Consider the following 140671-nt stretch of genomic DNA (forward strand, 5'->3'; position numbering starts at 1 on the left):
TAGCCTGTTTATATATGGTCAAACTATTTTATAATGACTATCCTTTATAGTTGTATTCTATTTCTATTATAGTCAAATAAAATTTTAAATATCAAATGTTGTTATACATGTGTATAACAAATAGCTAGTGAATATAAAAATATTATTTTCTTATAATCAATTTGTTTTTTTTAATGTTTTGTTATGCGTTATTCGAGCGAAGGATCTTTCAAAATAATCTCTTTATTTTCACGAGATATAGTTAAGATTTTTGTATACTCTATTTTTCCTAGTTTCCACTTATAGGATATGTTTGGTGTTGTAGTCGTGATCATGTATTTTGGACCAACAACTTACCTCGATTGATTCATATATATCAATTTAAAAAAATAAACAGTAAATTTATCTGACTATTGATATACATATCCCTTTTTGGAATGATAAATCTTGTTATGTTTAGATAAAATCTAAAGAAAGACATTTATCATTGTTATTTCAAATGAAGAACGAACAATTTGTCGATGCATAAAGCATTACACGTTTTAACAATAATATGAGCAAACACAAATATAACGAAGATCAGGTGTCTTCTGCAAACAAGCTACAAAATATAATTGATCTTTATATGCTTCTAGGCAGGGAGGTCCACAATCATCATTCTTCACACATATTACACTGTCAAGTTGGGCACTGCATTCCTTGGCCATGACTTGGTGATTTTGGGCCATTTTGGGGTTGAGGACTACAATAATAATAATTAAAAAAAAATTATTAGTACTAAAATTAGTCTAATTTAAGTAAGTAAATAAATTTATGTTCGCTAATTATAGTGGAAATAGTTTGTTGTGGTGGAGGCGGCGATGGTTGATGATGGTATATAATCAGTAACGATGAATGTGATTGGTGTTGTAGTGACTGGTGTGATGATGGTGGTGATTGTAATGACGGAATTGGTTGATGTTATTAGTTGATGATGATACTATTGGCGGTAGATGTCAGTGGTGTTAGTTGTGACGGTGAAAGTGATTGGTAGTATTATTTTCGTAATTTTGTGTTAATGGTTGATAGTGATGGCAAATGTAATAACAGTAGTAATGACGGTGGATATAATTATAATGATGGAGGTGATAGATATGATAGTGACTGACAATAGTGGTTGTCGGTGATATATGATTATGATGGACAAAGGTGATTGGCGACCATGACAGTGATTGACAATGATGGCAATAATGACATAAATGATTAATTGTGATGATTGATAATTATGATCGTAAAAATACTTCTTAACTATATTATCTTGATGAGTAAGACCTCTTCAGACCAAATATATAAAATATAAATATAAATAAGTACGTTTAATGGTTTAAGATCTAAATTACATTTAGGATCAAGTAATTTTAAAATAAAATAGGAGAGCCTTAATGCACAAACCAGACAGATACACAATAACAAGGAGGACACAACAATAATAGACTGAAATTTTTGCCATTTTATAAAATATAATATACTTGATTAATTATTCTTGACTAATTTTAAGAGTTGTAAATTGTCTTGCCATGATTTGAAATATATAAAGGAGTAAAAAAAACGTTACATAATTCAGTGAATTAAATGAGTCAAAGATTATAATAACTCAGTGGATATAATGATATTTTTACTATCGTCTGTTCAACCAACTATTAAATAAAAAAAAATAAAAATAAGTGACTTAATTTAATGAAAAGAGTCTAAAATTATATAATGAGAAGAACTATTAACTCTTATTAATTGCATGAAAATTTATCAAAGAATTCCATAAAATGAGTTGGATTGGTACTCTCCATTAAGCTTGGTAGCTTTGATCATTGATGCTAATAAACAAGAATAAAGTTCCATATTTGTTGAGGTTTCGAGTTACAGTCTCTTTTGTATAACTAGTTTTGATTACGTGTATATATATTTTTATTAATTGGAATTTAAATCTTATATACAATTTCAATTGATATGTTAAATGATAAAAGTAAATATTAAAGTATATCGAAGAAAATAAATTTCTAAGCATAATGAATATTAATCTTATATTTTAATCTCCTTACACTTACATGCAAAATGGATTTAATATTGTGAAGTTAAAATTTACAATAAATAGTTTTGATACTATTTATATAATAGTTACTTTATGTTAAACATGCATACATGTTTCTCTATGATGTAAAAGAATACAATATTTCTTTAAAAAAAATTTTAGAACATTTCACACAATTTTCATATTAGATTTGAGATATATTTATCTACCTATAATAATTTACACGTTTGTCTACCCGAAAAAGATAATATAAAAAAAAAAACTCCTAATTGCGTTTAAATGTAAACCAATTGAATTGGTAGTATATATGGTATCACGTGGTTATTTGGTCTTTTCCCTAAGAGATATTGTCAGTGGAATTTATTTCTAACATATATGGTGTAGACATTTTATTAAGTCATTAAGACGATAAATATTTATAAAAATGGTGAAAAAATGTAGAAGTATGATATTATGATTGATTATAATGTAACTTTTTATTTATGTCTTTCCACTTGTAATATGATACATGTTTTATTATTTAATCCTACTTTAGGCACGTGTGTTACACGCGTACTCTATAACAATAAATATGAATTATTAAAAGTCACATAATTTTTTTTGAAATTATGTTTGAGTTATAACAAAAATATGAAAAGTAAAATGCTAAATGCTTATAGTGTATAGTTAACTCATAAAAAAAAACTTTTTTGTACTTAGTCATCTCCTTATTATAATTTCGATATATAAATTCTATATTTGTTTTAAAAGACAAAATAAAGTAGCAAAAATAAACATTGAGGCACTATTTTATAATCAACTTCTTTAAAAATTTTCTCGTCTTATAAAATAGAGTAAAGATATTGAAATTAGATTAATAATTATACATAAGATAAAATGTTTTAACATTAATTATAAAACATTTAGTTTGTAGAAGATGAAACTCTCCTTCTCATTAAGTAGAATGCGATTAAATGTAACAAAAATGATAAATTTATATTTGGTAGTAGAAGAAAATAACTAAAGAATTTAAGTGTAACAAAGATGATAATTTATATTTGGTAGTAATATATATTGATTTAGCTACAACTTTTCATATTCTCTAATTTAAGATTAAAAGAGGGAAGGCTTGATTCACGTACTTATTCAAAATTTTAGAAATTATAATTGACTCTTGTTCTAACACATTCCTTTTTTAATAAATAACTCATCAGTCAAAAAATAATTAAATATTATTATTTAATTAATTAGAAAAATAGAAAAACCTTGATTCATGTACTTATTTAAAATTGGGCAACTTTCACATATAGCAAATAAAAAATTCATATTTGTATGTTATAGCAAAGTTTGCATAATTGCAGTCCATAGCAAACATAAAAACTGTATAATTCGCTATACATATACAGTTGAAGCAAATTGTATAAAACGAAGTGCATAAAACAAGAAATAGAAAGACACTTGGGCAGAGAACTGTATAAAAACGAAGTGTATAAAACGAATTGTATTATTATAAATGTATAGAACAATTATATACAATTTGAATTTGTATAAAATGAGAAAGAGAGTAAGACAAAAGAGACTTGACAAGGAATATACAATTGAATCGAATTGTATAAAACGAGAAAGAGAGAAATTAGATACAATTTGAAAATTGTATAAAATGAGAAAGAGAGAAAGGCAAAAGAAACTGGGCAGGGGAGTATTTTTATTGTATAATTATAAGTCTATAGGACGAAAATATATGTACTTGCATGTGTATATACAATTTTCTCACGCTTTATACAAACAGAAACGCAATTCATGCATTTCGCTTCTGTTTGTATAAGTGAGAAAGGCGAGGGTGGCGAGCGAGATTTGGAGAGTGGGGAGCGAGATCTGAAAAAGGGGAGAGAGGGAAACAAAAATATATGTATTTATACAATTTTCTCTGTTTTATATAATTAGAAACAATTTTTAGACACTTGTGTTTGTATAAAAAGTGAGGCAGCGAGTGAGAGATTAGAGGAGAGTGGCGAGCGAGATATTTGGGAGAGAGTTGCATGGCAATTTTTTGCAAACGTTTGCTATGGAGCACAATTAAATCAAACCCTAGCTACTCCATTTATTTTAGGTTATTAGTTTACTATTATATACAATTTTCCCTTTAAAATTCTATAAATCCTAATTGGTCTTGTTCTTCTACATTCACTTTGAATCTTCCCACTTATGATAATATATATGATCATGAAAAATTCTCAGCTCATGAGCAGGCTCAAGAACACATACAAGAAGGGGACTCATATTTTTAGCTTCAAATGTTGTTTTATTTCTATGGAATGAGTGCTACTAAATTTCATTCCTTTGAAGGATTTACATCACTGTACATAGTATTGAAAATGCCTTTAGCAAGGAATACATGAGTAGACAACACTGCGACGAAAAGAATTGTACCAAACAATGGAATCTACAGGGGTTTAGATACAGATATACATCACTGTACATTGCCTTCAACATGTTCAACGAAGGTTAAAGCAGCGGTAAAGGAACTTATCTGAATTATTCAGGCAAGAAAGGGAGTCGAGCAACACCAGTGCCTCCGTTCTTACCAATCCATGAGTCGGAACCTGTGCTGTTCCGACTTGAACTGGATCTCAAGGTCTTTACAGAAGTCTTCCTGTATAGTTTCTGTGGAAGGATTTGCAGTCTCGGGTTTGATTCGGTACCTGAATTTTCTGCAGCCAACTGATAACTCTCAACCAACTTGAGTTGTTGGGCAACTATCTCAGAGCGCCTTGGGAGAAGCTCAACAGCCTCACCACCAGGTATGACGATGTACTCAATTGCAAGGCGGACCTCCTATCACGAGACAAAGAAATGTATATTCCATCAATTGAGTTTCTAATGTGAGGAGCCAACTTCTTCGGTTGTTATCATCATATGCATATTTTGATCAAATAAAAATTTTGTTATGATGATCATCCACTTATTGTATTACTATTACCCTCTTATAAAAGTCAGAGATAAATAAAACTTAAACGGGATAATCTCCCTTAGAAATGCTACTGATTTAATATCAAACATATATCCTGGGAGTTATAGAGGCAAACCTCTAAGGCATCGATCTCCTCCAATGTAGGTCTCCTTTTCGGTGCATCATCTTGAATTTCAATATCTGATGAATCTTTCAATGGTTGTTTTGAGTGAATAGAATCCATTCCAAGAATCATACGGATAGCCTTCACCATCTGTGCCATGGTATTTGACTGCATAATAAGCAACGAAATGGTAATTTAAAAACTGCAGCTTATCTCGAGTAAGAAAAAGGAATAATCTTGAGCGTCTTTCCCTAGCCAAGGAGATAAAGATGGAGGTCTCTAGATTCACAACAATCTAGAAGGCCAGGTGATTGACCTGAAACAAACAAATATGTAAGTAAAGGGCATTTTAAGATACCTTTACAACAAAGACAGGCACTTGATGAAATTTGGCAACGCTACGAATCCAAGGATTCTGCTTCATTTCAGCACTAGATGCTAAAATAGCATCTGCAATACCAATATCATCTGTTACTTCAATTTCTTCCTCTAGCCCCATAACAGTTGCAACTTGCAATAGATCAGCTTCTTGAATCTACAATAAGCCAGAAAGAGGTTAGGCTTGAATTTACACATCTGTCAAGACTAAGTATACACAGATTAGTACGAGACAGGTTGTGTATCCATGAGTCCAAAAAAACCCAAACATAATTTCATGGGAATTCCAATCGTTTTGCATAATAAACGATTCTCAAGTTTCTTTTCGTTGAGTGATAAAACATATCCAAGTTATTAAAACATATAACCCTTCTGTTTCAATTAATCTGTTCGTTAAGACTTGGAAAGGAGTTCAAGTAAGAAGCCATTTGAATCTTGTGGTCTCAAACTAAAGATATGTAGAATGTACCAAAACGTTATTTGATCTTGTAATCTAAAACATGTCATATGGAAAGTTAGAATTAAAGAGTCACTAAAATTCCTTCTTTTTTTTCAGACGGACTTAAAAGGAAAGTAAAACAAACAAATTGAACGGAGGGAGTACTTAAAAGTAATTTCTGTAGTGTGCCTTGCTTTCAAGTTTCAATGTGTGTGGTGCAGGCAGAAAAAAAGTAGAAACATGAAGTGTATGTAGCTCTCCAAATGATAATACCCTAAAAGAACACGAACTTACCTTATAAGTATAAACAAACACAGGAGAGGTTTTTTTGCTGGCATATCCACTGGTGCCTGATTTCTTGGAATTGGGATGATCATCATCTTCCTCGTCTGATTCAAATTGTACCTTTTTGTCTTCTTTACTGGATTGCTTACTATAATTTACATACTCTACTTTATCTTTCGTTTTTACATACTCCCTATCAGACTCTAGTTTAACTTTCTTTTTTACATGCTCCATGTCAAACTCCACTTTGTCTTTCTTTTTTACATACTCCATATCAGACTCCACTTTAGGTTTCTTTTTTATATATTCCCTATCAGACTCCATTTTATCCTTCTTTTCTACTTTATCAATTAGCTCAAAGTCATTAACATCGTCCTCTTGAGTGAAAGGAGAAGACTCGATCGAATTTTCGGCTTCACTATCCAATCCCCGTATCTCAAACAAAGGAGATTTTCCTGCATCCACAAAAAGATCAAATATAGAACCTAATATCAGCTGCTAAACATAGTCCACATATTTCGCAAATGTAAGAAAATTCTGGAAGGGTAGGAAAGCAAACTCTGATGTACCTGCTAATAAAGCATCTACTGTTAAATCTAGTCTATGGTGAACACGACATTGAGTTCTTGATATCATCTCAACAGCACATGTGAAGGTTGGAGGACCTTTCCTCTCGAGAATTGTTTTCTGTACTTTCCTTTTCCTTGCTTCCTCATCACCCAGAGTAACACTCTGATTCAAAATGAAAAAAGACATAAAATATTAGGAGTAGATGAAAAATGTTCCCCGTGAATATCTGACTAAACTTTGTTCTGGGAAACGTTAAAGAAAGTTGAAACTTAACATACTGTTCACATGTATTACAAATTATCGTGACATAAAATCAGAATGAAGAGGGACAAGGTTCAACACCTCTATGCCACCAACAAGCATCTGTAAAGATGGATTTTTTACTATACTCTCAATCGTACTTCCATGAGCAGTCCCAACAAGCTGTACTCCTCTCTGAGCAATTGTACTAGCAGCCAACGCTTCAAGCTCTGTCCCTATTTCATCTATGATGATGGTTTGGGGCATATGGTTTTCAACTGCTTCAATCATTACCTGCTCGAAGTAAGAGTATTAGATTGCAGTTCAGAAGTTATACAAATAGTAGGAAATGTAAACAAATTTTATTCCACTGCTCACATTATGCTGCAGGTTAACATTTGGGACTTGCATCCTTCTTGCACAACCAATTCCTGAATGAGGAACATCTCCATCGCCTCCAATCTCATTAGATGTATCAACAATAACGACTCGTTTCTTCTGGTCATCTGCCAGCATTCTGGCTATTTCTCTGCACATAAAGAGCTTCACATTCATTCATATGTACCAGTCATTCTCTTCATTAAGATAATCAACAACAACATATCCAATGTAATTTCGTAAGTGGGGTCTGAAAAGGGTAGTGTGTATGCAGACCTTACCCCTACCTTGGGAGATAGAAAGGTTGTTTTCGATAGACCCTCGGCTCAAACGGCTCAAGTAAAAGCAGTTTGAAAAAAGAAAACAATGAGAGAGAAGAAGCCAAGACACAATGATAAAGAATACAATACTAAAAAGAGGGAACAGTCACTACAACAAAATAATAGAAGTTGAAATGCAAGAAACACTAAATAGTAACAGAAATTGAATAATAAGAAACTTCCAAAGTAATACTACAACTACAAATATGAAGGAAATCATGGAGAAAAACTGAGCATTAACAAGTAGCTCTAAACAATAACAAAATCACTTTCGGAAGGTTAATAAAAAGCAAACAGTAATTTGATACCTGATTAAGGTAGTTTTACCAACTCCTGGAGGACCTATCACCAATATGGAACCACCTTCTTCGACCAAGTCACGTATGATCTCAGCACTTCCAGATACAGCTCGACCAACCCGGCAGGTAAGGCCAATAATTTGCATTTTACGGTTTCTAATTGCACTAATACGATGTAGGGAACTGTCAATACCCGAACGGTTGTCATCTGAGAAATCCCCCACCTAAATAATGAAGCAAAGCTACCAACTTTAAGCAGAAAATTTCATAACTATACATTCATACTATTTAGAAGTACTTCTATATTATTTTATTACCATAAGTCGCATCCAGATCAATGAATTTTGACTCCCACTCATCAAATAAAATAAAATAAAGGTAAAGCACAATCTTTAGTTTTAATTTTTGAACTTCTACTCTACAAAGGTGATCTCACAATCAGATACACAATTTTCTATCTTGCTACATGACAATACTGCTAACTATTATACTACTACATGAAAAAGTCAATCCTACAATTTTCAGTTATATTAGACACAACGTTTCAATTTGTTTATCTAGTTTTGATTTTGTCACAGAGTTTAAGCAAGTAAAGTACGAATTTTCAATCTTGTGATCTTAAACTAAAGATACTTAGATTATACTAAAATGATATTTAATCTCGTGGTCTTAATCATATCGAGTTGCCAACAAAGGAAAGATGCATTCTTTTAAAACAAACAAATTGAAACGAAGGTAGTACTATTTATTTACTCATACAACCTTTGAAATGGCATGGTGAAGATCCTCAAGCATTACAGGCTGCTCAGAAATGATCCAATCACCGGAAGGAAATCGCGCGAGGGGCTTTCTGCCTAAATCCATAACTATCTCAACCAACTTCCCAATCTCCTGATGCATAAATAGTTCATTCCTCATCCTCAGTGGCACTAACTCCAAGAACAAGTCCAAATCAGACACAACCTCATCCTCAGAACTCGAAGTAGAAGGTGAATTAGGAGAAAACAACGACAACCCATTTCCGGCAACGGGACGTTCCCTTGGTCTCCTGATTCCCGGTGACTGAATCGACGCCGCCGGCGCCGGAAATCTACCCCGCCCACCACGTGTTCGACGAAATGCCGCTGAGAACGTGGACTTATTTAAATAACAAAAAGTGGAATTGGGTATCTGTTTAGCTGAATACCAAGAACTTTGAAGATCAATCAAGATAAAAGTGGAATACAAAGCACTCATTCTGTATCTCACCAAAAAAACAACAACTTTCTATACACTTTTTTCTTCTTTTTTGAACTGTACAAGATGTTGTGTCAATGGATTTTTTTTGCTGAAATGTGAAGAGAAATAGATGATGAAAGAGAAGAAGATTCGAAAGGATCTCCTACAATGGAGGGCAAGTAGGGTCCATTAAGAAGAAGAAAACTATTACAATGACCATGGAGAAGGAACCACGTGGGTGGCTTTGTTTACAGACCACACAAAATTGGGACTCTCACTAGCTTGCTAGAAAACATTTTTGTTCAAAAAGTTTGAATGGTCATTTGCTTGTCTCGATGTTATGTTTCGTAATGTATCATATTGTATTATTTGGTGTTATTACATAATAATATCAGATATTTATTATTTAAATGATAAATCTAAAAGAAAATAGAATATGAATAGAAATGACGTGAAAAGATAGGATAAAATATGAAATATGATTACTCAATAATTAATGAAGATGAAAATGAAAAGAAAGTATTAATATAATGAAGTAATCATACCAAATCGTCATTACAGGTAACAATCAAAATATATTATATTTAAACTAAGAATACAATACAACCGGTAACAACCAATAAAACAAGGTGTAAGTGTATTTTAATTTATTTGTCTAGTTTAAATTTGATATGAAATTTAAGAAATAAGAAATATTTTTCGAATTTTATGATTTTGAACGAAAGACATGTAAAATAAATCAAAATATCATTGAATTTTATGATTCAAGATATATCACGTGAAAAATTAGAATTAAAAAATTATCAATAAAAAAAAATTAAAATGGACTAATAAAAATGTCAGATAAATAACTTGAAATGAAGAAAATAACTTGTGTTTTCCTTATTGTTGCATAAAGCATAAATATATTTTTGCATCAAAATATAACACAAATGATATCTCACATGACGTATAGTTTTTAAAAAATATATTCTACTAAATAAAAGTTCGATTGCTAAAAACAAAAAAACTTAAAATATCAACCAATTTGAAAGGCAATTTCGTCAAGTTTGAAGTGTTCTCTTTTGGCATGTGAATAAGGCGTGCACGATTATCAAATGAAAGGAGAAAAAAAATTATTCTTCTTTGACAAACAAAAATGGGAAAATTATGACATTGGAAATTATTTTCTATGTAAATTTCACATTAATTTAAATAGTTCATTTTTACAAAATAGGTTGAACAAATAAAGTCAAGAATTGTTTGATAGTTGGATAGAATTACAAAAATATTTGTAATATATGAATTAGTTACAAGGAAAATTACATCTTAGTTATAAACAGACTAATTTATCACATTACATTTTGCATACATATATTAATTCTACACTTTTTTAAATTATAAATCAAATATTATATTAATTCTATATGTAGTTTTAATTAACTTACATATGATATTACTCGTGAAAACTCTAATGTATATATAATATTTCTTCTAACCAACTATCAAAACCACCCTTAATGGATATTATTTAGTCTCTTATTTATTTAATTTTATGTTGAGCACAAATTACTTCATATATATTGATGTAAGGTGATGAATTATTTGGGTAAATGACATTAAATAGGTTGATTTTGTGACTACTTAAATTTTGACATTGTTAAAATATATATATTTTTTAAAAATAGTTTACTAGTCAAATCTTGGCTTTTATAAAGTTCATTAATAGTAAAAAAAAATAACGTAAATTTCATAATGTAAAAAGTAAATTACATTGTTTTTTTTTGCTAATTATAATAATTCCTTAATATTTATATCTTTCGGATACATTAAAGAATATTTGGTTACATTATAACATAAATTGAATACATAATATGAAGTTCGAATATATCAAAAATTACCTCAGATACATAATATGTAGCTCGAATACATTTAAAACTAGCTTCAAAACATTATAAAATAAACTGAATACACAATATGTGGTTCAAATACATTAATATGTAGTTCGAGTACATCAAAATATTAAAAGATAAAAAAAATATTTTAGAGGTTTATAAAATCAAAAGAGATATTAAAAATAAGAGAAATATAAGACGTATATTTCGATAGTTTTTTCGAAAAGAAAAGAACTTCATAATAAAAATTGGATTGCCTTCAATTTGATTTTGAAATCGAAATGGGTTCATAAGTGAGTTCTATAGCCTTTATAAATGGGCCTCCAACTTTTCCAATCCATTTTGGGCCACTTTTCGTTTTTACTTCAGCCCAATTGTTTCTTTTTTTCGAGCCCTTCATGAACGATATTTTATCATTCGAGCAACTCTTTCTCGTAAGTCTTAGTAAGATTTATGTCAACTATTATTTTTCTACACAATACGTTTTTATGTGCCACATTTAAGAAAATAATAATAATTTATGTTTATAAGTGGTTCAATTTGAGATTATGTTCCAAAATAATAAATATTTATAATTTATTCTATATGATAATATTTTTTTTTATAATTTGTAACTACCGTACTAAATTTTGTGTCGAAGCAAATAATATCGTATAAAATAAGACTTTCAATTTTTGTATTGAAATTTATTAAGTGGACAAAATTGTGAACGTGGCAAACGAATAGAAGCTTGCCGCTTCAACTCACACTACGTGTCTTATAACAAAGTGGATAATTTTGCATGCAACATTTAATACTCTACATTCCCAAATTACCCCTCCACACCAAATCTTCCTTCACATTTTTTTTTTTTAATGTTAGAGCTCGATTATTTGAGATTCGTGTTATGCTGGTTTATTTCGAGCGAAAACACACTCTATCAAGTATTCTTTTCATATCTAGTTATTAAATCTGAGATATTTAGTTAAAGAAAGAAATAATCTCATTCATAACACCATATCAGTTGATAGTTACAAATTCAATCATGTTACGTCGTTTCAACTTATTTTCGATAAATTCTCAATTATATCGAATGGTTGTTTATCAAATCTAACTTTATTTATGGTTCAATATATACAAACTTTGGACAAATGACCAAAATGGTAATTTTACCACTTTGTCACATGAAACCCATTTGCCTATATCTTCTTCATTGAAGCTCCAAAACTAAAGCACAGAAAAAATGGCAAAAGGAGGTGGTCTAACCTACGCGTTAAGCGTTACAATTCTAACATGCGCATTTTCTCTACTTCCCTTTCACCATACATCAGCAGCAGCAGCAGTTCCAGAAGAATTCAAAATCCGGCAAGTCACCGACGGTCGAAATCCTACAACCACCGCGCACGGCGGAAGCAACCACCACCTCCTCGGTACTCCCGCCGAGCACCGATTCAAGTCATTCATACAGGAATACAACAAAGAGTACAGTACACGTGAGGAGTACGTACACCGCCTCGGAGTCTTCGTTAAAAATCTCCTCAGGGCGGCGGAGCACCAGGCTTTGGATCCTACGGCGGTTCACGGCGTTACGCAGTTTTCCGATCTGACGTCGGAGGAATTCGAGAGGATGTATATGGGTGTTAAAGGTGGTGATCGGACTTCCTTGTTGAGAGAGTTTGGGTCTCACGCGCCGCCGATGGAAGTGAAGGATTTGCCGAATAGTTTTGATTGGAGAGAGAAAGGTGCTGTTACTGACGTGAAGATGCAGGTGAGAATTGTGCAGTATTCTATTATTTGTTGTTGTTAGTTGTTGCTGCAATTGTTCGCTATTAAATTTGGTGGACTTGAGAACTAGCTCGGGATTTCATAATTGAAACTCCGAGCTAGCTTCAGATAAAGACTGAGTACACGCCATCCTCCCGAATCTCACTCGTGAAATTACATTCACTAGGTATAGTAGTTTAGTTTCATTTTTAGCGGGCTATTAGTTTAAACATCATTTCATAGCGGGTTTGGAGGTAAGTTATGCACGTATTAAATTCTACTTACGTGAATAATACCACGTTTCCTAACTAGTTAGGATCATTTTTGATAGCGGGTCTGGAGGTAGGTAATTCATGTATTAAATCCTGAATTGACCGATACTCCTCATGTCTAACAATACTTGTTCACTATTGACTGTGCATAAGGCTTGATAAACCACAAATAGAAGATAATTTTACTATTATCATTGTTGTCATAGAAAAATAATTATAATTAACGTTAGGGGTAAATTAGGCACTAAGTGAAAAATTATCTATTGATTTCATAAATTAGACAATTATTTTTGGACATTCCAAAAGTAATATAGTGAACCACCATTGTTGGACGAGGGAGTACATGTTTCATAACTGTTTGGAGGTAAGCTATTCATACAAAAATTAATACATATACTCCTTTTTATGTTTTGAGAGTCGAACAATTCAAGTTTGAACAAAAATTTGCGTTTAGAATCTTCAATTTTTTTTGAAAGAAAATTTATATATTTGTAAATTACATATAAAAAAGTAATATGAGTTACAATAATTGATAATTCAAAATCTTTAAAAGATCTATGGAAAATTTGCGGACAAAATAGAGTTATTTTGATTCTTGAAATTCGAAAGGCGACAAAAAAGGAAGGGAGATAGTATATATTAGGAGGGAATAATATCTATCTGTATAAGCCTAACCAAGCCACCAAATCAAAGTAATTACTACTATATGGAAATATTAGCACTATATAGTACTATAAGTTAAAGGAGATCTTTTATTTTTATTTGAAAATTGAGGACATACTTCATTAAGCAACCAATAAATTGACACCCTATTTGACAGGGGACACACTATATCATAAAAGATTATGAAGATTGTAGATTAGATGGGCGATATTTGTAGTATTTCATTATTTGAACAAATGACATGGGAGATTTTGCTGTGGCTTTTAATGATGTATCGATGTTCATACCATTTGGATGATCGATGCAGGGGTCTTGCGGCTCATGCTGGGCGTTTAGTACTACTGGATCTATTGAAGGAGCCAACTTCATTGCCACGGGCAAGCTTCTAAATCTTAGCGAACAACAGCTTGTAGATTGTGATAACACGGTTAGCTCTTTTCGGATTTGCATATAAGATGTCCTGTTTAATTTACACCTTTGTATAATGCTTGATATATTCATGACTGATGAGTGATGACCTCTCTTTTCTCTCTTCCATAGTGTGATAAAAAGGACAGAAAGGCTTGTGATTCCGGATGCAGAGGAGGCCTAATGACGAATGCATACAAGTACTTAATCGAAGCAGGAGGTATAGAAGAGGAAGATTCATATCCATATACGGGTAAACGTGGCGAATGCAAGTTTAGCCCAGACAAAGTCGCGGTAAAAGTCTCCAATTTCACCAATATTCCCATTGACGAACAACAAATCGCTGCTTATTTAGTCAATCACGGACCTCTCGCAGGTAAGTACCAAACCATTTCACAGTATGATATGTGCATCAAGATCTCCTTTAGTCTAAAAGGTGCTTGAAACTTTGTTGTGTGTAGTCGGTTTGAATGCTGTGTTTATGCAAACGTACATCGGAGGTGTGTCATGCCCGTTAATATGTGGAAAGAGATGGGTTAACCATGGCGTATTGCTAGTTGGTTATGGTTCAAAGGGGTTCTCGATTCTGCGTTTGAGCAATCAGCCATATTGGATCATAAAGAACTCGTGGGGGAAGCGATGGGGCGAAAACGGATACTATAAGCTTTGTAGAGGACATGGGATGTGTGGAATGAACACAATGGTTTCTGCTGTTATGACCCAAACCTCCTAAGAAGATAAATTAAGTAGCGTAGGGCACGGAATATTAGTGAGGCTCTAAGTCCGTGACATTATATCTTACTCTTAAACTTAAAACTCGTTCAAGTTAAAATAAATTTGTATTGAAGTTCTTGAAACTTTTAGGTATATGTATTATAAACCTCTTTTTTTTTCTTTTAGACTCGAAAGTTAGCTTGGCCCAATACAACTGTGGATGCTGCTATTTTGTGTTTTTTTTTATTGTTTAATGTTGTGGGAATGTGCTTATAATCTGTTTGATTCATTGCTTATGTTACTTCTTGGCCTATTTTAGTTGTATTTGGTGAAGGTTATTGTTATTTTTTGTGTTCGAGTCGAGGATTTATCGAAAATGGTCTCCTAAATATTCTTTTTTACAAAAATTGTGGGAGTGATTAGCTTTAGAAGTTCAATGGATGGGCCAAGGCCCATTAACAATTTTCGGAGAAATCTTTACTGGACTGAACTAGTTGGGCCATAGATGAAAACTATGGGCTGGAATATATCGAAAAAGTTAACTTAAACCCGGAGTTTTTATTTCTTTACCCGAGTTTAGTATCGTATTTACTGGAGTTAGATTATTTTGAATTTGTGTTGCGCAGGACTCCATTAGGGATGGAACTTTTTCTTCTTCTAAAATCTGGCCAAGTACATCATTTTGTGAAAAAATTATATGCACTTTTGACTTGAGAATTGATGTATTTATAGAAAATGTACCAAAAAGAAATAAGCTGATAGAGTTGGTCAATTAACTAATTTTTTTATATTATAACTAGAAAAGGCAACTTTATTTATTGATCATAAACTCTAAAAAATTAATTAACTATTTTTTTTGTATGTTATAGATGATTCATGATTTCTAGCACCTACCTACAACATTGTTATCGTAACAGTAACGATGGTGATGAAATGAATATAATTGTTAACTTTTTTTTAATTGAAGACTCGTAATGTAAGTCTTAAATATAAAGAAGATGTTCTGTTACGATTGTGATGAAATGAATATAATTGTTGTTTTTTTTAATTGAAGACTCGTAATGTAAGTCTTAAATATAAAGAAGATGTTTGGAAGTGATGGACAATCAGGCTTTATTCGTAGCACAAAAAGTTGAATTAATCGAATTTTAATATGAATTATTAGAAAATAAAATGAGATTATTTCATATTAAATTAGACACAATAATTTACTACTATATATAGTATTAACATTCGACAACCAACCATTAACTATTGTTGGTTGAAACTCTTATTAATATTAATTATTCGACTAACTAAATAAAGCTAATTGACCACTTTTGCCAAACTATGTATTAAAGTGGAGACACCTCTATATTTCAAATCTACCAATTTTATATTTTTGGTAAGAAAATTTAATATTTTTTGCCATTTTTTATTAAATAATTTTGTATTTTTGTCATCACATCCACTTTATATAATTTTTTTATTATCATCCTTTACTGATGGTGACAAGTTATCATATGTAGAATGATTTGTCAATTGACAAATTCTTTTAAATTTTTATTGAAAAAAAAAACTCTATTTTATTTTAGAAAAAAAAAATACCTCGTGTTGCACGCAATCAATCATTTATGTTAATGCAAAATATATATATATATATATATATATATATATATATATATATATATATATATATATATATAGAATTAAGGAAAACAAATAATTATAAAATAAAGAAATTAGATATACCTGAAAAAAATTAGAAATATTAATATTTTCTTGATTTTCTAAATGCGATACGTATTTTATATTGAATTTATTTAGTTAAATTCACAAACAAAATTAAAAAGAAAATCACACCTCTATTTCAAGCTAGAATCTACTACTTATATTTATACTATTCACTTAGATTTATCTCAATTTAAATTTTTTGTGCATTTTAAAATTTCAAGTTATATTATTTTTTCTTATTTATGTTTATCATATATTTTATCATATTAGTTAAAATCCACATAAATTGATCTAATTACTATTTTTATTAAATATTTCATCTTTTTAATATTATTTGTCTATCAATTAAAAACCAAAAAATATTTTTCCATGCCCCCACCATAGATCCAATTAGATTCTATATTTTAATTCCAAAAAAGTCCAAATCACAATAATAAAAAGACAAAAATACCCTTGTCAACATAGTTGGTGTAGGGTGTTTTTAGTCAATTCACATAACACATAGTTTTTATCTACTTACAAAGACAAAAAAAGCCACGTCATATAGAAAATGATAGAGCAAATCTGAGAAAACCAAACTGTTGACAGCTGAGAAAAAACATGATGCTACCAAGCACACACAACATTCCATATCTCGGATACTCGTTTTAGAGTTCGACTATTTTAAATTCATATTAAAATATTTCGTGTAAAATATCAAAATTCATTGATTCAATACTTCTGATTAAGGGTTAATTTAAATTAATTTATTTTAGATATTTTAAAGTAATTTTGTATCTGTTTTAATTAAAAAAACAAACAAACTTATAAACATTATTCAGAGTACCTTCATTTTTATTTACTCAGTTAAATATTTTTTAATACGATTTCTCTTTTTCACTTGGCATCTTGACAAATCAAAGAAGAATGATTTTTTCTTCTTTTTTATTATATCTTCAATTTATTAACATTAAGCTTTGTCTTTAAAAAATATAGTGAGTTAATTAATATATTTAAGACTTTATCAACTGATAGGGGTAAAATAGTTAATTCATTACACAAATCATTATTTCTCTTTTTAAGTCAAAATAATAAAACTAAGTTAAAAGTCAAATTTGAACACGTTCCAAAAAAAAAAAATAACATCTCAAATTAATGATTTTCTAAAAAATAAAGGATATATAAATCTATCGATCTTTTTATATATAAAAAAAAGTAAATCAAACAAACAAAATAGATAAAATATTATTATATTAACTGAGTTTACAGATAAATACTTATTACTATTATTCATTTTAATATTTATATAAAATATTAAAATTTTAAATAAAAATTATTAAGTTTAGATAAAAAAAAATATTATGCAAAAAGTCAATAATATTATAATTGTCTTGTGGGTACCCTTTAGAGAAGTTTTATCTATAAATACTCTCTTAGACTCTTGCTCTTCTCTCTTTCTTTTCCTCCCTTTTCTCTTGGGTGTCTTCATAGCAAAAAAAAAAGGTACTCAATTTTTTTCTTTTTCTTTTGTTTTTTTTTTTAATTATTTTATGTATTTTTATTTTTATTTTTGTGATTTTTGCATGCATTTAGTGTGGTGCATTGATGTGTCATTTTTCCTATGATGCCAATGTATTGAGAATACAGGGGCGGAGTTAGGTAGGATCAAGGGTGAACTCGTTGATTAAAAATTACACTTTTAGTTTTTAATTTTATTTATCTGTATGTGTAGTAGATGTTAGGATGATTTTGACTTTGTTTTTACTTTTGATGAAATATTTTGGCTTGATGACACTGTGAGAGTTGTGGGTTTAACTGGGTTTTTGTGTTTTGACTGAAATTGTTGTAGGATTTCTGATTTTTCTATGTTTTATGTGTTCACTATTCAATTAGATTTTCAGGATAAGAAGTAAAATTTTGTTTTTGGCAGCTGAAATGGGAAGTATACTTGTGTTTAGCTGTATAATTTTTGTAAAGTTCCTTTTTTTTGAAAAAAAAAATGGTGGAGGTGGAGGTGGAGGTGGAGGTGGAGGTGGAGGTGGAGGTGGAGGTGGAGGTGGGGGTGGGGGTGGGGGAAGGGGAAGGGGAAGGGGAAGGGGAAGAGGAAGGGGAAGAGGGGAGGGGAGGGGAGGAGAGGGGAGGGGAAGGGTAAAGGTAAAGGTAAAGGTAAAGGGGGAGGGGATTATGAGGTGGGAAATCAAATACTCACCAGTGAAAATTCAGGTAGTAAGCCAATTAACTGAGCTATTAAGATTAATCTATTTCTGTGAAGATTGATGTAATTTGGCGTTGTAAGAAGGATTGACACAAGTTAGGCTTATTGACTTTGAGTTGACTTGGATGCAATATAGTGTAGCTAGTGGATAAGGGACAATTTGATGTTTCTATTATATGTTTAGATTATGTATCTAAAGAATTATAAGTTTGTTCGCTTGTTTGGTTTAGATGAAAGCCTTTTGCAGTGCAGCAGAGCTTTTGAGCTAGGGCATGTGTGAAGTTCCGTTCTATATAAAAAAGGTAACAATTGTAGATCATTAAAGTATATCAAAAAAGGTAACAATTGTAAATCATTTAAGGATGTCAATGTCGCTAGTTTAGAAGCTCAAACTGACTGGATAGTCTCTTAACTCATGATTCGTCTATGGAACATCGTATCTGACATCTACATAGTCTAGCTATTACTTGTCTATAGTGCTGGAAACATTATCTAGCTGCCTATGGTAGTGCTAAGACTGTTTTTTCTTTGCATGGTGATCGATGGTGGTAGTAGTGTCAATGGTGATAGTTGTGCAATGTTTACTAGTGGTGGTTGCCAGTTGTGGTGATGAATGGTGATAGTAGCTGTTTGGTGGAGGCTGGAAGGTTACGTTCGCAGAAATCTTAGGTGAAGAGAAACTAAATGGTTGTAGAAGGGAAAAAAGAAGATATGTTCTGCAGTGGCGGGAAATAAACGATTCATATTAAGACTTCCTCTAAGTTGAAACAAACGGGTGTAAATCCTGCAAGGGTTTAAGTGATAATTAGCCCCTTTTTGGTGTACTAGAATGGCGAGCAGAATTAAAATATAAAATCCGGGTTGGGTTTTCAACAGAAGCAATTAATATTTCGTTGCAATTCAAGATGCAATAGCATTTACAAGTGTATAGAGTCTTTACATGGTTTCTTAACATTTCGTAATACACCTTTTTTACTTGGTATAATCTATATTTCTCTTCCGCAATAAGCTTTTTTTTTTTTTTTAATATTTACAGTATGATTTATTCAGACTATGATTCTATGCATGACTTTTCAGCAATTCATTTCTAGTACCTTCTGATGGGATCTCAAAGAGACCTTTTAATAAATGAGCAGGTCGGCAATTACTTTTTCATCTCCGGGCAGGGAATGATTTTTCAGTTCCGAGGGCCATGGAAGTAGATACTGGAAATTCGTGTTTTATTGAGAAGCTGCCTGTAGAAAGATACGCATCTACAAGAGAGACAAAGAAGCCCCTAGAAACTAACAAAAGCCCTGCTGCATTTGTCAATCACGGTTTGTTTCTGATCCTTTTGAGAATTTAGAAACAAGCCTCTTCACCTGATCAAGGCAAAATTGTTTTGTTTTAGTTAAGAAGTTTCACTTGTTAGTGAACATGGTCTGTTTATGCTATGGCTCAGGATGACTTTAAGGAAACAATCTCGACTAAATTCATTTTTTTGTTGAGTGTTGAACCTGATTTAGTGCCCGGCTTTCAGTGCTCTCAACCAGTCAGTCGGTTATGTCTCTTCCCTCAAACCTCAAAAGGTTCACAAGAGCTAGACTGTTGTTACCCATTTATCATAAATTAAGCAACTTATAACTATTAACAGACACTGAAAGGAAGAGATCCAAGAAACAGGGTGTCCTCTTCGTTTCCGCATGTATTTTTACAGGACATAGCTCTCCCCAAGTCCATTTTCTTTAAACAAAATCTTCAATATGACAGTGGCTTGAGCAATAACCGTCCTTTATACCTACCCAAACTCCACTCGTTAGAGCAATAACCGTCCTTTATACCTACCTAAGTAGAAACGAGCAACCTGAAAGCTCAGATTGGCCAGAGCTTCTTTCACATAAACGGACTCCATAATCTTGGCAGCTTCAACGAAAAATTATATCAAACTGTATGAGGCTAGACTTTGTGTTTCTTGTGTTACTTACATAGTATAGTTTTGTTTGTGGTGCAGCTGCTATTGCTTGGCATGAGAGCAGAAGAAAATGGGTTGGAGAAGCATCGAGGAAGTCAGAAAGGACGCCGAAGGACCCAATTATAAGGTAACACTTTGCGCCACACTATGCTTAAATCAACTTCAGAAGAGTCCCTATTTATGTTTCACGTTTTAGATGAGAGCTGAACTTGTCAGTGCTCTTGGTAGTCCCTCAGAGAAATCCTCGATTGTCAGAGACATGGTGGTGAGTGGAAGTCTTGATCTTTACTGCACAGTGGAAGATAACTTGGTACTGTCTGCATCTAAACTTTAACATATACACCAAAAATACCAGAAGGATGTTAAGTTAGCTGCTGCGGTACGGTGTTTAGCAGACAGTCAGGAATTCTTGTAGAGGTGGTTTAGTGGCTATGCACTTAGAGAACAGTAATGAACATATAAATAGCTGTCCGACAAAAGAGTAAGGAAAATATATGATAAGAAACTATAGGTTTCAACTTCATATGTTCCGATTGTGCATTGAGCTTTTTACCTTTTATCAAATTTGATCCTTATTTTAGTCTAATAACGGGCTGTAATGCATCAGCAAACGTCAACAAGCTAGGGAGAGAGATTTAATGTACTTGATGTGGCATAGCTTCTGTTGTTGGCACATCCATATGATTTAATGCAGTAGTCATTTCTCAATCTCCACTGCTTTCCTATGTTTCTCTTGAGGAAGTAAGTTCACGCGCAGAGCATGAAATAGATGTTATAATGCACATTTTTCACCATATCAAAGTGGCCAACAGAACATACTTTATTTATTCTAGAGTGAACAAATGGTGAGCTTTTGCATTTTTGTCACTGTGCATGGCCATCTTGAAATGCATATATTCCTATTGCACTCACATACAAGGCATGACATGTATCTCATGTTTAATATGTTAGTGCACATATGTGCCCGGTTAACACAAAGTAATTTAATCTCTGTAGCGTAAACTAGTTCATGGCCAGTGATCCAAAAGTATTCTGATGTATCTTCTAAGAGAGAAAGAAACTATGATAAAAGGATGATCCAAGGACAAGAAACTTGAGTTTATAGTTCAAGAGCCTTTAACGCTGAGGTTTAGATAGAGAATGATTAAGACTGGATGAGGGTAAATACTGAGTTTTGTTGATCTTGAAAAGTTTCACTAAGCTTTTAGACTTGCTTAATTATGTTCCAAGTACATGATATAGACATATTATGGCAATAAAAGCTAGAGGGACGGACCCATTATTCCCCGAGTTCTGATGCTGTGTTTGGTCCTAAGGATTGGCCTATCTCAGTCATAAAAAAGGATAGTGTTGTGCACTAAGGTCCCGCTATGCACAGGATCCAGGGAAGGCCAGACCAGTTTGGGTTTATTGTATACAAATGAATTGAGTAAACATGTTCTGCCTTTGACTTGGCTCAAAACCTTCCATTACAGTTCTTATTTCTTATCACTAGCCTGAAATGTCTACGAATTTCTCATGCAGTTGGTCAACGACCTATGAAGAGTTGCTCTCTACAACTGATCCTTTTTCTGAGCGAATTCCTTTAACAGTAAGCATTCCTGAAATTTATAGTATTATTTTGTCAGAAGTCTGCTCCATTGCTGTTTCATAAGAATGATGATCATTTGGCTTGCTTAATATTAATTTCTGTATTTTCACAGGAAATGGTTGACTTTCTAGTCGATATCTGGCACGATGAGGGGCTTTTCGACTAGATATTTATGAAGACAAACTTCATCTATGTATCTTGTGCAGATTATTTTGCAGACAGTCTTTGACCCGTAAGATATTTAGCTTGACATTCAACTTCTTCTAGCCATTGATCTTTATAGGACCTTCCGTTTTATGTGGTACCATTCGTAGTCATTGCCTAGTAACGTTAACAGGCGAACGAAGTCCTCTATCTGAATCATGTTGTATCAAATATTGTTATGTATAAGTACTGAATTATTTAAGCAGATTCTTAATAATCCCTAAGTAGCTTTTGTTTTCAATAATTTGTGCAATGTTTATGAGTTATGGCCATATAGCTAATTTTGGGCCAACTTATCAATTATTTTTTATGTTTTATAATATATGGTTCAGGAAATTACCTTCAATGTTCTTGTAACTTTTGATCCTAGCTTCGCGTTGACGGTCTTGAACTTTATAATAAGCTTTGATATTAGAACGATACAGAGAAGATTAACAAGGTCTTGGCATGAAATGGATTAAATTTTTCATATAAATAAGTAGCACATAAACTTATTTGATACTGTCATTTCACAACTTGTTTTTGTTCAAACACAATACAAAGTGGTACTGTGGTGGTCTTTATTTTTTTTAAGCCAAACAAGCAAATATATAATTACATTATTCATCAACAAGAGTTTTTTCACGGAGTCTACTAACACGAAATGTTTTATACATCGAACTGTTCGATTTTTGATCAACAAAAGATGCAATAACACTTATAGCTCTCACATTCTCCACGCAAAGCTCCTTCTAATTTGGTGCACTTGTTTTGACACTCACCAAACCTAAGCATAAAACAAGCCCCTCCAAATGTACCACTATACCTTTTGCATTCTTGACCTTCCACACTTGTTATCTCTACACACAAAAAAAAAAAAAAATTAAAAAAAAAATCAAGATTTCATATATTCGTGACTCGTGTGAGCTTGTTCAGTATAACATAAATTAGAAATTTGTAGTTTATAGATTCTGAATAGATATAGAACATGTAGCTTGTCTTAGTTACTTGATTCAAGTTTTACGATAAATACAGAATCTAAAGCAAAAGTTATTGAATTCATTTGAATCCTAAGTAATACTCTACCTTCGCACATAGGGGGCGTTGGTATATTGAAGATATAATTAAGTAAAAAAATGTGTTATCCCAAACATTTTAAGCTTTTGTATGAGACGATCACACACTTTAGTAGATTAATAAATGATAATTACACATAACATTTTTGATGTTTTCATATTGATCTATCATCTCTATAATAATAATAAAAAAATTATTGAATTTTTTTTACTCACCCTTTGATATAAGGAGGAGGAAACAGAATACGAGCAAGGAGAAAATGTGAGATTTAGCCATATGAAGATTTATCAATTAGAGTAATTAAGTGTGGATTATGGTAATCATTGTTGAGCACATTTATAGGGAACTAAGAATAGTTATTAATTAGTCCATTTTTGTTAATTATATGGTAAGTGCCAAAATATTAATTTTAAACAACTAATAAATTGAAGAGTACTAAGAGAAATTGTATGTATACACTTGTCCTTTGATTGAGTTGTCCGGATTACAATTTATTTTGCATTTTCATTTCAAATTTTGGAAATTATTTTCTTTTTTTCTATTAAAATTTGTAGTTATAGAATTAAAAATAAGACATCAATATCGATATCACGCATTACTCTGGGACATTTTAGATAAAATGTAGTCTCGCCTTTGGAGTCTTAATATGACAAAATATACTATGTAAACTTAAGGCAAGTTGTCAGACCGGATTATTCTTGTTTTATGGAGTAGAGTGTTGGTTAGTCAAAAACTCATTCGTCCAAGAGATACATATTGTAGAAATAAGGATGTTCGAGATATATGTATAGGTTAGACCTACTAGAAGGGACAAAATTAAGAATACAGCTATCCGTGGGGACGAGATGAGGAAAGCAAGACTAAGATGATCTAAACATGTGAGAGAAGGTTCATAGAAAGCTCCGGGGAAAAAGGTGCGAGAGACTAGCGGTAGAATGAAAAAATATCAGGAAGAGGAGCTGATTATACAGTTTCATATTATAAAGACATGACTCTAGATGAGAAAGACTCGAGGTCGTATTAGGATAGAATATTGTCTTGCCCACCTTTGACATGTGTTTCTTCTTTAACGTGAGTTTGATGTATTTAAATTCTCGAGAGTCTTTTGAAAATAATTTCTTACCTTTCGAGAATTAAAAATAAAATTTACGTATAATCAACCTTTTTTTTTTTTGGTTGCAGTTTCTTGGAAAGTGTGCACTCTACGTGGATCGTTAGCTCACTCTCTTCTCTCGCACGCAAAACCATATTTTTCAACAATATTTATCTCTCACACAAAAAAATCACTTTACCTTCAAACCCCAAACATGGCGCAAATGAAGCTTCTTCTTCTTCTTCTCCTTGTTGTTCTTCCTTCATTTTCATTAGCGAAGATTTCAGTATTACCTTCGAGGTTCGCAACGAAGCAAGCGGAGAAATTGATTCAGGAGCTCAATTTGTTTCCTAAGGAATCGGATAACATTGTCGATAGGGATCCGTTTCAGACCGACGATGAAGGTTCTAGAATCGTCGAGAAGCGATTCTCATTTCCTAATTTGGCGAATTCTAGTGTTACAATTGAAGATTTGGGGCATCATGCTGGTTATTATAAGATTAAGCATTCTCATGCTGCTAGGTAATATCTGGAACCCTAGGCTGATTTATATTATGTTGTGGTTTGATTTAATATGGAGTTTATGAAGAGTTGTTTTTGTTTATATTATGTTAGGAATAAGATAATGATGTAAATGGTGATTTCATATATGTAAAACATCATATTAAAATTTGATTATTATGAATAGATGAATGGATTTGAACAGTTTGTTGATTGTGACAGTTATATTGAGATGATAGCAATCATTCTCAAATGTGACAAAATTGAAAATTGTCATGTAAGTTGGAAAATGTTAGAGTGGATTAAAGTCTCACAATAGACTGATAGTCTGCTAATATGGATTCGGATAATCCTTTTCTCATGAGCTAACTTTTGAAGTTAACTTTGGCATCTTTATATGGTATCAGAGCCAGGTTTATCCAGTTTGTTCTTTTGGTCCATTCTGTGAAGGGGGTGTTAGAGTAAACTTTGCTTATATGGTTTTGGTGATTCTCCCTATTAATGATCTAGATTTGGGGGTTGAATTATACCAAGGTGTCATATCCTTACAGGAAAAAAAGGACAAAAGGGAGTACAGTTCTGGTCGCCTAATTCATTTCTTTATGAAGGTGAAATTTGCTTGGTTCCATGGTTTAGGCATTCAATAAAGGTCTAGTTTTTGGGTTTTCTAGGGGTGGGTGGAGGGGGTTACTTTCTCCTATGCCCTGAACCAACATGTGTTGGATTGCATTTTGGTGTGTTAGGACTGTAGCAAGTTCTGTGTAGTCTTATGTCCCACACGCTCGTATGAGCTCCTTTATCATCTGTTGGTAACTCGAATGGAACAGTTGAAAATGGATCCAAGTAGAGTGAATTGGTATAGACAAATACATACAACCAAATGTAACTAGTTTGGGATTGAGATTTAGTAGATCAATTGGTTAATGTAGAAATGTTTTGTTGTGTTCATATATTTATCTTCTAGTATCAGTGTTAGCAACTTTTGTGGAGAAATGTGTTTACTGTTAGATTGCTAATAACTACAACTAATTTTTATTAAGACAATTATATTTTAAGACCTCCAGTGTGCTTAGAGATGTACATCAGGTTGTTTCATTATAATATTTCTCCTTTGTGATTAATTGTTTAAAGGTACATCTCCTGGGAAACCCTGCTTTATATCGTCATGTTCTGGTCTATCTTATCAACCAGCTATCTGTTGTTGTGTGGTCTCTTATTTATTAACTGTGTCATCTTCCATTTGTAGGTTGTTCTATTTCTTCTTTGAATCACGAGGAAGTAAGGATGACCCTGTTGTCATCTGGTTGAGTGGAGGGCCTGGTTGCAGTAGTGAATTGGCCCTTTTCTATGAAAATGGACCTTTTTCTATTTCAAAAAATTTGTCTCTTGTGCCGAATGAATATGGGTGGGACAAGGTATTGACTATGTTTGAAAGTAGCTTTTCAGTCTCAGTATTTTCTTGTCAGTCAACAGCTGTATCTTGTGGTGCATAAAGAAAAAAAGCTTGTACTCATGTAAAGAGGGAACCGGGTACATGAAACTAGCTTATGTTAACAAACATTTTTCTTCTCAAAAAAAAAATTACATTTCCCTGATGACATACTTCTGTCTGCTTTCTTCCTTCTACTCTTTGAAATTAAATTGCCTTCTTGGCAGTTTGATACTGCAGATAGGAATGTATTTCAAGTTCCACAGGAACTTCAGTTTTGGTGCTGGTGGTTTGAGTTTTGATTGCCGGTCTTACAGGATGAAGTTTTCTGCATGTTTCTTAGATTAAAGTAGTTGGTTCATTTTCGTTACTAAAATTTCCTTTTTGTCCTTCAAGGACACTAATTTATTTTTGCATGTTAATTCTGCAGGTATCAAACCTTATCTATGTAGACCAACCTACAGGTACTGGCTTCAGTTACAGTTCTGACAGACGTGACCTCTGTCACACTGAAGCATGCGTTAGCGATGACTTGTATGACTTTATTCAGGTTTGAGAATAAACCTCCAAGACAACTTGGAACCTTTTATTTATATATGCACACACTCCAGTGGAATTCCTCCATTCAAATCAGAGTCTTATGATGACACCATGGCTTCCAAATGTTTTCTTACCTATCAATTCCTGGTTTCAGATATGTTATTATAAGGTTTGCTACATTGGGTAATTTATACTGCTTCTAAAGGATGATAAACATTCCACCTATTCAAAAAAGGGTGATAAACTTTTCTATATTATGGAGAAACTGTACTTGTGGGTAAAATCACTTCTTCAGTATCCTGATACAAACAAACAACCGGGATACAAACTCACTTGTGACCTTTTTTTGTTAATAAAATTGTTGTCTTCGATAGTGTGCAGAAAGAATGATAAACAATTACCAAACACCTATGATCTTCTTTCAAGAATCCGTTTATGAAACATTTTCTATCTTGCTGAAGTTGTGATATTGACAAATAGACACGAGTCATGATGCTTATTATGAGCAACAATGGGAAGAGTTGGAGAAAAGACTGAAATTAGTAGGAGAATTCTTTAATGATAATATATTTGTCATCACCTAGTATGGTCTAATGATGGGTTGCTATGGTGATCTAAGACACATCTATCTCGCTGCTGACCTGTCTACAATTGGTTCCTGGTGAAAAATTTAAGTACTGGTGATCGTAAGGATTTTATTGATGTGTCTGAGATCCCTTTTAGTTAGCTGCTTGGACTCTTCAAGTGCGCTATGCTTGTTAGTTCTCTTGTCTGCGTGTTGATCCCAGTCTACGTGTGAGATTCAAAAAGGGGTTACACTGGTATACACGGATTTTTCAAAGAGCTCAGTTTCTGAACACTAGTACCCAAGCCTTGGAGAACTAATGACCTCTTACATGTATAGATTATAGGAGAGATGTTATACCCTAGGACTCGAGCCTTACACTGTGCTGATGAGTGAGCCTTATAGGTGTTTGATGCATGTGTTCTGGTCCCTGGCAAAAAAGAGGCAGTATCATAATTTGGGGTTCTTTTATCTTCCAAATGCAGTAATGGCAAGAATGTGGTCACCTGTCAGCACATCCTGTCCCTCAACCTTTTTGCAGTATTCAGTAACCTTTTTCATGGAATGGGTTCCTTCTTTTTTTCACTGGAACTTGCAGCTGATTGCTGAATTTTCTTTTAGATGACTTGTTGGTTAGTTATTTCCCTCTTGCCTGCTTTTAGTTAGCATTTTAACAGCTTTTAACCCGGAAGTTTTACCAGAACTTGGCGTAACCACCTTTAAGACACTACACAATTACCTATTCGGCCCTTACTCACTGTATTCAGATGAATTCCATGTCAAATATTTTCGTCATATTATCAGTTGACAACATAGGTTTACAGATTTTAGTGTTTTTTCTTCTACTTGTCTGATTCTTCACGTTTTGAATGATTGCTGTGGTTTCATTATTAGTCTCTTCCTTTTTGGTGGAGGGAGACATTACATTTTTCTAAGTTGATGTTCAACTAAGACAATTACAATCCTGACTTTTTTGTGTTGATATGATCATTTATGATGATGTAGGCGTTCTTTGAGGAGCATCCAGAGCTTGTAAAGAACGATTTTTACATAACCGGAGAATCATATGCTGGGCACTACATTCCTGCTTTTGCTGCAAGAGTACACAAAGGAAATAAGGGTAAAGAAGGAACACATATAAACTTAAAGGTACCACATTTCACCAGCTGTTGTATTGTTATTTCCTTAATCATGTGTGTTGACTTCATTGGATGTATTTGAATAGGGATTTGCCATTGGGAATGGGCTTACAGATCCCAAAATACAATACCCTGCATACACCGACTATGCATTGGACATGGGATTAATTTCAAACTCTACTCATGATCGTATCAACAAACTAATTCCAGTTTGTGAAGTTGCAGTAAACCTTTGTGGTACATCCTGTTTACTTTCTTTCTTTCCTCCATATCATTTGACTCATTTGGGATTTCCCTGGGTGAAAAGGGGTAAAAAGGGGGCTGGGGGATTGCCCCAACATAAATGGATGTTCTTTCACTCAAGGCAAATCAATTCTCTGTACTCTGTTTTGCTTCTCAGTTTCTATGTCTGTTTTCCTTCTATTAGGCACTGATGGGAAAGTCTCCTGCTTGGCGGCTTATTTTGTTTGCAATTCTATATTCACTGCTGTCCGTGCAAGTGCTGGGGTTGACATTAATGTAAGTTCTTATCCTTTTCAGTCTGCCATTCATTTTCTCTTAATTGTAGTGCTTGTTACAACTTACACATATCCTGTACTTTGTGGGGAAATAGGTGTGTCAGCAGCTTCACAAAGACTAGAGAAGTTTATCTTTTATAAATTGTTCTGAGAAATTTTATGCCAATAAATAATTTAGAGAACTTCTATTGTAATGTTGGCCAAAGATGAATTTAAGTGGAGAAACATGGTCAATATTCAATGCTGACCCCAACTTGTTTTGGGATACTGGCATAGTTATCCTTTCACTTCAAGGTGATCTTTTGAATTACTCAAGAGGGTTACATTATCCCGCGACATGCCTTCCAAAGTTGAACAAATGACTGGTTAACTATGTTTCTGATAAATTAAGTTTTTATCTGCAGCACTATGACATCAGAAAGAAGTGTGAGGGACGACTCTGCTATGACTTCTCAGACATGGAGAAAATGCTGAATCTGCGCTCTGTTAAAAAGGCTCTTGGCGTTGAGGATATAGAGTTTGTCTCGTGTAGTACTACTGTGTACCAGGCAATGCTTGTTGACTGGATGAGGAACTCCGAAGTAGGAATTCCAACCTTGCTCGAGGATGGAATAAAGCTGCTTGTTTATGCTGGAGAATATGATCTTATTTGCAACTGGCTTGGTAATGCATCAGATTATCCTTTAGCTCGATAATGGAAATTTGTTTACATACGTGTTCAGAGAGTTACAGTTTTCAAAAATAAATGAATGTTTGGGTGTGTCATAAAATCGTTTCTTTACCAGGTAACTCAAGATGGGTTCAGGCCATGGAATGGAAAGGTCAGAAAGAGTTTGTAGCATCTATCGAAGTCCCCTTTGAAGTTAACGGTACTGAAGCAGGATTGTTGAGAAGCCATGGACCTCTAAGTTTCCTCAAGGTGCCTTTCTTTATCGACCCTGCATCCATCTATTAACGACCTTATTGTTCGTTTTATATATAATGATAAATATTCGAGCTAAATGTCTTTCGATCAAATGGCATTATAGGTTCATGATGCTGGACACATGGTTCCAATGGATCAGCCTAAAGCTGCTTTAGAGATGCTAAAGAGGTGGACTAGAGGCACCCTTTCTCAGCAGACGACTGAACCTGAAAACTTGGTTGCTTCAATATGATCTCTGATTATGCAGTTCATGGTTCTCACATATCCGTAAATGTTGCTCCAAACTTTCTTTACGCAGTGTATGTTTGAACCTAGCAATGACATTTAACTTTCTGGATCGTATATGAGACATGATAAACATTTGAAGTCAGAAAGACATTTATAATCGTATTTTAAAGGCACGTTAATTAGTTTAATTTCATTTTACAACACTAGAGAAACATTTTAAGGAGTGCAAGAGAGCCTCCATGTTTGTTTTTGCTACTTTATTTCGTCTTTTAAAATAAATATAAAATTTATATATCGAAATTATAATGAGGGGATGACTAAATAAAAAAGAGTTTCTTCTTATGAGTTAACTATACGCTATAAACATCTATCATTTCACTTTTCGTATTTTTATTGTAACTCAAACACAATTTAAAAAGAAATTATGTGACTTTTAATAATTCATATTCATCGTTATGAGTACAAGCTTAAAGTAGGAAGCTTTAAAATGCGAAATTGGATTTCAATTTAACTCTACACTAAATTATAATATAATAAATCATTTATTAAGTATTAAATAATAAAACATGTATCATATTACTGAAAAACTCTTAAATGAAAAGTTACATTATATGATTACAATCATAGTATCATAACTTTACATTGTTTCCACCATTTTTATAAATATTTATTGCCTTAATAAAATGTCTTACACCATAAATGTTAGAAAGAAATTCTAATAGCAATATCTCTAAGAGAAAAGACCAAATAACTAAGTAATATCACATATAATACTAATTTATTGGTTTGCATTTAAACACAATTAGGAGGTTTTTTTGTCTTTTGCATTATCTTTTTCAGGTGGACAAACATGTAAATTATTATATGTAGACAAATATATATCAAATCAAATATAAAAATTTTATAGGATGATTTATAAAAAGAAATACTTTAAAGAAATATTGTATTCTTTTATATCATTAAAAATTTCGTGGAATGTTTTCTTTAAAATAATACTTTAAAGAAATATTGTATTTTTTTACATCATTAAAAATTCCGTGGAATGTTTTCTTTAAAAAAATACTTTAAAGAAATATTGTATTCTTTTACATCATAGGGAAACATGTATGCATGTTTAATATAAAGTAACTATTATATAAATAGTATTAAAACTACCTTAATTTATATTTTAACTTTATAAATATTAAATCCATTTTGAATGAAAATGTAAGGAGATAAAAACATAAGATTAATATTCATTATGCTTAGAAGCTTGTATTTTTCAATATACTTTAGTATCTATTTTTATCATTTAACATATCAATTGAGAAATTATATATAAAATCGTGACACTAACTAATAGAAATATATGTGTAATGCATCTAATAAAATATAAAATTAATTTATTAGGTTTGCTTGACATGGTTCATCCGCATGTCTCTCCACATTGTAAGAAGAGTGTTCAATCAGGGTGCAGATGAATTGCCTAGCATTGGTACTTTATCATAGGCATACTCAATCATTGGATCCCTCCGGTAGCCATGGATCTGTTCAATTTGTAAGAGCACATCTCAATCAGGATGTGGATATAATGTCTAGCCATGGTATTTCATCACATGCATCCAATTCTCCCTCCAATAGCCAGGGATCTGATCCCGATTATCTACGCAGTCACAGTCATACATCATCATCTATGAAGGGTGTCCAAAAATTAAATAAGTAATTATTCTTTTCTTAAAAATGAGTGTACCAAAATTTTAAAATCAAAATATATATTGCTTAGCTCTACGGAGTTCATATTTAATTTAATATAAAGCAATCAAACGAAAAATAAAAAAGAGAGAGAAACAAAGAAGAAAATTTATCCTAGAAACAAACAATTTTTAGGCTTTAATACTTCAATAGTTTTTGGCAATAACGATAATAACAACGAGACACTTAAAAAAATTAAAAATAATGAAACATTTTTACTTTTACATTCTCGTAAAGTTTTAATTTTTTTTCTGTAAGTTTCACCTAAAAAAATTTAATGTCAAGTAAAAAAAAAAATCAAAAAGACACCCCGGGAAAAAATTTACTTATATTTTTTTAAAAAACAATTACAAAAAAAATTAAATCTCTTGGTCAGTTACTAATCATCATCATATCATATTATATTATAAGTGGAAAGTCCTTTATCTCAAAGTTGAATTACGAATTTGCCCTTCACTTAAACATTATTTGAATATATATAACATTATATGAAAATAAAAGCATAATATTTTCATTTTTAATGACCTGAAAAATAAATTCACACTTCAATTACAATAATTAGGATAATTGAAAAGACAACAGTTAAACTTACATTTAAATAACCATGAATAGGGTAAACGAAAAGGCCATTGAAAGTAATAAATCTTTTTTCCAAGTGAATAATGACTTTCTTCAGGTAAATAAAGAAACTATGTTTATCTTTAAGTAAATAATTTCATCTTCATATACATTTCAAAAGGTATGGAAGATATAGGAACGCTATTTTAGTTAAGAAATCGAAGACTTTAAGACAATCATGAAGAACATATGAAGTGTGGTATCTACAGTAATTTCTCGACAGCGACAACGGTGAGAAACTGATTTTGTGTTCCTAGAAATCTCATAGTCCTCCAGCATCCCATGCCCTTCATCATTTTTCTTTTTTGAAACTGGAAGGTTTCAAATTTTTAACACTATTTTTTTGTTGTTGTTTTCTTCTACCTCCCCCCCCCCCCCCTCTCTTATTGTAGAATATGCCTCTTCTTAGATTTATATCTGATGCAATTTGAAGTGTTCTTGAAATTCAAGGTATATTGATTTATCCGAGTATTTCTATAACGCAGTTTCAATCAGGATATTCACTGGGTTTTTTCCTTTCTATATTTTATTAGTCTTTATTTGTTCCTTTTTACCCTTTTTACTTTTTTTTTCTTAGCTTGTTTTTCATTTTTAAAAAGGTGAAATTTCAACAATAAATATGATGAAAATATATAATTTACATGTAATAGTAAAATAATTTTATCTTCAAGAATCACACATGGTATTTTTCGCAGCTATAATTTTTTTTATGCAATATATTTATTCTTTTATTTTCACATATAGGCTTTTAAATTGTATACATCATAATTTCTCTTACAAGAGTCTTTCCTTTTCCTATTTAATTTTTGGGTGATTGAAGACTAAGATCTTAGTTAGAGAACATATTTTAATCTTAGTATGTCTTAGATATTATTTTCTCTTTAGTTTGAATTTGTAATATTTTTTCCTTCAAATTATATATGACTCATCACAAGCATGTTTATAATGTTATTATTGGTTCGTCTGTTTTTTTTTTGTTAATTTATTTTCTGTTTATTAAAAATTAAATTTGAAAACTAAAAGATATTAATTATTTTTACTATTTGAATAGAGTGATGATTTTTTCATAAATACTGAAACATCATATCATCAAAAACTAACACAAATAGTGCTTATTTCATGTAAATACAATAAAATATACTCATATATAGACCCATGGACTATCACAAGTAATTGCATTCTCAAGACAATCTTATCGTATTGTCGTTAAGCTTCGATGTTTATGTTCTTTATAGAAAATGCAAAATGTGTAATTGAAATTTATATTTCTGATAAATTTGTCTCGCGCCTTTGTTATTTCATTAAAGGCATTAGATACATTTATTATTATTTTTCTATCATGAATTCATAGATATATTTTACAATCATGATTCACATATTTCTGGTTTGATAGCAAATGCACCATTCTATTTTATGATTTATTTTAATGAATAAAAAATAAATAGTAAAAATAATATTGTTAATTTCAATATCTATACCTTATAACTCACTTCTAAATAAATAAAAAATTGTAATGATAGTAAGGGATAAACGTGCAACGCACATTATCAGAAACTAGTATTATTATAAGTGGGAAGCTCCACTACAAAGTTGGATTACCATTTTGCCCCTCCATTAAATCAAAATAAATTAATTTATTTTAAAATACTAATATTTAATTTAATTACATAATAGTATAATATGAAATCCAACAACTACACTTTAATATTTTAGTTATGACATTATAATTATAATTAAATAGGTTAAATTAAATTAGAATAGAAAACAATAATGTATGAAACTCTTCGAATTTTGTGGTTTTTTGAATTTTTTAATTAACATAAATTTATCTATCTAAAATCATAATGTATGAAACTCTTCAAAGTTTGTGATTCTTTGAATTTAGAAACTAAAGTAAATGTATCTATCATGATTCAATGTGCCCCATTAAAAAATTTTGGTAGATGAAAAGACAATCAAATATCACTATAAATACAGTTTATTCTGGGAAGAAGAACAAATGACTTCATTCTGAAATTAAAAGAGAAGCAAGAGAAGCTTTCTTAAAATATAGTTCAACGGTTAAACTTAACAGTATAAGATATGACTTATATATTTTTTTAGATTTTTTTTATGTTAGATGATTTTAAGTTTTTCATTTTCATTTTGGAGTTAAGGTATGGTTGTCCAAAATGGATTTGGTATGCAACCCATATTTTTATGTAATTATGTATTGTATTGTTATGAATTTTTTTTTGTTTTTGTTTTATTATGCTTTTAAGTGTTATTTAATTGACAAATTTCTATTAATACATGATGAATTTGATTATATTTGAATAGTTAAAAAGAAAGTACAACTGCTAGGAATCAATCCTGCAACCACACACACGCACGTGCAACCAAATTGGTATTCCAACCACTAGGCCAGGCTATATTGATGTTCTTAAGGTGTCCAAATTATTATATGTTCTCCAATACATAAAATTTTATCTATATAATTTTTTGACAAAGAGTATTCAATTACGTAGATCCGCTCCTGCCTTAGAGGGAGATAGAAGACTAATACAACACGATCGTATTTTAAGGCACATTAGATATGTTTGTTGAGTTAATAGTGTGAATAAATTAAGTTGAATTTAGTTATATGAATAATTTGATATTCATTCAATTTGACTCGAGTTTATTGAATTGCTTGTCATGAACTAAGTTAGAATAGTTAAAAACGATAGTTTAATTTTAATTTTCTTTTTACTAGTGTTGTGATGTTGTTATTAAGGTTTGAATTGTTAAAAATAAAATGAAAACATTTTTAACTTTCATCTAATTATAATATATAGTTTAACTTTAATACCAATTTAATTTTCTTAATTTAGAAAAAAATGTCGAGGAAGAGAAAGTACAGTGAAGATGACGACGAAGACGATACCTTTTACTACCGATACTCCTCCGCACCATCACCGGCGCCGTCGTCGTCTTCCGTCACATCCAAAAACGTTTCCATTTCAAAATCCTCTCACGGCGGCGGCGGCGGAATCAGCGGCAGCGGTGGACTAGCTCCATCAAAATCAACAGTTTACGTGAGTAATCTCGATTATACCTTGACAAATTCCGATCTCCATACAATCTTCTCCAATTTCGGCAAGGTTGCAAAGGTAACTGTAGTTAAAGATCGGGTTACTCGAAAGAGCCGTGGGGTAGCATTCATCCTTTTCATTTCTAGAGAAGATGCGATTAAAGCTGTGAAAGGAATTGATAAAAAATTACTGAATGGACGAACCCTAACTGCGTCAATTGCTTCTGATAATGGCCGTGCAGCTGAATTTATTAGGAAGAAGGTTTATAAGGATAAAAGTAGGTGTTATGAGTGTGGGGAAGAAGGGCATTTATCGTATGAGTGTCCGAAGAATCTGTTTGGGCCAAGGGAAAGGCCTGAGCCACCAAAGAAAGGGCGGAGGGGTGGTGGAGGAGGAAAGAGGGGTGATGAGGGTAGGGGTGGGGAGTGGGAGGATGACGAGGAGGAGGAGGACGAGGCGGATGATGAAGGAGGAGCGCGTTTTGCTGACGATAATTGGGCTTCTGTAGTGGATAGAGGAGCAGAGGAGAGGTTATTGAAAGGAGATAACGACGAATTCAAGAAGGAAGCAAGGAAGGAGAAGAGAAAAGGTTATTTTAGTGATGAGAGTGATGAGGAGGATTGACAGCTCTTTTGATGAAAAATTCGAGCTTTTAAGCTTGTTTTCGAAGTTGAGGAATGGTTTTCGATGGTGTTAAGTGAAGGTATTTCGAAAAATTTCAATCCTTCTATAGTCTTTTGGTAATTGTTGAGTGTTATTTGATCTCGATTATAAATATCAATATGATGTTGCATATCAATGATTGTGGAACGAGATAGTAGTATGTGTAGAAATATAAAACTTATATAGCTTTAAGTTTGTGTCTTGTTGACAAAATGCTGTTCTTGGTAAAAGTTTCATTTTATGAACAATGTGGTTCTTTTGTTAGTTTTGTTTTCCTCTTCCATTGGAGTTTGAGTTATGTTATATATATGTTTAACTAGATTATGGTAGCATTGTAGAAGTACTCGTATGTGGTTTTGGAGAGTAGTGATTACGAGCCAAATTAGATTTAAATCTCTTTTCTTTTGCAATGAAAATTGTAACCATGATTCGTTGGATCTGTTTGTAAGTTTTATAACTGCATTTACTTCGGAGGTCTTCACACTTGGAACTCTCCTGAAACTGAATTAATTGCAAGAATTCATCTTTTTGCTATAATGCAGACTTCCTTGGATATGTCTTATTGAATACATCCAGAGTTCTTCTCTAGAGACTTGACCCGAACTGAAACGTTTGAGAATTTCCAAGTCCATTAGGTATGGAGGTGTATATGAATACTTCAACTTCTCTTGGCGTTGACACCAGAATGTCTTAATGTAAACTTTATTACGATAGTTTAAGAGAGTGTTTTCCTCTTAACAGTGAAATAGTCTATCAAGGTGGCCTTTTTTTTGGCTGTTGTGTCATAGTGGGTTCCTAACGTCGCCAGTATTAGCATACCCCTGATGTTTAGACGTCCGCCCTCAGCGTTTCTTTGTTAGATAGTGAGAGATAGGTCTATATAAAGATAGAAAAGGAACCACCATCAACTACAGTAACAATTGTGCCTCAATCCCTAAGTAGTTGTGTTTGGCTATATGAATCTCTATATCCAATTTGAAACCAACGTTCGTTTAGCTTTGCTGAATTGTTGCTTTTGCTGCAGCTTGGTAATGCTATAATAGACAAATAACAGAATCTGCATTTCTTTTTTCAGACCTGTAGAATATTTATAGGTTATAATAGTGAGATACTAGCCAATAGAAACGATCGATCCAATTGACCTAAGGGTCTGATATATCCCTCAACTTTGTCATTTAGAGCTGATATACCCTTGTTATGAAAGTGACTCATATATACCCCTACTTATAGACAAATGACTCACATATATCCTTTTCCTCTAACGGAATTGAAAAAAATAATAATTTTAATCTAAATTTTTATTATTTTTTTCTAAAAAATATAATCCCATATGAGTAAATTTAATTCTCGTCAAACATATTTTTTTGACTTTTTTTTTGTTTCAATGACTAATTTATAATTATTCTTTTGATAATCAATTTTATTTATGTTTCACTAATATTCTTGTAAAACTTATTGTAGATGACCAAATTTTTTCTTCGAATACGAAATTAAATTACAATACACACAAAAAAAATAGTTTAATTTTTTATTCTTTAAACTAAGGAAGGAAGGAAAAAAACAAAATAAGAATAAGAAATTCAAATAATTATAATAAAAGAAGTCAAAAAATAATTTATGTATGAAAAAAATTAAAATATACCTTGAACTTTGATAGAAGAATCATATATACTCCTAAATAATTTTTTTAAAAAAATTAGAAGTAATAAATATAAATTTAAAACTAATCTTTTAACTTTCGTTAAATGAAGGGTATATGTGAGACAATTTGTAACGGCAGGGGTATATGTGAGCCGTTTGTATAACGGTAAGGGCATATATGAGCCACTTTTATAACGAGGGGTATATAAGCTCCAAATGACAAAATTGAGGGGTATATCGGGCCCTTTTCCCGGGAAAGAATAACGAATGTTAAACCTCGTGAAACTTAGTAATAAGTAAAAGGAAGAACACACAATGAAGTAGATACTCTGAAAATCTGAAAGCTAACAGTTTTAGTAATAAATATTGAAACTGGTGAATGAGCAATAGCTAAACTAACATTTTTTTTAATAAGGCTCTTCCATCATACATACATTAAGAATAAGTAAGTGATTATCAAACTTTCTGTAAAAGCATGTCCACCTTGAATCGTATCACATCGAGGCCATGATTTAAATGGTCTACTGAAGGATAGTGAACACCCATACCACAAAAGTATCATTTCCCGTAAAAAATAGATTAGAATAAACACAAAGCATTCCTTCCAACACAGAAACGCCAACAGTGTCAGGGCCTGCCTTCAAGCTTAATATTTCCTCAGACACAGGTATCTCTCCGTACACTTCATTTGAAATATCAAACGAAATCACCACAAAATAGTTTCTTGAAACCTGGATCCAATGAAACGCCGCATGTATAAAAGGCAAAGAGTCTGAGGCATGGAACCAACAGCGAATGGCACGAGGATGTTCATCGATGCTTCTCCAAGAGCAGCCATCTTTCAACGCAAGAATTTCATTAGTATAATAGGGACCTTCTATGTTCTGGTGCATATGAATGATCTTGTACTCATCACTGCTCGAGTCATAACCCAAACCAAAACGTGAACGTCCATCCCCTGGACATCCCAGAGGGGAAGTACTATTGATTCTCTTATGGAAGGGTTCCACAGCAAAAAATTAACGCCATCTTTATCACAAATCTCGAGAATAGCTAAGCCATTGTAACAACAATGGATCAGGATTTTGTTTGGTTTAAGAGTTGAAGGGCAATCGAGTTTAAGTTTTTTTACATCCTTAACCTGTTGAACGGGCGATAAAGGACAACAATATAGAGAGAAGTTAGACACCTTAGGGCCCATTGGTAGATAAGAAGCTTCCGGGAATCTTGGTCGTTCCTAGCACGATTGAGATGCTTCTTTGTAAAGTAAGGATCTGATATCAACGTTATCCAGAATTTCGAAACACATTTAAATCGAACAAGAGACTTCACAGGTAACCTGGTGAGGATGTTGACGAGTATTTCCTCAGGGAACTGAACTATGGCCTGGAGACAAAACGAGTATTCACTAACAAATTCCTAATAGAATTGAATATGAGAATACAGAGAAATGAATTTACCGAATTACGAACTTCTAGCTGATCGATTGAGGGCGGAGTCTTCTTCCCTACTTTAAGTGAAAAATCGTTGTTGATTATAAAGGAGAATAGAGGAAAGAAGATAGCAGCAGCTGCAGAAATGATAAAATTTGCTTTTCCCTTCATCTTCTTCTGCTTCTTACAAGATGAACTCTCTGGTAATTCTCCATCATTCTTCCTTTTTTGCGCCATCGCAATACTCTGATTTGATTTGATTCTCTAGTAATTTACTGCCGGTGCTTCTTATTTGTATTTGATTCGAATCGGGTCGGGTTCTTCCTTTTTTTTGCCATCGCAATACTCTGATTTAATTTGATTTGATTTGATTTTCTAGTAATTTACTACTGGTGCTTCTTATTTGTATTTGATTCGAATCGGGTCGGATTCTTCCTTTTTTTTCACCATCGCAATACTCTGATTTGATTTGATTTGATTTTCTAGTAATTTACTGCTGGTGCTTCTTATTTGTATTTGATTCGAATTGGGTCGGATTCTTCCTTTTTTTCGCCATCGCAATACTCTGATTTGATTTGATTTGATTTTCTAGTAATTTACTGCCGGTGCTTCTTATTTGTATTTGATTCAAATCGGATCGGATTCTTCCTTTTTTCGCCATCGTAATACTCTGATTTGATTTGATTTTCTAGTAATTTACTGTTGGTGCTTTCTTATTTGTATTTGATTCGAATCGGGTTGGATCGGATTCTTTAAAATTTTCCAATTTGATTTGGGGTAAAAAAAATCAATGCAATATTTCTTACTTTATATGTTTTAAGTTTTTTAAGGAAAAAAATTTAAATAAATGCATGCACGAAAGCTCTTTCTTTTGTTTTTTAGATTATAATAATCGCTATAATTAATTTTAGTTTTTTATCTTTTGAATTAAATTCATTTTTGCAAAACAAATAATAATATTGCAATATTAAAGTAACATCAACATATTTAATGCTACAAATATTATTGAAATATAATGCAGTTAATTGATAAATTGATATAGAATTTTTAGTTGGACAATAACAAATTCTGATGCTACAAAATATTTTTTGAAAAATTTTTATTCTCTTATTTTATTAACTTTTTTCTTTTGAAAAGAAAAAAAAAAGTAACACGTTACGTTGATTTTCGAATGTATAATTGCATCAAACATAAAACTTAGAAATTCATGGACAGTAATTAGTAATTAATTTTAGTTATTTTTTCTTTTCTCGACTTTTTTGATTATTTATTATTTCTATTTATATATAGAAAAGTCTTGAATGGAATGATCAAGGGCAAACATATCTTTAACGTCGTCAAGATAAAATTGATTCAAATAAGTCACAATTTTAAAAAGTAATTATGGTCATTAATTCGTTAACGTCTATATTTAAGATAAAACGTCTAGTTATTTGAATGTTCGAGTTAGCACGTCCAATAAGTACTTCCTGTGTCTATATTTACTTGTCCACAATTGACCAGTTTTGGAGCCACATTGTCATTAGAGGGTTCAAAATCTCCTTCGATAAAAAATTATACTATTTTTATATGATTAAAATAATCTTTTAGATATGTAATGTCGAACCCTCTTCGATTACTTCGTGTGTTTTCTTCAATTTTTGAACTCCTTACTGATATTCTTTTTCTTTTGACATAACATTAAAAATATTATACAACTTATTTTCAATTTTTCTGCTAGAGGACAACACTAAGAATCGTTTTAATTTGATAGCTGATTAGAATTAAAATCAACAATCATATTTGCTAAAAGAATACTCAATACAACTCTGTACATTAGAAATTTCATTTTCTCTACAACTATCATCAAGCCAAGTAAACTAATTCTCAATCTATCGTACCTTTTATTTTGCTCGAGCTGAGTTAAACTCATTCTTTTAGGATGAAAAGAGTCGTTAATGATTTCAAAAAATTCATATCGTCCATTTAAATTATCTAAATTACAGGCAACCCTTCCTTGGTTTCTTTTCGTGATAAAAAATTATTTTATAATGTATTAAATCATATTAACTTGTAATATATTTTATATTATTTTAATATATAATATTATTTTCCTTCGATACACACAATCAAACATCAATAATAAACCTAAATTTTTTTTAGGAAAGTAAAGATTAGAGAAAAAATATAGTAATAATGAATAAAATCAAAATTAAAAAAATAACACGATTACACCAAATCTTTCTAAACGTAATACGAAATTTTCCATCATTTACCTAATGATAAACTTAGTAATTTGAATTCGAGGCGAATTCAGAATTTCGGAAAAAATAAAAGGAACAGTAATCAAAATAACGACAAAGGAAAAGTAATTTTCCTTTTCAATGTTGGTTTTGGTTTCAACAGCTAACATAGTACAGACAAAAACCTAATTCTCTTGCCTATAAAATTCTATATTAAATAGCCTTGTCGAAACCCATCAACTGGTCGAAGGAAGCTTCAAATTTTCTACTTTGATCTGTAAGTTATTCAATTTTATATTTGTTCTTTTTTATGATTTTGTACCCTCTATGGGTGTTTAAAGGGAAAGATGATTTTTTTTTTCTTGTGGGTGTTTTTTAATTGGCTAATTGACGAAGAATTTAAGCTAAAAATTGGTTTTTGAGAAGTGGGGTTTTGTTATATAGGTGGGTGTTTGTTGATTGTTGGATAATTGATAGAGAATTTGAGCTAAAAATGGTTTTTGAGAAGTGTTTTTGTTATATCTTGGTGTGTGTTGGTTGATTGTTAGATAATTGATAGAGAATTTGAGCTCAAAATTGAGAAGTGGGGTTTTTTCTGTAGGTGGGTATGGTTGATTCTTGGATAATTGACAGAGAATTTGAGCTAAAAATGGGTTTTGAGAAGTGTTTTGTTATATCTTGGTGGGTATTGGTTGATTGTTAGATAATTGATAGAGAATTTGAGCTCAAAATTGGATTTTGAGAAGTGGGGTTTTGTTATATAGGTAGGTTTTGGTTGATTGTTGGATAATTGATAGAGAATTTGGGCTAAAAATTGGTTTTTGGGAAATGGGCTTTTGTTATATCTAGGTGGGTAGTGGTTGATTGTTAGATAGTGAATTTGAACTAAAAATTGGTTTTTGAGAAGTGGGATTCTGTTATATCTAGGTGGGTATTGGTTGATCGATTGAACACTGGTTGGGGAATCTTAGTAGCTCAGTTGAGCGAACTTTCACCTTGTCGCTTATAGGTGAAGGTTCGATTCCCCATCTTCAAATCCCCTGCGCTAATATTTTTTTTTTAAAAGTTAGAATCTTGGTTTTTCTACTCCTCTTTCAATTTTACAGGCTATAGATTTGGGTTGATAGGAAAAAGAACTTCAAGAATGTCATGTAAAAAGATACTTCCTCCTATTCAATTTGTGGTTGGTTTTGATTAGACATAGAGTTTAAGAAACTAAAGAAGTTTTTTGAATTTTGTGGTCTTAAAATAAAGACATGTAGGATGTACTAAAATCCCCTTCCATTTTTTGATTATAAATGTTTCATGTGGAAAGTGAAAATTAAAGTGTTGCTAAAAAAAAGGAAATGAGACTTTTTCTTGGAACAGTGTAAAAGAAAAGTAGGACAAAATGTTGATCCGAGGGAGTACTAATTTAGAATCAGTAGTGGTTTCCTGAATTTGGAATATTTTTGTTGTTAAACTAGGTAAATATATATTATTGGGAGAAAGGGAAAACCTTGTATTTAAGGTGTAAACAAAATAGAAAGCCTTTTTTTAGGTTACTGTACCCTCAGAATGTTCTCGAGATCGAGAACAATTCTTGGTGTATTCCCCTTTTTTTCCCAGTGTAGCAGCTTATAGCCAAATGCAGATGCAGTGTGCGGGTACTGGGTTCATATGTATCTAATACTTATCACGCGAAGTATAAACTTGTATCCGCTAAATTGCAATGAATAGTGGACATGAACCCATAGATTTAAAAGTAGAATGAGTGTTCAATGATAAGAACATTAAATTTTGAACCCATAAAGCTTAAATCCTGGATCCGCCCCTGCTTATAGGTGAATCTTGAAAACGCTGGAACGATAGAATTAACATTGCTGAATCTGATGTTACTCGCACTCTTCATAAATGTCATCGGGTGCTTGTCGGACCCTTAAAAGTAGTCATTTTAAGGATCCGACATGGGTGCGGAAACATTTTGGCGCGTCCGAGCAACTTAGGCTGAATCAGTGTCCTTAGTGCATGACGCCTGCAGTATATTTTATCTACATAGTTTTTGCAAATTTACAAAAGGAGTTAGGAATTATGGATGTTAATTGATGGTTACCTACTTCATTCTGCAGGTTGCATAAATCTCAACTTCAAATTGGCTTATTAGTGGACATGATCTATGTTCAAGTAAGATATTAATATAATATTCCCTTATAATTTTTTCTTTTTTTCTTTGGGAAGTATTTAATTACATTGAAATTTCTTTCTCTCACCATGACTTGCATCTTATTGGCTACCCGCTATTTCTAATTGTTGTGTCAAGAATGATATGTTCTGAGAAAATAGTAAAGTAAAATGAAGCTGCAAATCAAATTTATGAAAATCTAAATAAAAATGTAATGATAACAAACTGAATCATGTCAAATTGCTACTGTAGTGGAGTTACGTACTTCATGATGTCTTGAGACTAATTTATGCTCAATGGATTGAACAAGACCTGATTACTATTTCTCGGACTGTTAACTGGCTAAACTGTTTTTATGTACATAGTGGGGATTCATCTGTGTTACTGACGTGGTAGTTCACTTCAAAAGGATGTGGACAGGCACTTGTTGTTGCTGAATTTGCTGTGTCCTGTTTGATTTTCCAAAGTATACTGTAAACATATTCCCCTCGAGCTGTATAAGACAACTGCCTGGGGTCTTGTTTGAGGTCATACTCGACCAGGCCTTTTTTAGAGCCTAATGATTTGATGGATTGAAACCCGAAATCTTTTGTATGTTGTGGTAGATTGATGATTTCAGCAATATATTTTTCTTATATATGGTGGGGTTGGGGTCCTTTTTTGAACTGTTTTCCCTTGAGCAGAAGGTCTATTGGAAACATCCTCTCTACCCCCAAGCTTCCCTCCCCTGACGCCACTTTGTGTAATATGTTATTGTTGTTGTTGTATGGTGGGACCGGGAAGAGCCAAAGAAGCTAATGTTGGGTCTCACTGTAGTTTCTGTTTTTTTGGTATCTTTGATAAGTTGATTTTAGTTCATTGCCCTTCTGGTTCGCGTCATCAGCTTGTTGGGTATGTGATAATCAGAGTCTATTTTCACGTCTTATTAGCAATATCCTCGCGGAAGATTCTTTACACTAAGTGTAATTCATGTTACGTTAATCTGCTGAAGTGGAAACAGAAAAACCATCTGAGGGTACCTAGTTGATATAACCAAACATCTGTATTGAAGAAGGCGTATAAATGCAGCAACTAAAAGGTTGTAAACTATGCCCGAGTGAGCATGATTCTCAAAGGTAGGGTTAAGGTTTGCATACACGCTACCCTACTCATATCCCACCTGTGGGATTACACTGGATTTGTTGTTGCAAGCTGTTCATTTCTGTTGCTGACCTCTGAAAACCTGTGCCTCATAAATTTCCATTTAGTTTGAGGATTCCTTCCATATCACAACTCCACCGTCAATCTTAGTAGGAAAGAACTTACGGCACTTGACAGCTTGTAATTCAACGCACTATATCTTCCATTGTGTTGCTTGACAGGATGAAAAAGTGGTTATAAATTTACATACACTTATCATTTTTAAGTTGATCAGACTCGGGTGCAGGTGTCTGATATGGTTGTGAATCTAAAGGTCAAATTTTTCATGATCTGAATTTTAAGATTCGGGGATATGAATCTAGGTATGGATACGGATTTGAGGATTTAGCTAAAATTAATTCAAAAACCTAAAAATAGAGTTAAAAAAATTAAATTTAAGAGAACTTGAGGAGAAAATAGTGATAGGTGGAGAATCTTGGAGTGATACTGTTAGAATAGGAATAGGAATAAGAATAATATATACAATGATACATAGAATAGGAATATAATTAGGAAATAGGTATAGTAAATATCATTTTACTTGAAAAAGGATTGTATTGTAGTGTCGTAGTTGGAAAAGGAGTCTAATGTAGGGTCTATAAATAGGGTCTTGATGTAATAATGTAGATATATAATTCAATAGTATTTTTCTCTTATACAAGGTTAGTAAGTAGTCGAGCGCTTTGCTTTCCCATTCCCGGATTATAAGTATTAGTCTTTTATTTTTTGTAGTCTTAGATTTCTATTTATTTATATTGATTCCTTAACCTCGATTATTGTACTTTCTTCTTGTTGTTCCTGCTTGTTGCTATTGTCGTCTTTTTCATCTGTTTTGAGCTGAGGGTCGATCAAAAAGAGTCTCTCTACCTTTTTAAGATAGGGGTAAGATCTGTATACACACTACCCTCCCCAGATCTCATTTGTCGTTGTTGCTTTCCCATTGACTATGATTATTGACCTTTTCTGGCACAAGCTTAAATCCAGAAGCAGCATTTCCTGGATTTTCACCCGTTGAATTATTGCCCCTCACATAGTATATAATTATTAAACCGCTAATACTTATCGACGTGGGATAAACCGTCCCAAGAGATCTGGTTAACTTACTCATCATATAGAATACACGCCTGATTTCTGACTGCTGAATTATTCACCTGAACAAACTTTCTCATTGTTTTCTTGCCCCAGCAGTGATGATGAACCGTTGGCCTTCAAGAAAATGCATGAATTTTCCACAGTGGACGGCTTTGTAGAGATAAGTGAATCCTTGGCGGACATGATAAAGTTCATTGCAAATGAGCCCTCTGTTGGGCTTTTCTATATTCAACAGCATTCCCAGAAAGCAGCCCCCAACCTTGTTAATCTCAAAAACAGTATCGAAGAAAAATCCCGTGAAGTGGCACTTCACACTGAAGATTCAGATGATTCCATCACCGTGATCAGGTCGATGAAAGAGTGTGGCCTTCCAATTGCTAATGGTATGATCAAGGATCTCAGACATACCCTGGCTGTCATTTCAAAGAAACAACCAAAAAAAGGATTGATTAGCGGAACCAGTTCTAGCTTCCCAGTCGGTATAGCTACCTCTTGGAGTCCTTCCACCTGGGTTCGTAATACTGTTTCAGAAGAGGATGATAACAGGACAGCTGGATATCTCTCGAATGTTTTTCAGTCTGCAAAACAGAAGGCTAGTAACTTCAAGTGGCCTCAGTTAGAAACCGGAGAATCACTACCAGCCAAGAGTGAACCATCTTCATCAGACAAGGATGAACCATCTGTGACCCATACTAATGACGCGCTATTAGCTGCAGATGTGAGCTCCTCGTCCTCACTTGGACGGACTAATAGTGAAGACTTAACATTGTCAAGTCAAACTGCAAATGAGCTACAACAAGAACAGGTAAACAAAAGCATGTCCTATGACCAACTGCTGTCTTTAACCGAAAACTTTGATGAATTCAAAGCAGATAAAGAAGCGAAACTAGAAGAGTGGTTGGGAGGGACGTTGAAATCATAATGCTGGTCCGGAGAATAAGGAAAGCTGAAGTCCTTTAAGCGCGATTTTGAACTCTTAGATATCGACGATACTTTTCTTATGAAGGAAACTCTCTTCCTGTATCATGATTTATATACTTTTATTATACTAGATGAAAAATGTATTAAGTGAGAGTTCATGTTGCTCGCCTTGGAGCAGCAGTGAAGTTGTCTCTGTAACCTATAGGTTGCTCTGTATAAGCTGTCTACAACACACCCTTAAGAGGTGCAGCCCCCCCCCCCCCCCCCAAAAAAAAAAAATCCTGCGTGAATACAGGGTAGTTAGTGTATCAGACTGCCTTTTCTGTCCTTGTTGTGTTTGTACATTGAGGAATGTATTGTCTGTAAACTGCTTTAGCTTATTATTATCTTGGTCCAAATATGAAACCAAATAATACCAAGGGGTCATTTCGTTCGTATACTAGTTATTTGAATTTTCGAGTTAGCACGAGTACTTCCTCCGTCTTTATTTATTTGTCCACAATTGTCCAATTAATCACTGTCGGATTTTATGATCACTTAACCATCTAATTGAGAAGAAAAAATTACAATCTCATTTTGTGCTCAGGTTGACAATCACATTTGTTAGAAAAATGCTCAATACAACTTTGTAAATAAGAAATTTCATTCACTCTAAAACTAACATCAAGCTAAGTAATAATTTTCAGTAAATCTTTACTGCTTTTAGTTACAAAAATAGCAAAATAAACTGCTAAGGTTAGTGAACTCCTAAAAATTGCTCTATATATATACAATGGGATTGGAATTCCCAAGAGGATGCATGCCTTTAAGTAAGTTACCTAGTAGTATAACTAGCACACTAGACAGGACAACTACAGACTGCAGTATTACAAGATGGAGAAGCAAGAGAGCTTTTTCTTGGCTTAGTCGTTCAACCTCCGGTTTTCAGTTGTAAAATATGCATAGAGCTTGAAGATGAGGAGTATGCAAGTGAAAGGTGTCAAGACGACAATCACATCCTAGATTCCCTGTGAAGCACCATTGTTGTGAAAGGTGACAAGCTGAAAATCACATCATAGATCCCCCGTCAAGCATCATAGTTGCGAAAGGTGTCAAGCTGTCAATCACATTCTACACTCCCCATCAAGCATCATACTTTCCATATCCCCATCACCTGCAAGCCGGCGTATAAGGGTCAACAATCAGTGAATCAGATAGATGGTAAATTGCAGTGTTTCGTCCTCAAGGCAGCTATATTTACAAGAACCACAATGAAATTTAAGTAGGTTCTTGATAGTCCAGTAATACACTCTACGTATGCTAGTTTGCTATACGTAAAATGCCATAACAAATCTAAGGAGCATATGGAAGAATGACATGAAGATAAATTATGTATAACAGGCAAGCAAAGAAAAGTGGCTGCTACCATAATATACCTGATGTATGCTGACTAGCCAAATTTCCAGTAATAGGCGGAACACATGTATCCGTGCTATCATCATATGTATTTCTGGGATACATAGGCCCATCACTATTGCTTCCTGTGTTCCCTCCTACATTTAAAAGCGGAGCGGTAGAACTACCAAAATTACCCTCAAACTTGTCACCAATGCTTGCATTATGAAGCAGGTGTACAGAACTGCCTACAGATTTTGACTCCATGTCGTCATTTACTCTAACATTCAAACTTGGAGAAGCGGCAGATCCAATAGCGCAAACTGGTTTAGGTTCCAAGTCAAGGTTCGTCAGAGGTATTGTGGTAGTGCTGCTGCCAACTGCTTTAATCCTGCTGCTAGAAGCAGGGAAAGAAGTGGTTCTATTGCCTCCGCTTACAACTTTAGCCTTCCTGAAATAATACAGAAACAGCATCCAGAGAAAGCTGATATTCACTCCCAACAAGAAAAGAAAAGAACAAACTAGAGATAAAGAGAAAGAAGGTGGGTGTTCATACCTAACTATTTTTCGCCTGAGAGTGGTGTCTTTTGACTTCATGACACCTATTTAAGGAAGATTCTTTAGGCTTAAATTGATACGTGCCACAGGTTCTAAGAAGGAACAAATGAAGCTACTTGCTCTTTCCTCTATATTGAGAGAGGGAGGAGAATGAAATAAATAAATAGACATACCAGTTTTAAGTGTACCCGGTTTGCGCCTTCCCCTCTCAGCCTTAACTGAAGCAATTATAGAATCAACAGATGGACCCAAACCTTTTCTACCAACCAGTTTCACCCCAAGCTTCTCAGAAAGAAAATTCAGCCTCATCTCATTACCACCTCTGACCTCTCTAAGGTCAAGGGCTTGTTGCTTGGATAACAAAGTATAAACATGAAGCTCGTGCTGGTTATTAAATTGGGACTGAAGCTGCTGAAAGAGTAATTTATTAGAAAGATGTCGACCAGGTCTTATTCCATCATGATTCCGTGTTTGGGGCCCACAGAAGGTCACTCTCAAAATTGCTGGTGACTCGAGATCAGAACTCTTTCTAGCAAAAATTATAGAGAAACTACCAAATTCCAAGTCTGGCTCCCTAAATAAGTCATCCAGAACAGAAGCATAATAATGAGTGCTCTTTGATGGTTTTTTCTCAATCTTCAGACTCATGGTTCTAGCCTTAGCATGGTGGACAATGTTTGCAGCTTCTCTAAGCCCACTAAGAAAAGCTCCGTGCATAGTAGCTGGATAGCGCCTATTTGTGGCCTCACCAGCAAAGAAAAGTCTACCATCACCCACACTTTCTGCTAATATATCATAGTCATCTCCTGATGACCCCACTGCAACATTAGAGTAAGAACCCAAGCTGAAAGGATCACTTCCCCATCTTGTACATACAGTTTGGATTGGCTCTGGCACTTCAATTCCTTGTGGTTCATATATACCTGAAGCAATGACCGAAATTCTCATTACTACATCAGAAGCAAGAAACTTAACAGCAAGCTCCAAGTAACAAGAAAGGCTTTTGAAAAGGGCACAACATTTTATCTTTTACTGAGATAGAGAGATATGTAACCACATTTCTATCAAATGCAAAATCTCAAAACAATTGATGAACTCAAGCATAGAGTGTAAGAAGAAAAGAAATAGATTCTTTTTCAAGGTGGTAAAAGAGTAAGTGGCAGTATGGCAGAAAAGAAGCATGTTCTGCAACATATTATGAGAGTTAAGTGGGTAATACACTTTGAGGGACATGTCATTAAAAAAATTACATTTAAAGGACACTTTATTGGTTGGAGCAATGAGAAAGAGGAAAGGCAGCTTAGAACACTTTGAAACACTGTCCTTGTATGCATACTCAGGTAGCTTGTGAAGAGGGGACCACTAGCAGTTTTGTAGAAAAAAGAAGATACACTACGTTGTACGAAGTATCCCGCATTGGGAAGTCAAGAGAGTATTGAAGTTTATTAAAGAGTTAGCTCACAATCAATACGTTTGTTCCCCGGGTGCTGACTGTAATGGAACTCCATCTAAACCCCAGATTAGAATCACAAGTAAGAAATTTAAAGGTAAGTTAGCTCAAGCTTTAATGATCATGACATTTGACAAACTTTATCATCTCGGAAGTCGGTCTTCAAGTAACCATACAATGTGAAAGTGCATCTTTTCACATACCAGCAATTACACCCAGGATAAGGAGGAATCATCATTTATATAACTAATCGATTTGTATGAAACAAGATCATATTTGATAATGAAGAGAGTTCAGATCATATCATTTTTTATTTTTTATTTTGTAATCAATTGATTGCTCTTTTTTATGGAACTACTTTTATTTTTACATGTTCTCTTTTAATTTAAGCCATTTTAGCCCATAAACAGTAGGATTATTCGACACTTCTTCATAGTCCACCTTTACTGAAGTATCAGCCTAGTGAAAAAATGACTCGGAATTGAGAGCATTGACCATAAAACAGCCACGTCATTGCTTACCAAATTAGTGTTCTTTTCTTCTTGTTATATGCTGATTGGTATCTTATACAACAGACTGAGAAATTAAGCTTCAGGAAGTCAGTCAGTAGCAACAAAAACAGCATTTTACCTTTTAGAATTTGAAGAACCTTTGTCACTGCATCAGTCGGAGGCATGGTCTCAAACTTGTGTGCAGCTTCTCCAGCAACTAGAGCTAACAATAAGGGACCGCCGGCAACAGTTGCATAACTGTAGAACAAAAAGAATTCACCCCTGCTACTAGAATTATCAGTAAGATGCCCAAAGGTATCGAGATCAGTGCCCCAGAATACATATGGGAAAAGCATTGCAACTTTATTTAATAATCCAAATCCCAATCTTTTTATTCCGTCGAGCTTCCGCTGAGGCAATTCTGGCATGAACTTAATAGAACCACCTTTCAGAACTCCAAGAGGAACAGTGCACAGCACCATATCTCCCTCAAATACTTGGGCCCCAGCGCCAACCTGTACTCCATCGGTACCATAACGAATGGTATGCACAATTTTTTCATAAAGAATAGGTACATTTTCCGACAATGCATGAACTAGTTTTCCGTTTCCTCCGGGCAGGAAGCAATGATCCCCTCCCATGTCAAAAGGGTCATCTTGGTCCCAAAATGCTAATGAAAGTTTAGAAATCAGACCTGCATTTGCATATTCTAGATTTGCTAGATGCCAGTTAAACAAACTCATCTCCTCTTCATTCACGGCATCTTCATAATCCTGACGGAAAGTCTCCAGTGCTGCTCCAAGAGAAACATCCTGAGAAACTTCTCCCATTAACTGCCTAAGCTTGCTTGCCTTCTCCAAAAGCAAATTATAAGCAGTCTCCACCTTGTGATCTAAATCTTGATCAACTGGCTTCCCATCCACACGATAAAGAGGGCATTTGTCTCTGACCTTGTGAAGTGTGCAGGACAGCTGCCGTGCCAAAATACCTAGTGGGTTCCCTAGCGTACCCGTCAACACACTCCCTCCTAAATCAGCAGCAGCTACCTTATTTCCACCTTCCATTTTTTTTGAGTATACCCTTCCACCAGCACGTTTTCTTCCCTCCAAAACTGTAACCTTAAACCCGAACAACATCAACTGTCTCGCTGCAGCTAACCCTGCAAGTCCTGCCCCAATAATGATAACACTAGGCTTACTCGGCTCAGCTGGAATCCTATCCTTAATAGCCGGCACAACTCCAAAATTAATATACCCACGCGATACCAAATAATTATGAGCAGAATCCAGCAAAGCATAACAATGCTTAGGTATAACATCATAAAACATCTCTTTTGTTATCCAAGTCCACACGTTTACACGCCATTTCATAAGTATATGGTTTCTAATAAGAATATAATTAACCTGTTCAATACCACCCACTACTGAAACAACCCCAGCTTCAATTTCCTCATCAGTTAAAGAATCAGCTGGAAACCCCGCAGTTAAAGCAATTAACGCCTCCGTCGTTGCCTCTTTGTTAATTACAATAATCTCATCCGAAGCATCAAAAGAAGCGGTATTTTTTCTAGCACTCAAATTACGCACAAGATTCGAATTTTCCACAAGGGTTTTGCTAAACTGAACAAAAGAAGACTACTGTAAATTACCATTAGCATTAAAACTGATCAAAAACTTTAAAAAGTAATTAGGTCAAATTATCATACATACACATATATATATATACCTGGTCCAAAGACGATGTCGCCGTACTCCGAGGTCTACCTCGTCTCCGTTTCGTCGGGATGGAGAGGGACAGAAGCTGGTCTGAAATTGAATCGGAATGAGGATTCGGATTCAGATTCGGGTTTGGGTTCGGGTTCGGGTCACGGCTAGGGTTTGAATTTGGAATTGAAGTGAAATTGGGAGTAGAATTGGGCAAATGAATGGTGAATTGAAGGGGATTGTTACTAGTAATATAAGGTAAAGATTGTTGAGAAGAAGGATTGTTATCTGAAGGATCCATGGCTGATGTTCTTCACTTTTTTCTGCAACTTGTAGAACTAGGGAAGATGAAGAAGAAAGAGTTCTGGTTACGAGTTCGGAATTCAAACCCGAAATCTCTAAGCCAAGATCGGAATTCAAATTTGAAATTTTTAAGCAATTTCGTACTTAAAAAACTCAAATTCGATATTTTTATGTGGATTCACACTTTATCATTATACAATTTTAACTTTTTTTCGATATTATAATATCGTTTTTATTGAGATAAGTCGAAAGATGAAATCTTAATTTTTACAGGTGAAACTGTTTGTATTTGATTAGCGAAAAATTCTTGTTGAATAAGAAAATATTAAATTAATTTATATTTGTCGCTAGTGTGTTGATAGTCGTATTATCTCAATAAATAAGGTCTCGGCTAAAGTCTTCGCCTTATAATTATAACTTCTTTCATCCCGTAAGAATAATGTAAAATCAAATTATTTAGAAGTGAATTTAAATGAATCTCGGAAAATTATAAATGAGATTTGCAAATTGTTATTACTCTATTTAAATAATCTATTTAATGCTCAATCAGAACTTACTATGATCTCGTTCTTTATTTTGAAACTAAGAATGAGTTTATATAATATTATATTATGCTTTCAATATAGTGTTTATAAATTATATCACTTTACGTTTATGTCATACTTGAATGATACACCTACAATAAAGTATGAGAGCTTTTATGAAAATGTAGGATAAAAGATGAAATATGATTATTAAATAATAAATAAGGAAAATAAGAAAAATAATATTGAAGTCGCTACATAAAATGAGTTTTTTTCGTTACCTAACAATGAATTCAAATGATACGATACAATAAAATGTAAATAACAATCAAAATAAATATTTTATTAAAACTAACAATACAATACAATATAATACAATACAATACAATGAATAACAATCATTCAAAAGATGCTAGTCTCTTTTCTCAAATAATTAACAAATCGAATTGAAATTTCAAGCTTTAAAAACAGTTACAAAATAGATGGTCTTTTATAATATTTCAATTTTTATTATAAAAGTCACGGTTATACCTATCGAACAAGAGATATAAAATATCATAAATACCCAACTCCTTAACATCAGTTAACTTGGTTTCATCATCTATGCTCTTCAACTTTGAATCTACATTAGCTGCTGACTACATCTTTCTACCTTTGTTTGACCACTACGTTGAGATTTTTCTACCTTTAATTTGTTTCGTTTGGAATGTCCAACGCTAATCCCTATGCTAATTTGAAATACAATAATGATAACGGCAAAAATATAGAACAAGAATGTCTATTATGTATCCAAGTCGTAATGCAAATCCAAGTATTTGCAACCCTTGTTACACTCATCATCAATAATTTCATGTAAGTTTCAATCATATTTTGAATGACAACGTGACGATAATTCTTAATAATTTGTTCATTCAATTTTTGTTCAAATTATCTTTCATGATATGATAGAATTTATTATGTGACATATGTCAAATGGAACAGTTTGAGACTGAGTGATTTGTTATGAGATTGATCAAGTTCAAATTTTATGTCTAATGTGGATATTGAAACTAAATCCAATTAAGAGTTGGTCCTTACTAAAGTATTTGATTTTTTGAAAATTATGGTTTTATGTTAGATATAAACTTATATTATTTAATTTTATTTAAATAGCAATTAAAAATTAAATATATACATTAAGGAATTGATAAATGTGTATAATAAAGATGCATGTCTAAAAGTTATGATATATATATACATTACGTAACTGATAAATCTATATAAAAGAGACATATGTCTTATATTTATTGATATCACGTAAACACATTTGTCAAGATAACCACCTTTCCCTCTATATTTTGGTGATGTCTTGGTCTATACTTTTAATTTAAAAACAATCGATCCGAAATAAATGCTTCATTTAAATAAAAATCACAAGATCTTTGTCACATTTTTTTTACTTTATCATTATTATTGTTATTATTATTAATTATATCATCAATAATTCTCTAATACATGAGTGATTATCAAGAAAAACAACATGTTGCTTGCTGTGTTGATAGCCAATTCTGAGGGAAATATACTAGTTGAGCGGTAACTTATTCAATAAATTTTTAATTAATGTCGATATCTTATTAATTTTCTAGCTTGTTGTTTTTTCTGTTTGTTATTGTTGTCTTTTTTCATTGCTCGATCAGTTGAATATTTCTCTTTTATCGAAACAGTCTCTCTATCTTTTCAATTTAAAGATAAAATTAATTTGCATACGCTCTATCTTCTCCAAATTAAAATTAATCAGCATACGCTCTATCTTTTCCGAATTCATATATTTTTTTCCATGCAGTTTAAATGGAGTTCCAATTGAGGAAACAATACATTGGAGATCTTTTTTAGTTAGATTGGGGGCAGAAAATCTTAAAGGAGTAAAAAATGAGGAGCTACTTGTAGCTTGTCACAAGTATGTATATTTTGAATTATTTTAATTTATTACCTAAGTTTTTTATAATATAATTTAATAGAGTATTGTTGGATTATTATTGATTGCTATTAACTTGTAAATTATCTATTCCTTTCTTCGTTGTAAAATATTTCTCATATTTCGCTTCTCGAAAGTCAGTTTAATTAACTTTTAAAGCTAAATCGGATTAGATTAATTTAATATATTAAAATTATTACTTAGTTATCCAAAAACTACACGAAAGATACTATAGCATGCAGATTTTCTTATATCAATATGACGAAAAATTACATTTTAAAACGTTACTAAGAGATTATATAGTTTGACAAAAAAAAAGTGACAATTAGTTTAAGAGAAATAGAATGTTCCGTATAACGTTATTTACTCGATTTAAACAACAACATCAAGACTTTACGGAGATTTGAGAACGATCGAGTGTTATACCGAGATAAATAAAAATTCTTCATCTTTAATTATAGGTCTCGAATTTGCCCTTCAGAATGATAATGATTCTAGTAGCTAGTAAGGAACACTTCCTTTTAATACTCGTACATATATAATGTAAATTCAAAATAGTTAAAAATTCTAAAATAAGTATCGAATATCATACGAGAAACTAATATTATTTCGTATTTATTTTTTCACACTTCAAATTTTACCTTTTTTTTTTCCCTTTTCAGATCAGTGTATGTGGTATACACTGTATTAGGAGGTGTTAGCATTTATGTGGTTGGCAAAGAAGAATATGATGAACTTGTTTGTAAGTCTATATGTTATATAATATTATATACTTTTGTACTAATTAATTTCTTTGTTTTACACAAAATCAATGAACACAATTCTTTTATTATATAGTTTATGTGATAATTATTTATTTAAATTTTGTGAATTTTCTTAAAGTATCTGAAGTAATATATGTTATTACTTCAATTGTGAGGGATGCATGTGGAAAGGCTCCAAGTGAACGTCTTTTTTTAGACAAATATGGAAAAATTTGCTTGTGTTTAGATGAAATTGTTTGGAAGGTAAGTTTTTTTGAAAAATACAATAAAATATACGTAGTTTGGTTATGTTACGATGTTTTTTAATTAACATATTTGTCGTTTGTATTTTGAAGGGGTTGCTCGAAAATACAGAAAAAGACAGAATCAAAAGACTTATAAGGTTGAAATCACCATCAGAAATCTGAGTGTGCTTAATGATTCAACCTGTTTCTATTAGTTATGTCTTGCGTCTTCTGGTGCTTTATCGTATGTATTTTACATAAATGTAACACTTGGAAAGTGTAATTATTAAACTTATTTGCTTCTATATAGTAGTTTTTTAGTTTAGTTATTTACATCTTATATTTTCTAGCATGTTAGATTTCATATACACTATATATAACTTTAAATGTAATTTGTATAATGTGATTGTTATTTATCCGCTAACACAAGTTACACATAAATTGTGACTTATTTTGCATAAAATATTATATGAAGATTTCATCAATATTGTCTAGCTACATTATATTTATTGAATCATCAATCTAAATACATGATAAAATATAGACATATATCTCGTCTCAAATAACTATATGATCATAAAAGATGTAATGTGATTATGCCAATTGAACAGATGTCTCGTTTTTGGATTATATATATTGTTTGTTGATGAAAAAAATAACTAAAAACTTTCTTTGAGAGAATTTTTTTTTTTAAATAGCTAATGTCGAGTTATGATTCTTGATCTTATGGCTATCGCTAAAAATTTTAATCAAAATTCTTATATACTTTTCATTGAGCTATCTCCTAGATTGAATTTCGACATTAATAATGTTCTATGAGTTTATTATGACCAAATTGTGTTGATTATTGTAACCATTAAGGATCAATTCACTAATAAATGTTAAACATCATTGTTTTTCTAATTTTTATCAATATTGAAACAACAAATATCTTATAATGTCATCTCATTAAATTATATTTATCAAATTAAGTATAATATAATATTATATCATGATTTTATAAGAGTAGATAAATAAGATAATATTATGTCATCATAAAACAAATATGAATAAATATACATACCAACATATTTTTCAAAATTGAATATCAAAGTCTAATAATCTCACGTGTGAGTTACAAAACCTATTTAGATAATGCCGCTTTCAAAATGATTTTTACTAACGATCACTCCAAAACAAGAAAAAAAACTTAATATACTCTTAAAGTATTCGAAATTGAACAATTTTATCCAAAACATTTACTTAAAAGTTTATATGTTTAATTAGAAAATGATTTCTTAATATAAAAATAATTTCAATACTTGACCAATTTGCCCTACCCATAAGAACTTCTAGACAAACTTTTTTTTTTTTTTTTAAATACCATCATTTAACAATGTCAATATAAAATAAAAATCTTCTATTGAAGAATTGTCTATGCCTAGAAAATTATTTTGATTGATTTTTTATTAATATATATTTAATTATTATTGTAATTATAATTTAATAAATAATTTTAAATAATATTACTAAGTCAGTCCTTAATTAATTTTTAATTTCATCATCATCATCTCCATCTTCCATCTACATCTCCATTTCCATTCTCCAGCTCTGCTCCGGTCTGGAGCTCCTCACCCCACCCCCACCCCTACCCCACCCACCCCACCCACCCCACCTACCCCAGCACACCGTATCAGTCGTTTCACTGTTGTTTGATCAATTTAGTTCTCGTACTGTTTCTTAGATCCGAACAATATCCTTCTCTGGTACTGTTTTTTTTTCTGTCAAATGCGAAATTTACACAATTCAGATTCATATTATGAGCTATTTGAATTGTCTGTATGACCCATTTTATTCAATTTTTGTTTTTTTGGTGATTTCGTACAGTTGAGTATATTGAGATGGGGAAATTTGATCTACTACCCATTCCTAAAGACAAATCGGTGAGTTCAATTTCTTATTTTTAACCTTGAATTTTCACTGGAATTGGAGATTTCTCAGTTGGGTTTTGGGATTTTGATGAATTTAACTAAAAAATTTTAGTCTTTATCACATGCTGCAGCTTACCCTTTTTTCTTCTTCTTACCTTAATTAGATTAGAATCTTTCTGTTCTGGTAACTTGTATTGAAAGTTAGAGCACATTGGATGCAGCTGTTATTTATGTAAGAGTATATAGCTTATATATATATATTTTTTATTTGAAATTTGGGTTATTTCTGTAGTATTTCTTTGATCATATGCTCTGTGGACTGTGATGAATTACTGAGTTGTTCCTATTTTGGGAACTTTGTAATGAAATTATAGTAATTCTGGTTTATATGTTATGATACTCTTGGGATATTTCTGTGGTGTGTTTTTAGTAAGTAGCTTATGGTCTTCCTATTAGTAATTTGTTCTGAAATATATATTAATTGGGTTGTATCTATTACCAAATCTTTGGTTATTTCTGTAGCATTTGTTTGATCATATGTTTTGTGGTAATTGCAGTACTTAAGGGAGGAACTTGCTAGAGTAGATGAAAACTGGGCTGCTGCTCGCTTTGATTCACTGCCTCATGTTGTTCGTATATTAACATCGAAAGATCGTGAAGGTGATGTCCAAGTCTTAAAGGAGCAAAGTGAGATTATTGAGGAAGTTGTGGATGAAGTAGTGCATGCCTACCATGGTGGCTTCAATAAAGCTATTCAAAATTATTCTCAGGTGTCTTTTTACATCGTCCCTTATTTGTTGATTTTGTTTAGTAGTGAATTTCCTAGATATGCAAATTTCTAGTTTCAAGCAAATGTTTATTTATGTGAACTATCCTAGAAAGAGATAGGCGCACTCACTTCTGATTTTTGCTTTAGTATTTATTTATTTTTGATCTAAACATTGAGGAATTGAAAAAGATATGAACAGGGAAAGAAAGCTAACTAGTGCAGATACATAAAATCCCGTCATCTTTACTTTCCTCATATTTATGGTGCAGCCAATGACATGTATAGATAATGGAATTGATTTTGTCGAATAGGACTCCTACCCAGTGCTTGAATCCTTCATACAGGGTTTCTTTTATCTTTTTCTTTTTGTCAATAGAAGTTACTTTGTTTCTAGGAAAAAATCGTAAAGAAGAAGAAGTTAAAGCAGTGAGTTTGACATTAGCTCTTCCTTAGTCCAAAAAAGGGAAGAAAATTAAAGAATACAATAACCCAAAAAATTGTTTTCTGTGATAAAGTAGTAATTTATTGATATACTAAAATGAAAGATACTCTTTATTCAAGAATTCCAAAAACATAAACCATATATCCATTACTTGTGAAACTTGAAGATGATTTTCCTCAATATGTCTTATCAAAAAGTAAAATTCATTGGTTTGCTATTCTCATCTCTAACCAATGCTGTCTGCCAACATACTTTTGAGCTTGGAACAAGAAGTAACTGTTCCTAAAAAAAAAAGAAAAGAGAAACAAGAAAATGTTTTTAGAGCCATAAGCTAGAATAGTTCAACAAATTTTTCATTCTTTCCCTCACCATGGTGAGACTTGAGAGTTATATATATTTTGACTAGCATTATTCTTGGAGAATATAGGTAAAAGGACACTCTTAATTATTTTATAAGGTCTAGTTATCAGGCTCTGATTTTCTGCATACCTTTTTATGCGTTATCACATTGTCAGGGAACTGTTCTCCCGTTTGCTGCTAGGGTAAAAATTGCAATGGGTGATGTAGCTTTATCTATTTAAGCTAGTTACAGGACACATGACTGCTTGGCCCTAGAACATGTTTATTCATTGACCATCCTTTAACATTTATTATTTTGAGATTCGCTTTAAAGAACCTTAAGCTCTGATTCTCTAATGTACAGTGACTTACTCTTTTCTTGAAAAGAAAAACCTTGTGCTCTGATTTAGCTGTTAGGTTATATAAAACAGTAACCTCTTTTTGTATTCTATATATACCTTTGATCAATATGTTTTCTCTTGGCATAGAGTTGCACTTTCAACTCAGTTAACAACCTAATGCTAGTTGTAGCGGTCTCTGTTTTAGATCCTAGACAAAAAATCAGGTGCTTGGTGATAGATGTTGTCTCTTCTATTTGTAACTTAATTTGGTGGATCTTTTTTTTTTTTTGATGAAGTAAAAAGAAAAATGTAAAAGTTAACCAACCTAAATATTTTGTTAAGTTCACACAGTCTGAAATCAATTGAATTTAAGTTTCTGGTCTTTCTGAAAGAGGCAAACGTTCAAAGGTCTTGTTACAGTTCCTATATGGCTGTTATGTGAAATAAAAAATGATTTAGAGTGATTGAGTTAGCTGATTGTAAATAACCGATAAGTTTCAAGTGCCTAAACTGATTTTATAAATAAACAATTTACGTGTTTGGATAGAAGTGTTGAAACTGATAATAAGCAGTTGTTGCGTTTGGTATAAGTTGCCGATAAGGTATATTTTGTTAACATGATTAAAATACCCTTAACATTTCCACAAAAATCATAAATTTGGAAGTCCCTTTATAAAGAAAAAGAGAAACTTCCCTATAGATGCAGAAACAATCCTAGGAAGTATTAGAATCATGATAGGCTTGCTGTTTTTGTTCTTACATTTTCATTATTTTTTTGTAAAGGGATTTTCAGTACTACCTAAGTACAAGTTTATACTACAAATTGTTACCTTCTCAAAAAATAAAAAGCAAGAAAAGGAGGAACAATGATATGGGGTAGTGAGGAAGTTAGCAGTTCTGTTTTGGAAAAGGTATTTTCGGAATTAGTTAAAATATTAAAGATTAAAAAATAGTAAAAAACTTTGTCCAACCAAAGGTGCTTATAAGCTGAAACCCTATGAGTCGGGGATGACAAGATTATGACTTTAGGCTGATTGTCTTATAAACACTTTTGAGTGTCTAACAAACACATAAATAAGCGGGAAGGATCCTTTAAGTCCGTTTGATCAGCTTATAAGCTTAGCCAAACATTTCTTGTATCTGGTAAGTTGATGCTACTTCTGGAGTAAGCACAGAAGAGGGTGTCTCTCAGCACGTTCTGAAACATGGCATGTTGTTTATGTACGTAATTAGTCTAAGCCAGTGCTGAAGTGTAGCTTTATGGTTTTCTTTTGGCTTTTTAATATTCGTCTTATTCTTATATATCAAAGGATATTCATCTTATTCTTTGAGTCTACCTTACCTTCAGATTTTGCGGTTATTCAGTGAATCCACCCAAAGTATTGGGGTTTTAAAAGGTGACTTGGCGGAGGCAAAGAAGCTTCTTGGTGCCCGTAACAAGCAGTTGCATCAGTTGTGGTATCGGTCTGTTACATTGCGACATATTATCTCCTTGTTAGATCAAATAGAAGGCATAGCTAAGGTCAGTTATCTTCGGTTATATTTTTTCTACTAGTGTTGTTGCTATTATTCTTGCTCCAGTCCCTGCTAATCAGGAAGGGATAGTGGTAGGTGGTCCTGCGGAGCTTTCGGAAAAGGGTAGCCTTGTGTGTGCTGCATTTCTTGCAATGCACTGTCTATGTTAAGAATGAATAGGTGCATACTATCATTGAAATTAATGGTTAAACTTCTTGTTACCAAGAAAAATGTCTAAACTGCTCTGTTTGGAAGATAATATGGTCTTTTATCTGTAAGTCGTCTCAGAAACAGAAAATTATATATATTTTTTGAAATAGGTAAGGATTTTATAAATAATAGCCAAGCACTAAGACAGTGCTTGCGCTGACATGCTTTTGGATCCCCTTATGCAAAACAAAAAGATGGGTTCCTATCTGTACAAAAAACCCTAATCCTGTCCTGAATTGATGCTATCTAGCACAATGTCGTCATCCTTTACATGTTGAAAGTCGCACCAAAAAGCCAAAAACCATTGACATCTGAAGTTGGATTGTACTTCTTAGCAATTGAAGGATTCAAAACATAGAATTCCAATATCCCATAAAGAGTAATAATTGTTTTAGTTTGTCGATAAAGTAAACTACCAAATAGCTGATCTGTGTCTCTGCCGCTCCGTGCTATAAATGTGAAGCTATAAGAGGACCTTTTCAGCGTATCCAAGGGTGAGACTTGGAGGTCTATTCCTGTGGAGAGAGAAAAAAATTAGGTGATTTCTTTCCATCCGCCTAAGTTTTGGTGGAAAAAATTACTTATCTGATTCAATGAGAGCCGAGAGGATGTTTACCAGTGGGATAGTCTAGTTGCGCCCAAAAGTTGACACTATAGGTGTGCGAGTAAGAGGGTAGTAGGTGAAATTATATGAATTGAACTTCACCATTATTAAAAAAGAAGAAAGAAAATAGGACGTTTTTAGTAGGTGTTCACATCTTCTTTCTTGTTGATGCATTACCTTATCTTTTCTACCTCAGGTTCCTGCTCGTATTGAAAAGCTGATCAATGAAAAGCAATTCTATGCTGCCGTGCAGTTGCATGTTCAATCAGCTCTTATGCTTGAACGAGAGGGTCTTCAAACGGTGGGTTAATTAAAACATTCATAACTGATTCTACCTTTACACTTCACCTGTGGCTGCTTGAAGAAGCTGTGGACACAATTTCCGCATACTGAGTTTTTTTCTGACTTGCGGTAGTCGATTTTTTGTATGTTAAAACTGATTTTGTTAAAAGAGGCAGCTTCTTGTTCTATGGTCGACACAGCAACACCAATTTCAAGTTGATAAACAAATTTTTAGCAATAATCTTTTGTGACATTTTTTTGTTGCCAATTCTTACTTAGTGCAAAGGATGGCTTAATGTACTTACTGTATATTGTTGGCATCACATAGGTTGGTGCTTTACAAGATGTCAGATCTGAGTTGACGAAGCTAAGAGGAGTTCTCTTCTATAAAGTCTTGGAGGATCTGCATGCCCATCTTTATAATAAGGGTGAATACAGGTACATATTAGTGAACCTTGGTCTATAAAAACCTTCTTACTGTTTGATGTTGTATACACTTCAAGTCTTTTTTTATAATAAGGGTGAATACAGGTACATATTAAATAGCCTTGGTCTATAAAAACCTTCTTGCTGTTTGAGGTTGTATACATGTCAAGTCTTTCATTGGAGACATTTTTTTTCTATCAATGAATCTGATGTTTGATATATATACATATATCATGTTGTCCTTATCCACTTAAAATATTGAAGCTGAGGCTACCTCTAGCAATGCAACTCGATATTCTGTTTGTTGAGATACATAATTGGGTGATTAAATAATCTGTTTGTGCTTGCAATTAATGAAGCACGGTCTTGGAGGTGATTCTTCTTGTACTTTGTTATCCTCAACTTTCTGTTGAGAGGAGCCACATATCTTTTCATTTAGATTTTAATTTCAGATGTTGCTTTATATTTGCTCAACATGGTCTTCCTTTTGCAGTTCAACTCTCTTCAGTATCAGTGAAAGAGATGATGAAGTACCAACCACTGTAGCTGTACCATTGTCCATGAACAACTCACAGCCTCTCTCTCGAAGAACTAGGTTACTAAAAGGTGACAATCAGTTTGGTTCATTTGGAGCTGGGGATGGATCTCACAAAACTAGCTCTATTGATGGCAGGTAAGACAAAAAAGAAAATTTTAAGTGATGTGGTTCTGTTGGTAATATCATCCTCAATATTGTTGAAGCTGATCACCTGTGATTCTAAACTTACCTCTTCATAGCTTTCATCTTTAAGTGAACTCGATAGCATCCTACATAAACGCCTTTTAGTGATAGTTTAACTTTATAATTTTTTTGGTAGATTTCTGCATCCGTTCTTCTTTCTGGTACAGCAACTGAGTTCCTCTCTTCTGCTTTATTTGCAGCTCCCTAGTAGAAGGTCATGATGATGATGGTGAAGATACTGTGACAGATGGCAATCCTACCTCTTCAAGGATCAATGGCATTGATGGTGCTTCGAAGGATGTAAAAATTATCACTCATCAAGTTCTGACATGGCTTTCAGATTCTACACCAGATGAATTTGTTGTAAGAAAGATGCCAAACCCAGCTAGTTTGGGTTGTGGCATAGTTGATTGATTGATATAAAGTTGCCTTCTGCGTGCTTGTCAATATTAAATTTTTGATAGTTATTCACAAGAGTTTAATGTGCTCCAATATATCTCAAATGTAGGAAGCAATCAGGAAAACTGATGCTCCATTGCATGTGAAGTACTTGCAGACCATGGTTGAGTGTCTTTGCATGCTTGGGAAAGTTGCAGCTGCAGGCGCCATTATTTGGTTAGTTCTCATCTTTCATGCTGTTGGTCCAATCGGAAGCAAAGCTCTGATTTGATTGCTGCATAGTTCTCAACTTTTCCGGGCAGAGCTATGTTTTAGAATAACCTCGTAAGCTGTGGGATGCAAATAGATGCTAACCTAAAGGATGATCTGTAATTGGAGAGGTCAATTTTCCATCAGAAATGATCTAGGGAAGTTCGTAAATCTCTGCTGGAATCTTGAGAGACGGAAGACCTCTTTTAAAATTAGTACACAAGCTGGCTAAGATCCAATTTTTCAATACAGAAACATGTAAACTATAGATGCCACTCATGGTCTTAAGCCAGATTTGCTCTTTTGCCCATCGTATTAGCAAATAAACACATTCCGTTTATGCTTGCATACAATGCTAATGGGAACTATGATTCGATCATTGCTCTAAATTGTGATGTTTACACTTGTATACTTTTCATGATGAATTGGTTGAGTCTTACATTTGTTTCTATCTTTCTGTATAGAGGTTATCTTCTTCATGTTTCATTTGTGGTATTTGAATATGCAGTCTCTAATTACTTTTATCTTTATTGTATTTGTTTCAACAGCCAAAGATTACGACCTACTATTCATGAAATAATCACAACAAGGATCAAAGCTCATGCAGAAAATGCTTCACGACCTCGCATTGGCCAGGCTGCTCAAGCAGCCATTACAGGTCTTCACTATCTTAAAGGGCAATTGGAGAGTTTTCAGTCTTCAAAACAGAAGCATCAGAATGGGATATATCTCGCAGTGCTACTAGCAGTCAGCCCTGTTTCACCTGTCATGGCTCCTACAGGAACAGCACAGGCTGCTGCAAAGGAACTCCTTGATTCAACTCTTGATGCTGTTGTTCATATATTTGGTAAGTAATAAGGTCTTGCAAGTTTCTTTTGTCATTTTTGCCTTTTCTTTTCCTTATTGATTTTGCTTCAAGTACTCTGCATTCAGCTCAAGAATCTTTTACTTTTGGTTTGTAATTTCAACCGAACAATTTTCAGAGAACCATGTTATTGTTGGAGAACTTCTCGAGTCAAAGTGCTCTCAACAAATTGACTTGAACACGCCTAAGTCTATGCCTACAGACATCAGTTGGAACCCTGATTCAGATGCATCTCATGCCACTGGAGGGTATAACATTGGCTTTTCATTGACCGTCTTACAGGTCAGTTTCTTCCTTGTCAATCATTTGCATTCTGATGCCCAAGATCTCTCTAGTTGGTTAGAGTACAGATAAATGGTGTAGTAACAAAGCAGTGCCTATTCGATTATGGATGATAGAAATAATTCACTAACATTATTGTGCAAATAGAGTGAATGCCAACAACTCATATGTGAGATCCTGCGAGCTACTCCAGAAGCTGCATCCGCAGATGCTGCTGTCCAAACAGCAAGACTTGCAAGCAAGGCCCCTTCAAAGGAAAAGAGGCAAGTTAATGGACTGCTTATCACTGTTGTCCTTAAGCTTGTGATCTCTATATTTTATGTTATTTTACTTTCCTGTCTTCTTATATTTTAATTTAACTCAATTAATCTTTAAATTGAAAATCTGTTTACTTTTGCTCCCTTTTCCCGTTTTCTTTATTTATAGGTTGTTCTCTTCTTGTTCTTTTGTTTGGGGTGTTTCCTATGTTAAGGGAGGAATTGGTTGAATTCATGTGCGTTCATTCAATCAACCGGACTTCAACTAGTCAAGTCCTGTTTTACTTATCTCTTTACACTTGTAATTAAATTGGAAAGGCCTAGATGCTAACTGATGTAGCCCAATTCTCGTAGAGTATCTGGAAAGTGGCAACTACTCATAAACTTAAATCATTCATCTTTTTGTATTATTGCAAATTGTATTTGGTTGGGCTATGAGCTAGTGGATTCCAGATTAAAACAGAAAGGACAGGAATCCTATGTAAATTGGGTATGAGAAAGCCTTTGGTCACGTCAACTGGGGTTAGTGTCAGATCTTTTCTTATAAATGGTTGTCCAGCAAGATTCTTTTAATCACAAGGGGGCCTTCGACAAGGACCCAATGTCACCCTTCTTATTTTTGATTGCTATGGAAGGTCTTAATCACTTGATTAGGACAATAAATACTAATGAACGGATCAGGGGTTTTGGCTCTTAATCCACTGTTGGTCTAGAAATCACTCACCATCATGTCTGCTGATGACTCGCTAGTTTTATGTGATTCTGATGTGGAGTGGATCAGACATCCCAGAGCAATTTGGACCATCTTCGAGGTCTCGTCTGGCCTTCATGTTAACTGGAGCAGAAGTTCACTCTACCCGGTTAATTAAATCAATGATCTTCAGAATCTAGCATGGAACATAGGCTATCAATTGGGCTCTTTCCGTCTAAATACTTAGGGCTGTCTCTAGGTGCCAAAAACAAGTACAGGAGATCTGGAATGAAGTCTTGGAGAGATGTGTCAAAAAGTTGGCTAGTTGGAAAACCCAATGCCTCTCCTTTAGTGGCAGTGTTACACGTATTAATTCGTTCTTGGATGCTCTTCCCACTATGTCTCTCCTCCCAATTCCCAGAGGAGGAGAGGAAAAGATTGACAGACCAAGAAGATATTTTAACAAGGAAAAGAGATGCTTCAACCTGGTCAAATGGGACTCACTCACTTTGAACAAGAAGCAGAGTGGACTGGAGATTTAGAATTTGAGGTTGCACAAAAAAAGTATATTGCTGAAATGGCTATGAAGGTTCAACTCAGAGGACATAATGCATTATGGAGAGGATTCATCTCTCAGAAATATGGGATGTTTACTCAATGGATCACAGGGTCCATATGGTACCGGTGTTTGAAGATCTGTTAGAAACTAATGGCATGAATTCTGGGCTAATGTAGATCATAGTTTGTGATGGTAAAGACTATCTTTTGGGAGGATCACGCCATAATAACCTAATAGCCGATATCCTTGACTAATATTCAAATACGTGTCGATCAAGTTTGGATTCCTCAAGGCTGGATCTTCATTTCAGAAGAGAAGAGCTCTTAATGGCTGGGAAATGGAAAGCCTAACCAACATGTTCCTGTTCTTAGGTTCCTTTAGAGGAACTTCTGCTTATTCTGACAGACTCAAATGGAGATTGAACAACAAAGGAACTTTCTCTGTTAAGTCTGTTGTTACTGGATGCTCCCCCCTCGATTGAGTCTTGGCCCTGGAGGCCCATTTGGAAAGTAAAAATACCTTTCAAGATTTTTTGTTTTGGTTGGTTGGTGGCAAGGAAACTTGCTTTGACCAAAGGGAAATTTTAAAGAACAGGTCTTCAAATTTGTGGAACATGTTTCGTGTTTTTGGCATAGAACATCTCAGATGCTGGAAGAGTGTAGGGAAGAAAAGTGGTGGTAGATCATCCCCACTTGTGTATGATGAATAATATGAAAGGAAAAGAATTCTAGATATTTTGAGGTACCAGCAGTCCTATTCAGAAAATTAGGATGAATTGTCTTAGTCTTTTCTATTTTTGGTGTAACCAAAATATGTGTGTGTGTGGAGGGGGGGGGGGGGGGTAGAGATAGGTGACCTGGTAGAATTTAATAGGAAAAAGTGTAAACTTTTGTTTGTAAAGATCACAGGTCAGCTCCTTTTGTAGCCCAGTTTTACTGTTAATACAACTTGTTACCAACTTCAAAAAAAGAAAATATTTCATTTCTGATGCTTCGGTTATCACATTATTTTGTTGTTGTTACTGATCCTTTTTTGTTGTTGATAAATGTCAAGTAAGGCTTTCCCTAGTATTTGCTATGTCTTCTTTACGTTTGTATTTTCTTTTCATACTGCTTTGATATGCGACCTGGGTTCGAGGGTCTTTTGGAAATAGCTTCTCTACCTCCATGAGGTAGGGGTACGGATTTCACTGGGTATGTTGTTGTTGTATGGAAAAGGCATTTTCCACAACTTTTTGTTCTGTTAGATATCATGTGTCAATTTTCTCTCTAGTTGATATTGTGTGTTAACTTTCACTGTAGTTGATCATGGACCATCTTTGATTTTTATTTGTTTCAGGGATGGGTCAGAAGATGGTCTAACATTTGCATTTCGTTTCACAGATGCTACTGTATCCATTTCAAATCAAGGTATGTCAGGAGAATTACCAAAACAACAAAGTATACTGAGTTCTAGATTCGGTTTTTTTGGGGTTCTGTTACATCATACATATCTATTTTCCTACCAATCTTGCTATTTAACTAATGAGCAGGCAAGAAAGATTCTTACTGCACCTTCATCTCTTTTCTGGTTTAGCTGAATGATTTAACTCTATAACAATTTAAACTCAGGGGTTGACCTCATTAGGCAAGGATGGGGTAAGAGAGGCTCCAATGTACTCCAAGAAGGTTATGGTACATCAACTATTTTACCTGAGCAGGGAATTTATTTAGCAGCCTCTATATACCGACCTGTTCTTCAGGTTTGATCTAATCATAATGCTATTATCAATCTAATAGTACTGGAAATCTCTCTACTAATATAACTTAACATTCTATCAACAGTTTACAGATAAAGTCGCTTCCATGCTGCCACAGAAGTATTCGCAACTTGGGTAAGCTGGATTATTTTGTACCTTATCTTGTTTGATGGGATTGTGTTCTTATTTCTTATGTGAAATGTAATGGTCATTGATGATAAGTAGCCTTCTTTTCACATGGATCCCACCTCGAAATGATTTGTCTACTATCCCTTCCAAAGTTAAAAAAGGAAACAAGGCTTAATTACATATTGCCTTGGTAATTCTACTGCTTTGGTAGAGAGAAATCTAATTACTGAAGAAATAGTTAATGATTTATCATATTTTTGTTTGGTGATACTGTTTGCATTTACATGTTTCTCTTATAGTATTAAAAGAATTTTCCTAGTGTTATGGAGGAATTTCTTGCCTCTGTATGTTATTTGAAACCTGTATGATTTTCCTTCAAATTTTGATGGATCGACTATATTCACCGAGGGAACATTTGGTGTAGAAGCAAATTATGTGGGGATTAGTAACATAGGAATTATAATGCAAGAGAAGTAATACAAGGAGTAATTATGCAAGGATGTAATGTTGAGATTAGTAATGTAGGGATTGTTATGCAAGAGATGTAATACAAGGAGTAATAATGCAAGGATTATAATGATGGGCTAAGTATTTTGTAGGGATTATTTATTATTGGATGTTTGGTTTATTATTTTAAAAATTATTATACATTGTATATGGAGGTTGGATTTGGGTAGAAGGTTAGTAGGTATTTGAGCGTTGTCTTATTCCCCAGCAGGATAGATTGGTGCATTGTATCTGTTGCCCAATTTTTATTTTTTACCAGTAGCAGTGGTAGCATTTGTCTTGAAATTGGCCTATCTTATGACTTTTGTTATTCTTTTTTTTTTTACTATTCATAACATTAGTTTGTTATGGTTGTTGCCCCTCTTTGGTATGTTAGGTTATGTTTTCCTTATTATTTTCTATGTCCTCTTTACTTCTGTATTATTCTGTTAGCTGCTTTGGTTTTAGTTACTCGAGCCAAGGGTCTTTTGAAAACAGCCTCTCTACCTCCTCGAGGTAGTGGTAAGGTTTGTGTACACTATAGCCTCCCCAGGCCCCGCTTTTGGGACTATACTGGGTTGTTGTACTCTTCATTCACTTTTACGTATAATTATTGCAGGAATGATGGACTTCTGGCATTTGTGGAGAACTTTGTGAAGGATCACTTCTTACCTGCAATGTTTGTTGATTATCGGAAAGCTGTACAGCAGGCAATATCAAGCAAGTCTCTTTACATGCGACATTTCTATGCTAGCTAATGAGATTTATAGAAGTTGCAATGTGCAATGTCTGTTGGTAAAAACTCAAGTTTTGAGCATGTGCGGCTGCTCCCTAGGGATTTCTCGTTTATCAAAACAAAAAAAAATCAGCTAGACTTCTTTAAACTGGTTTTACACAACCTAATTATTCTTTTCTCCTGACAGCTAGACCATATTTAGAGATGGAGTTAATGGTGATGCTTAAAATTCACAATTTTCCTCAAATGCACTCAAAATATAAAATCTGCATACATTGTTGAATTATGTAAATCGATGCTAGGCTATGAAGTTGTGATGCTTAAAGTTCTTTTGTAGGCCCAGCGGCATTTCGTCCACGCGCGAATGCTGTAACATCTTATACCCCATTGATTGAAAAAGGTCGGCCAATCCTGCAAGGACTTTTGGCAATAGATTTCTTAGCAAAAGAGGTACAACATATTCATTACTTTTTCTGATAAATCTTTTATGTTTATAATTTCATTATTTTCGAACAGTCAAGTGCCTTAGTTGATCTGTTCTATGCTGTAAGTACGTATGAGCGATGTTAACACCATAAATTGTTGTATACAAGTGAAGACATTATTTCTATGCTGTATGAGCGATGTTAACACCATAAATTGCTGTATACAAGTGAAGACATTGTTCTATTTGTCCTCTTATGATCTCTCTAGTGTTCCAATTTGATTTGCTCTTCGTCTTTTCTCTCCTTGGGGTGCATCAGCCTGGTTAATATCTTTTTCAGTTTCTTACTTGAATCAGTCTCCAGCATTTAAATGTTTACATTCATACAGGTGCTTGGATGGGCACAAGCAATGCCAAAGTTTGCTGTTGCTCTTGTGAACTATGTACAAACTTTTCTGGAAAGAACATATGAAAGATGTCGCACTTCATACATGGAGGTTTGAGCAATCCTTCTCATTTGATGGCTGTTTGTGTATAGGAGCGGGGGGGGGGGGGGGGTCTGATCAACATTTATTGTTGTCTGGAAGATAACCTATGGAATGGAAGCATTAGTTCTCTATTGTTCTTTAATCAGAATGACTATATCCAGATGAGAAAAGTTTTCTACGAGAAGATTTTTTTACAGTTAATGTCTAAACGAAGAGCTTCTAAACAACAACCAAAACCAGAGAGTTACCTTATGAGAAGGGGAAACTATCATTTTGTGGGGCACAGTTAGAAAATGGAGTAGAGTACAGAAGTAAAATATTATTAGGTTGCCTCAATTTCCTCATCCCCCTATACGCACTTGACAATACTGTATCTTATTTATTCAGGCAGTTCTTGAGAAGCAAAGTTATATGCTCATAGGCAGACATGACATTGAAAATCTGATGCAACGTGATCCAGCTAGTGCATGTTTACCCTGCTCAACTGGTGAGCTTAACACAGAATATGGTGCTGCCAATGGTGAAAATTCAGAGGTTGAAATGGAAATCAGTGACGCATTATTGAATTTGCGACCAATCAGACAGGTACTTTTTGACGTTTTTTTTGGCGGGCGGGGTGGAGTGTCAGTGGCTATGTAGACAATAGCTAAAGAGGCTTAATATTTGTGTCAGGATGATCAGTATCACTAGAAATGCAACGTTGAAATTCTAATTGTAAATGAATAAGAAGAGGAAGATGAATACTAATGTGAAAAGAGTTAGAATTATTTGTTGGTGCATCACCTCGTAAATGAGATGAATCTGAAAATAATGGAGTGACTGATGATAGCATAGATTGACATTGATTCAGCAAACTTGGCAAGTGAAATGTATTGTATATAATTCTCAATGTCAATTATTTTGATATGCTAAGCTAGTTTCCATACATTTTTGCAGGAAAACTTGATTCGTGATGATAACAAGCTAATTTTACTGGCATCTTTAAGTGATTCATTGGAATATATTGCTGACTCAATTGAAAGGCAAGTTCTTAAATCTTTTTGCAGTATTGTTCGTTTCAAATGTTTGCTTTAGTCGGCAGAACAGAGTTTTATATGGGTTCTCACATAGTTCGCGAGAGCACTGCTGCACAGACAAGCATTTTTGAGTAACTGACTCATAACAAGGATTGACAAAAATATGTGTGTTCATTTAGTTATTGGGCCACTAAATTAGTCAGAGCACACGGTAGATGCCACATATTTACCTATCAATTCGTCATTACCAATCAGTAATTAACTAATATTGGGCGTCTTACTTTGATACTCCTAACAGACGTCTCACGCTCTCTTCCTCACAAGCTCTTTCCTTTTTCCACGGTGGTTGGCTACATGTATCATTTGTTATTTAGGGGAAGCTTCGACGATTATTGTTTGTATATAATGAAATTTTTGGTACAACTGAACAGGTTCTATTTGAACTTTGAATACCTTTTTATGGCTTGTCAGCTTGTTTCTGATGCAAATTACAGGCTTGGGAAGATTTGCCATAGCACATCTAATCAGGTAGAAGATAATGGGGGGCAGAAAGCTCCAAAGCATTCTAGAACTAGCAGTATGCCTCCCAAGGATTTAGCATCTTTTGCTGAAGAATATAGGAAACTTGCAATTGATTGCCTCAAGGTTCTTCGTGTGGAGATGCAATTGGAGACTATTTTCCATCTGCAGGTTTGTGGGCATGAGTGGTGATTTTGATTAACTTTGTTGTAGAAGAGGGTAGTATTTACGACCAACAGTGTGAGCAACTCTTTTACAGGAAATGACGAGTAAGGAATTCCTGGACGATCAAGATGCAGAGGAGCCAGATGATTATATAATTTCAATAACTTCCCTGGTAAATTTTCTGCTGTCTGTAGTGTATAATAACTTCTCCTATCATTTTCTGGTAAAGATCTCTTTTCTCACCCTTACAAAGTCTGCTTATGGTAGTAACGATGTGTGGATGTTGTGATCTATCACATGATCTCTTTCTATCTTCTCCTTTTAGATTCAAACTTTTACTTTGTAGATGTGTTAAATTCAAATGCTGACTATTCTCTTGGGAGGGTATTATGATAATATCGTGTTTCATCTATTTTTATTTTTAAATCCCGACTTCATTCCAGGGTCTACCTTCTCGGTGCCCCATCTGTCATATTAATTAATAAAGAAATACTCCTTATGTTTCAATTTTTTTGTCTAGTTTCGACTTGAAACGGAGTTAAGAAAGCGAAGAGGACTTCTGAATCTTGTAGTAAGATATGTGGAATGTACCAAAATGCCCTTTAATCTTGTGGTTTACACGTGGACAGTTATAATGAAAGAGTTGCCTAAAAAGGAAAGAGGTAAGACAAACAAACTGAAACAAAGGGAGTAGTAGAAAATTCACTTAGAAGATAAAAGTTTTATACAGTAAGAAAAAGTTCTACACACTTGAAGAGTAACTTAAGCTCTGGGGACCAGCTTATTTGGTGTGAGCTAAAAACATGTGGTCTTTAAAACAAGTAAATGTCATTCAGAGACGTGAATAGCGTGGACTGCAGAGGAGTAAATCATCCCACAATGTTTTGTTGTATAGCTTTTCAGTAGATTTGAGAAATCATTGAAGCCAGATGACAACACTTCCATTTTTGCTTTTAACATATTACTCGTACAGAATTAAGTCATTGGTTTGCTTTCTTCCATTGCTTCTTTTTTAGTTTGTTATCAACTGATTGAAGATTTTAGTGCCCATTACGATTTACTTCTTCATTCTATTAGAACAGAGTTAAAGAACCAAATTACATATTGTTTTTCTCTGGTTTCTGTAATTCAGATAACACGCCGGGATGAGGAAATGGCACCCTTCGTTGCAGGATCAAGGCGGAACTATATATTTGGTGGTATATCTAGTGTTGCTTCAAATGGATCAATCAAGGTCTGCATAGAGCGGTTCTGTTGATTAAATTCTGATATTCATTGAATTTCCGACCACCTGCCATCTTATTCTTCTCTTTGTCGCCTCCTAGGCTTTGGCTGATTTGAAATCTATCAACCTGTTTGGAGTTCAGCAAATATGCCGTAATTCCATTGCACTGGAACAGGTGGTGTCTTTTTCCTTGAAATCTTTAAGGTGGTTCCATTTAGAGAGCTAAATGCTATTCAATTAGTTTGATCTCTAAATTAACATCTCAAGGGAACCAATCTGTCTACTATTGATTCAATGTAATTTTCATTTTTTCTTTCTAGCTTGGATGCTTGCGTTGTTATTTCTCACACAGCATAACTAATTGTCTTCTTCCAAGTTGTTTAGGCTTTGGCTGCTATCCCCTCAATCGACGGTGAAGCTGTGCAATTGAGATTAGACCGTGTTAGGACGTACTATGAGCTGTTGAACATGCCATTTGAGGTAATCAAGTCTACAAGTTCACGACGTTGAACTTTCTGATGTTGTTCTTCTGGTTCTAGTTACAACATCTGTGTAATCATTGGGTTCCTTTTCTCAGGCCCTACTTGCATTTATCGCGGAGCATGAGAACCTTTTTTCATTTGCAGAGTGAGTAGTTTTAATGTTAGTGCAGTTAATCGATGTGGCAATTGATTGGGCTACAAGTGTTGATGAAAACAAACATTCAATGTCTTCTCTTCAGGTACTCTCATCTTCTTAAGGTCCAGGTTCCGGGTAGGGAAATTCCAGCTGATGCACATGATCGTGTAGCTGAAGTACTGCCCCGCTAATTCAAACTGAAGTGCAGAACATTGCCGTTCATTGGAACTTGCTAGACAAGAGTGTTTGCAGATTGATTCTTTTTATGTTGCAGAGCTTTGTGAAGTGCAGGCATATGTATAGATGGTTGGAAGTAATTTCATGGAAAAAAGCTTAACCTGAATGTTCATAAATGTTCATGGTTTTGGTCAGGGCTGTTAGACTTATTGTTATTATTCTTTTTGTAGTCATATTCTTTAGTGTCCTGCATCATTTTTTGGCAACCTTTAATTTTCATCTTGTTCATATGAAGGATTTTTCTTTAGTTTGGATGAAATGAATCATGTCTGTAAAATTCTGTATCCAGTAATAAAAGATATTCACTTCAATCGCGGAATGTTAGTGGATCGTCCACACACTGGCTAAGAAAAAGTATGCAAGTTATATGCCTCACCATCTTGATTGTGGTGAGATCTTTAAAGCCAGCATGAGAACTAGAAGTTGTGAGTTATATTGCTTGGACTGTAATATTGATCTTTCAAAAATACTTTTGGAAGGTCCAACGCGCACCTAATGACATTTTTAAAGAGTCACCTAATGACATTTTTAAAGAGTTCCGAGTGGAACGAATAGAGAAGATTCAACTAAATGATGATCTTTTTCATTACATATGAATCAATATTGAGATGTTGATAAATTACAATGTATATGTATAAGAATGGTATATAATTTACAAAAACATTTATCATAAAGAATCCTAGTTACATTTTGTTGGGCTACATACAGGATTGTTGTAAATACATGTTAGAAAAAGAGGCTACTTCATAATGCTCTACTTCTGTAGACCCAAAAAACTGGGATTTCCTTGTATTGGTGAAGTATTGCCTTCACTATGCTTTTATTTGAGCTTTAAATGTAGAGCTCAACTTTAGTGTCTTCTTAGCCAAATTGCGTATATCCTCTCGTGAAGATTCGTTTGATATTCGTACAATTTCATCCAATGCTCCACTTGACACGAAATCTCTAGCATTACCCTCTGCCATAGCCATAAGAAGATGCATCACTATTAATAGATATCTTTACTTTGATAGTTTTGTGAAGAATTTCATATTTAGATTTTTTGAGGCAGGGGGCACTAGATCCTCAAGAGTAGACCAACACTTGGCAAGGACAAGGTATACGACTACGCCAGAAGGTTTAGCTGTTTTTAGCTCCTAAAATCACAAGAAGAGCTATAACAAGAAATAAGTTTGGATAAGTAGCTAACCATTTTGTGCCAAATGACACAGAGCAAGTTCAATGTGGCGCCTAGTGGAAGAAGCAGCATTGTTAGAGTTGGTTGTCAACCATTTCAGTACACCATCTTCCATAAGAGTAGAACGGCCTTTCCTATGTCCTGGACAAAGCAATACTAGTCAAGTTTTTGCTCACAGGAAAAACAGTAATTACATCCATGTCTGAACAACACAAACCTTGAATTGTTCCTCGCGATTCACACTTTGCAAAGTTAGCCAATCCTCTGGCAACCTGTGCAATGACTTCAATATTTCCAGATCTAGCCATTTCTAACAATGCTTTGACAGCTCCATCTTCCCTTAATTTAGTGTGTAACTTTTCTGCCATGACATAGATGCTTATCAAAGTTCAACATAAATGCACAGTAAACAATTCACACTAGTCAATTCAACAATGCACACCATCTTGTGTTCAGGAGTGACTACACATACTACAGCAGATAATGACCTGAACTTACCATTTCCACACAAATTTGCAATTGCTCCTGCTACCATTCGAAGAGTTTGGGCATCTTCAGTTTTGACAGCTGTATTGGCTAAAAGTTGAGCACCTCCTTTGCTTGATATTAATTCTTGATTCATTTCTGAACAGGTTAAAATTTGAAAAATTAAAACACAAGTGAAATTTGATCGATCAGCCCTTAACAACAGATTCATGTGAAACGAGAAAGAAATTTCAGAGGGTTAAAACATCGAGCTGACTGGATAATAGCCAAACTTTGCTTTACTCCAGAAAGAACATCATGGCAAGCTTAGATTACAGATGCAATTAGTCTGATGTTTACACTTTAATCTGAAAAAATCTATTCATAATATGGATGATTATACAGTCTTTGTACAACCTTTATTTGTATATATTATATATGTTACCTATTTCAAAAAATATGAAAAATTATAAACAGGTTAATGCACAAGATTACTATCACTTGTACGTTCTACAATATATGGTTTAAAGGAGGTTCCTGTGCTTTTTGAAAGTTAAAGAAGGGGATGTAAACAAAGGAGTGTCTATATCCAGAGTGGTCCCGGAGATGGCAACCTCCTTTTGTTTGTCTAATTGTTAGCTTCCTAGAGTATTTTTCTTGCCACCTTTTCAATTGTCCTTGTTTTCTAAATAGATCAGTCAACAACTCGAAGCTCCTTGGCCCAATTAACCGGAAAATTTGGAATTAAGATGACTAAGCATTCATGAATAGCATATTCATACTTATCATTGTGTATAAAGATTTTATTCCTATGACCAGCTCAGAAACATGATTAAGAAGGTTCCAATGAATGATAAAATCCACATCAAGGAAATTCTTAGAAAAAGCCGAGAATGTAATGAAGAAAAGATTCACAAGTACCATTCATTGCCAAATTGGCAATAGCTCCAGAAGCCACTCTGAGTATAGTTGCATTTTGGGATGATTGTAGCAGCATGAGAAGTGCATCTAAACCACCTTCTTGCACAATCTTTTCCTGATTGCTGTCTGAAATTAGGAAAAAAAGACTCAGGTTTTTCCTCTGCGTATTATCTGTTGATTTCTTTTTTCACAACTGAAATGACAATAACTTGTTCATGTCAGTCTTGTGGTCCTGTGGAGTTGAATCAGATTATGGACATAGTGGAAATGGAAGAGTACATAAAGATATAATGGTGGACTGATATCTCTCATTCACCTCTCTTCAATGTCAATTCTGATTGATTAGCTTCCTCTTTTGCGCACAGTTCACATAAAAGATACGTTGAAATTACGTCTTTACGATTAAAAGCAAACAGATCTGACTGGTTTAAGAATGATTAATTAAGAAGCTAAGAGCCCAAGAAAGCAAAGCAAGCACAGATTTTCCTGAATTTCTCCAAGTAGCAAAAAAAAGACTTTTACTAGCCTATTCACAGTTGTCACATAACATTAAGCACAAAAATCCTACCTAAAAACCAGAGAAGTAACCTAATGTCGTTCACCTCAAATGCGCACATATCATTTAATGTGTTTAAAGGTTTAGGGAAATTTTACTTTGCAACATAAACTTTATGCCTTAACGCTAATTTCGTGGCTTTTTGCAAGTCCAAAGTGGTAATTTAGTTTATCTGGGCAGCCAAAGAACCATCATTTTCAGTTACCATACCAAATAAAGATTTCTATCAAGCTATTCCGTTTAGTGCTATTGACAAACATACCATTGATTTGATACTTAAATATCACTAAACAATTAGTTATACAGACCTTCAGCTGCAAGATTGGCTACCACCTTCACAGCATGAATTTGGACGTCCAAATCAACTGATGACAACAAAGAGATTATCTTCTGGACACCAACTGAATTGCAAAGTCATTAAACCTAGTTAATTTGAAGAATCCAAAAGATAAATAGAAAGAAATAGACATGATTATGCTATTATATAACAAGAACGACCTGACTTTAGCATTTAAAGAGTTTTACCTTCTTCAATTATCTTTGACATTGTATTCTGATGGGCAAAAATCCTTTCCCTTGATTCAGTTGATCTGTGCATATTGAATGATCTACTGGGTGTATATTGCTTCACATATGACTTCTTCTCCTGTAAATATGAGATGTTAACTCCAATCCACGTTATAGTAGACAAAAGGACCCCAAGACAGGACTTACCTCAAAGCCATCTTCACTCTCAGGCACAAACTTCTTTATATTAAACAGCTCATTTTCAGCAGCTTTCCTTTGCTTTTCCTCCATTAGAAGTGTTTGCCTCACATTGTGAAGTTCGTCATGCAATTCTATCTAAGGGATCATGTTGAGGAAGCGAAGATTATTATAAGTAAATCTTCCACCAACATAAATTATGTTTTTTTGCTTATAAGTAGGGTGCACATTTTTCCTGTCTTGCTGTTTTCTTTCACCTTTTTTTTCCTTTTGCAGGAGGGTTGGGAGGGAAGGTGAGCATGGTAAGTTAATTTAAGTGAAATTAACATTAATGAGAACCTTGAGTGGACAAACGTTAAAGTGCTTTACATACCTTTTCTGATAATAGAGCCTGATATTCTGTTTTTAATGCTTGAAGTTCCTTCACAGTTCGCTCATACAGGTGATGCATTTCCTCTAATTTTGATCTAAGTGCATCTGACTCTTTTTCCCTCTGAATCTACATTCGGGAAAAGCAATAGCAATTGAGGCAGAAAAGAACTATAACGTAGAAGATTAAAGACAAAACTGTTACAACAACTACTCCTCAGCGTCACCTATATGAATTGTCACTAGCCATATTCCCAATTTAAATTCATCTCAAGCCAACATTTTACGAAATAAAAATAAAAATAGAATGAAAGTACAAGAAGTTCTCCTATATTCCTATTGGCCTAAGAATCTCTAATAGGGCTTAAAAACTCCTAGAAAACACAGGGCCTACCGTATACGCATTAACATGACAAACATGTACTCCCAACTGATTGAAATCACCTATATAAATCTTCTTCTTTATTGTGCCCTATGTTTTGCTAAGTCTGCATAGCTTCCAAGATATTATAGGGTTTTCAAGTTTCGAGACAACTTCCTTCCAAATGATTTTCGGTCTACATTATGAGTTGATTAGGATTGTTATTAGAATTCTGATTGTTTAATTATACACTTAACCAATATTGTACATATTGTAACGACTATAAATCCACAACCAAGCTTATGGGAAATAGTCAAGCTTCCGTTACAAATCTCTCTAGTATAACATAGTATCATAGTCAGGTCCATTCTTGTTATTTTATGTCCCAATTTTGGGCCTCAATACTATGTGATGCATACTCTAATTGGCATGCCTGGGCGTGCTGGGATCGGGTATTAGGACACATAAATTGAAGGATTTGTTGTTTGTCTCCTTATATTGTCTTGGACAATCCTTACGTTATGAGCTATTTTATGGTTGAGTTAAGCCCTCAATTTTGAATGCCTTCTTGTTGAGCCTTCACTAGGATTTTTCTACCCCCCAATTAAAACCATAATTCTTGTCATTTTAGTATGCCTTCAATATTCTCTTCTTGGCTTTATCCTGACTAGCGTGTGAAGTATTTGATGAAAGGGCAGTGGTGTATTCACATGCAAACATCTTAATCCTTACAAAACCAAACGGGCTAAGTCAATTTTGTCAACTGAATAAGAGTGAGAATCATGAAGATGCTTCAGATCGCATCCTATAGATTATCCAAATAGTACAGAGGCTAGATGGTTATTCAGCTTTACCTTTGTTGAGGCTTCATGGTCTGTAAATTGTTCTTCAATTGCATGTAGTTGTTCCTTCGCATTTTCAACACGAGCATGCTCCTCTTTTAGCTGTTGTTCTAATTGTGCTATTTTCTCCTCATACATCAGAGTAGTGTCTGCAAGTTCCTTCTGATACATAGATGCTTCCTTCTGATGGTGCTTTTAGGGACAAAAAAACAAAAAACAAAAACAAAAACAAAATTAGATACTTTTTCATAGCAACCTAGAACAAATAGAAACTAAAATCGGCTCCTGGTTAGTTTCAGTATGACGAAAAAAGAAAATTAGATTAACTTCACTCCACATATTAGTTATAGGCTTTTAACTAAAGTACGTGTAAGTTGTATTTTCTGGCTTAGAAAACCTGAAAAATTAATCATAGTAGGAGCTATGGATTCAGAAATACAATCGCAAGTTGATGTCTTATAAAGAAAATAGAGCATTCCGGTATAAATGGTCCACCTGTATTAATTCCTGAAGGCCAGGTAATTGCTCCTTCGTCAGTTCTAATTGTTGTTCAGCACTTTCTGAACGAGTACGCTCATCTTGTAATTGCTTCATCAGATCAGTTATCTTCTTCTCATGCATTTGGGTGTTCTCGGCAAGTACTTTCTGATATGATGAATTCTCAGATTGTTGTTGCTACAAACACCAAAACAACAAGATTAGTGACTCAACTGATCCAATGGAAACATGTCCAGTTTATGATAGAAAACTAGATGCGGAGCTACTAAATAAGCTCAAAATCATCACCATATAGCAAATTAAGTTTCAAATCTCCAAAATGCCAACTACTTCAAATCATCACATCAAGTAATACTTGCAATTTCCACAAGCACATTTTAAAGAACCTAACTCATCTTAAGTTAAGAAAAATGAACCATTTGACCTTTTAACCAGTGTTTGCTAAGTAGTGGCAATAATAATCTGAACTTTATGAAAGTCGAACCAGAACTTGAATAGGAAAACAAGTGGACACATCTGCAAGGAAACCCATCTCAAAAGGAGTGAGTTGCCTAAAATCCTCCTTGTTGTCTTGCTTGGTTTCGGATAAGAAAGACTATTCACTTTAACCTACCTTCCTAGCTTTAGTTGCCTTAAGGCTTGTCTTTCTTTTAGAACCTTGTTACTTTTAAGCTGTCTTTTTCCCTGAGGCTTTCAGAAAAGAAACATTTCTTACATTATTTATAGCACCTTTGTACAACGTAAAATATTATCCAATGTTGGACACTAATGATACACTATCATGTAGGTACATATGTATCTTAATTGCTAATTCCAACAATTCAGCAGAAGGATAGGGAGAGGAGAATACATAAAAGGATAAAGACAGAGCTCTATATAACTTCCAATAGTTGTATGATTGGGCCAGTCTCTTTCAGTAGAGAAGGGGCAAACTCAAAGGAACAAAAAGGCATAATGTCAAGTTGAAATAGTCTGTCAATACAGGTCACAGAATATATTCAAACTTCTGAAGAAGCTAGACCGCCGGACATCAGAAAATCACCTAGACAGTCTCAGTTCTTCTTTACTGAGATGAGTCTACATGGGACTTAGAATATCTATTATAAATGCTTCTGAAAATACATAGCTCAATTCATTGCCACAGCTTTAAATCTAATTTCAGAAGTATGTTGAATGAGCATAATTGATCGATACTAGATACCTTGCTATGCTTTAAACTCATTTCTAGGCGTGCAACCTCATCCTGCAACAATTTTTTATGATTTTTGTCTCGGATGATATCTTTCAGTACGTTTTCCAACTCCAATTTCAAACGACCATTCTCTTTCTCCAGAAGCTGAAAATACACGAGACATATTTAGGAGCTTTAGCCACTGGTATGAGAAAGTTAAAAGTTTGTAGAGATTAGGACTCTGCCCATGTACCTTGTTATTCTTCAAATCTGATTCTAGCTTCAAATTCTCATTCTTCATCGAATTGATCTGTTGCTTCTGGAAATTCAACTCCTCCAACAGTTTTTCCATATCTGACACCAGGCGACTATTTTCTTTCTCTAGAACCTGCAGATGAAATAACGCATCCAGGGACATTGAAAGCATGGAAGTAAATAATATCAGTTCACTGCCCCACTAGAATGAGATGAAATATGGAAGGACAATATGCTATAAGGATTCCTTCTTTTAGCAAGCTCAACCTCAGAGAACGAAGGCGATAGATCCTGAAAGATAGAAAAAAGAGGCCAAAAGATTACCTCGGACCTGGCAACTATACTTCTTTCTGCTTCAGTAAATGACTTTTGACACTCTCTTAGTTTTTTTTCCATTGCCATTCGGTCATTTGCCCTAAACTTTTGCTGCCTATCAACCTCCACAGTGAGGTGCTCCACTTGAGTCTCTAGCTTCCGGCATAAGTTCTCGTAATCAAATTCTTCTCTCAACTTCACTGTGTTAACTATTTTCATGGCCTGTATAAAACAATTAATGCTAGCTCATTTGGCATGAAAGCTTTGAAGTGTCAACTATAAAAAAGCACATGTCCAGATATAATATACCAGCAGAAGCGCACAACTTCTGGGTCATAAATTGGCAGAGATGTGGTCTGTCATGTCATGGTTAGCAAGGAATGAAAAAGCAGCCAATGATAATTTTTTGGCAAGAAAAGCTATTAAAAGATTATATTTCTCTTTCATAAGTGCTTAGCTTCTTATAGGAAGGTTCTTTGTACATCAGTTCATATGATAAACAGTAAAAGGAATGCAGCATAGTACATTATGCTTTCAAAACTACTTCTTTCTATGGACAAAAGAGAGCTTAAGCATTCAAAAGAGCTACAATAATCAAGTTGACTGAATCTCTTGTATCGGGATAAGAATTTTTATCCACCACTGGAAGTAGTACTTATTTTTCTCTGGTTTTAAATACAAGTTAGACCAAATGGTGAACACTCCTTAGATATGAGAGACACGCCTTATTGAAACTGCTATTAGATGGAAAGAACATAGGGAAGTCTAAAGCATGAGACTTTGCGGAATCAGATTAAAGATGAGATGACAGATGCTCAAGTATTCAGTAGGAAAACTGAAGACAGTTGAGACTTGAGAGGCCAAAGGACTAAAAAAATCTGCCAGACATAATAAAAGAATAGAAATCTCACCCTTTGTCCAAACATTATTGTGCTTGTGGTCTCTGGATAATGTCGAGAAGATGGTCCAATGGTTATTATGAGTGAAGTTCGTGCAGAACCTGTTTCATTAGCTTATATTAATAAGAAAATACCCATAAAGACAAGAATAGCATTCACATAATACAAACTATACCCTAGGATTATTTTAGCTTTGAGGAAAGGACGGAACAGATATTAATCACATCTTACCTGCAGTAGCTACTATTTTTTCAATACAACATATAATCTGAAATCCCATAATTCGTTTCTCTAAACAAAGCTTCTCTATTCCATAGCCACCACAATAAATTGCACTACGTAGAAGGTTCACTCTTTCTCATATGCAAGCCCACATATATATTCATTTTACCAATCTTTAGCTTGAATCAACTTTGTTATTATCTTTATGACTTCACATGGACCATATATTGTTGAGAACGCGGATGTTAACTGAAGAAATCACTAAGGGACAGGTAGTGGTGGAACGGAGTTCTTTTTGTAATGGCAGAGACTACCTCCAACCAACACAAGCACTGACTAACTTTACCCGCCAAGGTATGCAATTCTAAAGAAATTAATTATTTTTCTTTTTACTCTGTTGCAAATTGAACCCTGGTCTCCCATGGTGGATGTAGGGTAATTATTTGAGGTCATAGTAAAAAAAATCTATTTGAGAGGCTAAATTAATAGATTTTTAAAAATTAAATAGAGTATTCAGACCATAATCCTTGGGTCAGGATACGTCTTACTAATGTCTGACTGCATGTAGCAAATGACAAAGTCAATTAAAGATTTAAGATATTACATATTAGTGAAAAGCTAGAAATAACCAACTCCATGCACTAAGAGGTCAAGTAGTTCATGTACAAAAAGTCGCACATTAGAGTGAAAGAAAAGGGCATAAGAACATACTTACTTCCAAACAATCACACATAACAGGGAAAGTTCAAGGAATAAAAGCACAGTTACTTGCAAACATCCTATGCAAGGTGATGGGCAAATATTTTGAGATCTAAATTAGTTAAATTAAGAACAATAAAAACTAAAGAAAAAACTTTGAGTAACCTCCAAATGAATCTCGAAGAAGTCGTGTTAATTTAGAATCTCTTGTAGGTATATGAGGACTGTTCTCAGCCAGTGCATTTATACACTTTCCCAGAGAAGTAAGAGACAGATTAATAAACTTAGCCTCTTCCAACAAGCGACCTTCACTCCCTGCAAGGCAGTCAAATATGATTGTTTATTAATCTAGAGCATGAACCAAAAAAAAGTAAGAGACACATGAACATACATTGCATGCTTCCATACCACATTACCACAATATCCCTACCTCCCAGAAACAGCTTATGTGTGAATACGTCAAATAAGAAATCAAAAAGAACTGGTAAGTGTGAATGAAATAATAACAAACCAGATTTGTCTATTCGCTCTGATCCTGCAAGATCAACTATCAGTAGCTTGCTTTTACGAACAATAGGCATCTGATTGCCATGTCTGTCAGTTTTGCTGTCTTTCTCTTGAAAAGATGAGTCGGTTTCTTCATCATTTTTAACAGATTTACGGATGTTAACCTGTAAAAGAAGGAGAGTAAGGTTAAATTAATAGACAAGTTACCTGCCTTGTAATAGATTTAATCTTTTTAAAAGCATGCTACAGTTCAACAAACTATGTCACGCACATTCCATGACCAATATGGGACACTCTAACAACCTCCAAGATACCAGGACAATATTGGAGCGTGGAAAAAATAAAACATGAATCCAAAACTGGACAAACGAAGAAGAAGAATGGATTTGTCTGTAAGACCATGTAAGGAAATCAAACTAGTCCTTAACTTAATCCCAAAATAGTTTATGAAATAGAAGTTGACCGAGACCATGTAAAGGAGACAGCCTTGCATTCCTTTACCAATATCGGACACTCTCACAACCTCCCACACACCCAGGGCTAGAAGCTCCCAGACACAAACAAAAGAACATGTGAATTCAACATTGCATAAACCAAAAATAGGAAACGGTCTAATTCCTATGCCATGTAAAGAAGATGGACATTGAACCTAATTCAACCCTACAATTCCAGGTGTGTTTTGTGCAACAAAACCAAGTAAACCAACAATCACCCTTTCCTGCATTGCAAATTTACAACTCTGGAACTTGTTCTTTAGTCTCACAGAGATCAAGTGGTCAATGCCTGAACATACTGCAGACCTGATGAGCTGCTGGATTAGAAGAGGGGGCAGCAAGAGTCAGAAAAAGTGGAGGATAATACCTTCCTGCATTTGGTGGGCAGTATGGAAGGAGACAAATGGTAGATGCTTTGAAGATAAAATTAAGTCCATTCATGATGTGAAATGGAACTGCATTGTTCCTATATTGTTTTGGCACAAAGAAAATTGTATAGAGGAATTAGATGAGCTTGTAGATTTTTTAGGTGGCTTGTAAATCTGCAACCTTCATATTCTTTCCCTGGAACCTTATATTATGGTCCTAAATGCATGAGAGGTAACAGGAGAACGTCCAAAATTTAGTTATGTATCCCCAACTTTTTTTTCCATAAGAGAATAGCTTAGGAAATTTTAATTTATACCATAAGAATTGCATGGCTTCGTGATGATTCGGTATTTAACTTAGTATTTGCTGCAAGACGGTTGGCTTCTCCAATTTGCAGAAGTTGCAAGAAATGGTCAAGATCCTGAATCTTAACCACTGTAGCCCCAGGCACAGATACTTCTCCAGTCTTAGCATCTTCGACAATTGGAATGTTTATCTTTTCAGGAGCAAGCAAATCTTGGATAGACTCCATGTACAACTGTTGCGTAAATTATAAATGTTAGTAAGTATTCTGAAGAAACATATGTATGGAAAAATTTACACCACTATTGCTATAACTTTTTCCTGATAGATTTAATGATGTATTATTGAATTTAAAAAGTAAGTGGGTGAAAATATCCTAGGCGGACAATAAGGTACAGTAATGTTGGAATGTTGCTTTTGACATATTTCTTTTTCTAATTGAAAAGTCTGACCATGTGACCGTACAACCATTTCTAAAGGTTCTTAATCACTATAACAGGACTGGCGTCTCAAATCTTTACGAATTTAAAATAGTTATGATGGGTACTGGACATCTCTCTATACTAACGCGTAAAACTTGATGAATCAATTCATTCAAAAGGTTACTTATGCATTCAATTTGATGGATCCTGAATGTCTGTAGAGTTCATAGCCTAAAGATCAACATGAAATTTATAGTGACCACTCTATCAAATATTGAACCTCAAAAGCTAGGATTGGTCATCAGTCATCAAGTTACACAATTGAGAAGTGTAAGCATATGAACCTTGTGTCTAACTCAACCCAAAAGCTAGACCTAAAGGGAGGATTGGTCAAGTCCATATTAACAGACGACTAGTTCGTTCCCCAATCGATGTGGGACTTACACCCATTTTCATGCCAAGACTTAACTGGAGTGTGGACACTATAACATTGAGACCCAAACAAGTAGCAAAATTTCAAGATAATGCTATCACATGAACTTGCTTTGTAGATCTATGTGTAAGCCTTAACCAATTCAAAAGAATATGAGGACTTAAAACAAGTATTGTGTTGTTAAGGGAAATCCACCTGTCGGCCAATTCCCTTACATGTTTCCCTTCTCCTGATCAGATGCAATGGCTACATCCTAATGCCAAGGTCAGACAACCTTTCTCTAGAGTTGGGCAGTAGAACGAGAAATTTTGCCTCTAAGAAGAAATCAGGGATGTCAAGAAGACAATAGAAACATCTGATGTTGGTTATCACTAATAAACCAATAGTGCCGAATGTGACATTAGCAGTTAAAATTCAAGTTATTCAACAAAATTTATGCCAAATGAACAAGCATTGTGTTTAAATTTTCCAAATGCAAATAAAACTGCTCAATAAAACCTGCTAACATCAATAAAGATCCACATTCTTGCATTTTTCTTTGCCTTTGCTCTCAGTGTGCATGGATGCAATAATTTGCATAATTGCATGTCTGTAGCTTCATAAGTTTAAATGTAGTGGTCTACTACATAAGACGCAAAAATGGATACTTATACAAACAAATTTCATCAAGTTAACCCATACGAATACCTGCAAAAAGGACATTTCCACACTATCAGATGAGGGGGTTGTATTGACAATAATGTCCTCCAAAGCTCTAACCATGATGCCACGCTCTGATACATCATCTTTACCCAATCTACCAACTGTATAAGTCTTGCCAGTACCTGTTTGACCATAAGCCATAACTGTCCCATTATACCCATTCAACACGCTCTGCAAAATTAATCAATTTTTTTTGCAGATTAAACACGTAAAAATAGTTAGAAACAAAATCCAACAACGGTTTGCTTTCTTAAAATGTAAAACTGAAAAAAAAGAAGGAAGAGATCATAGCTGTATCACATAAATAAAGGTTCTGTAGGTTTTATTCAAATAGACAGCCACATAAACCCTGCTAATGATAGATTTCATGTTTTACTGCTCCTTGAATATTGAGATCGAGGAATGTAGCATATTTTTCACCAACATTAGTTCACAACATTAATATCTAATAGACCTTTAATTGATCACTTTGACATGTATTTAGGATGACATAAACTTTAAGAGATGCAAATCACTTTGACAATCAACTAAACTGAACAATCTTTAGAACTTCTCCACATTCTTTTCTGGCCGAACATAAATACCATTCAACTCTGACTATTATCAATCAACCTCAATTAACTTCAAAATAAAGTCTATATAAGTTAATAATAGTGACATAATATTAGTAAACAAAAAGAAAGTAGCAAGAGCACGTCTCACAGAACAGGAGCATGCTATTGATGTCTGTCTTGGGGAAGGGATGTGTCTTGTGGAAAGGCAGAGAAAGCAAGTGCTCTATCTTGAGGTAAATGTTTCCGGTAAATTCAGTTTCTGTTCTTTGGGGGCTTTTGGACCCCTCTCGATCTTTTCGTGGTTAGAAAGAATGAATCTCAAAAAGGCCAGGAATGACTATCACTTGGCAGGTTTCAATAAAATGCCTACATGAAAGACTGATATGGCTTTCCAGGGCTATGAAGCTTAGCTTGCTTTAACAGCCACGTGATGATTCAAGTTCGTGTTGCACGAAGCTTCACCTTACTCTCTTTTTTCTTTTCAATAAGTTTTTTCTAACGCCTAGTTAATTAATGGGGCATTCACAGATCTGATTAGACACTGGAAGCTATTACAACAGATAATGTCCATCATGGTAAAACTCAATGGCATAATAATTGAATACAAGAGTGAAGAGTAAACTATGTCTTCCCAAATCATGTGAATAATATGCGTAACTAACTACATCTCATAGCCGATCTGTTATTTCTCATCATTAACAAAACCAAATAACATAATGCTCCAATAGAAATATATCACAACTCATAATCAAAAGCTACTAGCTTTCATGACTGAATTATCACCAAGAAGTTTTATGGACATTAATGAGAGCTACTTTCTGTGAAAGCGTAATACACTTCTACATATAATTCAACTGATTATCGTTGTCACTGTACCACTTACCTCAACTACAGGCTTTGCAACTGTCTCATATATGCGCTTTTGTGATGCACTTTCAGCAAAAACTTCATCAAACTTGTAAAACTCAGAATTCCAGTTATTTTTTCTCAACTTCAACTTCTTGAGCTGCATAATTTGGGAAGTAGTTTGATTGATTTAGTAAGTCATTATGAATTACAAAGATAGAGGGGAAGATACACAGCCATGCAAATGCACTCTAGAGGTTAATCACCTCAGGCTGCAGTTCAACGCAATCCGCATAATCAGCATCTGAAAGCTCCTGGGCATTTCTTGGTCGAACTCTGATGGCAACTCTAACTCTTCCAGGTTCTAGGAAATTTGTTACATTTGCTTAATATGTGTTGTGTGATTTTGAAAATGATCAAATTTAATTATGGCATAAAGTAATATACAACAAGTAAAACATATCCTACAATTGCATACTTATTACAATCCCCACAAAAGAATTTGGATAAGATCATCATTGCATATAACAACTCTAAAATAGAAGAGTGACATGGTATATAAGCGGGTTGTAAAGTAGATAATTTGAAATATCCTAATGTGGGTTTTCAGAGGTAGATTCGTGCAAAAGCTGATTTTCTTCAGCTCAGTACTTGAGTTTGTAGATCATCCATGTTTTCCTACCAATCAAACCTTAAAAGTTCCTTTATTACTCGTGCTAAAGTGGGCACAAGGTGAACCTTAGAAGCGGAAGATAAGCAAATCTATATTATCTGGAAAAAAGAAATTACGCAGCTAACAAGTACATTCCCGAGTAAACTGTAGCCTTTTTATTGGAACCTGAAAACAACAAAATGATTCTTCTTTTGATAATTTAGACGATGACTAAATCTTTGCCAATAAACTGACATTCTCCTATCTGCTATCCACAACTAAAAATTACATTTAAATATTCTCCACATTAAATAGTCGACCTCGTGTGTATTCGGAAGAGGAGGCCATATCTTGCTCCTATTATAATTTTCGTGTGCAATAGAAGAGCCTTATCAGAAGTGTGATGAAAAAACTGCTCCCTCTGTCACATTTTATGTGGCACCATTTGACTTGGCACTGTATTTAAGGAAAAAGGAAGACTTATGAAACTTGTGGTCTAAAACAATCTTTAAATATTGTGTGGCTGTAAATCATTTCGCTACCGGTAAAAGGAAAATGTTAAAGTTAAATTATTTCCAGTTATAATAAGATGACATTCTTTTTGGAACAGAGTAAAAAGGAAAGGGTGCCGCATAAAATGGGATAGAGGGAATACTTTTTTTCCTGAAATTACAATCTGTTTTAGCATCAACTGAAACATTTAACGGACAATAGAATTACCCTCAATAGAGAGGAAGAACAAAAAGAGAGTTCATATACTCGATACCAACTAGTTCGAGATTGAGGTACAGTTGATTCATTGATCCCTAAATTTTTCAGCACATTTACTTGCACCAATAAAGTGAGCAGAATTATCATGCGTTAAATGACTACTACACTTCACATATTTTCCAAAATTTGCTAATCAAAATACATATCATCACCCAAATCTAGCTTGAGAACAGCTATCTTCGAACACTTCAAATCTAACGTGCAGATAAAACAAAAACAAAAAATCATATTCACATCCCAAATTCAACTTAGCTTTTCTGCTTTCTTTTTTCCCCTTTTTCAGACATAATGGACCCTTTTTTCTGGAAAAAAAAAATGATACAACTGTCACACCACCAACTTCATTTCTGAATATTCAAGAACATCACAACTCAATCCTGGGTCTACTGGAAACAGCCTCTCTACCTCCCAAGCAGACGCTACGCCAGCTCACTGGTTGTGGATTCAGCCAAACACATTAGCTTTCCTCCAAATTCTGTATTTTTACTATACTAAAAACTTTTGAATGTATACAAATTATATATTTAGAACCCAGTAACTACTTTAAAGAACTAGAATCTCGAACTCATAAATTCTAAATCCTGGCTTCACCTCTGCTCTCGAGTCGGAGGTAACGTCTGCTTACACTCTACCTCCCCCGAACCAGACCCCACTTATGGAACTACACCGGATATCTCAGTCATTGTTGTTGATTACAACTCATTCCACAATATCTATAAAACTAAACAAAAACCACAAAGTTCTAGAAACACAAAAAAAATCAATCCTTCCACAAAAAACAACAACAAAATTCAAAATTTAAAAATCATAAACACAATCTAACCAACAAACCATCAAAGCATTTAAAACAACTAAAATCAAAACCTGGATCATTCTCCTGAGGTGGAGACCGATTTCTCGAAGTGGGTGTAACAGAACGCCTCGAATTAGCTGATACATTTTTCGAACGCAAATTTTGCGATGGCTGCTGCTGTTGTTGGTTATTAACACTAAAATTAGCAACCCCATTTCTTCCAGAACCATGATTATTTGAACCATGATTAGGAGGTAACCTTTCAGACCTATGTGAAGATGATGGTCTACCAGCAGTAGCACCAGAAGTCGCCATCTTTTTCAAGAAAAAAACAACACCCAGAAACCAAAAAATGGTGAAAATGATACAGAAATTGATGAAGAAGATTGTAGAAAGAGGGATTCACGTTTGTAGAAGAGAAAAAAAGTACTTGTTAATGGAGAAATTGTGAAGGAAGAGGCCGGCACGTACAATTTGACAAAGTACTATAAAAGGAGAGTTGAGATAAAAAATTGCTTTTTACCTTTTCTTGAAATTCCCGCGTTGTGTTACTCTCTCCCTCTCTTTTCTGTCAAGGGTCGTCGTGAAGTGGTAAATAATTAATTTAATTTTTATTTGACATAGAGTTGTTTTTATTAAGAGACGTTTTATTTCGAATGTAAGATTCTTTTATTAGATTAAGATTTAGATTTACTCGAATCTCAAGAATTGTTATAGGGTGGTTACTGATTAATAGTATCTGAAATTTTGGATTTGAATTATGTTGGATATAGACTGGTGGCTTGTCGTAATCTAGAATCGTTTTTATTTCAATGTGAGATTTTTTTTAGTCGACTTTGAAGGATTTTGATGAAATAGTTAGTATTCTAGAGATTTTGGGTTTGAAGTTAACTGGATGAAGAGTTAAATGAGTCGATTTTGTTAGGGTGTGCATGTGACAATTGTTTTTTTACGTAAATTCAAATAGTCAAGCTATATTACGGATACCGAATAGTCTAATATCAAAATAATTTGATAAATATAGGTGTTTATATCAAATTGATGATAACGTCATATTTGATATGTATATTTTTTTTTTCACTTGATACTAGTTAATTATTAAAAATATAAATTATTAACTCATTGAATTATGTTAATATGAGTTGATATAAATATCGAACGTAAATAAATTTTTAGATATTTTATGTGGGGTACCTTAATTAAATGGAACTTAATCTTGCAAAGTGATGTTTTTTTCTTTTTCTTTCTATTTTCGTCCATGTACTAATCTATTAAAGGGTTTGGTGAAAATCTTTAGATTTGATTGAAATTATGTACTTTACTACCTATTTTTGTTTGGTATTACACCTTTATTATGATATAATAGTAGATTAATCCTACACGATGATAATTTTTCGAAAAAATATCTTATTTAAACTCGTTCTAATAATAAATATTTTTCTAATACGGGATATTTAGAATCCGTTTCAAAATAGAACTAACTCTACTTAGAATTATTTGTTCTTTACATAAAAATTCAAAAAGATTAAAAAAAAGTTTTACTTTTTTTCTTTATTGTTGGAAAAGGAAAAAAGGATATTATATACCTTTTTATGATGAAATCTATACAAATCTTTTTCCAAAGATTTGACTATAGATTGATGCAAGTAAAACAATTATTACCAACTTTACATGATCACTTTTTAATTACCATTCATAAATTATCTAAAAATTAAAAAGTATTTTAATTATTGAACTAATAATATATACAACGTAAATTTTTAAATAAAATCTAAAAATATTATATATTTAGATTATTTTTGATGGACGATCGAATTGTATAATAGAAGAATGTTTTGACATTTTTTAATAAGTATTAATAATTTATGTAGAAAACATGTGAAATTTAACATGGGTTGCCGGCCTAAGCCAGCTTGTATACATTAATATGTGAAATATACATTAATATGTCACCATCCTTGCTATTTTCACCAATAATTCAAACTATTCTCCACTATTTATTTATTTTTTGTCTTTGTTTGAATTATTTTATTCAATGAAAAAGTAGAATATTTATTTTTTCGCTCTTTACTTTTTATTTATATTGTCGATTTCAAGCTCAGATAAAGAGAAGAATTGTCGAGCGTCAATTGAAGATAACATCTCTAGCTAGTACCAGTAGAAGTAAGAGTGTGTTGTACTTTCGAGATATTATTTTGATAGTATAAAAAATAATTTGCTATACCAATAATAATTAATAATGTATAAAATTTAAACTCTTTTTGAGTAATCCTTAAATAGACAGAAAAAGGACAAAGAGAATAAAGAGTGAGATCCAAGAAGGTTCTATTTATGTTTTAATATTATTTTAATTTAATTAAACTTTTTTTATAAAGTTTATATTTTGTGGGCAATAATAAAAGAATGGCCATCAGGTCCATGTGGTTTCTTAGTTTGGACATTCCTTCTTCCATGTTCAAGTCAACAGTATCTTTTACTAGACTAATGACGGAATCATAATTTTCACTGAGGGTATTCAACGCCAACGAGGTTCAAACACCTATTGTATATATATATATATATATATATATATATATATATATATATATATATATATATATATTCCTGAACCATGACCAATCTCACAGTGTACAATCACCAAGGATACACAATATCATCTCAAGTTCGAATAAGCATTTTACCCTTCAAGGTATATTTTCCGACATGAATTCAGATTAGTTGGGCCCCACGTGTAGCGTCGGGTGAAAATGAACAAAAATATCAGTGTACAAGTAAACCAAATCAAAGATTGAACTACAAGACAAGAAACATACATTGCTGGCAAGAAACATAACCTGTTTCATTTCTTTCAATCATGTAAACTCTTTCACTAAAAACAACATAGTCTCATATCCAAACAAATTCAACTTGGCCACACACACACAACATAACAAAAAGAAGAAGATGAGTTTCCAGTGTTCATATGTTCCATTTGGCTCAACAATTCTTATATAATTGGCAAATAAATCTCCGACAGGATTAAGAGTCGTAGGAAATAATTGGACATTTCATTCATCAATAACATAACTGTGCTATGTACAATCTTACAGATCCTGTTGCTTGTTAATTGGCATATAGGCAGAGAGATGTAATCAATGGAGGTAATTAAAGCACCCAATTTTGGGAATATTTACTGTTGACAGTCAGACATATGAGGTGCACTCGTTTTGCACGGACTAAAACCTTATACCTTAGCAGATCTGCAAGATTTGGAACAGAACATGCATAAGTGAGTGCTACTAACCAGTCACTGTCTAATTTTTCTTCATAATCCCCGGTTCTTATGTCGATTCGATGCATGCATGCTGTTCTTGGTTCTGATCTCATCCAACTTTAACTCTTCCAACCCAATGCCTTCAGATTAGCTTGATTTAACTCAACATGCTTGCCAAGCCTGCATAATTTTGAGAATATAACATTGCCATACTATAGCAAGTAAGGAACACTAAGAAATGCCACCCAGAGGACAATTGAGAATAGTACAAATTCCCAACCACTAGGCTTATGTATGTAGAACTTGGTAAGTTTTTAGCCTAAATAGAATATAGGAGACAGGAGAGCTAATATTTAAATATTTGAGGCCTTATGGATGGACAGCAAATGAAAGCAAAAGCATTCTATGCGGCAGAGAACACAGACAATATCAGCTTCTAGAGGGTACACCCAACCACTCCTCTGTCTTCCTTGCTTCGTTAGCTTGCTGCTTTGACAGCAAGCATCTGAGACACTGCCTGCATGAGTATGTGCAGAAGATATAGAGATAACCTCAGCTCAAAGCAAAAACAGAGAGCAAATGGTAATTTTGGCTTCAAATAGCAGCAGCAAGCTCCGCTCAAGATGAGTCCAAACACAATATTTGGCCAGTCTAGACTGCACAGACTTCCCACACTTACTAATGATGAATACTGACTAACTAAATAACTCAAGACACAAGTTCTTCCTAGCCTTCGGGAAGACCTACAGGAGGGCACCCACTCTGTGTTAAAGGTGTGGCATACTTCACAATTAGAGAGCTTTAAATATGTATTGTCAAACTAGACTGAACAAATCAGCTTTTATACAGATTGAAGTTGTAATATACATTACAACATGACCTTCTTTATCATATTACTGCTTCACCAAAAAAAAGTTCAGAAAGAACTACTGCAAACTTACGCAAGATCTGCGGGGAGCCTGAAACCACCTATACGTATACGCTTCAGTGCACGCAACTGAAATACATAAAAGAAGCAGAGTTGAGGTCAACACAAGTAACATCAGAAAATTAAGAACAAAACTGAGCATAGCAAGCAAGTAGCAACAATTAATCTGGCGCAACACTGAAAGAAATAATGCTGAACAGAATGAAGAATGAAGTTGACCCATTAATAATACATCCAGGGATATTTTTGGAAGTGAAGCTAAAACAAGTGAGCATGTAAGCTTCCAACAACCAAAAGTTGAACATGTCTAATAGCTACACCACAGTATATAATAATATGAACTCGATTTTTCAGATATAGAGTTATCTTTGCACAAACACATCAATTTCTTTAGCTCTCACTAAGATTTGATACATTATGGCATTATGTAAAAACGTGTATGCTGGCCAGAATAAATTCTTTAGAACCAAACTACCTGAAGTCCAGCATTTTTCACAAGTTCACGAACTTCATGATTCCGTCCTTCATGAACCTATATTATTACGAAAAGAAGAAATTTAGGTCCACTCAAGCAATTTCTCATGTGGATAGAAAATCAACAGCATTATTAAACAGAGAATGGGAACACTTCCATCAGGGTAGGTTTTCTACATCACACCCCTTAAGTTGCAGCTCTTCCTCGAACCGTGCGTATATGCAGGATGCTTTGAGTGTCGGGATGTCCTTTCTATTTTACTAATAGTAAACAGCAGATTGGAGGAACTAGGATATACAAGGTCTAATGGACAAGTATACTTGCATCAGTTCAGGCTAGACTGGTCTATCTTGTAGAACATACTTTATTGTAGGACATTGTTTATAACAAAGCGAATACAGTAACTCTAACAGCTCAGTAGAACCCACTTAAAAGCGGCCAAAATCAGCAAGAAGAAATGGAATGTGCACTTTTATCTATCCTTCGTAAATTACGTGGTCTGATACTTTAGCCTATCCTAGACAGGTATGACCCAACTTCTGCTCAAACCCTAAACATACATGCACAAGACAAGAACTGAACTAGTTACAAGTGCATTTACATGCATATTATTCAAGGAAAACTAAGTTATATTCCAATTATACAGCACAACGACAAAAAGTACTGGGTAGAAAGAATATGATTGTCAAATTTTTTTGGACCAGTATCGCCACTAAAATAAGCATAATAAAACTTAGCTTCTGCTCATTTGCTATAGAATCCTACTCAAATAAATGTGTAGCAAGAAAAAAACAGAAATTTTTCAATAGAATACCCTATATTATTCACGATTTTAAGAGAACAACATGGAACTAGGTCTCTCTTCTAATAGACAAACAAAGATAAGTGACTGAACAGTAAACAATACCACAATGCGCAGACGAGGTCTTGATAAGTCAGGCTGCCCTGGTAGTAGTTCAACATTATCTGGGGTGCAATGGACACCGTCAATAATTGTTCCCTCACTAATGGCTATCAAGTGTCGCTTATGAACTTCACCGTCGATAGTTGCAATGTATCTAGAACAATATCATCTGGTGAGTGACGATCATAGTAGAAAGACTGGTTGAATGATTAAATTTTAACTATACACATGCTTTGAAGAAAAAAAGAACAACTAATTGCAGATAACAAGTTCAGTAAATGTCAAAAAAAATATCATCAAATTGTACAGACAACAGTGTATGTCACCCCAAAAAGCAAAGCAAAGCATATAGACTTAAAGAGGGAAATAATCATAAGAACATACTCCTTTGACAAATTAGATGAAGGATGTGAAATCTGGTGCGTGAACTCCCCTGAAAGAGAAACATAAACCAGATTACTATGTAGGTAGCTTTTTAAATGAACCTTATGGAGGTTATCTTTTCTTATAAGATCTCTGTGAGGTCACAAACAACATGTGCTTTGGTATTATAAAAGAAAATGTCATCTGTACCATCATTGGTCACAATAATCAAGCCAGTCGTGGCAACATCAAGTCTGCCAACTGTAAAGAGCCGAGGTTTCGGTTGTCCAGGATGCCTTTTATCCTTTAAACAACAAGGCACGGAAAATATAAAAAGTCAAGAGTATAGTACATGCAATGCTATTCAAAATCAAGAGATTCTCTTTGTGGACACAAGTCCGCAACTTTTAGAATTATCTGTGCAAGTAACACAATTCCCACTAATTAGCTCTACAAAACAGCTCATTACTCGCAAGACAGTTTTCCCAAAGACAAAACATTTTAAGAAGACCCATACAAGCAGAAGACAACGTACCCAACTCTTTATAAAGTCATCAAAAAGGGACATGACTGACTTAGTTTCTTTCTCCCCAGATGAGCATATGTACCTGTAATTTTGTTAAATCTGAATCAACTCAACTAACAGATATAACAAACAAAAGTCAAAAACTCCTCCACTGTCATTGATAAAGAGAGAAGGATAGACACACCCTTTTGGCTTGTTTAGTGCAAGATAGACCTTTGTAGGCAATTTCTTAGGAAGGCGATTTCCGTTGACATAAATTACATCCCTAGCTGGATCAACTTTAGTCTGCCAACAAGCAGAATAGATGTCAACTATCTATTCAAACCAAAAATAAAAATGCACCGGCTTCAAAACCCAACACTTTTGCAATATGGGAGCATTTCTGAACTTGACCTGTGGAGTTTTGCAAACAGAACCATTCACAGTGACCCGCCCTTGAAAAATCAGCTCTTCACTGCTCCGTCTGGATGCCACTATAAAACAAATCCTCATTTTTAGATAATCTACTAGCATTGCCTTGTTCTTAATATGCTCTCTCATAATTATAACATCTCATTAGTAGCACATACATATACTACAGAGCAAGCCCTGTAAATTAAAAAATATACTTTCTATATCCTAGCACCAGTAACATCCAAATGAGTTCTAAATATTATTGCCACAACAACTTTTTCTTCTTTTTGATAACCAAAAATCACCAAGGGCGGTCACAGTTTGAAACTTGGTGAATAATGGGCCAGCCCCTCAACACAACTCACAACCTATGGCAGCAGCAACTATCTCTCTACAAGTTAAGATATTGATTATGCCACTTCAATTCTCTTCAAAAATATTGCATAACGCAATCTGTGGCATCGGGAATTAGCAAGGCACAGATTTTTAGTCACTTCTCTCAATTCTTTTAGTCTAGCCTCATTTAATGATTATTGAGCTGAAATGGTACCAAAAATATATCACCCCAACTAGTTTGGTATAAAGACCCATTCATGCCGTGGTTATCAACATCTATAGTATGTTCCCTCTTGCAGAATGCATATATAGGATTCGTATAGCCAACCTAAAAATTCCAGATTGAGGCATAATTGCTGTCATTGTCTCTGATTTAACATAATGGTGAAAAGGGTACCATTTTAGCTTGTTTGGACTTTGAATGGTTGTTACCTGATATATTGTATTATGTTGTTAGTTTGAATATAACGTCCGAGTGATCGTTACTTTTCGATAAGTCTGTCCTCCAAATACGATACAATCTATCCAAACATTGTAATACATAAATCGTATTGTTAGAGATGCTAAAGTTACCTCCAGCAGCAGCAAGGACTTTACTGAGGCGTTGAGGAGGGTCTCTAAAGTTCTCATTGTAGAACCGGCGAGCTGCCTTTGAATGCTTAGGCTCAGGTGTAGGAACCACCGTGGCAGCTTTGGAAGCAACCTCTTTTCCCTTCTTCTTTTTCTTACCAGTGCTTGCATTAGCCATCTCATGGAGTAGACGTGCAGGAGGTGTAGATTGAAGAGTGAGATTACCCTTTTCATCACGAACAATCCAAGGTATATAGAGCTGGTCACCAACTTCAGCATCTAAGTTCGGCACCGAATCGGAGTTGGAGTCGGAGTTGGGGTTTATTATGGGAATTGCTGGTTCTGGTTTGGTTTTGGGTTTGGGTTTTGGTGGAGCAAAAGTGATGTTGAATTTAGTTGAGGAAGATGAGAGTGACGAAGTGATGAAGGTACGAATGTGGCGACGCGTGTAGGGAGTTGCGCGAGTGAGGTGGAGGGAAGTGAAAGCGGAGGTCGCCGCTGCTACGGCGGCCGCCATCGCCGCCATCGCCGGTGATTACTCTGATAAGGTTTTGTGAAGGTTTTTGAAGATGATAGGAAATGCACAAATAGGAAATAGTTAATAATTCTACATTTTATTTGGAGATTATTAAGCTAAATAATTCTCGAACGTATTAATAACATTCGTGAAGCTAAATATCCCATTTTATCGACTTTTGTGTATATAGTCATTGATTTTCGGTGATTTCAAATTATGAATTTTTATCCAAAATTTTCATGGATGTCGTTAAGGTGTTATCTCTGGAGTCGGTTGGCTCTGACGGTCAAAACGGACCATTTAGAAGGTCAAACGAGCCCCGAAGCAAGTATACCCCTTATAGTCCATGATCTTTTTTGGTGATCTAAAATTTTGACCTTTTATTTCCCCAAATTTTTTGTGGACTTCCGTTAAGACGTTAGCAATGGGGACAGTTGACCCTGAGGGTTCAAATGACCCATTTTGAAGGCTAAACAAGTCCTAAGCAAGTAAAATTCTTCATTTTACTATTTTCATGTGCTATAGTCCATGGATCTTTAGTGATCCGAAATTTCGACGTCTTTTTTGTCCAAATTTTTTTGGAATGTCCGTTAAGACGTTGTCTATGGAGCCAGTTGGCCCATACGGCCAAAACAGCCATTTTAAAGGTTAAACGAGCCCTGAAGCAGGTATACCCCATTTTAGTGATTTCCGTATATTATAGTTCACGATCTGTTTTAATTATCCATAATTTCAACGTCTTTTTTGCTCAAATTTTTTGTGGATGTTCATTAAGACGTTAGATAGAGAGTCAATTGTCTCTGGCGGCCAAAACGGTCCATTTTGATGGTCAAACGAGCCCCAAAATTGATAAACCCCCCATTTTACCGATTTGCTTGTGCTATAGTCCATGGATTTTTGGTAATCCAGAATTTCGACGTCTTTTTTGTCCAAATTTTTCGTGAGCGTCTGTTAAGACGTTACTTATGGAACCAGTTGGCTCTGACGGCCAAAACAAGCTACATTCAAGGTCAAACGAGCCCTGAAGCATTTATACCCGATTTTGCCAATTTTCGTGTACTATAGTCCATGAACTTTTTATGATTTGAAGTTTCGATATCTTTTTTTGCTAAATTTTACATCGATGTCTGTTAAGATGTTATATGTAAAGTCAGTTGGCCTTGAGAGCAAAAATGAATCATTTTGAAGGTCAAGTTAGCCCCGTAGCAAGTAAACCCCTTATTTTACCAATTTTTGTGTGCTATAGTCCACGATCTTTTTTGGCAATTCAGAATTATGACGTTTTTTTTTTGCCCAAATTTTTTGTGGGCATCCATTAAGACGTTAAATATGGAGTCAATTGTCCCTAAAGACCAAAACAACCCTTTTGATGGTCAAACGAGCCCTGAAGCAGGTAAATCTCCCTTTTTATCGATTTTCATGTGTTATATAGTCCATTAATTTTTGGTGATCTAGAATTTCGTCGTTTTTTTTTCTCAAATTTTTAATGGAGGTCCGTTAAGAGGTTCAAGCCATCTCCTGAGCAAGTATACCCTATTTTACCAATTTTCGTGTAGTCATGCATATTTGGTGATCCGAATTTCTGACGTCTTTTTTGCCCTAATTTTTTTATGGACGCCCGTTAAGACGTTATCTATAGAGCCACTTGGCTCTTACAGTCAAAATGGATCATTTTGAAGGTCAAACGAGTCCTAGAGTAGGTAAATCCCTTATTTTATCGATTTTCGTGTGTTACAGTCCACAAATATTTTTGTAGTTCAAAATTCCAACTTTTTTGCCTAAAATTTTTGTGGATGTCCGTTAAGATGTTAGCTATGGATCCAGTTGGCTCTGACGGCCAAAACGACCCATTTTGAAGATCAAACGAGCCTTGAAACAGGTAACCCCCCTTCCTAATTTACTGATTTTCGTGTGCTACAGTCCTTTGATTTTTGGTGATCTGAAACTCTGACGTCTTTTTTGTCCATTTTTTTGTGGATGTCCGTTAAGACGTTAGCTATGGATCCAGTTGGGCCTCACGGCCAAAACAACCCATTTTTAAGACCAAATGAGCCCCAAAGTATACTCTATTTTGTCGATTTTCATGTGCTATAGTCTATGGATTTTTGGTGATCTAAAATTTCGATAATTTTTTCATGAACGTCTATTAAGATGTTATCTATGGAGCCAATACGACTCATTTTGAAGGTCAAACGAGCTCCGAATCAGGTAAACCCCCTATTTTACCGATTTTCCTATGCCATAGTCCACAGATTTTTGGGTGATTCGGACTCCGAGAACCACTTCTCAATATGAGTATTTCACTAGATACATATTAGAGTGGGTAAAAGTTTTACATTGGTGAGGAATGGAATGATGGTGTGCTTATATGGATTTGGACAATCATTTCCTCACGAATTAGCTTCTGTGGTTGAGTTAGGCTCGAGTGTCGTATTTTTTCATTGATACCAGAGCTAGGTTCATTTTCGTTTGGGCTCCTGGTCCACACTCCATTAGACCTGGGCATGAAGAAAATGTTAGAGTGGGTAAAAGTTTCACATTAATTGGGAAATTAACTGATGATCTGCTTAGGCTCAGGTGCCATATCATTACAATACGTAATTTGGGACCTTTATTTCTGTCCTGAGAATCTTGACAATCATATAAACACCACTCGATAAATCAAAACTCATTCTCAAATTTTAAAAAAAACAAATTCATTACTGAAAATTTTGGAATGGGAAGTACAACTAATAGTTCAAAAAATCAACATAAACCCTAAAAATTCCCAGTCCATCACAATAATAATAGACATTGCAATATCATTGTTCAAAGACATCAAAGACAATCTAGTTTCCGTACATCCTCAACTAGTTGATCAACGATAAATGATATATATAGATATGAAAAATATTCCATCTCGGCGGCTAAATATTAATTAACTAATATCTGTAAAAATTTTAACGATCTTTATTGATAACACTTCATTTTTTAACATATATATATATATAAAAGAATTGACAAGAAATTATGCATTTGGCCTATTATATGCTTTATCTAACTGCATAAAGTCGATTTTTTTCAATCATTACAAAATTCTTTACATTATTTTTTCCTAAAGTTAGATTAAACAGTGATGACAATTAATGAAAAATTAATTATGTATTTCTATGTTATGTGTGAAAGTAACCAGGGCTAATTCTTTCTTTTTACATAGATGTATAATAGAAATATTTACTTGAGATCGAAATTCAAAGTCAAAATTTTTTATATTATCTCTCGTGATTAACCAAATTAATAATTTAATTGATAAACCACAATTAGAAAATATTTAATGAAGCTCAACTATGTGATATATTTTTTTTTGGAAAAATACCCAAGTACCCCCTCAACCTATGCCCGAAATTCCAGAGACACACTTAAACTATACTAAGGTCCTATTACCCCCTGAACTTATTTTATATGTAATTTTCTACCCCTTTTTAGCCTACGTGGCACTATTTTGAAAAAAAAAAGTCAATCATCGTTGGGCCCACAAGATAGTGCCACGTAAGCTAAAAAGGGATAAAAAATTATTAATAAAATGAGTTCAGGGGAGTAATAGGACCTTAGTATAATATAAGTGTGTCTCTGAAATTTCGGACATAGGTTGAGGAGTACTTGGACATTATCCCTTTTTTTTTAAATGGCTTTAATTTTTATTTGTGATAAAAAATTGTAAATAGAAATTTTTAGTTAGTGAAGTATATAATAATAAAAAAGGAACAATATTAGAACCTTTCGATTCATTAATTGGCCTATAAATATATGATGAAACCATTTTATTATAATAAAAAAGCATCAAACCTAAGTAAAATTGCTACACAACAAATCTATTGAGTTGATTATAATTTAAAAATTGTGATGAACTTCAACTAGGAACATGAAATAAATAAACTTTTAATAAATATAACAACTATGCCTCAATCCTGAACTAGTCGAGAAATAACATTAATCTATACTTAATTAAAGTAATAATTATTACATCAGAGGGTCTAAATTTCATGCCCTAGACATAATCCAATAACACTATAGGATGATCAAGAGATATGATCATTGATATGAAAAAATTGAACTGTTGCTAAGAAACTTTGACAAAATAAGTCAATTCTACAGAGCTTTAATCCATATGAAATGCATACATGAAAAAGGTATGTGTGGTATTTTCGTCACTCGTAGGTAATAAGAGTAACGTGGAAGAATGTAAAAGCAGAACTCCGCGCCTTGAAGATTGATATACAGAGCTTTATCGAACCTAGAACAATGAGTGAGTAAATGTGGGAAACGGGAGATCTGACTATAGAAGAAGAACATGTTTTGTATCGGATTGAATAACTTACTAATGCTTCCCATCATGGAATTCTGCATTTTTTGATGACTTGAAAGTTTCTAAGAATTGTTTTCCCTTGTGCAGTTCTTGTTTCTGCCTTGACTTGTCCCATTTGTGCTCTTCAGCCAGTATCTCTATTATTCGTGGCAGTGCACGTTGTGCAGCATCAGTATCGAGGAAGGCAAGACGACATCTTCTAGCTACAAAATCTACAGCGGATTCACAGTATTCTTCCCGAGCACAGTATGCAACCTCAGCTTCCAAGAAAGGGTATCCATGAGCCAGTCGTTTTCCCAGATTTTCATTCTGTAATTCAGATCAATCAAATTAATCTGGCGTGGACATGAAAATGCCAGAAAATAGCTTTTTCTACTAAATGACTCTGAAGTGAAACATTAAGGCCCCGGAGTTGAGCAACTTTAGGATGAAGTACTTGGAAAAAACTCTTTTTGGCAATAAATTGTGCAAAAAGAAGAAGTGTGTCGAAACATTTCTGAACATTTTGAGTGCAGAAAAGGAACTTTTCTTTGAAAGACGCTCAATTTTAAAAAAAAGGCAAGCATTCAAAGCACATTATGAAAAAAAAATTCTTTCTAATGACAAGGAAAACCCGCAGCTGCTATCCTTTGGGTGCGCACAGGGTAAAATTGAAAAAATATTTTGCAATAACTTCTTGGAACAACTTAGATGAAGAAGTTCTCAGGATCACTTTTTTCAAGGTTAAAAAATATCTTCCATGACACTCACCTTGGAAGAATCCTGAAATCATATGGAGGGCCTATGAATTCGTGTACATTTTCGTAAAGTATTTTCAAAATGTGCTTGATAAATTATTGAGAAGGATTTTTAAGCTAGCATGTTCAGTCGATCATGCATTAATCATGCATATCTATTCAACAAGTTCTGGTTCCTATTGACGGTACAGGCTTCTCAAACAGCAAAAGTTCTTACTCCAGAGTGTTACTGCCATGACTCTTTCATAACATGGAAGCTTTTACCAAAAATCAAAATTTACTCCACATGCAAGTGTTAATGAGAATGAATGTTGATTCAAAGTTAATATGCTCCTCTGATATAATGAATTTCAAGTTCAGAGTGACTCAGATATTCCTCCTCAAATTCACATTCATGAATAGACACATCCCTGATTCTATTCAAAGCTTGAAGACCCGTACATATCAGTCAATGACAATAGAAATACTTGGTTCTTTATTAATTCCCAGAAACTGGGATTTATGCAATCTACAATAACTAAGCAAAAAAAGATAATTGCAGATATCAGCAATGGCAAAAAACTACTTTAAACAAGCATATAAATAAGCAAGCATGTTTCTATTGTTTTTTTTTCTCTTTCTGTTCATGAATTATAGAGTAGGTTGTATTAACAATGAGCTACCTTGAGGAAGCACTTGACATAAAAATGCATTAAGGTTAGTATGAAGACATATAGCCAAAGTACCAGAAGAAAAAGGAACAATTGGAACTAAGAAGGAAGCGAACCTGAGCAATAGCAGCCACTCGTTCAGCCATCGCACCATATGCATGAGATAGATGTTTAGCGGCAGCTGTGTCCATCGCTCCTGGAACAACCTTCCCTGCATGAGACCTTTTCATGCGGACATATTGTTGAGAAAGTACCGTAAAAGATGCAAGATCCCATCCATCTGCACCTACGAGTTGTAGGTTGTATGTCAAGCATTTATTTGCTGGGTTCAATTTTCCAGATTTTATAGCCGCATCAACCGCATCTTCTGCCATGCTGAAATGAGACAAAACTTCAAAATGGACCAAAAAACTTTGGAGATGGACATACACAAGATAACCAGATCATGGACTGACTTTCACCTTACAACCTCGCACATTGACCTATGTGTTAAGCCATTTAAAGGAAAGCTTCTAAGATAAAAGGAGTATGAAAGACCAAGAACGGCTAGCCCAGTCAGTCTGCCTTGAATAGAAGGATTAGGAGATGTTCCATTTTAAATTGTGTTTGGATTTAGAATTTTTTTTTTTGTCTTTGCAATAAATGTATTTATTGGCATTTTTTCAGAAAACAGTTGTTTTTCTGATTCAGATTTTGTGGAAATGATTTTAGTTGTCTTTTAGAGAGTATAATTATACTTACTAAACTTTTTTTGAGGCATTCATATGGGTGGATATTTTTTATATACAAATCAAATTGATATTTTACAATTTACACCAATGTGTAAAAAGCTATTATATTCAATAAAAAGTTTATCAAACCTACTAAACGTCTTCCAATGTTACAAAATATATCTCCTAGTAGTGTCTTTTATTGAAGAAAAGAAACAAGTTTCCGAATTTAGAGGAGAAAAGACTATGGTTCAAATTGCAATTCACAAAAGCTGAAATGAGGGCACCCAAAGGAAAAAAGGTTGACCCACTGTTTCTGAAACAAAAAGCACCCTCTATGGTTCTTCTATATAAAGTAGCCCAAGCTTCTTTCCATATTCAACGAATTGCACCTCTAAAGAACAACTTGGGGCTGCTTTCTAAGCAAACAGGCCTCTTTTCCATATAGAAACGACTCCTCATCTCACAAGACAACTAGCATTACCCATTAGTTCAGATATTATAAGTTACCTTCTATACGTAGTCCATTTTCCACCAGTAATTGTAACCAAACCAGGATGTTCTTCAGTGACAACATGATCTCTGGAGATGCTCGCCGTACTACTTGCCTTGGGGTCAATTGCTAGAGGGCGGATACCACTCCAAGCAGATAGAACATCAGTACGTCGTACCTAAATTTGAATTCTAACATCATTCTCGATAGACAAGGACACTATAGGTGACATAAAAACAAGAAAAACTATTTAAACTGGAGTTTTGGTTGCCTCCAGGAAAATAGAGAAACTGTTGCCTCCAGGAAAATAGGGAAACTAAACAGTCAAATACAGGTTGTAGCCATCTTACAAATACTAAATGAAAAAATAAGTAAACTGTTATAGCAATAACTGTGTATGACAAACACGCTCACTGTATTGACAACTTCGAGGCTGCTCACTGAACAAGAAATAAATCCATAAGCTACTGAGATATTATGATTCAAGTATCGAGCGTGCCTGTGTACATAGGAAATGTATCCCCCTCATCATCGAGAGTGTCAACACAGACATATCTACTAACAAGCAAAGCTCCTATGACTCATGAACAAAAGGATGGAGCTTTCTAACTATCAAGAAGTTCAAGTTATACCTTTTAAGTTCATGTCATCACAAAGGCCTTTTTCTTCTCTCTTATTTTGCTTTGAGCTTTCTCTGCCCCATCTCTCTCAATATTTTCATAGGGTCAAACATTCTCCTCTTAAGATTTCTGGGTCCTCACACAATTTGTTGGCTACTATATCGCTGGAGTTTTTGATATTAGTCACTAAGCTTTCCTCATTTTGTCAATGCAATCTTTTAACAAAAAAAAAATATGAATGACAAGCCTACACATTACTCCAAGGGACTTAAAGCTCAGCTTCCAGGAAGAAGTTTTGGAATCAAACAATAAAATCAAGAGACGCCATCATCCATTGTTGTAAGTTGAAATGCTTCACCAGATGCACATAAGTAAAGTTTGACCACAGCAGTAGTACTAATACCATCTCATAGTAGTACTGCAATCTACTTGTGAGATTTACAATTTGCCTCACATAAGAAAGAGCACATATATTTGTTTTATCAAATATGAAATTGGCAAGTCATTCTTTATGCAATATAGTTTAGATAACAAGAAGATTTTTCAATGCTATTACATAATCTACATCAAACATGTACAGTAAAAAAGTCTACATATGGAACACGTTGGATAGCAGTGATGCAATACTAGACCCCTTGTGGGAAATGGTCCACGATCGATTTATGCACTTGATACTATACATCAAACTCTTGACTTTTTCTATAAGGAACAATTTACATCCAATTCTGACTTAACTAATAGTTTAGTCAATAATCCAATATATAACCTGGAAGCCACTAAATGGCTAAAAGATAGTATACTGAATATCTCCTACACATTTACTGGAATAGCGTAATAAATTTCACCTTAATCCAAAAACTCAGCTTCTTTACATCGACTTCGTTCAATGAAAAAGCATAAAAACCAATTATGGGATTATAGTTAGCTCAGCTAAAAGTGATAGAGAAATATGCTATTGATCAGGATAGTAACATTTGAATTCAATATCAAACCAAAACAGAGATCAAGAGGCAAAAGTTGGTCACAATATAGACCTTTTTTTCAGATGCCTAATGAGGAATAATGATTATATAAATATTTGACTTACAGGGATTTATATTAGAGGCACTATGATATTAAAAGAAAAACAATAAATGTCAGGATTGCTAGAAATCAACACACCTTAACATTAAGATAATCAGAGATGGCATCCAAAATGAATTCGATCTCATTCTCATGAGGTTCTGGCAGCATCGTTATGCTGGTGTTTGAATCAGTGGTACCAGCTACTGTTCTGCCCAACCATGGAAGCATAAAGACCACTCGACCATCCTTAGTTTTAGGGACAATCAAGCCCATCCCGTCTGGAGAATAATAATCAGGAAGTATAATATGTACACCACTACTGGGACAAATCATGGGTTTTGCATCTTTATCAGCTAACGTCCGTACAGAATCACAAAAAGGCCCGGCAGCGTTAACAACAACTTTTGCATATGCATCAAACTCCTTCCCTGTCAGAAAAGGAGTGAGAACTTAGAGGCAGATAACTGACATGAACTAAAGGAGCAAACGATTAAAGGAGAAATTAATAAATAATACTCAAAGCATTTTCCAATCGTCTAAAAGTTGAACAGAGATTCATGCCAGAGTGACTTGCCTTTGTTGGATTAAATGCTTGTTTAAAGTTGATATTGCCACCCAACTCGAAAAGATTTATGCCAATTTTGGAATGTTTGTCAATAACACCTCTACGCAAATATTTTGACTCCACAAAAATATGGCAAGAAAATTCAAATAAGACCAGATACATATTTTGAAACATGATAACTCTAAGCCAAGCAACTTGTAAAAATTATGTCAGGAGCATCTGGTTATGTGGTTGGTAATCAATTACCAATCTTTGATACTAGAACAGACTCTTCACTCATAAGTCCAGCCGTGGACCATAACAAAAATATTTTAAGAGAAAGTTCAAAATTTTCAAAACCTCGGAAATCACTACACTTAAAAAGATCCTGCATGTCACTGACAAACATTTCGAAGAAATGACAAAGGTTCAAAGACGAGCAAAACAGATAATTGTACATATATTTTTTTTTTGAGGAGTAACTTTGTATTCACAAAAAATCATCATCAGAAGAATGATGAGGTGGGGCACTTACAATCCACAATGGGTGGGACACATCCATGGAGATAATTGTACATACATGGAGATATATAATGGGACTTCTAGGAGCAAGTGGTACAGCACATGATATTGGAACTCTATTTATCAACCTTAATCATTCCACCAGGATTACAAGCTAACTTTAACCACGGAACTGAGTAGGAACACAAATTCTACAATAAAATTCATGAAGTACCTGATAAATTATTCCGAATACGTGCACCAATTATTCTACCATCACCCTCATCTTTGAGAAGGGATACCACTTCTGCATGGTTAAGCACAGCTGCACCAGCCAAAGCAGCAGAGCATGCTAATGCAACATTGACGCGTGAGTCATTCATTTGTCCATCGTAATATACCACAGTTCCCTTCAGAGTTTTATCTTTACCATTTCGTGCGAGGGTAGGAAACAATTCAACAGACTCTTGTGCAGAATAATACCTAGACAAATGCAGTAGGTGTCGACCTGCAACCAAATCATACATTTTCAGGCCAGCCCAGTAGTAGATAGCGTCAAACCAATCAAAGCACGGAGTCATGCACGGTAAAGCATGACAAAGGTGTGGAGCATTTTCAATGAGCTGTTTACGCTCCTCAAGGGCATGGAAAACTAGCTTTAACTGCCCGTAATCCAAGTTGAAAACTGCTTTCTCCAAATAGCGAACTCCTGAAACAAGAATCTTAGTATAAGCAGTTTGCACGTCTTAGATAAAAGAAGATAACTGTGACAAATGAAGGAAAGCTTCAAGCAAATATCTAACTACTCCCTCCATTTCAATTTGATTGCCTGTTTTGACTTGATACACAATTTAAGAAAGTAAAGAAGACTTTTGAATCTTGTGGTCTTAAATGAAAGATATGTAGAATGTATCGAAAATTCCTCTTTAAGACCGTGGTCTTAAACATGTCATATATAAAATTAGAATTAAAGAGTTACTAAAAATGGAAAGAGGCGTTCTTTTTTAAAGGAATTAAAAAGGAACTAAGACAAATAAATTGAAATGGAGGTGCCTCAATGAAGAAATCAAAAGGGCTCTAAAATTTCTCAGTGCAGTTCTTCACATCATTTTAAGGGTCAAGTGCTCCATTCTCAACCACTAAGCTTTTAAGGTAGTAGTTAGTACAAAATATAACAATTTAGCCTGTCGAGCACTGGATATAGCATTCAAATCTTAGGAGTGATCTTATAGAAGACAAATAATATAATTTTATGTGAGTATCTTAATTTTCTTCTCTTTTTTTTTGGCCTTCTCCAAATTCCCTGGTCAAGATGCAGACCTATTAATCTGCTAGTGTTAGGATTTCTAAAGGGCTAATGGGTAATGACTAATGAAAATTGCGTGGAGACACAGCACCTATGGCAAAGCTTTTACAGACATTGTCCTGCGGCATCGATAAATGTTTGAAGCATCTTATACCAAGCAGTGTCATTTGAAAAGAGTCTTGACTGTTCTTTCATTGAACCTATCCCAAAGACAATCCAGAGCAAAGGATACATCGAGATTTTTGGCCTATAAGTTTGTTCTGGAGTACATACAAAGTAAAAGCAAATGTATTGGCAGGGAGACTTAAAGATGATGGGTAATCCCATATTATATTTCAGGATGCCTTTGAAGAAAGAAGATGAATCCTTGATGCTATACTGATAGCAATTTTTTTGATGAAGTAGATTCATTTAAAGGCATCAAGAAGATGCAAGCTTTACAAGGATAGATCAGTTAAGCTCACAAAAAAAGGATTTGTAGCCTCTTTCTGAACTATAGAGCTAACAAAATCCAAGAAGAGTTCTAAATTATTTACAGGGGTCAATTTGGACCAACTAAGAAAGCAAACTAGACATCTGCCTCGATACAAGATTTCTAGAAGTTGAAATTCCATCAAAACATCTTTTGTTCCTCTCTGTCCATAAACACCAAAAGATAGCACCATGGATCATCATCGACATACTCTTGATGACTTTTATCAACTTCCCGTGAACTCCAACTTTTAAGAGCATCCCTAACAGAGAACCGCATGACCCAGGAAAGACCAAAAAAGCAACAAAATATATTTCAGAGGTCCGAGGCAGCTGGGCAGTGCAGTAGGAAGTGGTTGACACTTTCTGTGCTCGTGGCTGAAATAGCATCGGTTAGAAAGCTGGAATCTTTTTGGAGAGATTATCCTGCATGAGGCATGAGTTGTGCAGTGCAGTTGAGCCAGTGGGTTTAATATTAAGAAGCATAGAGTAAGGATTATCATGCAACTTGGATACCTCGGAAGCTAACGGATCATTTATCTGAGTTTCTAATCTAGATATTTGTGAGAATGGAGCATCAACAAAGAGGGTGCACATGGAAAATGAACCATCATGGTGAAATATTTCATCCGGTACTATGAAATTTTCCATCTTATCCAATGCTACTCCATGAGGTTTCTTTAGTAGTTAAGCTCCTTCAAGGGGGGGTAGCTGGAGACCCTTTATCTTGTCACTGTTTCTTTTCATACGAGAGGCATTCAGTAGACACATAGAGAGGATAGTTAAAGGGGATTTTATCTAAGGATTTAAGGGTAGCTGAGAAGGAAATGAAAGAAAAGCTATATCCCAATTATTTTTTGCTGTTTGCATTCTAAGTTTGGGCCATAGATTTGGTATTTCTCTAAAGCTCTAATATGGTTCGCTACCTGCAGAGTAGCAGAAATCACACTATTGTGCATTTATTGGGTAAAAAGATTGATCCAGAACAGCAAAAGGTCTTTTTGTTTCAATCGTCTGCTTTTCTGTGTGGATCCAGATGATTGCTATAGTTGTCCCCAATTAGTTTGGGATTGCAACATATTTGACTTCTTAAAAGAGGAAATGCCCTTGTGTATAGATGGTTGGGATAGTTCTGTAGATGATTGTGTTGATCCAGTTGCATACTAAGAACAAAATTTTGCCACCACCATGGTATGATATTGTTAAAATATTGACTATAAAAATTCGTGATGACTTTGATTTTGATGATATCTATGCAAGGAGCCCAAAATCAACAAGATCGATTCCCTTAGGAATGAAATGGGAGGCAATAATCACTTGGATTAAATATTAAGAAATCATCGCAGCCAAGTAATTATTGAGCATAATAAATTGAGGATTTTAGTTTTCCTTCTGCTAAAACTCTTGAGATTCTAAAATGATAAGAGAAGCTTTCTAATACTTCAATTATTCTCTCACAAGGCCTTTCTCTTCAATCCGAATTTGCTGTGACATTGCCAACTCAGTCACACACAAAAATAGTGCCTCGAGTAACAATGTTTCTAACATCAAGATCCCTCCACATCAAGGCTCGCTCCCAGAGTTTTAGAAACATAGACAAAAAGATTCCTTTTCCTTATGACTAAACAACAATGACAAAAAGATTCTAAAGGAAAGTTTTCGTAAACCAGACTAACTCAATTTAAAGATTTCATTTTGAACTTGTTATTAGTGCCACTAACAAGCATATATAGGGTACGATAAATATAGTGTCCCAAAACTAATGCTGCTACAAGATTCCCAATTTTAAAGTTCCATCTAGTATATAGTTCTGCAACTATGTCCACTTGCATAAAAGGGAAAATAATGCTCAACACACTCCTCAATCCCTAAGATATCTTTTTTCATGAACATGGTGTCCTCGACTAACTCCACGGGATACTTGCCACCTCCCACCACAATCCCTTGACTAAAAAGACAATTTGCTTACCTTACTACCACTGCACCTCAATCACAGTTCAGTTCCAATAAACTATATCCATACAAAAATTCCTGTAATTCGACTATTTCTCACAGCTGGATGTGATCATTCTTTTACTTCAATGCATTAAATTAACATGAAGCCAGTTATACCAAAACCACCTATCGTACATAAACAAAAACTGATGAAAAATTTAAATTCTAACTAACCTCCATGAATTAGCTTAGTAGACCTTGAAGAAGTACCAGATGCAAAATCCTCTCGCTCAACCAATCCAACCCGGAGTCCTCGCGTCGCAGCATCAAGTGCAACACCGCAACCGGTAGCACCGCCTCCAACAACAAGTATATCAAGAGGATTAGCCAAACTAGAACCGATCAAAGCCGCTTCCTGAGTATTCCGTGGTGGTACGACGGCGAAAGGATCAGAAATTTTCCGGCGAAAAGTCTCGAGTGCGCTTAACTTGTCCCCGCGATCGTTTGAGGAGAATGAAGGCTGCCGTACAATTGTGTATGCTCCTCCGGCAACGGCGGCGATAGCGCCGAGACGACGGAGGCGAATTGAGGTGGCCATTACGGTGGTGTAGGTAGAAGAACCGAAGATGGAGGTAATTAATTTTTTTGAAGATTGAATTGTTTTTATTATTTTAAAAAAGTTGCATTGGGAATCGAAAAATATATATATGTACCCTCTCAAATGACTAAAATACCCTCATGTCTAAATTTGTTAAATTTTACAATTTTTGGTAATGTTAAGATTCTTTCTATTTTATTTATATAAAAAATATAAATATAAATAAAATATAAACATAGAGAAATTGTAAAAGATTTTTGTCAATATTAGATTAATAATCTTAGGGCAGTTCAAAATTTAACCGAACTCACTAAATTCGAATCGATAAAAATATTATTATAAATTATTAATTTGACAGTTTGATAGTTACTGTAATTTTATTTTTTATCGAGTTATCAGCTTCGTAATAACTTGAAACTTTTTTAGTGTATTAACCGATAATAGTTGAGAAAAATCTCGTAAGTTCAATATGTTTTACTATTCAAATTATGGAAGTAATACGAAACTGAGGTGATTTCTTTTATATTTATGAGTTATTTTTAACAATAAAAAAATTCATGCATAATCATAATGACAGTCAATATTCTAATTAATGTCTTTATGATTTCTTAACAATTTATCTTGTCTACTAGCTAAATAACCGAATAATCAAATTGATAATTTTTAAAATCAAATCGAATCTAACTTTGATCAAACCTTCTTATTTTGAAATCCTTTCTATTCCTTTATTTTATTTATTATTCTATAGGATAATGTTAAAATAGAAAGAAAAAAAACAAATATTGTCCATGATGGACCAATTTTGTCATTACGTGGTACTCTCTCCATCTGATATTGTTTGTCATGATTTCTATTTTTAGAGTTAAACTATAAAAACTTTAACTAGCATTTTAAGATGTATGTATTTTTTTTATTATATTAATATGCAAAAAATTATAATTTATAGTACTTTTCATATAATTTTAAAATATCTAATATTTTTATTTAAAATATTGAATTAATGTGATCTAATTTACCTTTAAAAATTAGTTAAATTGACTTTCGATAAACGCAACATGACAAATAATTCTGGACGGAAGGATATAATAAAAGGCATAAAAGTCATTTAAAATATACATTATGGGAAGAAGATGGAGCATTATTGGGTCAACCCTCTCCCAGGCTGCCGCGCAGACGAAGCATGGGCTCGTGACACGTACACCCACTTTCTGAGATCGACGTTCGATATTCGGTTCAGTATTTATTGAAAAATATATACTGAAAATATTTTTGAATTTAATGTGAAATTATTAGTTTTGTATTTGAATTATTGAAAGAATTAACTAAACTTATGTATACATTCTTGATCTGTCATATGATAATGTAAGTGGTCTCAAGCTATTGTATCAGCATCGAGCTATTAATTAAAAGTCAAAAGAAGTGTTAAAAATGTCATTGTATGTGAGAATTTAAAAAGCGTAATTTACTCTTAGATAAATGAGTATTTTTAACGATACAAATTTAAATTTTCATAATTATTTTGATTTAGTTCGATTTTCGGTGATTTATGTGATACTTTAATACTATTGAATTTTTCAACCTTTTCACCCCCTTAACTCAAGTATCTTGTGATCCTTCGATATTTTTTGTTTCAAACAAATTTGTATTTCTTTTAATTAATTTAGTTGCTCATGATATGTGTGTGTGATTTATTTAGATCTATTATTAAAAAATTATTGGAATATAATTTCAATAAAGGTGGTCTTGTATGATCCCTCTATCGATTTAGTATTATATTTATTGCTAATAATCATTACATAATTATTATTATAAGTTGTTATCACGTAATTATTATAGTATAATTTTGGACAAGTATATTAGTAGACAGTAGACACTGAGACTATTTATTTTATTTTTAAAAAAAAATTTCAATCTATGTTTGATGTCTGTTTTGAAGCTTGGACTAAGTTAAAATCATTACGAGCTCCATTAAAAAGGAGGTGCTCTAAGTAAGATTTTTCATTTTCAGGATTCAAATTCGAGAGAAGACGCTCACCAATACAACTATTACTAGCTTTTAGAGTGTATTTCATCCAACAAATAAATTTTCGGCGTCATATTTATTTGGATTTTCTTTAATATTTTTGGGATATGATATTTAATTGGGAAAACGGATAAATATAACCCCGAATTATCATAAATGATATGCAGATACTTTTCGTCATATTTTTGGGACATTGGTGTCTTGCCGTCCAAAAACTAGAGCATATAAGTTCTTCACTCTAATGGAAGACTAAATAGAGACACGTGACGGAATTTCATCTGCCATGCCGGTTTTAATAAATATAGGGTCGGTGGATAAGATCACGGCACGTGTATGTCCGTTAATATAAAGAGTATATATGCTTTGATTTTTGGACAGCAGAAATATCAATGTCTCAAAAATATGATAAAAGATATATGCATACCATTTATGATAGTTTAAAGGTATATTTATCCTTTTTCTCCGTTTTAATTCTTAGTATAAGAAAGTGATGATTTCATAGAAACCAAACAATAAATTTACTTGTTTGTTTCAAAATTCAAAGTCCAAATAGATGTTCAGCAGATGGCAGTCAGCTGGAGCTTTTGAATTTTAGGGTCCTACTCTTGTGACTTATGGTCGATAAAAATAATTTTTCGCAGTAATAAATATATATAGTATCAAAGAGTGCTAAAGTCATTACGGTGACAAATTTTTTTCTTCATTTCATCATCAAAAGTGGAAGTGACATTACTTCCATAATCAGACACTAAGATGAAAAGTATAAACAACAAACATTATATAGATTACAGCTATAAACACTAACATGAAAAAACAAGCCTTTGCTCCTGGACCAAGGTTTCAAAAAGAAGTGAAAAATATACATATAGAGAAAAACATTGCTGACTTTATAAGGGATCTTTCTCCGTTGGCGTGTCAGAATCGCGTTTACAGTTAAGTTACTGGATTGTCTGACCTCCATGAAGTTCTCAGGTAGAATTAATCCTTCAAGATTCATACATTCCTGTTGATAGCTGCAAAAGAGAGTCTTCGCACAGATTAATCTAGTGTTATGATTCAACTGGATCGACTCGTTGAAGAAGTTCCAAAACACTTCCGGCTTTTCTTTTAGCTCTATCTGTACCATTCTCCGATAGTTCCTTCAGTACCTCTTCTGCTCCAAGCTCCCTAACGATCTTTAAGCTCTGAACATCACCTGTACATAGAGACCACAAAATAGCTGCAGCATTCTCTCGGTTACGAGGAGAACCTGTCCTAATTACCTGAACTAAGACGGGAAGTGGCTCAGACTGAGCAATAGCTGCCTTACCCTCCTGATGACTTGCTAGTATTGCCAATATCGCAAGTGCTTCATCCATCATTCCACCCCCGGGATCCTTGAGTAATCTTACTAGTGGTGGAACAATTCCTGCCCGTACTGCCCTGACTTTGTTTCCTTGATAGATTGAGAGGTTGAATATAGCAGTGGCAGCGTCCTTTTTTCCCCTTGGGGTTCCATGACAGAGCAAATCGATCAGCGCTGGGATAGCACCAGCTGCTCCTATTGCCACTTTGTTTTCATCAACTACTGATAAACTGAAAAGGGTAGCGGCTGCATTTTCCCTTGCTTCCATGCTTCCATTTCTTAGTACATCTACTATATCAGGTATAGCACCAGCATTTACGATAGTTCCCTTGTTACTTTCATTTATGGATAGGTTAAGAAGTGCGGTGACAGCATGCTCCTGAGTACGAGAATCTGATGATGATAGTAGTTCAACAAGTAGAGGAATTGCCCCGGCTCCAGCAATGCAGACTCTGTTATCAGCATTTCTTTTTGCTAGCAAACGGAGCTCACCGGCAGCTGCTCTTTGCTGCTCCGAATTACCATTAGCAAGTTTTTGTAATAACGCATCAATAGCAACACGATCACAGTCCGAACCACCAGCTCCAGTCCTTTTATTCCTACAAGTTCCTTGGTTTTTAGGCAGCTCAACACCATTACTCTCACACCACAACGCAATCAGGCTCTTCAGAACGTAGTTTGGAGTCAGCGCAGTGTGCAACAGTGTCTGCTGAGTCTTAGGGCAGGTCTTGTGTCCTGCATCCAGCCATTTTTGGATGCATGACCTTTCATAGGTCTTCACATGAAAAAATTAGCAGACATCCATCAATCTTAAGCCAGTAAAACGAGGAGCAACTAATTTAATCCATCAAAGTAAATGTTCTATCAAGAAAGCAAAGACACTTAACCTGTCCGGTAGATACAATAACAGGATCTTTCATCAACTCAAGTGATATTGGACAGCGGAAGTCATCTGGAATAACGGGAGATCTGTGCTTAATCAAACTCTTGTCACCCTCAAGAGCATCCAGTTCAGGATTCTCTGTCATTGCACAGTCCTTCAGCTTTCTTAGGAGGTATGCTATTGTTTCAAAACACTCTTCGGGATCTCCACCACTAGAAATGACCATGTCATGGATGGCAAGCGACTCCTTCTTTAGATCATTTATGGTCCTGAGATGCAGTTTCTCAGACAGCCGTTTGAAAATCAGGGGGTCAGGATATTGTTCCCTTTGTGCCATAGCTAAATCCTTTTCAAGTTGCTCATCAGGTGACTCCATCTTTCCTTTGGCTCTTTTAAATTGAGCATGCACAAGTTCAATCTAGAAAAAACCAAACAATGTGAAGATTTTCAGTAAAAGATAATGGACATCAGGTATAACCATTAAAAGGATTGCTAGATGACGTACTTGTTCTCGAACTTCCTCAGATAAATCAAGCTTATTGTAAGGAATGTGGCTTAGTGCATCTTCAATTTGCTCTGTCACATCTAGAAACCTTGATGATATGTTCTCGATCTGTAAAGCCTGCAAGACGAAAAACGCAAGTGATCCTTAGGAAAGATGAAGTAAGAGACAATGTCATTCATGATGATAATTTTCAGCACAGAGACGCAACGAACTTGATGATACCATACAAACGGCATCCATCATGCAATGTGTAAAGCTAGTGCAGAAAACAACTACTTATGATTTATTTGAACCATCAAGTTGCGCCTAACTCAACCTCAAAAGCTAGCTCAACACGAAAGGAATGTCTTAATTCCAAATAAACAAAACACCAATCCATTCCACAATCAATATAGGACTCAAACCCACTCTAACAACCCCATTCACGCCCAAGACCAACAGGAGCGTGGATCGAGAACCCAAACAGGGTTGGACCTAGCTATAATAACATGCAACGATATGACACCTAAACCTAACTTAACCCTAAAATCTAGCTCAAGAAGAGAGAACTATCCAAGTCCATATAAGCAAACCACGAGTCCATTCCGAAACCAACCTGATACTCTTAACTCACTCTTAACAGATACTGAACTGATTTTCTACAACCAAGATTGATAAGTCCTAAGCAATTGTCATCATAAATCATTCAACAGTGACAAAAATTAAATCAAAAGTCAATACCTGAAGAATCTTACTGCCTTCATTTACAGATTTGAGAAGCTCCAAACCTGAAATAAGAGCAATTTTCAACAACTCAAGCCCATGAACAACATCATCTCCAACCTCAACACCATCACTATCTTTCAAATCCTCAACTAAAGGACTCAAAAGCTTCACTCTTCTCACCAAATTACTGTACATCCTCTTAGACACTGACCGGCACTCCGGTAAACCAGAAACCCCATCGATTAACTCCGTCAGCTCGTTGATTAATTCCTCTTTCTGATGACCCATATGCACAAAAATCGATTCTTTAACCAAATTGAGCAAACCCCAGCTGGATAAAATCGATTCTTTAACCAAATTGAGCAAAACCCAGCTGGAAAAACCGATTCTTTAACCAAATTGAGCAAAACCCAGATGGAAAAATGGATTTTTTTATCAAATTGAGAGACACCCAGATGGAAAAATGGAATCTTTAATCAAATTTAGAGACACACACAGATGGACAAACAGCAATGATTATACAAATCCTTGCTGGGTTGGCAGTTGGTTGATGAGTTGACTGAGAAAAGACATGAGTTTTTTGGGTTCTTGAGGTGATTTCAAGCTCAAAGATTTGATGAATTTTGAGAATCAAAGAGAAAATTCAAAGCTCTTTGTTCACACAAGGAAAAAACAAAGCAGGTGAAGCATAGATGAAATGGAAAACATTGATTTGTTGAGCTTCTATTAGTCAATTTTAATAAGTTTTATCTTTATTTTATTTTATTTTTGGTAGATTTTGACTGATTAATGATGATTAATAATGAAAATAATACAATAATAAGATCTTACTTTCACACCATATTTTGTGTTTCAATTATTTCACTATTACTCTGCTATTTCATTTTACGTGATATTTTTTATTTTTCGAAAATTAAACAGTTTAATTTTGATCGAATATTTACGTATGAAATTTTCAAATTTTTGAAATGAAATTTATATAATTGTAAATTACGAAAGAGTACTATAAGTCACAATAATTGATATTTTAAAATATTAAAAAGATTCGTGAAAAAATTACGATAAAAATACACTTGTTTGAATCTTGAAATTCAAAAAATGTCACATAAAATGGAACAGAAGGAATAGTATTTTTTTGCTCTTTGGTCTTTCTAATAGGATTTGCTCGACCCCTTCTTAGTTGCTATGTTTTTTGACGTTTTTCAAAAATTTATATTTTGTATTTGCGCCACCTGAGTTGATATCTTTTGAAAATGATTTTTCTACTTTTACGAGGTATCGATAAGGTCTACGTTCACTGTACACTCCCTGAAAGCACTGAATTTGTTGCGCCTGAATCGATATCTTTTGAAAACAACTTCTCTACTTTCGTGAGATAGTGAAAAAATTTACGTACACTCTACTCTTTTTGAAAATACTTGTGAAATTCACTTTATTATTATCTACTCGTATTACTTAATCATAATAAATTTATAGTTATATATTATAGAAATAAATAATTGGAGTTGGTAAAATATATTTATTGAATAGTATTATATTTTCATGAAAAATTATAAAATATAGTGGATTTTACTATTATGTGTGAACTTGTAATAATTCAAGAGTTGGGGTAGAAATTAGAGGGAAAATAATTGCATATTGTATAGGTCAATTTCAACATGAAATAAATTTCTAGCTGCCTTTTTTGGAAAATAATTTCCTTCTAATTTGGATTATATATATAGACTTTTTTTTCTATCTTTTTTGTTTTTTTTTGGGGGAATATGTTAGAATAGGTCCATATCAGACAAAACCAAAATTGAATAAATAGTATATATTATATTAATAATTTAATGAGTCTTAACTCTGTTACTTTTTACGTAATTTATAAATTCTTTGATCTGTTTTTTTTTATCCCAAAATTTAGGAAAATTGATTTGATCATATGTAGACAATTTACTATAGAAATAAAGGATTTTTTAGTAAATTTAGGGTGTTATTTGATGTAAATAATTTAAATTTGATAGACTATTATTAATATTTTCTTCTTCAAAGTTTCATAAATTATTTGACCATAAGTAGGAGAGATTTGATTTAGAGGCAAGAATAATTTAAGGACTAACTATTGTGTTTTATAGGATTATTTTTTTGTATTTTTGTTTTTCCGAAAAAAAAAGTTATTCCTTTTATGGTGATTCGAAATAAATGTCACGATCCAAATCCGAGCCGCGACTGGCACCCACACTTACCCTCCTATGTGAGCGAACCAACCAAATCTAAACCTTAACATTTCAATGTAATATCATAATGCGGAAGACTTAAACTCATTAAATAAAGGTCAATTCATTAACTTCTAAAATTCAACATCTATTATTCCCCAAAATCTGGAAGTCATCACCACAAGAACATCTATGATCAAATTACTAAACTAAGAGTATTCTAATAAGCTAAAAATACATAAAAGTTAGTCCATGCCGGAACTTCAAGGCATCAAGACATGAGGAAGAAGATCCAGTCCAAGCTAGAAACGTTAACTCACCCTGATATCCGGAGTAATGAAGACTGGCTAGAGTTACGGTTGAATCGAAGACGACGGCACATTTGCTGCACTCCACAAATAACAAGAAGAAAAACATAAAAGTAGGGGTCAGTACAAAACACGGGTACTGAGTAGATATCATCGGCCAACTCAAAATAGAAAACAATATATACCAAGTAATATCATAAAATCAACTATGATACTCAACATGTAGCAACAACAAGCACTATATCATTTACAATTACCGTCAAGTTCACACATGAGGACTCAAGCCTCAATACCATACTCATTTGGGAATCATGTTCATTAGATTGAGTATATTAACATCTTTCAAGATTCATTATCTTTATTTCTCTTGTGTCAGTACGTGACACTCCGCTCCCTCATATTCATTAATCCTCTTGTGTCGGTACGTGACACTCCGATCCTCTAAATCTACGTGTCGGTTCGTGACACCCGATCCCCTAAATCTACGTGTCGGTTCGTGACACCCGATCCCCTAAATCTACATGTCGGTTCGTGACACCCGATCCCCTAAATCTACGTGTCGGTTCGTGAAACCCGATCCCCTAAATCTACGTGTCGGTTCGTGACACCCGATCCCCTAATCTCATTCTATCAAGTCATCAAGCCTTCTCTTATACCAAGGCATCATCAATCTCATTACTTTAGTTCATCAAGCTTCTCCCTTACCAAGGCATCATCATTAACAAGAGATTAGGTTTTTTATCAAGATTTGGGATTCAATAGCTTCATCATGCTTAATATAATCTCAATTATATAATCACGTTCATGCAAGCATACAATTAAGCACATAGCAGGTTTTACAATACTATCAATACATATCATTCGCTATTAAGAGTTTACTACGAATAGCATGAAAACCATAACCTACCTCCACCGAAGATTCGTGATCAAGCAAGCAAATTTTCTAACCGTCCTGCAGGTCCGTCACAGAGTTCAGAGAGTCGATTTCAACACCCAAATTTCAGAATTTCTAAGTGTTTTGGGACGAGACACCCTCGACGGTCCGTCGTGCCCATGACGTTCCGTCGTGGGTTCCGTCGTCTCAGCCTGTTTTTCCAGAAATAAAATCTGCTGTTCAAAACGACTAAACAGGTCGTTACAATAAATTATGATAAGACAAGCAAATAACAGAAACACATTTTTAGATGATTTTTATAAGAGATAATCAAAATAGACCATAATTTTTTTTTTAAAAAAAATTGAACAATATACTATGTACTATATTTATTTGTAAGCAAAATATTTGTACATAAACTTGATAACAATTACGATGTTAATAAGTACCAAAACATTAATTTCAGTGGATTTATGCTTAAAATTAAGAAAAAAACTTACACATTTATAACACTATGCATCATTTGTTGACTCTCTCAAAAAAAAATTATAATTAAAAAAATGATCAAATAATTATTATTAGACCATATAAGAAGTCTAATATTTATATAGCTACTCTCTAACTCACCATTAATTGGTAATATTTCTGAGCTCTGACGTATACAAAAGGATTTATTATTTTTTTTATATATATTTTTTGCTATTTCGAATTAATATTTGTATTGTAATCTGCATTGTTAATTCAATTGTGTGTCACATAAGACACGTTAAAAGGGAAGTCAAAAAGTGGCTAACATGATTTTTTTTTCGTCGTTAAACTTGGATGATCAAGACCTTTGATTAAAGATAGATATTGAATTGGATCCACCCATAAGAGGTATTAATTAGCTCGTTAACCCCGTTAAGGCAGTAGAAAAAGTGTTTAATCCACTTTAATAGGTTGCTAGGGCTAACTATCGAATAGGGAGATAAATGCTTTGAATTTTGTGAGGATATTTAGGTTGTAGACGAAAGAAATTTATCGATCCATTTCGTAAGAATATTTGATGATCGATGACACAATTCATTTTCACTGCGGAGAAACTCTCAAGTCTACTATATTAGAAAAATCATAGTCATCCACGTCAACCCTCAATAACAGGAAGGAGCTAAAACCTCAAATATCAATTCGATCGAATCCAATAATTTTTGCTTAGATAATATAGTTGTGTTAAAAAATATATTATAAAATATATATATATATATATATATATATATATATATATATATATATATATATAGATTGATTTAAAACCTAGTTATTGTCAAACAAAAAACATATAAAATTAAAATTTTAATTTCTCCATAACTCATAATATAATCATTGTATCTTCCATTAGCTTAAACTTTGTATTACTTCTAAAGAAAATAGGGTTTATTGCATTTTACCAAACCAAGAAATTAAAGAAACATAATGAATTGTACAATTAAATGAACTATTTTGACTTTTATCCACTTGATGAAATCTTTGATTGAGTTTTTATATATTAATTTATTGTTTAATAAGAAAATGCAAAAAATTCTCAAACTTCAATATGTTATAACAATAATCTTTTGTAACCTACAAAACCAATAATAACATACATATTAGAGTTAATTACCTATACATAATTTTATCTAGTTTTCATTATGAAAAAATTTACATCAATTAATATATTTTTAAAAATAACTATTGATTTTAGCGATACTTTTAGTTTATTACTATTTATAGCAATATTGTGATAAATTTTTAATATGTATTAAAAGTGAATTATGTATTCAATATATTTGAATTATAATTGTTTTTAAAATATATTATGTTTGTTTGGTAAAAAATTGTCACGTTGTATTACAAGTGTATTAAAATGTGTGATAAATGTATTATCCATCATTAAAACTTGTATTATATTTAAATAACAAATTTATTTTTGTAATATGTATTAAACTTATATCATAAATGAATTAAAAATGATCAAGTGAAAAAAAAATGTTATTGTTATAAATGATAAATAATTTTTTATTATAGTATATTTAAGTAAGTTTTCCAATTATTTTATACTTTACTAATGTAAGATTAAGAGATTGTTTTTATATTTGAGAAAGTCAACTTCATTTAATTTGATTGAAAAGTTAGTCAATATTGTTAGATGTTCATCAAATTTGATTGAAAAGTTAGTCTATATTGTTAGTTGAGTATCGATTTAATATATTATTTTATTTAATCAAATTTATTAAAGACTATTAAAGATAGAAAATGATTTTTGAAGTTAATATGTATATTATATATATTTGTACACAATATCCTCTCATAGTTAGTATTCATGGAAAGCAATTACCAACATTTAATTACCTTAAGCAAAAGGTGAAACAATACAAATATAATTTTGATGATTTATACTTTTAATATCAAGCTAATGAATCCATGATATATATAATATATGTATATTTTTATTTCTTGATCGTAGATTAATAAATTACGTTCGTTATTTAAGTTTGTTCAATAGTCATATGCTTAATTTTTTTCTTCAAGATAAATGATAAAATGTTAGTCTCTTGGTCATTAATCTTATTTTAAGATAAAAAAGATTTAAAAAATCACAAAAAAATATTTAAGTTAAATTTTTGACCTAGTTTTATAAATTAAATAATAAAAATATGAAGTGTAATAAAAGTTTTATGCCTCAAAACACACATGTCTCCTTAGAAATGAAGCCAATTCAATTACCAGTAGCAGAATTAGAAATTTTGTTATCAGTTTAATGTATTATGAAAACTAAACACATAAAAAGTCGAGAAGGTTTTTAATATCTGATCTATAATATGTACCTAAAAAATAATTGTTATTTTAGATATACAATATAAATTTTTGTTAAAAAAATTTCAGATGAACTCGTTGCACCACGTGGGTCCGCCTCAAAAAGGCTGACTTGGCATGACAGAATTGGTCAAAATAGGGAGCATGAAAAATGATGTGTTTAAGACAGTTGGCATATACACACACACATATATATATATATATATATATATATATATATATATATATATATATATATATATATTGACATGTCTGCCGGCATGCATATTACTTTTAATTAATTACTCTTATTAATTATAATATTGTTGTTATGTTATTGTCATTAATAATTATTATAATTTTTTTTTTTAAAAAAAAGGTGTGGATTAGAGAAAATAATCTCTACCAACTATATACTTTGAATATATAGAAAAAGAAGACATTAAAAAGATTGTGTTTGGAGATGGATTTTACAAATTCGAATCTAAAAGTTTCAGGTTAAGTAGGGTTGAATCAGATTTGTATTCGAAATGTAAATTTAATGACGTAATATATGAAGTTGTGGTGAAAGTGAAGATTAATGCATACGTTTCACCTACAAAAGAAGTTTAAAGTAGAATGAAAAACATGCGAGCTGGCGGATTATTATTTTATGGGCTAATTTTTTTAGGAGATGGAAAAATTGACGATGTTGTTGTATCTCCTATGAATTATTGTGTGATAAGAATGTGTGTCTCCAAAGGGTTAAAGGTAAGTCGTATAAAGTAGAGAATAGACCAACATTATTATTGTATGTGACATTACAAAAAATAGAAACAAAGTCTACATACGTTCTACTCGTAACTTTATTAATGAAGTTGCAATGATTTAATAATTTTTTTTATTTGACTTAAATTCCAAATTATTATTATTATCATTATTATTATTATTATTATTATTATTATTTGTGGTCAAAGGTAGAAGATTGTCATGGCTGACGCGTTTTAATTTGTCTGCTTGACATTATTTGATCCTTACATAAACATGAGTAGAAATATAGATGTTAATTTTATATTTTTAAAATTACATGTCATATTTTATTAAACAAAAATAAATTCATAAGCATTATGATAAATATTTTGGCATACATAGTATTTTATTAATTAATAATTCAGTAACGGTTGGTAAATTTACAAATCAATGATCAACTAGTTGAACCGAATAACTTCAGCATCGAACCGGATCGATCTTTAAATACAGAATATAAAGTCTTCGTTGTTAAAAAAACGTTTACCCCTAATGTGAAACTTTTCCACGTAAATCTCAATTCAAGAATTAGTCATACCATTCTAGATAGATCACGGACAATGATAGTAAAAAAAAAAAAAAAATTAATGACAAATCATTTTATTTATTTATATTATTAAGACCAAAAAAGAATTAGTCTTTACGGAAATTCGTTACATTTTCAATCCCAAATTTTAACATTGATCCATTTTAATCGGACCATTTTAACCTCAATAAATACCCCTAATTTTAAAAAAAAAAATTAACACAAATAAACTAAAACACTATTTCATTTATTTTATTTTTATTTTTGGAATAAAAAAAATCTCGAATTTTTCATCGATGGCAGAATCCGAAAACACAAAGAAAATGGTGACATTAAAATCAAACGATGATAAAGAATTTGAAGTTGAAGAAGCAGCAGTTATTCAATCGGAAATGATTAAAAATATGATCGAAGATGGATGTGCTACGAGTGTAATTCCATTACCAAATATCGATAGTAAAACGTTAACTAAAGTAATCGAGTATCTGAATAAGCACATTACTAAGGACGAGGACGAGGATGAGAACGAGACTGATGATAAAGGAAAGGCTGTGGAAACAGGTGAGTAATAAGAATGTGGTAAATAGGTGAGTGGGGTCATATTAGGGAAGGGCAAAATGGGTAAAGTTCATAAAATAGTTATTTTTTGATCGTATAATTGAAAAATAAATAAATCATTAACTAATAATCATGTTATATAGAAAAACTAACTATTATGTCCTTTTCTGATGAATTGTTTAGTTATACGATTATATCGACCGATGGAGTTTTAGATTCCACAAGGTGGAAAAATGATGGTTAAGTCAAGTCGCGCCACATGGCCAAATCTCTCTTGAGCTTTGGTTGGATTTTGACTTGTTGTATGATATGATGGTTAAGTCAAGTCGCGCCACATGGTCAAATCTCTCTTGAGCTTTGGTTGGATTTTGACTTGTCGTTTGATATGATGGTTAAGTCAAGTCGCGCCACATGGCCAAATCTCTCTTGAGTTTTGGTTGGATTTTGACTTGTCGTTTGATATGACGGTTAAGTCAAGTCGCGCCACATGACCAAATCTCTCTTGAGCTTTGGTTGGATTTTGACTTGTCTTTTGATATGATGGTTAAGTCAAGTCGCGCACATGGCCAAATCTCTCTTGAGCTTTGGTTGGATTTTGACTTGTCGTTTGATATGTTTTGACCTGATATTTTGATAGGTACTTTTGTTGGTACGACAGACTGAGAGTAGTATTTGAGCACTCGATAGGCTCATTAGATGCGAGATTTAACCTAAAGTAATAAGCATGAGAGATAAACGTATCGAAAGATTCACGTTTGGTTCAGGAAGGGATGATAGATCAGTGTACCTTCATTAACTAATATATCATATAAGCGAAAAATGGATGATCTTGAAACATTAAGTACTATGAACTTAACTCTCCGTTAGATCAAGTCATAACTCAACTCGACTTCCTATCGTAGGTGAGGAAGACGATCTCAAGGAGTTCGATGAGCAATTCGTGAGTGTGGATTGGGAAGAGCTCTTCGATATCATAATGGCCGCGAATTATTTGAACATTCACGAGTTGATGGAGTTGTGTTGCCAATCTGCAGCTGATAGGCTGAAGAACAAGAGTGTTAGAGCTGTTCGCGAGATGTTAAAGATCACGAATGATCTCACCGAGGAAGAAGAGCAAGAAATTATCAACGATGCTCCGTGGGCATTTGAAGGTCCTGAGATTGATGATACCGTTAACTAGGTTATAGTAATCGTATCGTTTATTAATAAGTTAGATAGTCGAGGTGTGTCCAAGCTGATCCTGATACTATAGTTATCGTAGAAATATTAATAAGTAGTGGCTAAAGGGTCTATGAAAGTTTTAGATATAATGTTAGTTCTTTTACTTTACTTGTTATTCATGGTGTTTTAGTGTATTTTGCACTTTTGAATAATTGAGTTATTTATTTTTATGATGCAATTTTAGCCTATGACATTGAGGATTATATTGTATATATCGTCTGACTATAACAGAATTATGATTTTCATTAAAAAGATTCATAATATAAAAGAGTAACACATATGAAGAAGCTAAAGAAATTTAACATCAACTAGACTTATAGTTGATAATAAAAGTTCAGTATTACGTACACAAAATAAACATAAATCACGATTTACAAAATCCGAAACCAGACAACAACTATAACATATCCCATGTAATGATTCGGGGAAAATCAAGCAACAAAAGTAAAAATAAAACAAAGAAGCAAGTGAATCTCAAGAATGGAAATACTAGATGTTATAGCTTCATTCTTCTATCTTCAATTCTTCTCCGAGCTCTTACTACTCCCCGTTACATCCTCAGCTCTACGTTTACTCGTAATTACATCTCTAACTTCTACATCACGTTTCGTACCACGTTTAGTTGCAACAACTTGTTTAACTGCTTTTGCCAAAAAACAGAGGAATTTCCTTGACTCTGCCTCTGATCTCTCCAGATATTCCTTTAAAGACGCGATTCCCTTAATCATATCATCTTGTCTCTCTTTCAACTTCTCGAGTTCTGACTTCAACGTAATGTTGAGATCTCTCTGGCTTCTCATCTCTTCCCCTACTCCGTAAAAGTAATTTTCTTGATTAAAATCTCTACGAGCATTTAGATTTTTTGTTCGTCTTTTTATGTTAGATATCAAGTGTTTTTTCCCTGCTTGAAACCAATAATGTCCATACTCCCATTTCTGGAGTCCAATCTTCTTGAATCCCTATCATCGAATACGTATTAATAAGAGGGAAAAAAATGCACATGATGATATCAAGAAAGTATAAACGCGATAACTTACATAGTTATTGAGTTGATAGACGAAGCTTGACATGTTAGTATGTTTGAAATATTTTGGTAGAAGTTCGAAACTAAATCTGTTATGATCAGAAATAACGAAACTAGAACCAGATGAACTCCAACAGATTACAGAGTTTGTATTCGGATCCTCTACCATATCATATGTTTTTGTTACGAAAGGGGCAATGCCTGGTTCGCGTTTTGCACCATCACCAACGCCATGTTCAATTTCTCCCGAAGAAAATCGATTCATATTGTTCATTGCCATGTTTGTTTGATTTTGTTTTTATGAAAACTTTGGTAATGTGTTATGTTTGTTCTTTGTACAAAGTTATAAGCAGAAAAAAAAGTTGTAGCTAAACTTTTTTGTTGTTGTTGTTGTAGTACATTGCCACAATATTAAATTTGGACCTTTGATGAATTGACTTGTCCTTAGTAACATGCAAATTGAAACGATTCCTTCTTGTACTAGTGGTACTTGTTTAATTTTATTTATTTTCGGATTTCATTCGATGTTCGATACTCTTATTGGGGTTCAATTAATTTGAATCTCGCCATAGAAGGACTATTAAAGAGGAAGCACTCTTTATCAACATTTTTTTTCTTCAATATTTAGGTATGAACAGTGACGGAGCCAAAAAATTTTGCTTAGAGTGTCCAAGATTTGATTAAGTACATTTTTTTTTGGACAATTGAGTGTACTTAAAACATGACCAAAAAAAAAAAAAACGAAGCCAGAAGTTTTACAAATGAGTGTATCTCTATTCGAAAAGTAAAAAAAAAGAGTTATTATTAGTAAGATTTGCTTACGTGAACACTTAAAAGTTTGCGTATGTCGATTCTTTCAAGATGTCTTCGATTATCAGTTCACTTGCATATACGTTATGATTTTCCGATAAAGAGTGTTTAAAACTCTGCCTTTGATATGAATTTGAAATTTTTAATTAATGATGAAAGAATCGATCATATCCATCTCGTCACGAGTCCACGACCCTTGGTGGTAAGTACAATTTTGTTTTAGTGAGAAGGAAAAGAACAAAGAAAAGGCAACTAGGACTGGAATTTAGTTTTATTTCTTAATATTAACGTGGAATTAATGGTCCTTTTCAACAAAAATGAATAAGTTAAATTCTACTTCTTTCAATTTTTGTGCTAAATACAATTGTATATTCTAATTAGATATTTGTGTGTTGCTAAAAAACTGATTACGTTATGATCGAAGGTTATCCTAAATTAATTAATATTTTACTAACATTACACGTATATTTTGGTACATTCGAAAGACAAAAAAGCATTATAGTCTCGCAAAAGCAACATGTTTACTTAAAAAAAAAAACTCACTCTAAAAAGGCGTAAACGCTTCACTCGTTAGGATTGTACATTCATTAAACACTAAGCCCACAAACACTTCACTCGCTAGGGTTGTACATTCATTAACCACTAAAGTCACCGTCTAAAGAGGAGTGACCTCTTCACTCACTAGGATTGCACATTCATTAACTACTATTCTATTAAACCCACATTCTAATGAGGCGTAATCACTTTACTAGCTAGGATTACACGTTTTCATTGACCACTAACCTACAATCTAAAAAGGTGAAAAAACTTCACTCACTAGGATCGCACATTTATTAACCCCTAAACCCACGGTCTAAAAAGGCGTAAAACACTTCATTCGCTAGGAATGTACATTCATTAACCACTAAATTCACCGTCTAAATAGGTGTGACCTCTCTACTCGCTAGGATTTTACATTCATCAACTACTAAACCCACACTCTAATGAGGCATAAACACTTTACAAGCTAGGATTACACATTTTCGTAAACCACTAACCCACACTCTAACGTAAAAAAACCTCACTCGCTAGGATTGCACATTCATTAACCACTAACTCAATAGTCTAAAGTGGTGTAAACACTTCACTCGCTAGGATTGCACATTCATTAACCACTAACTCAATAGTCTAAAGTGGTGTACACACTTCACTCGCTAAGATTGCACATTCATTAATCACTAACCCCACACTCTTAAAAAAGCGTTAACACTTCACTCGCTAAGATTGCACATTCATTAACTACTAAAACCCACACTTTATGAAGGCGTAAACACTTCACTCGAACACAACACATTCTCATTAACCACTAACCCCCACACTTCAAAAAGGCATAAAAACTTCACTCTCTAGGATTAAGCATTTTCATTAACCACTAACCCCACACTCTCAAAAGAGGCGTAAATTCTTCTTCATTCACTAAGATTGCACATTCATTAACAACTAAACCCCATACTTTAAAGGCATAAACACTTCACTCGGACACAACACATTCTCATTAACCACTAACCCCTACACTTCAAAAGGGCATAAAAACTTCACTCGCTAGGATTACACATTTTCATTAACCACTAACCCCACGCTCTTAAAAGAGGCGTAAAATCCTTCTTCACTCACTAAGATTGCACATTCATTAACAACTAAACCCCATACTTTAAAGGCATAAACACTTCACTCGGACACAACATATTCTCATTAACCACTAACCCCTACACTTCAAAAGGGCATAAAAACTTCACTAGCTAGGATTACACATTTTCATTAACCACTAACCTCACGCTCTTAAAAGACAGCGTAAATCCTTCTTCACTCACTAAGATTGCACATTCATTAACAACTAAACCCCATACTTTAAAGGCATAAACACTTCACTCGGACACAACACATTCTCATTAACCACTAACCCCTACACTTCAAAAGGGCATAAAAACTTCACTCGCTAGGATTACACATTTTCATTAACCACTAACCCCACGCTCTTAAAAGAGGCGTAAAATCCTTCTTCACTCACTAAGATTGCACATTCATTAACAACTAAACCCCATACTTTAAAGGCATAAACACTTCACTCGGACACAACACATTCTCATTAACCACTAACCCCTACACTTCAAAAGGGCATAAAAACTTCACTAGCTAGGATTACACATTTTCATTAACCACTAACCTCACGCTCTTAAAAGACAGCGTAAATCCTTCTTCACTCACTAAGATTGCACATTCATTAACAACTAAACCCCATACTTTAAAGGCATAAACACTTCACTCGGACACAACACATTCTCATTAACCACTAACCCCTACACTTCAAAAGGGCATAAAAACTTCACTCGCTAGGATTACACATTTTCATTAACCACTAACCCCACGCTCTTAAAAGAGGCGTAAAATCCTTCTTCACTCACTAAGATTGCACATTCATTAACAACTAAACCCCATACTTTAAAGGCATAAACACTTCACTCGGACACAACACATTCTCATTAACCACTAACCCCTACACTTCAAAAGGGCATAAAAACTTCACTAGCTAGGATTACACATTTTCATTAACCACTAACCCCACGCTCTTAAAAGACAGCGTAAATCCTTCTTCACTCACTAAGATTGCACATTCATTAACAACTAAACCCCATACTTTAAAGGCATAAACACTTCACTCGGACACAACACATTCTCATTAACCACTAACCCCTACACTTCAAAAGGGCATAAAAACTTCACTCGCTAGGATTACACATTTTCATTAACCACTAATCCCACGCTCTTAAAAAAGGCGTAAACCCTTCTTCACTCGCTAAGATTGCACATTCATTAACAACTAAACCCCATACTTTAAAGGCATAAACACTTCACTCGGACACAACACATTCTCATTAACCACTAACCCCTACACTTCAAAAGGGCATAAAAACTTCACTCGCTAGGATTACACATTTTCATTAACCACTAATCCCACGCTCTTAAAAAAGACGTAAACTGTAACGACCCGTTTAGTCGTTTTGAGCAACAGACTTCAATTCTGGAAAAACTGGCAGAAGCGACGGACCCCACGACGGAACGTCATGGGCACGACGGACCGTCGAGGGGGTCTCGTCCCAAAATACTTAGAAAATCTGAAATTGGGTACTGAAAATCAACTCTCTGAACTTTGTGACGGAATGGCAGGACGGACCGTCACAGGTGTGACGGACCGTCACAGACCCTTGGTGGAAATTTGGGTCTCTGAACTCTGCGACGACCTGCAGGACGGACCGTCGCAGGCACGACGGCCCGTCACAGGTTGCGCAAATCCAGGCAGAGTCGGATTTCTGGTGAAGTTTTAAGGGACGTTTTTGGACTATTCTTTCATTAATTATAGACTTCGTGGGTTTATATTAATAATTCAAATTCTTGAGGGTTAAAAGAGGTAACCCTAAGTTAATTAGCGGGGTATTATTGCCACCTTTTATTCTTAATTATATACTAATTAGGGTAAAAGAAAGAGGGTTGAATAAGAAAAAGAAGAAAAGAACAGAAAGAGAGGGAGAAACGAACGGGAAAGAGGAGAAACGAGAAGAAGAACAAAGCTTTGGGAACTTGCTTGCTTGATTTCTAATCTTCGGTGGAGGTAGGTTATGGTTTTCATGCTTTCATAGTAAACTCTTAATAAAGAATGATATGTATTGGTAGTATTGTAAACCCTACTATATGCTTAATTGTATGTTTGCATGAATATGATTGTGTGATTGTGATAAGATGAGCATGATCAAAAATATTGAATCCCAAATCTTGAAAAGAAACTTTAATATACATTATTAATGATGATGCCTTGGTATAGAAGAAGGCTTGATGAATTAAAGTAATGGGATTGAGGATGCCTTGGTATAGAGAAGGCTTGATGATTTACAGAATGATATTAGTGGATCGGAGTGTCACGTTCCGACACATAGATTTAGTGGATCGGAGTGTCACGTTCCGACACATAGATTTAGTGGATCGGAGTGTCACGTTCCGACACATGTAGGGGATCGGAGTGTCACGTTCCGACACATAGATTTAGGGGATCGGAGTGTCACGTTCCGACACATGTAGGGGATCGGAGTATCACGTTCCGACACATAGAATTAGGGGATCGGAGTGTCACGAACCAACACAAGAGGAGGAAAGATAATGAATCTTGAAAGATGTTAATATACTCAATCTAACGAACATGATTCCCAAATGAGTATGGTATTGGGGCTTGAGTCCTCATGTGTGAATTTGATGATACTTATTGATGATTATAGTACTTCTTGTTGTTACATGTTGAGTTTTATAGTTGCTTTATGATAATACTTGATATATATTGTTCCCTATTTTGAGTTTGCCGATGATATCTACTCAGTACCCGTGTTTGTACTGACCCCTACTTTTATTGTTTTCTTCTTGTTTAATTGTGGAATGCAGCAAACGTGCCGTCATCTTCGACTCAACAGTAATTCAAGTCAGTCTTCGTCACACCGGATCTTCAGGGTGAGCTAACACTTCTAGCTTGGACTGGATCTCCTCCGTCACGTCTTGATGCCTTGAACCTCCGGCACGGACTAGCTTCTTATGTATTTTTAGCTTTTAGAATACTCTTAGTTTAGTCATTTGATTGTAGATGTTCTTGTGGTGATGACTTCCAGATTCTGGGGATAATGATAAGTTTTTGAGTTATAGAAGTTGATTATTGATTTTTATTAATGAGTTTGAGTCTTCCGCATTACTTTTGTTGTTATTACATTGAAATGTTAAGGTTAGATTGGTTGGTTCGCTCACATAGGAGGGTAAGTGTGGGTGCCAGTCGCGGCCCGGATTTGGGTCGTGACATAAACCCTTCTTCACTCGCTTAAATTGCACATTCATAAAAACTTCACTCGGTAGGATTGCGAGGGGCTTATACCCCACCATTTCCGTGGAGCCAGCCTTTATCGAGAACGTAGAGTCGAGTTTCCTGTTTACACACAAATGAGGTCAAGCGATCACGAGTCACAACGCACTCTACCCGCTCCATAACCAACAAAAGGAAGATTCAACAAATCCCAATTGAAAAACAAAAACAAAAGAAGCAAATCACAAGAATCCAATTCATCCATCAATGAAGCAGAAACAGAGTAACAGATTACAAGATTCCAGAAACTAATCAAAATCCCCAAATTACTCCATTGATGAAGAAGCTAAGAAACCATGAACACAAACTAAGTATTCAACAATGTCGTTATCAATTTTCACCTGTTTCATCCTCTGGTGTTCCGTTATCATCATTCTCTCCATCATTTTCATCACGAACCTCATCGTCTTCCTCAACAGTATCATCAAGCTCTCCATCATGTGCCCAGTCATGTTCAGCACGAACCTCTGCTTCTTCCTCCGGTGTATAATCATTAATGATCTCAAAAATCCTCCGAACAGCATTCACCGATTTGTTCTTAATTCTATCAGCAATCGTCTGGCATAACAGGCTCGTCAAACCAGGAATGTGAAGGAAACTAGCAGCGTATACAAACAGAGACATTTTTTTGATACTCATCTTAACGAATTCATTGTCAAATTCGTTCAGTTCTTCTTCGCTACAACCGGAATTCTCCGCGTGCTTTTTCAGGTAATCGAGAATTTTGATAAGGACTTCGCTACTAATGTTCACTAGCGGAATGTCTGTGTAACCGTCCTCTACCATGTTTTTGATAGCTGTAGATTGAACGGCGATCGATGCTTCCACCTGAAATTCGTTGTTATCGGCGGATTTCAAGGTCAGAATGTTGCTCTCCGGCTCCGATGATGAAGACGACATTGATGGTGAATTTGGGAGAAAATGACTAAACCCTAAAAAATCTCCCCCAAAAATGGAGAATTGTATTTATAGCGAGTGATTTTTCTTTCACAATTCTAGAATCTTCTCATGAACTTGGAGAAAACAAATTTAGAAGAAAAAATAATAATATTTTTTACATAATAAGAATAATTAATATTATGATTAATATGGATATTCATAAATACTTGAATTTATCCATTTTTTTATTCATATCAAAAATATGAATCGAGTCGATAAATTTATTCATTTATGAACAATACATATTGGGACTAATTCACTATTCAAAATCGAATCAAAATTGATAGTTTGAATATAATTTTTTTTCTTAATTTTATTAGTATTGGGTTATTAATTTAGCGGTTTTGATAATGATTTTAATTTTTTTGTTATTGAATTATCGGTTCTTAAATAGTTTGAGATTTTTTCCTAATCGATAATAAATTAAATAATTATATTTATACAATTTTGGATATAAAGTCCTTGATTTCGAGTTTGATTTTCTACTTTTACTTTTTGTTGTCTCAAATACTTTATTATCATACAATGTAAAAGTGTTCGTTTTTAAGGATGTAACTTGAACTCATGTATATCGATAAATCAAAAGCTAGTAAGTCAATATCTTAATGATTTTATAACGATTTAGCATCTCTATAAATCGATAAACAATAAGTCAAATTGATAAATTTTAAAGCCGAACTGACGCAAACCTAGTTTGTCACCCCCTACCTACCCTTAAAAGGAAAATTAATTATCCTTCTAATATTAAATATTTTTTAAAAAATACACATTCTATATATGGAGTAGTTTAAAATCCATATATTTTATATTTTGAAATCCTTATTAATTTAAAGAAAAACTACTTCCCATATATTAATAATTATTCGAGGAAAATTATTTTAACGAAGAACAATAAGTTTAATCTATATTTTCAAGAACTTTATGATTTTAATATATGTTTGTATATGACATATATTTATTATCATTGCAAATGACAAATATATTGAAATCAATAAATAACTATTTTAAATTATAGTCGAGATTTTTTTTTTTTTCCACTTTCATGTTTAATAATGAAATATCAAATTTTAATTATTTATCAAGATTTAAAATAAATAGTCTGTGATAATTAAGTTCTATCTCATTTAGAGTTATCAATATGGGCTAGCTCATCCCATATACAGACTTTGACTTTGACATTTTATCGGTCAGGCAGGGCTAGCCCATTTTCGACGTAGGCCAAAAAACGGCCTACCAACCAACAAGTACGGGGCTACAGGCTTGCCGGGCAAATCCACAAATATAATTAGGGATAATTTCAAATACCTCCCTCCAGGTTTTGCTCTATAACACTCACCTCCCTTGTGGTTTACAATATTACGTCTACCTCCCTTATTCTATTTTCTTGGAATGTATTTAAAAATAAATATAAATTAATTTAGATTTCAATATTATATTATATTTTTTAATTAATTTATACTGGCCCACGGACCCCACAAACCAACCGGGCTAAAAAATCCTTGGGCTCCAAAAATCTTAGCACAACCCTATTAGGCCAGGACGGCCCAACGAGCCTAGCCTATGGCTCTGAAACACAATATATATCAAACTCTTAATTTTCTCATATCAATGCAAAATATTTTTTTTTTGTGTGTGTGTGTAAGCCATTATGCATGCTACAAAAAAAATTAAAACACTAAATAATTAATAACAATTCCAAACCCTACATACATAAAACTAAAATAATCAAATCATAAATTATACTAAACCTAATAAATTTAATCAAGAGATTCGTCAATTTCTTCTCCTTCGTGAGCCCACTTGTGTTTTTCACGAAGCAATTCTTCTTCCTCTGGAGTATAATCATTGGTAACACCAAATATCTGACGAATAGCGATTACAGACTTGTGCTTAACTCGATCAACATTTTTTTCGATGATGATGCCATTGATTTCGAGAGAAATATTAAAAAGCAGAGATAGAACGAACAGTATATAGATTAAAAACTTATGAAGACATAGTATATTTAAAGAGATAATGTTTGACTAAACCTTTGCAAACTTAAACTTGGTTTTTCTATTTTAATTTGATTAGGAACAAGTAATTTTTGAGTTATAATGGGAAAAATATCTAAGAATTTGAAATCAACTAAAAGTTTTCCTTGTTGAACTAAAGTAGGAATTTTTTATATTTAGGACTCTAAAATTTAATTTTTATAATATTTAGATCCTTTAATATTTACGACTTACAAAGTTTTATTTGATTACGTGTCTTTCAATAACGGAGCTTTACTGAAATTTTATGATGTTGTTTTTTTCTTGCTAAATATTTATATCAAATCAATGTATATATTTTCGTATAAATTTATTAACTTTTAAAGGTACTTGTTTAATTAGATGTAGACACCCTATGCAAACAAGTGTTTTTTTTTTGTAAAATTTCTCACCCGATATCCATTATCCATATTTCGAGAGCAACACCCTCTACGAAAGATTTTTCCGTTACTTAAAGTTCAAACTCGAGACCTCAAAGAAGCTGTGTCACACAAACATAAATTTTTTGGTTTTTTAATCTTTTGGAAACTTACCATACATACTAACACTTGAGATTTTTTCTGTTTAATACAGATAGCTAAATTTCACTGAACTGGAAACATATATATATATGTCACTGAACCATTCAAATATTTCAAACTTTCACAAAGTTGAAGTGAGTTAATTAGTCTCCTCAATTCTCACAGTTTATATATATATATATATCAGGATGCCTCGTTGAAGAGGATCGCGATCACGAGATCAGGAAACGTAACAAGAGAGAGTACTGCAGAGAAAAAGAGACTGAGAATGACCTCATATACATAGTATTACAGGCAGTACAGTAGCAATTAGCATAATCTTGATGGTCAAGCAACAGTAGGGCGTGGCAATCTCTTCGCGATTTCCTGCAAGTGAAGTCGTTAATTAGTGAATATTACCTAATATTCGAGTTCAAATGCATGCCAACAGAAACATAAACGCATAATGGAAGATAAGTAGTATGCTATACTTTCCGTTTTACCTGTTCTCTAGGAGTCGTTTAGTCATGTCGGAGATTTATATGCTGATAGGAAATATAGAGAACTACTTGTACTTTTTCGTTTTAGTTTGTATCGTATTGATATGAGATTAGTGCTAAATTGAATAAAAACTGATCTCCGGGAACTCAAGATCCTGATCTGACTAAAACATTCAGGCAGTGTTGCACCCTCAATCCACCAAATTCCGATAATAAACAAGGAGGGCAAGAAAAGCAAGAGAACTGAAAACCCCGATGAAGATGACTAAAATGAACAAACTATAGTTTTCCAACAACTGGGTTAAGTTCTATCAGGCGAAATCCAGAAACAATGTAGGTTAATAGCATGGGAATTCATTGCACTCACATATATAGAGGTCCCAATTAGATTTATACACCTTAAAAACTTGACGTTGCGCTTTTGAGAAATGACATAGAGGAACATACCTCAAACAGCTGGTTGATATTATCAGCTGTCTTAGCAGATGTTTCTATAAAGAACATGCCATTCTTTTCAGCACAGTCAATTCCATCCTTCAAAAGTAAGTACCACAAAAGGATCAGTATGCCAGAAGTAAATTTCATGTCTAACGGCGTTGGTAAGACGTTGACGATACTCACTTGTGTCGTTACTTCTCTTTTCTCGTCGAGATCGGCTTTGTTGCCAACCAGAGCCATGACTATATCAGGGCTCCCGTGTTTTTGCAGTTCCTACAAAATGGCAATCATTTAGCAGCTATGAAATAATATATTTTACACATGACTGAATTTCAGAAACCACAAATTATTTAGCACAAGCTTGTCCGACAAGATGACTAGTCACATGGAAACTGCAGATTCGTAAAGCTTACCCACCTGTACGGATCGAGATGTAATAGTTATTATTGTCGTGACAGACTGACTCATTTAGAAAATGAAGAAATACAAATAAATTGGACAGCAATCAACATGAACTGGCAAACGTGATGTTATCCTTTATGCTTGATCGGCAAGTCTAAGATATGGATCTCATGCATATTAATTCATGATAACAGTTGATGAACTTAACCAACATGTTGAGCAATGATGGGAATTGAATAAATCCTGTTGGGAGCATCGCCCCCAGAAATGGGCCCTAGAATGCACAAATCCAGATTAGTCGGCTCCCATTCGGGTACTGGACACCGGATGGGAAACCAAAAAGTAGTAGGTAAACTTGAAATCCTGTCCCTAAATAAACATTGAAAGGATCTTCTGGAGATGTTTATCAATCAATTAGAGCAAGTTTGTTTGTGGTTCCCCACCACTGTAGTCTTGATTCATATCAAAAACACTTGACACACAGGATAATCTACACTGCACATGAACCCCCAGGGAAACTAGCTGGTGAAACTTTTCTTTTAGGGGAAACAAACTTAACTGTTCT

General features: G+C 33.8%; 18 protein-coding genes across 30 annotated transcripts in view; 8 read left to right on the plus strand and 10 right to left on the minus strand.

Annotated features, from left to right (window-relative positions):
- Positions 1–4304: 4304 nt before the first annotated feature.
- Positions 4305–9656, minus strand: LOC101265790 (P-loop containing nucleoside triphosphate hydrolases superfamily protein). The gene is made up of 9 exons (XM_004249994.4): positions 8769–9656; positions 8016–8230; positions 7388–7538; positions 7112–7303; positions 6769–6931; positions 6209–6654; positions 5456–5632; positions 5110–5265; positions 4305–4858 (listed from the first exon to the last, which is right to left on the minus strand). The coding sequence occupies exons 1-9, from the start codon at positions 9240–9242 to the stop codon at positions 4559–4561; spliced, it is 2274 nt and encodes a 757-aa protein (XP_004250042.2). The 5' UTR covers positions 9243–9656; the 3' UTR covers positions 4305–4558.
- A 2186-nt stretch (positions 9657–11842) lies between these two features.
- LOC101266086 (probable cysteine protease RD19D) lies at positions 11843–15174 on the plus strand. Its single transcript, XM_004249996.5, has 4 exons — positions 11843–12845; positions 14084–14203; positions 14317–14560; positions 14646–15174. The coding sequence occupies exons 1-4, from the start codon at positions 12321–12323 to the stop codon at positions 14915–14917; spliced, it is 1161 nt and encodes a 386-aa protein (XP_004250044.1). The 5' UTR covers positions 11843–12320; the 3' UTR covers positions 14918–15174.
- Positions 15175–17986: 2812 nt separating this feature from the next.
- LOC104644301 (uncharacterized) lies at positions 17987–22795 on the plus strand. The gene is made up of 5 exons (XM_069291131.1): positions 17987–18093; positions 19942–20121; positions 20796–20883; positions 22281–22347; positions 22460–22795. The coding sequence occupies exons 2-5, from the start codon at positions 19998–20000 to the stop codon at positions 22511–22513; spliced, it is 333 nt and encodes a 110-aa protein (XP_069147232.1). The 5' UTR covers positions 17987–18093; positions 19942–19997; the 3' UTR covers positions 22514–22795.
- Positions 22796–24583: 1788 nt separating this feature from the next.
- On the plus strand, positions 24584–30733 carry LOC101266584 (serine carboxypeptidase-like). The gene is made up of 10 exons (XM_019211061.2): positions 24584–24678; positions 24790–25222; positions 26448–26616; positions 27061–27180; positions 28741–28884; positions 28961–29111; positions 29302–29393; positions 29797–30055; positions 30178–30311; positions 30421–30733. The coding sequence occupies exons 2-10, from the start codon at positions 24915–24917 to the stop codon at positions 30547–30549; spliced, it is 1506 nt and encodes a 501-aa protein (XP_019066606.1). The 5' UTR covers positions 24584–24678; positions 24790–24914; the 3' UTR covers positions 30550–30733.
- Positions 30734–33865: 3132 nt separating this feature from the next.
- Positions 33866–36874, plus strand: LOC101266891 (U11/U12 small nuclear ribonucleoprotein 31 kDa protein). The gene has a single exon (XM_004249998.5). The coding sequence runs from the start codon at positions 35753–35755 to the stop codon at positions 36569–36571; it is 819 nt and encodes a 272-aa protein (XP_004250046.1). The 5' UTR covers positions 33866–35752; the 3' UTR covers positions 36572–36874.
- A 1898-nt stretch (positions 36875–38772) lies between these two features.
- On the minus strand, positions 38773–39921 carry LOC138339659 (putative F-box protein At3g52320). Its single transcript, XM_069291525.1, has 3 exons — positions 39712–39921; positions 39441–39670; positions 38773–39241 (listed from the first exon to the last, which is right to left on the minus strand). The coding sequence occupies exons 1-3, from the start codon at positions 39919–39921 to the stop codon at positions 38773–38775; spliced, it is 909 nt and encodes a 302-aa protein (XP_069147626.1).
- Positions 39922–42044: 2123 nt separating this feature from the next.
- Positions 42045–47696, plus strand: LOC101267185 (uncharacterized). Of its 7 annotated transcripts, none has more exons than XM_069290696.1 (3): positions 42045–42183; positions 44015–45182; positions 46435–47696. In XM_069290696.1, exons 2-3 carry the CDS (start codon positions 45130–45132, stop codon positions 47258–47260), a joined length of 879 nt encoding a protein of 292 aa, XP_069146797.1. In that variant the 5' UTR covers positions 42045–42183; positions 44015–45129; the 3' UTR covers positions 47261–47696.
- Positions 47697–47884: 188 nt separating this feature from the next.
- Positions 47885–53477, minus strand: LOC101267859 (protein FLOWERING LOCUS D). 2 transcript variants are annotated; one of them, XM_004250002.5, is made up of 6 exons: positions 52858–53477; positions 51272–52751; positions 49365–50114; positions 49190–49235; positions 48675–49084; positions 47885–48412 (listed from the first exon to the last, which is right to left on the minus strand). In XM_004250002.5, exons 1-6 carry the CDS (start codon positions 53134–53136, stop codon positions 48363–48365), a joined length of 3015 nt encoding a protein of 1004 aa, XP_004250050.1. In that variant the 5' UTR covers positions 53137–53477; the 3' UTR covers positions 47885–48362. The 2 variants fall into 2 exon arrangements, with proteins under 2 accessions (XP_004250050.1, XP_019066654.1); XM_019211109.3 differs by having other exon boundaries at positions 51272–52766; positions 52858–53379.
- A 1583-nt stretch (positions 53478–55060) lies between these two features.
- LOC101268157 (uncharacterized) lies at positions 55061–56933 on the plus strand. Its single transcript, XM_004250003.4, has 5 exons — positions 55061–55234; positions 55485–55598; positions 56279–56358; positions 56499–56623; positions 56716–56933. The coding sequence occupies exons 1-5, from the start codon at positions 55182–55184 to the stop codon at positions 56785–56787; spliced, it is 444 nt and encodes a 147-aa protein (XP_004250051.1). The 5' UTR covers positions 55061–55181; the 3' UTR covers positions 56788–56933.
- Positions 56934–57989: 1056 nt separating this feature from the next.
- Positions 57990–75557, plus strand: LOC101268446 (exocyst complex component SEC8). 2 transcript variants are annotated; one of them, XM_004250004.4, is made up of 27 exons: positions 57990–58349; positions 58471–58526; positions 59072–59284; positions 61754–61927; positions 62931–63035; positions 63345–63454; positions 63936–64115; positions 64364–64526; positions 64672–64778; positions 65360–65658; positions 65795–65958; positions 66106–66221; positions 68804–68874; positions 69076–69206; positions 69289–69338; positions 70438–70538; positions 70892–71004; positions 71368–71475; positions 71854–72051; positions 72403–72488; positions 72977–73172; positions 73261–73338; positions 74299–74400; positions 74492–74566; positions 74776–74871; positions 74969–75018; positions 75113–75557. In XM_004250004.4, exons 2-27 carry the CDS (start codon positions 58485–58487, stop codon positions 75198–75200), a joined length of 3216 nt encoding a protein of 1071 aa, XP_004250052.1. In that variant the 5' UTR covers positions 57990–58349; positions 58471–58484; the 3' UTR covers positions 75201–75557. The 2 variants fall into 2 exon arrangements, with proteins under 2 accessions (XP_004250052.1, XP_069147703.1); XM_069291602.1 differs by lacking the exons at positions 57990–58349; positions 58471–58526; positions 59072–59284; ... (1 more) ...; positions 62931–63035; positions 63345–63454 and adding an exon at positions 63487–63547.
- A 250-nt stretch (positions 75558–75807) lies between these two features.
- On the minus strand, positions 75808–92037 carry LOC101268735 (kinesin-like protein KIN-UC). Of its 3 annotated transcripts, none has more exons than XM_004250005.4 (22): positions 91619–92037; positions 89598–89695; positions 89369–89491; positions 87917–88102; positions 86388–86609; positions 85213–85372; positions 84867–85016; positions 83793–83881; positions 82891–83103; positions 82565–82699; positions 82342–82476; positions 81138–81317; positions 80655–80834; positions 79444–79569; positions 79080–79208; positions 78891–79011; positions 78674–78766; positions 77810–77935; positions 76922–77047; positions 76641–76784; positions 76436–76564; positions 75808–76204 (listed from the first exon to the last, which is right to left on the minus strand). In XM_004250005.4, exons 1-22 carry the CDS (start codon positions 91860–91862, stop codon positions 76059–76061), a joined length of 3255 nt encoding a protein of 1084 aa, XP_004250053.1. In that variant the 5' UTR covers positions 91863–92037; the 3' UTR covers positions 75808–76058. The 3 variants fall into 3 exon arrangements, with proteins under 3 accessions (XP_004250053.1, XP_019066562.1, XP_025883889.1); XM_019211017.3 differs by having other exon boundaries at positions 87917–88053; positions 91619–92024; XM_026028104.2 differs by lacking the exons at positions 75808–76204; positions 76436–76564; positions 76641–76784; positions 76922–77047 and having other exon boundaries at positions 77810–78002.
- Positions 92038–94575: 2538 nt separating this feature from the next.
- Positions 94576–100005, minus strand: LOC101243758 (putative ribosomal large subunit pseudouridine synthase SVR1, chloroplastic). The gene is made up of 10 exons (XM_004250006.5): positions 99299–100005; positions 98390–98469; positions 98181–98281; positions 98006–98078; positions 97681–97774; positions 97492–97540; positions 97111–97261; positions 96204–96260; positions 95742–95797; positions 94576–94980 (listed from the first exon to the last, which is right to left on the minus strand). Exons 1-10 carry the CDS (start codon positions 99819–99821, stop codon positions 94920–94922), a joined length of 1245 nt encoding a protein of 414 aa, XP_004250054.1. The 5' UTR covers positions 99822–100005; the 3' UTR covers positions 94576–94919.
- Positions 100006–103776: 3771 nt separating this feature from the next.
- Positions 103777–113866, minus strand: LOC101244050 (glycerol-3-phosphate dehydrogenase SDP6, mitochondrial). Of its 2 annotated transcripts, XM_004250007.4 has the most exons (7): positions 113424–113866; positions 109713–110186; positions 108529–108860; positions 106765–106925; positions 105661–105919; positions 104171–104466; positions 103777–104085 (listed from the first exon to the last, which is right to left on the minus strand). In XM_004250007.4, coding segments are annotated over exons 1-7 (1887 nt in total). In that variant the 5' UTR covers positions 113788–113866; the 3' UTR covers positions 103777–104084. The 2 variants fall into 2 exon arrangements, with proteins under 2 accessions (XP_004250055.1, XP_010312602.1); XM_010314300.3 differs by having other exon boundaries at positions 103921–104466; positions 113424–113864.
- A 2622-nt stretch (positions 113867–116488) lies between these two features.
- On the minus strand, positions 116489–119980 carry LOC101244336 (U-box domain-containing protein 14). Of its 2 annotated transcripts, XM_004250009.5 has the most exons (5): positions 119264–119980; positions 118544–118660; positions 118043–118456; positions 117120–117930; positions 116489–117005 (listed from the first exon to the last, which is right to left on the minus strand). In XM_004250009.5, the coding sequence occupies exons 1-5, from the start codon at positions 119534–119536 to the stop codon at positions 116860–116862; spliced, it is 1761 nt and encodes a 586-aa protein (XP_004250057.1). In that variant the 5' UTR covers positions 119537–119980; the 3' UTR covers positions 116489–116859. The 2 variants fall into 2 exon arrangements, with proteins under 2 accessions (XP_004250057.1, NP_001306052.1); NM_001319123.1 differs by having other exon boundaries at positions 116503–117930; positions 119264–119923.
- Positions 119981–126860: 6880 nt separating this feature from the next.
- Positions 126861–128733, plus strand: LOC101256150 (SKP1-like protein 1). The gene is made up of 2 exons (XM_019210996.3): positions 126861–127312; positions 128212–128733. Exons 1-2 carry the CDS (start codon positions 127048–127050, stop codon positions 128487–128489), a joined length of 543 nt encoding a protein of 180 aa, XP_019066541.1. The 5' UTR covers positions 126861–127047; the 3' UTR covers positions 128490–128733.
- Positions 128734–128762: 29 nt separating this feature from the next.
- LOC101256445 (heat stress transcription factor A-6b-like) lies at positions 128763–129882 on the minus strand. The gene is made up of 2 exons (XM_026028409.2): positions 129568–129882; positions 128763–129489 (listed from the first exon to the last, which is right to left on the minus strand). The coding sequence occupies exons 1-2, from the start codon at positions 129832–129834 to the stop codon at positions 129049–129051; spliced, it is 708 nt and encodes a 235-aa protein (XP_025884194.1). The 5' UTR covers positions 129835–129882; the 3' UTR covers positions 128763–129048.
- Positions 129883–135476: 5594 nt separating this feature from the next.
- Positions 135477–136349, minus strand: LOC101244826 (SKP1-like protein 11). The gene has a single exon (XM_004250010.5). It carries the CDS (start codon positions 136192–136194, stop codon positions 135625–135627), a length of 570 nt encoding a protein of 189 aa, XP_004250058.1. The 5' UTR covers positions 136195–136349; the 3' UTR covers positions 135477–135624.
- A 2522-nt stretch (positions 136350–138871) lies between these two features.
- Positions 138872–140671, minus strand: part of LOC101245117 (ras-related protein RABF1) — a 7061-nt gene continuing 5261 nt past the window's right edge. The window contains exons 6-8 of the mRNA NM_001346278.1: positions 139888–139977; positions 139714–139800; positions 138872–139153 (exon numbers count right to left, since the gene is read on the minus strand). Of these exons, the coding sequence (NP_001333207.1) occupies positions 139115–139153; positions 139714–139800; positions 139888–139977 (216 nt within the window). The 3' untranslated portion in view covers positions 138872–139114. The remainder of the gene's footprint in view (positions 139154–139713; positions 139801–139887; positions 139978–140671) is intronic.

The sequence above is a fragment of the Solanum lycopersicum genome, chromosome 11 (genome assembly GCF_036512215.1).
Source record: "Solanum lycopersicum chromosome 11, SLM_r2.1".
Lineage (NCBI taxonomy): Eukaryota > Viridiplantae > Streptophyta > Magnoliopsida > Solanales > Solanaceae > Solanum > Solanum lycopersicum.

Excerpts from the sequence above, each read along its gene's own strand:
- LOC101256150 (XM_019210996.3), top strand. The coding sequence starts at position 127,048 with ATGGCAGAATCCGAAAACACAAAGAAAATGGTGACATTAAAATCAAAC. Across the intron at positions 127,313-128,211 it reads AGGAAAGGCTGTGGAAACAG|GTGAGGAAGACGATCTCAAG; the intron begins GTGAGTAATAAG and ends TTCCTATCGTAG.
- LOC104644301 (XM_069291131.1), top strand. The coding sequence starts at position 19,998 with ATGGAAGTAGATACTGGAAATTCGTGTTTTATTGAGAAGCTGCCTGTA. Across the intron at positions 20,884-22,280 it reads CCGAAGGACCCAATTATAAG|TTGGTCAACGACCTATGAAG; the intron begins GTAACACTTTGC and ends TTTCTCATGCAG. Across the intron at positions 22,348-22,459 it reads CTGAGCGAATTCCTTTAACA|GAAATGGTTGACTTTCTAGT; the intron begins GTAAGCATTCCT and ends GTATTTTCACAG.
- LOC101267859 (XM_019211109.3), bottom strand. The coding sequence starts at position 53,136 with ATGGATCCTTCAGATAACAATCCTTCTTCTCAACAATCTTTACCTTAT. Across the intron at positions 50,115-51,271 it reads GGTTCTTCAAATTCTAAAAG|GTATATATGAACCACAAGGA; the intron begins GTAAAATGCTGT and ends TCATTGCTTCAG. Across the intron at positions 49,236-49,364 it reads ACCGGGTACACTTAAAACTG|GTGTCATGAAGTCAAAAGAC; the intron begins GTATGTCTATTT and ends TTCCTTAAATAG.
- LOC101266891 (XM_004249998.5), top strand. The coding sequence starts at position 35,753 with ATGTCGAGGAAGAGAAAGTACAGTGAAGATGACGACGAAGACGATACC.
- LOC101266086 (XM_004249996.5), top strand. The coding sequence starts at position 12,321 with ATGGCAAAAGGAGGTGGTCTAACCTACGCGTTAAGCGTTACAATTCTA. Across the intron at positions 14,204-14,316 it reads TTGTAGATTGTGATAACACG|TGTGATAAAAAGGACAGAAA; the intron begins GTTAGCTCTTTT and ends TCTCTTCCATAG. Across the intron at positions 14,561-14,645 it reads CAATCACGGACCTCTCGCAG|TCGGTTTGAATGCTGTGTTT; the intron begins GTAAGTACCAAA and ends TGTTGTGTGTAG.
- LOC101256445 (XM_026028409.2), bottom strand. The coding sequence starts at position 129,834 with ATGGCAATGAACAATATGAATCGATTTTCTTCGGGAGAAATTGAACAT. Across the intron at positions 129,490-129,567 it reads TCTATCAACTCAATAACTAT|GGATTCAAGAAGATTGGACT; the intron begins GTAAGTTATCGC and ends ATTCGATGATAG.
- LOC101267185 (XM_069290696.1), top strand. The coding sequence starts at position 45,130 with ATGCAGCAACTAAAAGGTTGTAAACTATGCCCGAGTGAGCATGATTCT. Across the intron at positions 45,183-46,434 it reads AGTGAGCATGATTCTCAAAG|TGATGATGAACCGTTGGCCT; the intron begins GTAGGGTTAAGG and ends TTGCCCCAGCAG.
- LOC101243758 (XM_004250006.5), bottom strand. The coding sequence starts at position 99,821 with ATGGCGGCGATGGCGGCCGCCGTAGCAGCGGCGACCTCCGCTTTCACT. Across the intron at positions 96,261-97,110 it reads GACCTCGTCTGCGCATTGTG|GTTCATGAAGGACGGAATCA; the intron begins GTATTGTTTACT and ends GTAATAATATAG. Across the intron at positions 95,798-96,203 it reads TGAAAAATGCTGGACTTCAG|TTGCGTGCACTGAAGCGTAT; the intron begins GTAGTTTGGTTC and ends TATGTATTTCAG.
- LOC101244826 (XM_004250010.5), bottom strand. The coding sequence starts at position 136,194 with ATGTCGTCTTCATCATCGGAGCCGGAGAGCAACATTCTGACCTTGAAA.
- LOC101268446 (XM_004250004.4), top strand. The coding sequence starts at position 58,485 with ATGGGGAAATTTGATCTACTACCCATTCCTAAAGACAAATCG. Across the intron at positions 59,285-61,753 it reads CTATTCAAAATTATTCTCAG|ATTTTGCGGTTATTCAGTGA; the intron begins GTGTCTTTTTAC and ends CCTTACCTTCAG. Across the intron at positions 73,173-73,260 it reads AGACTATTTTCCATCTGCAG|GAAATGACGAGTAAGGAATT; the intron begins GTTTGTGGGCAT and ends ACTCTTTTACAG.
- LOC101244336 (NM_001319123.1), bottom strand. The coding sequence starts at position 119,536 with ATGGGTCATCAGAAAGAGGAATTAATCAACGAGCTGACGGAGTTAATC. Across the intron at positions 118,661-119,263 it reads AAGGCAGTAAGATTCTTCAG|GCTTTACAGATCGAGAACAT; the intron begins GTATTGACTTTT and ends TTCGTCTTGCAG. Across the intron at positions 118,457-118,543 it reads CTGAGGAAGTTCGAGAACAA|ATTGAACTTGTGCATGCTCA; the intron begins GTACGTCATCTA and ends GGTTTTTTCTAG.
- LOC101268735 (XM_004250005.4), bottom strand. The coding sequence starts at position 91,862 with ATGGCGACTTCTGGTGCTACTGCTGGTAGACCATCATCTTCACATAGG. Across the intron at positions 82,700-82,890 it reads GTATAGTTGCCAGGTCCGAG|GTTCTAGAGAAAGAAAATAG; the intron begins GTAATCTTTTGG and ends TTTCATCTGCAG. Across the intron at positions 77,936-78,673 it reads AGCCAATCTTGCAGCTGAAG|ACAGCAATCAGGAAAAGATT; the intron begins GTCTGTATAACT and ends TCCTAATTTCAG.
- LOC101266584 (XM_019211061.2), top strand. The coding sequence starts at position 24,915 with ATGGCGCAAATGAAGCTTCTTCTTCTTCTTCTCCTTGTTGTTCTTCCT. Across the intron at positions 26,617-27,060 it reads ATGAATATGGGTGGGACAAG|GTATCAAACCTTATCTATGT; the intron begins GTATTGACTATG and ends TTAATTCTGCAG. Across the intron at positions 29,394-29,796 it reads GTGCTGGGGTTGACATTAAT|CACTATGACATCAGAAAGAA; the intron begins GTAAGTTCTTAT and ends TTTTATCTGCAG.
- LOC101244050 (XM_004250007.4), bottom strand. The coding sequence starts at position 113,787 with ATGGCCACCTCAATTCGCCTCCGTCGTCTCGGCGCTATCGCCGCCGTT. Across the intron at positions 105,920-106,764 it reads AAATGGACTACGTATAGAAG|CATGGCAGAAGATGCGGTTG; the intron begins GTAACTTATAAT and ends GTCTCATTTCAG. Across the intron at positions 104,467-105,660 it reads GAGTGGCTGCTATTGCTCAG|AATGAAAATCTGGGAAAACG; the intron begins GTTCGCTTCCTT and ends TCTGAATTACAG.
- LOC101265790 (XM_004249994.4), bottom strand. The coding sequence starts at position 9,242 with ATGAGTGCTTTGTATTCCACTTTTATCTTGATTGATCTTCAAAGTTCT. Across the intron at positions 8,231-8,768 it reads TTCACCATGCCATTTCAAAG|GTGGGGGATTTCTCAGATGA; the intron begins GTTGTATGAGTA and ends TTCATTATTTAG. Across the intron at positions 7,539-8,015 it reads GGTAAAACTACCTTAATCAG|AGAAATAGCCAGAATGCTGG; the intron begins GTATCAAATTAC and ends CTTTATGTGCAG.
- LOC101268157 (XM_004250003.4), top strand. The coding sequence starts at position 55,182 with ATGTTGCTTGCTGTGTTGATAGCCAATTCTGAGGGAAATATACTAGTT. Across the intron at positions 55,235-55,484 it reads GGAAATATACTAGTTGAGCG|TTTAAATGGAGTTCCAATTG; the intron begins GTAACTTATTCA and ends TTTTCCATGCAG. Across the intron at positions 55,599-56,278 it reads CTACTTGTAGCTTGTCACAA|ATCAGTGTATGTGGTATACA; the intron begins GTATGTATATTT and ends TTCCCTTTTCAG.
- LOC138339659 (XM_069291525.1), bottom strand. The coding sequence starts at position 39,921 with ATGGCGCAAAAAAGGAAGAATGATGGAGAATTACCAGAGAGTTCATCT. Across the intron at positions 39,671-39,711 it reads AGCTAGAAGTTCGTAATTCG|GAATTTGTTAGTGAATACTC; the intron begins GTAAATTCATTT and ends CAATTCTATTAG. Across the intron at positions 39,242-39,440 it reads ATCTACCAATGGGCCCTAAG|AATCAATAGTACTTCCCCTC; the intron begins GTGTCTAACTTC and ends CTTCCATAAGAG.